Source organism: Lepus europaeus, chromosome 8 (assembly GCF_033115175.1).
Source record: "Lepus europaeus isolate LE1 chromosome 8, mLepTim1.pri, whole genome shotgun sequence".
NCBI classification, from domain to species: Eukaryota; Metazoa; Chordata; class Mammalia; order Lagomorpha; family Leporidae; genus Lepus; species Lepus europaeus.
In genome coordinates this window covers 11,996,976-12,137,167 of record NC_084834.1, presented here as the reverse complement: position 1 = coordinate 12,137,167, position 140,192 = coordinate 11,996,976, and the positions used below count along the sequence as shown (strand labels likewise).

The 140,192-nt window shown below is 48.3% G+C and overlaps 2 protein-coding genes across 2 annotated transcripts; both read left to right on the top strand.

Moving 5' to 3' along the window:
- Positions 1-10,928: 10,928 nt before the first annotated feature.
- POLR3D (RNA polymerase III subunit D) lies at positions 10,929-17,401 on the top strand. Its single transcript, XM_062199398.1, has 9 exons — positions 10,929-11,064; positions 11,257-11,426; positions 12,540-12,583; positions 13,600-13,751; positions 13,877-14,001; positions 14,093-14,261; positions 14,586-14,851; positions 16,459-16,611; positions 16,720-17,401. Exons 2-9 carry the CDS (start codon positions 11,262-11,264, stop codon positions 16,840-16,842), a joined length of 1,197 nt encoding a protein of 398 aa, XP_062055382.1. The 5' UTR covers positions 10,929-11,064; positions 11,257-11,261; the 3' UTR covers positions 16,843-17,401.
- A 23,483-nt stretch (positions 17,402-40,884) lies between these two features.
- PIWIL2 (piwi like RNA-mediated gene silencing 2) lies at positions 40,885-134,522 on the top strand. The gene is made up of 22 exons (XM_062199017.1): positions 40,885-41,076; positions 44,203-44,290; positions 44,433-44,571; positions 45,046-45,252; positions 45,825-45,935; positions 53,657-53,774; positions 60,254-60,378; positions 61,187-61,267; positions 61,502-61,615; positions 68,986-69,174; positions 69,671-69,755; positions 70,418-70,507; positions 72,837-72,977; positions 86,026-86,139; positions 87,109-87,297; positions 89,218-89,319; positions 89,810-89,926; positions 90,995-91,083; positions 91,933-92,038; positions 132,027-132,280; positions 133,682-133,789; positions 134,366-134,522. The coding sequence occupies exons 1-22, from the start codon at positions 40,885-40,887 to the stop codon at positions 134,520-134,522; spliced, it is 2,916 nt and encodes a 971-aa protein (XP_062055001.1).
- Positions 134,523-140,192: the final 5,670 nt, after the last annotated feature.

Here is a 140,192-nt window from a genome sequence, read left to right as displayed (position 1 = left end):
TCCCGGACAAGCGGTGCCCCCAGAAGTCCCTTCAACACACCCCCTCCTTGGAAACATCCCGACTTCGGCTTCAGTGCAGCCCCTAAACTTTAGGATGCTGGGAGAGGGGCGGAGCTTAGTCCAAGGGCCTGGGTCCCCAGACAAGTGGGGGCGGGCAGGAAGGCAGTGTAGGGGAAAGGTCTAGGTGGGTACCTGAGGCAGTGGACCCCATCCTCAGCCGAGTTCAGCACAGGCTTGGGGGAGGGGGCGGGAATCCAGGGGCAGCGCTTCCATGGGTGCGTGGATCCATTTTCTTACCAACTCCACCAAGAGATGCTGGCCACTCATTTACCTTAGTGCATGGCTGGGAGAAGGCAAAAGGGGGGAGCCTGCCGAGCCCCCCACGCACTCAGAGGAAGCCAGTCCTGAGACTCCTACTACCAGCAGCAAGTGAGGGCCCCACAGGGGCCACCGGGATGATCCAGTGGAGGGTTTGTGGGGGGCAGGTGCAGGGCCCGGGTGCTGTGAACCCTCCTGCTCCATCACTTTCTGGCTGCGTGACCTTGGAAGAGTGACTCAGCCCCTTGGGGCTTCATCTGGGTCCCTCATCTGTCAAATGGGATAACACCGGCTTATTGTCCCTGTGGAATGCCATCATTATGTAACCCACTTAGCTCTGGGCTTGGCTCAGAGGCAGCGCCCGGCGCCTGTCTGAGCTTTGTCATTGTCACAGTGACAGTGTCTGCCTCTGGGGAGCCCACACAAGTCTTCTGGTGGAAACGATGGACGGGTCGGTGACATGGTGACAGAGCAGAGGGTCTTCAAAAAGTTCATGGAACACATGTGTGTTGGGAAAAGCCACGCATGACATGTTTTCATTCTATTCCCCATTCTATTCCCACCACCACCAACTTTCAAAGTCCCCACACGCAATTACATTTCAGGGTACCAGTGAGGGTTCGGAGAGGAAGTGACAGCTCCAGCGCACAGAAACTCGGGCAGCATTCATGGTTGGGGACAGGGCGGGCTGTAGGCTTTGGCAGCCAAGGTCAGGGGTGTGACAGTCACAGGGGAGGAGTTCAGAGAATGCCACAAGCAGAAGCCACGCCTGCCTGAAACGAGTCTGGTCAGATCCTGAACCACGGGATGTGTTTCGGGAGGCATCCCCCCCATCCCCTCCCACCCCGGGATTCAGCGGGCCCCGGCCCCGCCCCTCACAGCCCCACGATGAGATGAGATGTTGAAACTCTCAAGAGGGGCGGAACGAGGCCAGACATCTGGACTGAAACTCCGTGCCTGGGGTGGACCCGAGGGGCTGTCTGAACACCGGGAAAGGCAGGTTTCCCTGCTGTGAAAGACAGACAGACTGGTCCCGGCGCCCTGTCTCCCCACCTGCTCAGGGCGGGGGCCCACGGGTCCCTTGGCAGTGAGCACTGGCCACCTGAAAGGCCCTTTGTGGAGCCGTGCGCGGGCACAGTCAGGCCGAGGCACGAGCCTCTCCCCGCTCCTGCCTGCTCTTGCCTGGACAGACTCTTGCACAGACCAGGAGAGAGAACGCGAGGAAGAAGCCCGTCGCCTCTGAGGCCCAGCAGCCGCCGGGACGCACTGCTTTGCGTTCCCGTTTTAATCAGAGGACAACACCACTGCGTTTTAACTTTTTTTTTTTTTTAAATTTTTGACAGGCAGAGTGGACAGTGAGAGAGGGACAGAGAGAAAGGTCTTCCTTTTGCCGTTGGTTCACCCTCCAATGGCCGCCGCGGTAGCGCGCTGCGGCCGGCGCACCGTGCTGTTCCGATGGCAGGAGCCAGGTGCTTCTCCTGGTCTCCCATGGGGTGCAGGGCCCAAGTACTTGGGCCATCCTCCACTGCACTCCCTGGCCACAGCAGAGAGCTGGCCTGGAAGAGGGGCAACCGGGATAGGATCGGTGCCCCGACCGGGACTAGAACCCGGTGTGCCGGCGCTGCAAGGCGGAGGATTAGCCTAGTGAGCCGCGGAGCCAGCCCGTTTTAACATTTAAGAGGGGCAAACGTTGGGCCTAGTGGTGACGACACCTGCACCCCATATTCAAGTGCTTGGGTTTGCGTCCCGGCTGCTGCTCCCAGTTCCGGCCTCCTGCTAATGGGCACCCTGGAGGCAGCACATGATGGTTCAAGTATTTGGGTCCCTGCCACCCATGTGGGAGATCTGGATGGAGTTCCAGGCTCCTGGCTTCAGCTTGGTGCAGTCCTGGCTGTTGTAGCATCTGGGGAGTGAACCAGCGGATGAAAGACCTCTCTCTCTGCCTCTGCCTCTCTGTAACACTATTTTTCAAATAAATAAAACATATTTTCAATAAATAAATAAATAAGCTATATAAAAACCTTTATGTGACAATTGGAGAAATTTGAATACTAACTGGATGTTTCATAATATTTAGGATTCAGTAGTTCTGATAATGATATTGCATTACCTTTTTGAAAAGATTTTATTTGAAAGAGTTACAGAAAGAGAGGGGGAGAGAGAGGTTTTCCATCCAGTGGTTCATGCCCCAGATGGCCACAAACACTTGGGCCACCTTCTGCTGCTTTTCTCAGGCCATTAGCAGAGAGCTGGATAGGAAGTGGAGCAGCCAGGACTTGAACCAGTGCCCATATGGGATGCTGTTATGCCACAACCCTGGCCCCTATTGCGTGATTTTTTAAAAGGAGTCCTTATCCTTTAGAGATACATATTGTAATATTTATGGATGAAGTTTATGACATCTGTGATTGTTTCAAAATAATCTGGGGAGGAGAGAGTGGGTGGTGGTGGAAAAGAAATAAGAGTAGATGTTCGTTAAAGCTGGGGACTTTGAGATCCAATAATCTACCTTAGTGCATGGCTGGGAGTTTACACAGCAAGTGTTCTATTTAAGCTACAATTGCAATAGTAATGAATGCATTCATTAAAGATCAAGACAGTGCCAAGAACGTGGTTCTGAAAACAATTGCAGGAGGTAGATTCAGCCACCTCAATTTTTAAAAAGTAGGTTGGTGGGGAGGGAGACTCAGCCCACAAGTAGCGCAACTGGAACTCAACTCCGGATCTGTGTGAGTGCGAAGCGCCGACGCTTCGTGGCAGGAGGCTGCAGAGCAGGGCCAGGGCTGGCTGTCATGGAGAACCAGGCTACACTCTTCAACTCGCTTTGGCCGTTATGGCTTCTCCCCATGGCTGAGCTACGTGGAGGGAGCTCAGGGGCCAGCGAACGTGCACGCCCAGGCAGGCCGTGGACACACGGGCCCTCGATGGCGCGTGTATAAAAACTGCGTGGGTTTCCCAGTGCTTACGTACTTTATGTCTTTGAAACCCCACATAGACATGCCTTAGCAGTCACGTGTTTTGAGCTTAATACAGAATATTAAAGTGAGTCTAAAAACACGACAGGTCTCTGAGCATTTACTCTGCCAAAGAAGAGAATAATGATTTTCCTGAGCTTCTTAAAAATGGGGGGGGGGGATTGTGGCACAGCGGGTGAAGCCGCCGCTTGGGGTACCTGAATCCCATATCTGAGTGTCTGGTTTGAGTCCCAGCCACTCTGCTTCTGACCCAGCTTGCTGCTAATGTGTCCCGGGAGGCAGTGGATGATGGCTCAAGTGCTTGGGTCCTTGCCACCCACCTGGGAGAGCTGGATGGTGTCTGGGCTCCTGGCTTCCACTTGGCCCAGTCCTAGCTGTTGCGGGCATTTGGGGAATGAATCAATTTATGGAAAATCTTTCTCTCTCTCGCTCTGCCTTTCATGTAGATGAAAAAAATGTAAACGTTTTTAAGAAACAAATTTCAAGACAAATTTCTCTATGTTGAGAACTCTGAAAAGCTATGGGCGAGACATCAACGAAATATTGCAAGGGCAAAAGATTTCAAGGGAAAAAGCTGGAGAGCGACAATGAAAAAGAATTGCGAGCGAAACGAGACGCGGAGGGACCCATAAAGCAGCGTTACTCATAAAGAAGCGAGTTGCTCTCCGGCTGCGTATTCAGAAACAATTCCTTGTTCATCTCTTGTTTTCAGTGCCCCTCAAGAATCACAGGAACACAGGGCCGGTGTTGTGGCTTAGTGGGTTAAGCCACCACCAGCAACACTGGCATCTCATATTGGAACGCTGGTTTGTGTCTCCGGCTGCTGTTTCTCATCCAGCTCCCTGCTAATGCTCCTGGGAAAAGCAGTGAAGATGGCCCACGTATATGGGCCCCTGGACCCACGTGGGAGACGCAGCGGAAACTCCTGGCTCCTGGCTCTGGCCTGGCCCAGCCCTGGCCGTTGCGGCCGTTTGAGAAATGAAGCGGCAAATGGGAGAATGAGCACTCTCTCTCTCTCTTTCCCTGTCAATCAGTGTCTTCCCCTCTCCCAGTAACTCTGCATTTAAGAAAGCATATTAGCTTAATTAGAAGGGAGACTGGAGAATGCTTCTGAAGGGAAATTATAACATTGTTGTTAGGGGAGTAATGTCACGGGTGGAAAGCGTGATTTAGTCTCCTCTTGTCCTTTTGGGAATGAAAAATGCTGTGGAAATTCAATAAACATTGTACGAAGGAAACTGGTTAAAGTCTGGTGCAATGGGACCGGCGCGGTGGCGTAGCGGCTAAAGCTGCCACCCGCAGTGCCAGCATCCCATATGGGCGCCGTTTCGAGTCCTGGCTGCTCCACTTCTGATCCAGCTCTGCTAATGGTTGGGAAAGCAGTAGAAGATGGCCCAAGTCCTTGGGCCCCTGCACCCATGTGGAAGACCTGGAGGAGGCTCCTGTCTCCTGGCTTAGGATTGGCCCAACTCCAGCCATTGTAGCCATTTGATGAGTGAACCAGCAGATGGAAGACCTCTCTTTGTCTCTGCCTCTCTGTAACTCTGCCTTTCAAATAAATAAATCTTTAAAAAGAAAAAAGGTATGGTGCAAGACAACAGTGTGGGTACTATGTAGCCATCAAAACCCACAATTTAGGAGAATGTTTAAAAATTCAGAAATATGTTTATTAGCATATTAAGAGTCAAATGCATATTCTAGAACTCCATATCAATATCCTTTTAATTTTATATTTATTTATATTTTATTTTAATTTATAGCATATTTATTTATATATTATATGATATGATTTATTATGATATATTATATAATAGATTATATATAATAATTTATGTATTTATATTATTATATTTAATTTGTATTTTATATTTATTTATATTTATATTGTAATTTTCCACTCAATGGCTTCTAAAATCTCCCAAATTTTCTACAATGAATAAGTATCTTTATAAATAAAACAAAGCAAAACAAAAACTTAGATGCTGCTAAGAGACCGATGAACCTCAAAGCCCAGAGAATGAAATCAAAGCCATTTCTTTCTTTTTTTTCTAGATTTTATTTGTTAATTTGAGAGGTAGAGTTACAGAGAGTGAGAGCAAGAGACAGAGAGAAAAGTCTTCCTTCCGTTGGTTCACTCTCCAGATGACTACAACGACCTGAGCTATGTCGATCTGAAGCCAGAGGCCAGGAGCTTCTTCCTGGACTCCCTTATGGGTACAGGGGCCCAAGCACTTGGGTCATCTTCCACTGCTTTCCCAGGCCATAGCAGAGAGCTGGATCAGAAAAGGAGCAACCAGGACTTGAACCAGCGCTGCCCATATGGGATGCCGGCGCTGCAGGAGGAGGATTAACCTACTGTGCCACGGCGCCAGCACCAAAATCAAAGCCATTTCATCGGACACCCCAGTTAGAAGGTAAGGGCCACCACATGCAGCTCAGTGTGGGAAAGGAAGGGTAATGGTTTGTTTTCTGTAATGCCAATATTGCGAAAAGAGGCTGGAGAAGTCTGCTTAGAAACCTATATAACAAAATATGAATTTAAAATTAATATATTATTTGACTGGCAAAAAGTTTTACATTTGAAGAACCAACACTCAAATGGATATGGCAACACAGTATGTATATTCTTATATACCAGCTGTTCAGGTATGTACGCACATAGTCACACATTGTATAGCAACATCCTCATCAATGACGGTGGTCCTGGGAGATCTTAGAGGAGCTGAGAAACTCCTGTTGCCCAGTGATGTGAGGGTCATCCATAAGATGGTGGTGCAATATGGTATTCATGTCTGTGGGGGATGCAGGTGTAAAAAACCTACTATGTGCCAGCCACATGAAAGTACATCCTGGGCTAAACGACTGCCCGGAATGCCAGCATCCCACATGGGCACTGGTTTGACTCCTGGTTGTTCCACTTTTGATCCAGCTCCTTGCTACCACACCTGGGAAAGCAGTGAAGGAAGATAAGTCAAGCACTTGGGCCCCTGCCACCCATGAGGGAGACCCAGATGGAGCTCTAGGCTCCTGGCTTTGGCCTGGCCCAGCCCTGGCCACTGCATGCATCCATTTGGGGAGTGAACCAGCAAACTGAAGATCTCTCTCTCTCTCTCTAACTCTACCTCTTAAATGTTTTTTTTATTTTTTTAAAAAAAGAAAATATAAAAGTACAGCACATACAATTATGCACAGAACTTGTTATAAGTACTTGATAATAAGGCCTATGACACTGGTTTAGATTTCTAGTCTTCCAGACTTTTTACTGTTATTCTAGAGTGCACTTTTCTTCTTTTTTAAAACTTTTTATTTATTTGAAAGGCAGAGCTAAAGGGAGAGGGGGAGAGAAAGAGAGAGAGAGAGTAGGGAGGGAGAGAGAGAGGTATTTTCCATCTGTTGGTTCACTCCCCAAAAGACCATGATGATTGGGGCTGCACCAGGTTGAAGCTGAGCAAGGAGCTTCCTCTGAGTCTCCCACGTGGGCGCAGGGTCCAAGGCCCTTTGGCCATCTGCTGCTGCTTTCCCAGGTGCATTAGCAGAGAGCTGGATCAGAAGTGGAACAGCTAGAACTGGAACCAGTGCTCATAAGGAAAACTGGCATTGCATGCAGCATCTTTTTTTTTTTTAAAGATTTATTTTATGTATTTGAACATCAGAGTTACACAGAGAGAGAAGGAGAGGCAGGGAGAGAGAGAGAGAGAGAGAGAGAGAGAGAGAGAGAGAGAGAGTCACCCATCTGCTGGTTCACTCTCCAGTTGGCCACAACGGCTGGAGCTGGGCTGATCCAAAGCCAGAAGACAGGAACTTCCTCCAGGTCTCCCATGTGGGTGCACTGCTTTTCCAGGCCATAGCAGAGAGCTGGATCAGAAGTAGAGCAGCCGGGACTCGAACTGGTGACATTATGGGATACCAGCACTGCAGGCAGTGGCTTTACCTGCTATGCCACAGTGCCAGCCCCTTGTTTGTTTTTTATTTAATGAATTTTTTAATTTAATGAATGCAAATGTCATAGGTGCAACTTTAGGAATATAGTGGGTCTTCCCCCCATACTCACCCTCTCACCTCCACTCCCATCCCACCTCCTACTCCCTCTCCCATCCCATTCTTAGGATTTACTTTTAATTAACTTTATATACAGAAGAACAAGTCTATACTAAGTAAAGATTTCAATAGTTTGCACCCATACAGACACACAAAGAATAAAGTACTGTTTGAGAACAAGTTTTACAGTTAATTCTCATAGCACAACTCATTAAGGACAGAGGTCCAACATGAGGAGCAAGTGCACAGTGACTTCTGTTGTTAATTTAACAATTGACACTCTTATTTATGACATCAGTGATCACCCGAGGCTCTTGCCATGAGCTGCCAAGGCTATGGAAGCCTTTTGTGACCACAGACTCTGTCAGTATTTAGACAACGCCGTAAGCAAAGTGGAAGTTCTCTCCTCCCTTCAGAGAAAAGTGCATGCAGGCAGCATCTTAACCCACTACACTGCAACACCTGCCCACAGAGAGCACTTCCACTTATTAAAAACAAATTAAACAAATTGCTGTAAAACAGTGTCGTGGGTGGGGCCGCTGCCTATAGTGCCAGCATCCACGCTGGCTTGAGTCCCAGCTGCTCCTCTTCCAATGCAGCTCTCTGCTCTGGCCTGGGAGAGCAGGAGAAGATGGCCCAAGTGCTTGGGGCCCTGCACCCATGTGGGAGACCCGGAAGAAGCTCCTGCCTCCTGGCTTCAGCTCTGGCCGTTGTGGCCATCTGGGGAGTGAACCATCTGGGGAGTGGCCATCTGGGGAGTGAATTAGTGGGTGGAAGACCACTCTCTCTCTCTGCGTCTCTGTACCTCTGCCTTTCAAATAAATAAATATTTTTAAAAAATGAACAACAAACCAGTGTGCTGTGTTCCGGCAGCAGCCGCCCCACCCACCTCGTGTTTATTGTATCTCTTGCTTCCATCTTTCCCTCCTGTGCTCAATGTCATCTTGCTTTGTTCATGGTGGCCCCAGGAGCCCTAAGCCAGGGGATCCATCACCTTGGCTACACCATCATACACCCTGCACAGTGATGAAATCACCCAACAACGCCTTTCCCAGAATGCATCCCTGGAGTTAAGCGGTACGTGACTGCATGTTCTTGATGATGCATTTTAATACAACCCGTTTTGAAAGTAATTTAGCAATATGAAGAACTATAAAATGTGCACGTTTGAAGTGGCACAGCCACTGTGGAAAAGTGGCAGCTTCTTACAAAGCTTCACAGACAGCTGCCACACAACCCACCAATTGCACTCATGGGCAATTATGCCAGAGAAATTAAAACCTCTGTCCCACAGCAGCCGGACATGTGTGTTCACAGCAGCTTTACTCTTCATAACTCCAAACTGGAAACAACCCAGATGTCTCTCCAAGGGCGAACGGTTAAACAAACTAAGGACACCCGGCAATAAAAAGGAATGAACTACAGATACACACAGCCATTTGGACAATCTCCAAGAAACGACGCTGAGTGAAAAAAACAATCCCACCAAGTCACACACTGTAGCATTCCGTTTACGAAACACTTTTGAAGTAACAGACTTACAGAAATGAGGAACAGATGCGGGGTGTGGGGAGGGGATGCAGAGAGGCGTGGATATAAAAGGGCAAGTAGCAGGGTCCTTGTGGTGAGGAAGATGCCTTACATGTTAACTGCACCAGACACAGCACTCTGGCTGTAACACTAGAGTTTTGCAAGATGTTATTAGTCTAGAAGGTGCACACAACTTAGGATCTTCCTGCATTGTTTCTTAGGACTGCACTTGTATCTACAATGATCTCAAGATAAAGTTTACTTTTAAGAAATGTATATCTTCTGGGCCGGCGCTGTGGTGAAGTGGGTAAAGCCGCCAGCTGCAGTGCCGGCATCCCATATGCACACCAGTTCAAGTCCTGGCTGCTCCACTTCCGGTCCAGCTCTCTGCTATGGCCTGGGAAAGCAGTAGAAGATGGCCAAAGTCCTTGGGCCCCTGCACCCATGTGGGAGACCTGGAAGAAGCTCCTGGCTTCGGATCAGCTCAGCCCTGACCATGGCGGCCAACTGTGGGGGTGAACCAATGAATGGAAGACCTCTCTCTCTCTCTGTCTCTCCTCTCTCTGTATTAACTCTTTCAATAAATAAATGTCTTAAAAAAAAAAAAAAAGAAACAAATGCACATCTTCTTTCTGCTTGTTACCAAAGTGGAAATCTCTCCCAGGGGAATAATTTAAAAGAAAAAAAAAAGTTGGAACACACCAGATGTTCACTATGTTGCTTTAAAAAAAAAAAAAAAACCAAGCCGGCGCCGCGGCTCACTAGGCTAATCCTCCGCCTTGCGGTGCCAGCACACCAGGTTCTAGTCCCAGTCAGGGCACCGATCCTATCCCGGTTGCCCCTCTTCCAGGCCAGCTCTCTGCTGTGGCCTGGGAGTGCAGTGGAGGATGGCCCAAGTACTTGGGCCCTGCACCCCATGGGAGACCAGGAGAAGCACCTGGCTCCTGCCATCGGATCAGCGCGGTGCGCCATTGGAGGGTGAACCAATGGCAAAGGAAGACCTTTCTCTGTCTCTCTCTCACTGTCCACTCTGTCAAAAAAAAAAAAAAAAAAAAAAAAAAAACCCAAATATCCAAACAGGGAAACAGGTAAATCAAGATCCAGTCCCTGGGCTGGCATTCTGGCCTAGTGGGTAAAGGCGCTGCCTGCAGTGTGCGCCAGTTCAAGTCCCAGCTGCTCCACTTGCGATCCAGCTCCCTGCTAATGTGCCTGGGAAAGTGGTAGAAGATGGCTCAAGGCCTTGGGCCCCCGCACCCACGTGGGAGATCCCAGCTTTGTGGCCAATTGGCAAGTGAACCAGCGGATGGAAGACTTCTCTGTAACTCTGCCTTACCAAAAAAAAAAAAAAAAAAATCAAATCCAGGCTGCTGCCTGTGATACCAGCATCCCACATGGAGTCCCAGGCTCCTTGCTTCTGCCTAGCCCAGGGGGCTACAGTCATTTGGGATGGGAACCGAAGCCAGGAGCCGTTTGCAGGACCCCAGAGCTCCGGCCATCCCCGAAGGGCACCTTTCCCGTCAAATCACAACGGCCGAGCACGTCGGAAGCTGATGGGATCGGTCCCTCCCGCGGCAGGGCAGGCTCGGGTTCCGTCTTCTCTCCAGGACCCCGGCGACCCCGAGCCCAGAACGGGGGACGGGGCAGCCGCTCCGGAGACGGCCCCGCGGCAGTGACCGCCCCAAGGTCACCACACGGCGCCCGCAGCCGGGTCCCGCGCTCCACCCCGCCGCGACCCCACTGCTCCGAGCGGCTAAGTCGCGGCGAATTCCGCCCCCGGCCCCACTGCCCCGCGGGGTGGGGGTCGCCAAGGCGCTGCCTGCAGCTCGGCGCCCCCACCCCTGGCCCGAGGCCACGACCCGCAAACGCCGCCCCGTAACGTAGCCCGCACCGACCCCCTCACCCCAGCTTTTTCGCCCTCTCAACCCAGCTTTTCCCGACTCCGGGAAGAACCGGGAAGAGAAGGCGGAGGGCAGCGAGACGCCGCCTCATAAATACTGTGGCCTGGCCCCGCCCCCACACGTCACTTCCGCCCCGTGGCAAGATGGCGGCGCCCAGGCGCTGCCACGCAGACTTCCGCCCGGCGCGGAGACGAGGGGTCGGCGGCGAGTGGCGTCGGCGGTGAAGCGGGCACGCGCGGTTGCGGAGCCCCGGCAGCGTGTGCGTTCCTGCCTCGGGCCTGGCGGGGGCTCGGAGGAGAGGGCAGGTTAGAGCCCAGGGCTCCGGCCGGGGTGGTCCGGGGCGCCTCGCCACGTGGGAGGGGGAGGAGCCGAGACGCAACCCGAGGGACGCGCCGGGGGCGGGTTGCAGGGGAGCGGCCCGCCACGTGAGTGGGGTTCCGCCCCGGGTTCGCGGGTCCGCCTCGGCCGGTGACCGGGTCGCCCGTTCTCTCTCCCAGGCAGCATGTCGGAAGGAAGCGCCGCGGGCGAGCCCAGCGCTCCGGGCACCCCCCGGCCCCTGCTCTCAGGGGCCCGGGGGCTCATCGGGCGGCGGCCTGCGCCCCCTCCCACGCCGGGCCGCCTTCCCTCCATCCGCTCCAGGGACCTCACGCTCGGGGGAGTCAAGAAGGTACCCGCCCAGCGCGTTTCTCAAGACACTCAGCTGTTTGGCACTCCAGGCTCCCGGATTCAGCGCATGCCCCTGTGTGGCCTGCTGTGTGCTGGGCGCGGTGTTGGGGCTCAGTCAAGTCTGGGTGCTGGCCACGAGCTGTTGAGGTGGTTTTCATAGGATCACGCCTGGTTCCAGACGTTCCAAACAGCAGGGTTTACTTTCATTGTGCGTGCGTGTGTGTTGTAGAAAATGCGCTGTGCATTTGAAAGAGTGCTGGCATGCACCTGCTGGCTCACTCCCCAAATGGCTCCGATGGTCCGGACTGTTCCAGGCTGAAGTCAGGAGCCAGGAACTGCGTCTGGCCATCTTCTGCTGGCTTCCCAGGTGCATTAGAGGGAGCTGGATGGGAAGTGGAGCATCTAGGACCCGAGCTGGTGCCCCAGTGTGATGCTGGCATTCCAGGGAGAGGCTTAACCCACTGCACCACACACTGACCCGCTGACCCCTTAGTGTGTGTTTGGAGCCCCTTTAAGAACCCTAAGATAGCCAGATAAGCACAAACCCCGCTGTCAGTTTTGAGAGGGTCCCAGAATCCTCTGGTAGATTCTGGGCGTGGCATTGGGTCCCGGTGCCCTTTTCCACGTGACTGTGGATGTGAGGAGCTCTGAGAGGGTTGGGGGTGACAGGGAATGAGACAGAACAGACAGCAGCCAGTTTTGAAAGACTGACCTGTGTCTCGGGCCAGTCTGGTGCCAGTCTAACCATGTCCTCTGTGAGTGCTGGCAGATCTGTGTTCCCTGCCTGAGCCTTGAGCGAGAGCTGTTTGCCTGTGGTGCTGATTGGCCCCTGTAGCAGATTGGAGACGAGAGACGACATCAGACAGGTTTCTTTGCGTTTGGAAGTGCTGGCGGAGCTCTCAGAGGGCAGAAGCCGAAGCTGCTAGTTAGGATGGTGTTGGGTTCCCTGCTGCCCGTGTGACTGTGCTGCCGCCGTGGCAGCTGTGTGTCTGTGTGAAGGTGTGACGACAGTGCAGTGTGTGCAGAAGGGCCTCAGGGTGGGCTTGGTCCCCAGGAGTTGCCCTTTGGGGGGTCAGAACGGATCAAGTCAGTGACTCTTGAATTTTGCTTTCAGAAAACTTTCACCCCAAATATCATCAGCCGGAAGATCAAGGAAGAGTAAGTAACCAGGCCTGAATACTTGCCCTTTGTTTCTTTGTTCTGAGCCTGGGGCTGTGGGGGAAGTAACTAGCTTATGGCTCATAAGTGTAAAAATTTGTGAGTCCGTTCTTTGTGCTAGTGATTGTTAACCCTGGCTCGCAGATGAGGTGGTTTTTTGTAAATTATTATTATTTAAATTTATTTATTTGAAAGGCAGAGTTCAGAGAGAGAGAGGGGTCTTCTATCTGCTGGTTCATTCCCCCGAATGGCCTCAGTGGCCAGTGCTGGGTCAGGCGGAAGGCAGGAGCTTCTAGGTCTCCCACATGGGTACAGGGGCCGAAGCACTTAGGCTGTCTTCAGTTGCTTTCCCAGGCACATTAGCAGGAAGCTGTATTGGAAGTGGAGCAGCCGGGACTCAAACCAAAACCGATATAGGATGCCAGGTGATTCTTAATGTGCAGGGCTTCAAAAAATACAGATCCTCAATGCTGCATCTCTAGAAATTATGATTAGACTAGTTTGCCGTAAAACAGAGTGACGCTATCTTGCAGCTAGAGTTGAAAGGCAACAGTTTAAATTTGGGGTGGGGAGTGTCTGGCCTGCAGGCCATCTGTGGCCCACGAAATCTGGTGTGACGCTGCCAAGGCAGCCGTGGGCAGAACTCCCAATTCAGTAACTCTAGGGGCAGCTAATGTAAGTTGATGATTGTGTATGGCCTGGGAATGATGTTGTAACTATCCAAACATCCCGTGGCAGGAAGGAGGTTCAGACAGATGTGACCACGCTTGCCCTGACGTTCCTTTGCATTATAGCCTTGCTGCTTTCAGTCAGTGCCAAAAAAAAAAAAAAAAAGTTTTTGGGTGAGCAGGTAAAGGCCAGCAAAGTGAAAGGTTTCATCTGGGCAGTGAGACTGGTGCTGGCCTCCAAGTGGGGCTCTGGCCGGCGGCAGCAGTGCCCCACAGACTCTGCTCGGTTGGCGGAGTGGCATGGCAAAGGCAGGCCAAGTGGTCCCCAGCATCCACCGTCTCTTCCAGGCCCAAGGAGGAGGTCACAGTGAAGAAGGAGAAACGGGAGAGGGACCGAGAGCGGCAGCGGGAGTGGCATGGGCGGGGCCGGGGCCGCCCGGAAGTCATCCAGTCCCACTCCATCTTTGAGCAAGGACCTGCTGAGATGATGAAGAAGAAAGGTACAAGGAAGGGGTCAGGAACGGAGGCGGGGCCAGAGCCACGGAGGCGGGCCACAGCCACGGAGTGCCCGCTGCCGGCTGGCTGCGCCTCGCGGCTTCCTGCTGAACAGGGTGGTTGCCCGCAGGGAGCTGGGATAAGACCGTGGATGTGTCGGATATGGGTCCCTCTCACATCATCAACATCAAGAAGGAGAAGAGGGAGACGGACGAGGAGACCAAGCAGATCCTGCGCATGCTGGAGAAAGATGACGTGGGTGCCGGGGCGGGGGGGGGGGGGGGGGCTGCGGGGATGGGAGGAGCGAGGGGCAGCGGCCCGTGACCCCACAGCTCTGCCTTGGCAGTTCATCGATGACCCTGGGCTGCGGAACGACACCCGGAACATGCCTGTGCAGCTGCCGCTGGCGCACTCGGGCTGGCTGTTTAAGGAGGAGAGTGAGGATCAGGATGTGAAGCCTTGGCTGGCCGGCCCCAAGGAGGAGGACATGGAGGTGGACGTGCCCTCTGTGAAAGGTATTCCGGGTATCCCTCATGCCAGCCCCGAGCTGCTGCTCCTGGGTAGGCCCTGTCCCATTCCACCTGTCATACGTGTGAGATGGACACTCGTACTATAAATATATTACTATATATAAACACTCCCGGAGGATTCCCGCGTTGACCTGGCCCATGGGCCACACCTCCGACAACCCTGCCTAGCTCTTAGAGCTGCTCTCTCTCGCCCCTCACCATTGTCAGTCTCCCCGCGGCTCCTCGCTGAGTGGTAGTGGGGTGGACGGGGCAGTGAGTGGCATGGAAGCGCTCACTTCATATCTCCTCTGTGTTTGTTACTCTGGGCAGTGAAAGAGGAGCCACGAGACGAGGAGGAGGAGGCTAAGATGAAGGCTCCTCCCAGAGCAGCCAGGAGGACGCCAGGCCTCCCGAAAGACGTGTCTGTGGCAGAGCTGCTGCGGGAGCTGAGCCTCACCAAGGAGGAAGAACTGTTGTTCCTCCAGCTGCCAGACACGCTCCCCGGCCAGCCGCCCACCCAGGACATCAAGCCCATCAAGACGGAGGTGCAGGGCGAGGACGGACAGATGGTGGTCATCAAACAGGAGAAGGACCGGGTAGGCGTCCCGGGGAGCCCTGGGGGAGCCCGAGGTGGTGGGGTGAAGGTGACAGCGCAGGCGCCGCCCTCGCCGAGGCGTGCAGGCACAGGCATGCGCTCTCAGCACCTGCCAGGGCCTGGGGGCTTTGTACTGCCGGCCCCGATTTCGTGTGCGTGCGCTTGCTTTCTAGAATGAACAGTTTCAAACATACAAGCGAACTTGGAAAAGCTTGTGGAAAATGGAAATTTAAACAAAGCTTAGTTTGGTGCGGAAGAATCTTGAAGTCCATGCATATGAGTGGTCATCAAAAAATCCATGGGAAGTGCACATTATGAAAAACTGCACGGCTTTCAGACTGTTTTGCACCACAGGAAGCCTCATTTTCCAGAGGGTTTTTTTTTGTTTTGTTTTTGAAAATTATTTAGCTGAATGGCAGAGTTGCAGAGAGAGGAAGATGCAGAGAGAGAGAGAGGTCGAGATCTTCCATCTGCTGGTTCACTCCTCCGATGGCTGTGATGGTCAGGGCTGGGCCAGGCTGGAGTCATAAACTTCCTCTAGGTCTCCCACATGGGTGCAGGGACCCAAGGACTTGGGCCATCTTCCACTGCTTTCCCAGGCCATAGCAGAGAGCTGGATCGGAAGAGGAGCAGCTGGGACTTCAACCGGCACCTGTATGAGATGCCGTGGTTTAACCCTCTGCACCGGAGCGCCAGCCCCTGCAATCATTTTTACATCTTTTACAAGGGCAGAGACTCCTGTGTCCCATCCCTTAGCTTCAGCTGTTGGTTGGTTTGTTTTAAAGATTTATTTATCTGAGAGAGTTGCAGAGAGAGATCTTTAGTCTGCTGGTTCATTCCCTAGGTGGCCACAGTGGCCAGGGTTTGGCCTTGCTGAAGCCAGGAACTTCATCCAGGTCTCCCATGTGGGTGGCAGGGACCCAAGCACTTGGGCCATCTTCTACTGCTTTCCCAGGCCATTGGCAGGGAGCTGGATTGGAAGTGGAGCAGCCAGGACTTAAACTGGTGACCCATGGGATGCCAGCACTGCAGGCAGAGGCTTTACGTGCTATGCTGCAGTGCCAGCCCCAGGTGTTGATGTTTTATACATTTGTTTGCTGTGTGTTTTGGCCTTTTTTTTTTTTTTTTTTTAGGTTTATTTATTTATTTGAAAAAGTTAGAAGGAGACAGACAGAGATCGATCTTCTGTCTGTTGGTTCACTCCCCAAATGGCTGCAATGGCCTGGCCTGGGTTGGGCCAGGGCAAAGCCAGGAGCCAGGAAATTCATCTGGGTCTCCCATGTGAGTGCAGGGGCATAAGCACTTGGTCCGTCTTCCAGGTCCGTCTTTCCCAGGGAGCTGGATTGGCAGTGGAGCAGCCAGGACTCAAACCGGCGTCCATGTGGGATGCCAGCACCATAGGCTGTGGCTTTACCCACTACGCCACAGCGCCGACCCCAGGTTTTGTCTTAACCGATGGCAGATTGCCCTTGGAAAAGGCCCTCTCTGGGGGCCTTACCCTGGTCTGGGCTGCCGGTGCCTTCCTCTGGGAGATGGACTGGGCTTTGTTCCTGAAGGGTGGAGGAGAGAGCTCCTTGCCCAGTCTCCACCCCCTTCCTCTCTCCACAGGAAGCCAGGCAGGCAGAGAACGCCTGTAGCCTGGCTGACCTCACGGAGGGGCAGGTTGGCAAATTGCTCATCCGCAGATCAGGGAAGGTGCAGCTCCTCCTGGGCAAGGTGACTCTGGACGTGACCATGGGGACCGCCTGCTCTTTCCTGCAGGTGAGCACCCTGTGCCGCAGGGAGAGGCGGGCAGGGCTCGAGCCCCGAGGACGGGAGCCGCTGACCCAGGGACAGCTGGGGGTTCTCACCCTGACTGTCGCTTGGCAGGAGCTGGTGTCCGTGGGCCTTGGAGACAGCAGGACGGGGGATCTGACGGTCCTGGGCCACGTGAAGCACAAGCTCGTCTGCTCCCCTGACTTCGAGTCCCTGTTGGATCACAAGCACCGCTGAGCAGCAGATGGAGGAAGCCGCGCCTGCCCACGGCTGCTGCCTGCCGCAGGCGTTTTGTTCTGGAGTCTGTGGCCCAGAGGGGGCTGTGTGGCCTGCCCACTCGGGCCTCTGGCAGCTGGCGCCCCACTTCTACCCCGGGGCCCCTGGGGCTCCCTCCCGCAGTGTGGATGTGGCACATCCTTGCTGCTGGGGCCTAGTCCTTGCTATTTATTTTTGTATTTATATCTTAGCATCTTCAGCCAGCTGCATCCTCCGGTGAGGGTGTGGGGGAAGTACAGGCCCCTCCTCTCGGTGCCTGCAGGGCGCGGAAAGGCCTGGCCTTGCTCGTGGGCCCTCCCCCCCGAGGCCGTGTGGGAGAGAGCAGAGGTGGAGTCTGGACTTGAGGACTCGGGCCCGGCTCATCCATCCTAACCTTTCTGAACCTCACGTTCCTCATCTGACGGAAGTGGGGCTAGCACCTGCCTCGCGGGGTTGGCGCGAGGGTCGAATGGAGCTCTGTAGGTGGCACGCAGCCAGACGTGTACCTGGTGGGCGCTCAATAAATGTTTGTTTCCCTTTCCTTGCTTGAGTCCGTGTTCATGCAACGTAGAGCTTGCCTGTCCCTCCGAAGTGACTAGAACCGCACACTCCCCGCTTTTGTGCCTTCACTGTTTCTTTATTTTGCTTGTTTATGAGACAGACAGAGCTCCATCCGCTGCGGCCCTCCCCAAATGCCCACAGCAGCTGGAGCCGCGCAGAGCCAAAACCAGGAGCCGTGACCGCAGTCTGGGCCTCCCGCGCGTGGCAGGAACCTAGTCACTCGAGCCGTCCTGCCGCCTCTGCCTCTCAAGGTGTGCGTTAGCAGGACGCAGAGTCAGGAGCCAGAGCCGGGGCCTGGACGTGGGCCCTGCAGTGCGGGATGCGAGGGTCTCAGCCGCTAGGCTGAACGCCTGCCCCTCTCCCTTCATCTTCCTCACCCTGGGTCCTGGCCCTTTTCCCTGGGTACTCTTAGACAGGTGCTTCCTGTGCGTTACCGGGTGAAGATGGCGTTGGAAGAATAGGAAGAAGTCAGGTTCCTCGCCACACCCTATACCTTTGGGCCCAGGATTCATTCCCTGCAGGACCTACGTAGCCACCTGCAGCTTCTGTTGAAATATTCCTGGGCCCGCTCAGAGAGGGTGATTACCGCACTGTGTCAAATCCTGCTGACAAAAAGCGAACCTTTGGTAAGACAGGAGTTAGGGGTTTGCTGACACGTGGCCTTCCACTCCAGCAGCCTGGAGTTTGGCAGGCACATCCAGCTCCTGGCCAGCCTCACTGGGGGCGTCCCCTCAGGCCTGTTCCCAGCTGCCACACCGGCCGCTGAGTCAGTGGGACTGGGAGCTTGTTCAGCAGGTGTTGGGCCCTGCACAGGCCTGGGCGGAGGAGCTTCTGTGCCTCTCCCCTCGTCAGCAGGGCCGAGGGTCGCTCGGTTTAGCTGGGTGGGCACAGCTGCCTCGGACAGGGAGGGACCACAGCTGCCGCCTCCTGCCTGCCCGGTGGCACGAGGGGTTCTAGAAGTCTCCCTCCGGTCTTTTTCTGCTGCTGCAACCTGTTATTTCCTCGGGTTTTTCCTGCCGAGGCCCAGGTCTGCACAGCTAGCAATCCTGAGGGGACTGAATGCTTGGCGGCCTGGTTGCCCCTCCTCAGCCTCGGTTGGAGCGCGCCGTTCTGCTTCCTCTTTGGTGAAGAGCTGGAGCAGGAGTGTTCCTTGGAAGCAGCTCGTGGGAGGCCCGTGTGCTCTGAGACTGAGCCCTTCAAGAAGTCGTCATCTGCAAGGCAGTGAGTGAGCGCCCATCTGCTGGTTCATTTCCCAGATGCCTGCAACAGCTGGGGCTGGGCTGGGCAAACTCCTGGAGCGGGAACTGCGTGCAGGTCTCCCTTGGTGGCAGGAATCCAGGCAGTGGAACTAGCACTGCCGCCCCCCTCCCTCCCTGGGCACACACTGGCAGGAAGCTGGACTCCGCAGCCAGAACTGGGAATCGAACTCAGGTCCTCGATACGTTATGTGGCCATCCTAACCACTACGAAATGCCTGCTCCCCAAGACAGCCGTGGTTAACTCCGGGTCCCAGCACTTTCTTTCTAGTAGCTGATGCACATTGACTCCCCTTTAGTCCCCTCTGCTGTTTCTCTGGTTCAGAAATACCCTTTGGCCTTCCGTGTTAACCCGGTGCCCCCTGTTGTTACGCGTCTGCTATTTTACAAGTCCTTAGTCCTTTGACTCTTCCAAGAACGTCCGAGGAAGTGTGTTGACCCCTTGCATGTTTGCTTCCCCATGTCAAATCTTTGGAATTGAACCTCACAACCAGGTCCTTTCTCGAGATCCCAGATGCACAAATGAGATGTCATCAATAAAAGGGGGTGGGGGCGCGTGGAGGGGTGGGGAAGGCAGGCCCGCTCTCTTGGCTGTCTGAAGCATACATTTCCACCATAAATGTGTGCACATAACAGGAGAAAAGCCCAAAGCAAAATTCCTATCTTGAGTGCAAATGGGTGCAAATTTCTCGCTACCTGCATCTGTGTGTACACTTTGTCAGATGGGGAGAACGGTGGGCTTGTTCATTTTTTAGCTCTGTGAGTAACTGACAGCCTCGTCTTCAGAGTCAGAGTTTGAATCTGGCCTCAATGAGGTCACTTAGCCTCCCTAAGCTCAGCATATTTCTTGTATTTTGTTTAAGGGTGAAATAATAATAGCTTTAAAAAAAAAAAGGGTTGCTTTTAAATTAGAGTGAGCATGAAGCATTTATTTGGTGCCAGACAGATAAGTGCCTCTAACAGGAAGTCACTGGCACTAATAACAGAAATTGACTGACAGTGGCTCACACAGTGAGGATCTTTATCTCGTGCAGCAAGAAGTTTGGAGAGAGAGATGGTTCCTGAGTTGGACGGTAGCCAAAGTGTTATCAAGCTTTTTTTTTTTTTTTAATCTGTTAGACATCTTCATTGGTTCAAATCAGAGCTACTACAGCTCTGAGCATCATTTTACCGAATAGCTGTGTTCAAAGCAGGAGGCAGAGTGGACAGTGATAAAGATCTCTCCTCCTGTTCTGGTCAAGGAGGAATCTCCTTCACATACCCCGGCAGACTGGCAGCTGGAGTTGGGCCACTCTCCTGGTTCCAGGTGCTAGCAAGGGGGGTGGGTAGACCAGCATACCCCCTGGCACTGGGCCTGGGAGAAGGATTTTTTTTTTACCATTTAAAATTTTTCTTTTCAATTTGAAAGGCGGACAGACAAAGATCCGTTTGCTGGATTTACTCCCAAATGCCTAGACCAGGCAAGATCCAGGAACTTCATCCTGGTCTTCCACTTGGTGGCAAGGACCCAAGTACTTAAAACCTGCCGCCTCCCAGGGCGCGCGTTAGCAGGAAGCAGGAGTCGGAAGTGGAGCAGGGGGCTCAAACCCAGGACCCTGATACAGGGCGCAGGCATCCCAGGCACAACTCACCCACTGCACCAAGTGCTCGCCGTCCTGTGTCCACTCATGAGGGTATAGAATTGTTCCTTGGGGTCTTAGGGGGAACGGGTTCCAGGACACACCCCTAAACATAGGCAGATACCAACAGTTGTGTACTGTTGTGTACTGAAGTCTTGTATCAAATGATGCAGTATCGCCTGAAAGCAACACACATCCTCCGTGCTGCAGGTCATGTCTGGATCACTTGCAGTACCTAACACAACGAGAGTGCTGTGTGAGTAGTTGTCTGGCTCCACTGTTTAGGGCGTAAGGGCGAGGGGATAAAGTCTGCTCGTGTCCAGTACAGCAGTGCGAGGGTGGTTGCGTCCAGGAATGCAGAGTCCACAGCCGGGAGCCCAGCTGTGCAGTTCTTCCGTGTGAACGAGCATCTTGTCTGTCGGATCCTTCCGCGCCAGCTGAGTTCTGTGATTCTCTCGGGACGGCCCACCTGGTCTCGTTGACTTGGGCTCTCAGAAGTAGAGAGCTTTCTGCAGGACAAGTGGCTTATTCCTAAGGTCTGGTGCCCAGGGAGGAGAGGCAGCCAGTCTGCTCAGCCTGGGCTGCTGGGCCTCACTCGCCCCTTGCTCAGGATGTGTCCACAGCCAGGCCTCTGCTCCTCGTGACAGAGGGGGCATTTGCAGCTCCTGTTAGCTTGCGGCTCAGCCACACAGGTCCCTGCCTCTGGAGTTGGGAGCCTGAGTAGGGATGGCTCTCAGAGGTGTCTCCTGAGGGAGATGCATGCCCCAGGATAGCCAGCTTCTCCCTGAGCTCCTCTGAGGCCTGCCTCCTGTCCCCTTGCACTGGCACGGTCACTGGTCCATCCTCCCAAAAGTTGATCAGCAGGTGTACTTTTGCTTTGGCCCATTTATGCTTAAGACCCAGTCAGAAAAAAAAAAAAATAACATAGGTGTGTCTTGACTTGCATGGGGTTATGTTGCTAAACACACCATGAGTGGAAACGCATTGAATTCACCCCACTGGGGGCTGCAGCCACTGCTGCTACCCAGTGTCACCAGTGAGGATCATGCTGTGTGCTGCTAGTCCAGGAGAATCCTCAGGCTCAAAGCACAGCCCACTCACTGCTTCCACACCTGGGAAAGCCGGAAATTCCTGAGCTGGATCTGTATAGGTTAATGGCCATCTGTATTGTATGGATCACCATTGGCCTGCTGACTTTATCTCGTGTGTTTTCCAGGGTTCTGTGGGAAAAGAGAAACCATTCTGGGTATTCTGAGCAGACAGGTTTAATCCAGGAGCACGTACAGACTCATCGGAAGGCCAGAGGAGTGAGCCGTGGGACGCGCCTCCAGGACGCATGGCACCGTGCACCAATGGCTTGGCGCTCTAGGGGAGCTGCCACTCCTCCACTCAGGAGCCCTCCCCATACAGCCTCAGCTGTGAAGAGTGGGGCCTGCACACCTGCTGTGTGCTAGCTACAGTTGTAGGAGCTCAGGAGACAGTGGCCAGCTCCTAGTGGAGCGTGCACGCCATTGAGGGCAAACAGGAAGCCCGAGTGAGAAAGTCACATAGGATATTAGAAGCTGACAAGTGTTGGGGAGTCTAAAAGGGGGAGCGGGTGGTGGAGGCATGTTGTGTAGGGCAGGCCTCATTAGGGGGTGTCCTTTGAGGGAGTGCATCAGGATGAGGAGGTGGGGAGAGTGTTCTGGGCAGAGGGTCCAGTGGGAAGGAGGCTGGGCTGGAGGGGAAAGGAAGGGGTGCGTGTAAGGCACTATAAGGACTTCAGCTTTATTCCAGTGCAAGGGAGCTATGGCAGGTGCTACTGAGGTTTAGAGGGGACCCCTCGTTGGTGTGGGAAGGCACGGGTAGAAGCAGAGCCACCCACTCAGAGGCTGCCACACCACCCAGGCGACAGCTGAGAGTGTCTTGGATCTGAGTGGGATGCATGGAGGTGCTGGGAATCAGCTGGATTGCAGACACTTGTTTTGAAGATAGCCAGCGTACTGTGCCAATAGGTTGGGCGCCAGATCCGAGAGATGGGACGGTCAAGCTCACACCACGGCCTTGGATGCAGAAATCAACCAGTAGTAGAAAGATGGCCTGCACTTTGACCTTTCAAATTTCAGTTGATGAAATCCAATCCACACCCAGAACCTTGCACAAAAGATTTGGGGAAATGCCATTTGCTTCCCGACACAAAGAGATGATAAATTATTGCAGTTGATTTCTCAACAATGTTGCAGTGGATTCATTTCTGAGAAGAGGAACGTGGTGGGGGTAAGAGGTGTGGAGTCACCACATAGTCCCCGGGAGTCAGGTGAAAGCAGGCCTGAGAGGAGCAGCCCGCAGACTCGTTTTTTTTCCGTTAGTACAACAGCTTATATAGTCAAGACCAGCCAATCCGGTCAAGGGGCGGTCTATGCCCCAACCAATCACAGCCTGTTGCCAGGCAGTTTCCAAAGCCATCCAATCACAGCCTGTTGCCAGTCAGGCTTTTGTTGCCAGGCAGTTTCTGAAACCATCCAATCACGGCCTGTTGCCAGGCAGTTTCTGTTGTCAGCGGCCATCTTGGCATGACCTTTTCACCTCAGTGGCCATCTTGCTATGACCTTTAAACCTCATGCCACCACAATAAATGAGGTGGTGGGTAGGCCAGTGACCTTAATCTGATCATTATACGTTGTATGCATGTTTTGAAATGTCACTGTACCCCATACATATGCCCAGTTACTATGTGTCAGTTAATATATGTATGTATATTTAAAAAGGGCTGGCGTTATGGCAATAGGGGCTCTGATGCTGGCAATCCTAGATTGGTGCTGGTTCGAGTCCCAGCTGCTCCACATCCAATCCAGCTCTCTGCTGATGCATCTGGGAAGGCAGTGGAAGATGGCCCAAGTGCTTGGGCTCCTGCCACCCAAGTGAGAGACCCAGAGGGAGCTCCTGGCTCCTGGTTTTGACCTGGCTGGGCCAGGCCATTGTGGTCATTTGGGGAGTGGGCAAGTGGATGGCTGGGTCTCACTTGGATACCAACGTTGAGAATCACAAAAACCTCACTCAGAGACCCAGTCGACCTTTCACATGCCTGCTGGCCACCTAGGGCTGGGTCACTGGGACAACGCAGCCCCTTGGGAATTCCCATTTGGAAAACCTCAGGGTTGACCACTCATTCCGGCTGGCACCTGACATGAGCCCTGTGAGTGTTTCTTAGGGTTGTGATTCCTTCCTGCGTGCTGAGAGGGGTCTGTGTCTCCTACAGTTCAGCAGTATCTTCTACAGGGCCTGAAACCCATGCCTTGGGAAAGTCATTTTGAAGAACAGCGCCTGTGTCTCATCTCTGGTGGAGGATAGAATCCTGACATAATAATGCATAATAATATCCTAGGACCCACAATTGCTGGTCTGATTGCCTCTGCACTGACCAGCCCTTCATAGTTTTCCACTGGAGCCCCTCTCTGGTCATCTTCCCTGCTCCCTTGGTCTCCTTGAAGAAACCCAGTCACCCCTTTGCAGATCAGGATGGAGTTCAGCCCTTCCTCCCACTCTCAGTAGTTAACTACATGAAATGCTTTCACCGCTTTCGCTGATGTCCGACTATGTTTGTCTTCATTGATTCTAACAAACCAAAAAAAAAAAAAGTGAGACAGTCAGGGACATTTGCATATGGACTACGTATTTGATAATGTTAAATGATTATTCATTTTCTTTTGGTTGTGATAATAGTGTGGTGACTATACTTTCAAAATAATTTTTGAGGGGCCAGTGTGGTGGTGCAGCAGGTTAAGCCGCTGCCACCTGTGATGCCACATGGGCCCAGTTCAAGTTCTGGCTGCTCCACTTCCAGTTCAGCTCCCTGCTAATGTGCCTGGGAAAGCAGCAGAAGATGGTCCGAGTCCTTGGGCCTCATCTACTCAGGTGGGAGACCTGGAAGAAGTTCTTGACTCCTAGCTTTTGCCTGGCCCAGCCCTGGTCATTGCTTCCATCTGGGGAGTGAACCAATGGATGGAAAATCTGTCTTTCCTCCTCTCTCTAACTCTGCCTTTCACATAAATCAATCTTTAATAGTAATAATTTTTAAAAGTCCACCCAGGGGTTGGTATAGTGACAAAGCAGGTTAAGCTACCACTGCCTCTGATGCTAGCATCCCATATGGCCTCTATTTGAGTCCCAGCTGCTCCACTTACGATCCAACTCCCTGCTGATGGCCTGGGAAAGCAGCAGAGGATGGTCCAAGTGCTTGGGACCCTGCCACCCATGGGGAGACCCAGATGAAGCTCCTGGCTTCAGGCTGACCCAATCCTGGCCATTGTGGCCATCTGGGGAGTGAACCAGTGGATGGAAGACCTCTTTCTGTCTCTTCTCTCTCTGAAACTGACTTTCAAATGAATAAATAAATCTTAAAAAAAAAAGTCCACTCAGAATATTAACACTTTTCCCCACTTCCAGAATTGTCACTCACTTGGACCACTCATATCCTGTCTTGTCAGACTTTTACATTTGTCTCTTAAATGATCCGTCTGCATCCATACCACCACCCCACCTTACCCGCCCAGTCTGTTCTCAACAGAGCTGTTAGAGAGATCCCAGGAGCCACCTCCCATCTCATTCAGAGTGCAAGCCAGAGGCTGTCCTGTCTGGAAGATTGCACGGGGCCCTCCCGTCCCCTGTGTGATGCCTGTGCCTCTCTCTCCGGGCATCCGGCGCCGGCCGCCCAGGTCCAGTCACTGCTTTCTGTAGCTGGCAGGTTCCAGCTTCGGGCCCTTTGCGTTCCGCCTCCTCTTGTCTAGGACCCACTTTGCCCAGATTTCTGCACCCCTGTCCCCCAGGGCCAGGGGCACCTGGCCACCCTCCACGAATGGTGAGCTCCCGTTCCTGCCACTCCTCATGCTCGCTTCCCAGCTCTCTCTCTTCCGTAGCATTGGGCGCCATCTAACATACTCTGTTTGCTTTTTTGTCTGCTCTTCTCCTTGGATTACAAGCTGTAGAGTTGAGATGGCTTTGTTCCTGACCGTATCCCCAGGGCTGAAAATAGTTGCTTGCACATAGTAGACACCAGGTAAGTACTGGTTGGAAGAATGAAGACACGACAGGCCTCGCATGGAGCTTGTATGTGTTCAGGAAGCAGAACCACACCTCTGAGCAAATGCCAGCGAGAAAACGGATCTGTGTAGAAAATCTCCCCGGGGGGAAGAGTGCCTGGCCCTTTTCCAAGGAGAAGAAAGGTTTGGGCTGACTTTGTGGGTAGGGCTGTGAGCCAGTTCAAAGTCCTAGCCTTGCGGCTCCCTGCACAGCATAGAGTTGTCACTGGCATTTGACACAAAGGTACTACAGATGCTTATAGACACCGAAGGTGATTATACCAATCGGGAGTTGCTACATGTAGAGGGGTGCGGCTGCCTTGGGGATCCCAAAACTCTCACAAACCTTTTGAGCTAAAAGTCTCTCTGATGGGTCAGTTTGCTGATTGGGGTGTGTGTCTAAGAGAGGTGACCCTACCCAGAAGTTCCCTCCCCCCACCCCCATGATATGGCTAACAAGTGCACCTGTTTGGAGAAGCAGCTCCTGCCTTGCTGTTCCCATTAAAATGGAACGCCTGGCACTCAGGCTGCCCACACCCCATAGCACAGCCCCAAAGCAGCTTCCCTGATGAGCACCCCGAGGCTCAAGTCCTGGATCCCTGCCACCCATGTGGGAGATCTGGATGGAGTTCCAGGCTCCTGGCTTCAGCCTGGCCCAGCCCCGGCTGTTGCAGGCATTTGGCAAGAAACCAATAGATGGGAGATTTCTCTCTCTCTCTTTTCTCTGTGTTGCCACCGAGCACTTGACAGATCAGAACACACGCCCCTCAAGGCCTCCTGATTCTCCCGTTTTGAGGGGGGTTAACCCGGACTCGGTGACTAACGGTGGGTGAGAGGGCTTGGATGGAAATGGAGGTGCTGTCAACCTGTGTCCCTAGACTGATACGGGGTCCTGTTTGTGGAACCCAGCGATTGTAAACACCACTTTCCCCGCCCAGGAGCACCACTGAGACAGAATGCGAGCAGGGCTCATAGAATCAAACCCCTCACGAGCTAACACGGGTCCGTGTCCAGCGGCAGGCCGCTCCGTCCGGCTCCAAACCAATCAGGACCAAGCATCGTCCACACATGGACTCTGACGCCCTGCTGCGTGTGCGCATGCCCAGAGTACCCCCGTGCAGTTCACCTGCCTTTCCTGGGGTGGCGGAAGTGATCTGGCCAGCCATTTTGTGCGTGTTGTATGTGAGAAGAAACAGCAGTGCCTGTGTAGAACCCCAGGCCGGGTGTGGATCGGGATGTCCTGTGTCAAGAGGGTGAGCTGGAACACTGGGCGGGCACAGACTGGAGTGCCGCATGCCAACAGTGTGCCACCACGCCTCCCTGCCCAGGCCCAGTTCCCGGTGTGGGGAACCTCTGGCTGCTGCAGCGTCAGCCCCCAGTAAACCTTCGCTGGGTTGCACATTGGCCTCTTGTGAGTGGACCACCTTGGTCAAAGAATCGCATCACCATGAGCACCTTTGGGGTGTGTGGAAGCCAGGCTTGGATTTGCCTCTGTCCCCAAATCATGGTGACTGGCACCTTAGGGTGGGTGACAAGGAAACACCACCAGTGGATCTCGTGACCCTCCGACAAGGGCAACCTTGAGTACCTGGAGATAGCAGGTTGTTATTTGCATGCACTCTGTGGGGACTTACCCTTATGAGAGTCATCAAAGATGGTGGGGAATTTGTTCTTGCATTTAAGTAAAGTGATCCACGACACCACTTTGACTCTAGACCCCTTATGCCTACTAAATAATGAGCTTTGGGGGCCAGCACCGTGGCGTGGTGGCTGGGCCACCACCTGCAGCGCCAGCATCCTGTAGGGCACCGTTTTGAATCCTGACTGCTCCATTTCCAGCCCAGCTCTGCTGGTGCACCTAGGGAAGCAGCGGAGGATGGCCCAAGTGCTTGGGCCCCTGGGCCCAATTGGGAGACCCTGAAGAAGCTGCTGGCTCCTGGCTTCAGGCTGGCCCAGCTCTGGCTGTTTTGGCCGTTTGGGGAGTGAACCAATGGATGGAAGATCTCTCTCTGTCTCTGACTCTCTCTTTGCCTGTAACTGTGCCTTTCAATAAATAAATAAATAAGCTTTGTACAAATATTTGTTAAATGAACAACAAGCACAGGAGAAAAACAATGAAGCAATTATCTGTTATTCAAATCTTGTTACATTACTGAATTTCGCTCAATCAATGAATATGAGATTGTCATCTCCCATGTTGTTGGTCGATTTTTCTACTTCCTCTTTGTCAGTTTCTGCTTTATATGTTTGATGCTGTGTTATTGAATGTGTGTAAATTTGCAATTTTTATAACTCTGAAACTCCTATCATTATTAACTGATTCTTTTGCTCTTTAATAATTCTTTTTGCTTTAAAGTTATTTTGCTTGATATTTATTCAGCAATGTGAGATTTCTTTCTTTTGGGAGTACTAGTGCTTTCCTGTTTTTTTATTTTTATCATTTGAATTTCAATCATTTTCTATCATAAAAGAACACCGTATAGCTAAGTCTTAAAGAATCAAATCTGACAAAATTGGAAAGTTCTAATTACTAACACATTTGAATTTATCTCTGCTACTTTGGGCTTTCTTTTTGTCCAGATTTTCTGTGCCTTTTTGTTTTCAACTTTTTGTCTGGATTGATTGGGTTTTTCTTGTTTTGTTGTTTTCCTCTACTGCTGGGAGGTGCACGCATTTGATTCCTTCAGCATGTGGATATGTGTAACATCATTTGCTGGCCAAGCAAAATGATCAACTTAAAAATGAGCCTGCATTCAATTTAGTGAATTTCGAGTCCTGCCTGCTGTTGCCTTGGCAGGGCCAGACCCAATGATTTCACAGGGCTTCTACGGCCTGCCGACTGGCCGGTCCCCACCCCTGCTAGGGACAGAATCAACAGGATCTGGACATAGAAATAGCAAAGGGGGGTTCAGAGCGGCATTGGCTCGTTTGACTGTGGCACCTGAGAAGTCCCACGAGGTCATCCTCAGGCCAGGGATCCTGTGCTGGTGCTGGTGTGGCCCACCAGGTCCCAAAGCCTCATAGCCAGGGCAGCCGATGGCAGGGCTCTCAGGGTGAGCCCAAGGGCCTGAGCACTCTGCCGACGCTACGGCAACCCCTTCTTTCTGGTTACCCACCTGGTCCACGGAGACACAAGCTGAGGGTACCCCAGGTTCGCCCTCTGCGTCTCCTGCCTCCTCCTCTGAGGCTTCTCCATTGGGCCAAGGCACGGGGCAGCCTGAGGACCTGCTGGTACAACCAGGAGCTGCGAGGGACGATCACTCCTTGGGATGAAACTCTGATCAAAGGAGAGGGGGCAGTTGATGGCTCCTTGCTCCTGCGGGACAGGTGGCTCCACCCGTGCTGCAGATGGTCCTGAGGGAGGGAGCAGCCAGCTTACTAAGTCATCCTCAAGTGAGCACCCTCATCACTGCGCCACTCAGGCCCTGTCTGTTGCTCCTGGTCCCTGGGGTCGCGCTGCTTAGTACGATCCGATCCGTGCGCTGAAGTTTTGTCCCAGTCTCTGCCTTCAGAGGAACCCAGATGAGTCACCCACCAGAGAGCCGTTATTACTGTCACTTTAGTCAGTCACCCGGGTCACTTGTGACTTTTACCTCTCCCCAGACTGTCCACCTGGGGCCATTTTTGTGCATCTTGATGTTCAGCTTGGTGTTAATAAATGTCTTTAGAAAGGGTTTGTGGGAAGCATACCTGTCGGTTTGTGTTTACCTGAAATGCTTTATTTTCCCCTTGATCTGCAAAGAAAATTTCATTGTATATGTGAGTATAATTTATAGGTGGACATTCTTCTTCCCTTACGCTGACAGGCCTGTGGATATGTTATCCTATGTTAGGCCAGTCTCTTCCAGGGTTTTTTAGTTACTGACTCTCCTTTTCATCCGCTGTGTGTTTTTACTTTGTGCTCCCCTTTGTAGATGTTTTCTTGACTTTCTTATTGGACAGTACAACTATGATGTGCTGATTGTAGATTTCTTTTTTGTTTCTCTCTGAGATTTACTGGACTTCCCGAATCTAAAGATTTGACTCGTCAGATTTGAAAAGTTTCTGGTCATTAATGCTCTGAATGTTGTCTTTGCTCCGTGTCACCTGCTTCTCACACTCTGGTACCTTCTACCTCCGTGTTTTGTGTCTCTCTCTCAGCCTCTCATATTTCCCTTCTCATGGTCTTTGTGTCTGTGCTCCGTTCTGGGTAAATACATCTGACTCACTTTCTAATTCACGAGGTCTCCTTCAGCTATTTCTATTGTGTGATTTTCCTCTGAGTATGTAATTTCAGTTCTATTATTCATTCTTAGGAGTTCTATTTTTTCAAATATACCTTTTTAAATTTGGGATGCAGATTTTATATTATATATATATATTACATATATATATATATAGAGAGAGAGAGAGAGAGAGAAAGAGAGAGAGAGAGAGAGAGAGAGAGAGAGAGAGAGAGAACACACACTCCAGTTTGCTGATTCGCTCCCCAAATTCCAAATGCCTGAAACAGCTGGGACTTGGGCCCACGCCAATGCCAGGAGCCAGGGACTCGATCCATATCTCCCACATAAGTGACTGGAATCCAGTCACGTGGGCCATCACCGCTGCCTCCTAGCGTCTGCATTAACAGGAAGCTGGAATTGGGAGCAGCCCCAGCACCCGGAGCCAGGTGCTGCCAGGTCAGCTCTGAGAACCTTTGCTCTTAATTGTTGTTTCGGTTGCCACATTTCTTTCTCGAGGTTCTTTATTTGTATTCTGTGTCAGGTGGTTCTATTTTTGGAAGTTTTTCTGGGTCTGGTTCTGCTCATTGTAGCTTCTGCTGGTCTGCTAATGTATTTTTGTAAAAGACCTTTACTGAAGTATATTTTGTATGTTATAAAATGTATCTTATTTAATACTTTTATAAAAAAAAGATTTATTTATTTTACTTGAAAGAGTTACAGAAAGGCAGAGGGAGAGGGAGAGAGAGAGGTCTTCTATTCGCTGGTTCACTCCCCAAATGGCTGCAACAGCTGGAGCTGTGCCAATCCGAAGCCAGGAGCCAGGAGCTTCTTTCAGGTCTCCCACCTGGATGCAAGGGCCCAAGGCCTTGGGCCATCTGCTGCTGCTTTCCCAGGCCATAACAGAGAGCTGGACTGGAAGAGGAGCAGCCAGGACACTTAACTGGTGCCCATATGGGATGCTGGCACTGCAGGCGCAGGCTTAGCCCACTGCACCACAGCGCCGGCCCCCTTATTTAATACTTTTTGATAAATTTAAGCCATGGTACAAACATTACCATACTTCTTTTTTTAAGTATATGTTCATCATCCTAATAAGTTCTCCTGTCTACGTCCAGTTCCAGTTCTTCCCAGCCCCAGGCGAGCACTGATCACCATTGTCTATAAACTTCCCCCTTGCAGACATTCCCCATAATGAGGTCATACGGTACGTGGCCTTTGTGTGTGGCTTGTTCACTTTAATATAATGTTTTCATCCAAGCCACACATAGTGTGGTGCCATCATGTCCCATTCAGTCAGTGACAGAGTGCATATACCACCATGGGCTCAGACGATTACAATGGAGCCGAAAAATCCCTATTTCTTTGGGGCATCGTAACCATGGTAACGTCATAGCACAACCCATTACTGGTGATATTGGTGCAGACTGACCTTACTTGCAGTCATGTACAAGTCTAGCACATACATATATCACATGACATAATAATTGTTAAAAATGGTAACAAATGACCATGCTATTGTTTCATGCATTATGTTACTATATTTCTCTCTCTCTCTTTTTTTTCATTGTATTTGAAAGGTAGAGACAGAGACAAATGGAGATCTTCCATCTGCTTGTTTACTCCCCAAATGCCTGCAACAGCCAGGGTTGCACCAAGCCAAAGTTTGGAGCCCAGAGCTCAATCTGGATATCCCACCTGGGTGGCAGGGACCCAAGTATTTGAACCATCACCCACTGCCTCCCGGGGTGCGCACTATCAGGAATGTAGATTCAAAGCGGAGCCAGAACTAGAACCCGGTACTCGGGGGGCATCTTAACTGCCGCCCAAATGCCCACCCCTACTCTATTTCTTATTCTTATTTTAGCACATACTACTTGTCAGCAAAAAGCAAACAGGTACCATAACATGATGCACCCGCCTCATCCACCTGTGTTTCCCAGGCCCCTTAAGCGCATCAAGAGGCTTGTTGAGGGACTGACCTACCCCAGTCTCTCGCGGCCTTGTGCAGGTGCACTCTGTGATGCTCGTACAACGGGGAGGCCATCTGCACATGCTTTTCTCAGAACAGGTCTCTGTCGTCCGTCAAGCACTGCATGACCCGACTGTTCCTAGCGCTGTCGAATCCATCCGTCCGATGACTCTACCACATCTGGTTTAACCGTGGACAGACAGGCAGGGTGTTTTCAGCTTTTGGCTGTTGTCAATTTGCACACACACCTTATAGGGACATGTGTTTTCATTTCTTGAAGCTAGTTCTCAATATGTAGAATTTTTGGTTATTATAGTAATTTTTTCTCAAGTGTGGAAAAATGTTGATTGTTTCTTACAATGTTTTAAATTTCCAAAGTCTTTTCAATGTACAAAAATAGCTGCATATATTTAATTTTTTTCTTATACTTATTTGTAAGACAAAGAGCTCTCATCTGCTGGTTTACTCCCCAGGAACTGGGAATGCAATCCAGGTCTCCCACATGAGTGGCAGGGACCTAACTACCTGAGCCATTGGGGCTGCCTCCAGGGTCTGCATTACTGGGAAGCTGGGATCGGCAGTGAGAGATGGAATCAGATGCAGGCATTGCAATACAGGATGCAGACATTCTAACCCACTAAAAGTTTCAATAATTGGTCTTTGTGGTTCCTAGAGTAGGTGCAAATTACATTATTACACACCCAGAAGACACAGAGTAGCAGGTACATAATATAAACTACATAGTGTGCATCATATTCTCAGGCAGGATTGCATTAAGTCCCAGTGGTTCTTAAACAGTGTTACCAAATCCCTATAAAAATCCCCAGTGCAGGCCAGTGCAGCGGCTCACTAGGCTAATCTACCTGGGGCGCCGGCACCCCGGGTTCTAGTCCTGGTTGGGGCGCTGGATTCTGTCCCGGTTGCTCCTCTTACAGTCCAGCTCTCTGCTGTGGCCCGGGAGTGCAGTGGAGGATGGCCCAAGTGCTTGGGCCCTGCACCTGCATGGGAGACTAGAAGGAAGCACCTGGCTCCTGGCTTCGGATTGGCACAGCACGCCGGCCATAGCGGCCATTTTGGGGGTGAACCAATTGAAGGAAGACCTTTCTCTCTCTCTCTCACTGTCTAACTCCACCTGTCAAAAAAAAAAAAAAAAAAAAAAAAAAAAAAAAAGAAAAGAAAAGAAAGAAAAAATCCCCAGCGCAGCAAATGTGAGTTATGCGCCCAGTGCACTTGCCTCGTACCCCAAGCTGGAGCTGCTCCTCTGCGTGTTTTCCCACTCCCATGAGAGATGGCAGAGTTTCCTCACGTAACTTCAGAAAAAAAAAATGGCTTTTATTTCTTCCCATAGTTCACAGTTCTCAGGAGAGATCTGTTTTTGGAAATCCTCTAGCCCAGGGATGTCTTGAATATCAAGTTCTCTTTAGTAAACACAAATCTCTCAATGCAAATGCAATCAATACACATCTACGTCCTCAGCTATAGGCCTGGCCAGAATATTCCGGAACCAATGTAAGATGTTTTTCCTGTCCTCACAGTTCACTTACTGTTGTTATAAAAAGGTGGTGCTCAGAACGATCATCAAAAACAGAAATCACAAGTGATGGAAATAGCCAGGTTGTGAGACTGCATGAAGCCAGTTGAAACCGTATTACAGGTTACCAGTAGAGCAAGGGAGTGAGGCAGATGCTGGCCTTCCTGTAAGCTGGGGACACGATCTTCTAAACAAGCTGCTTCTTCACGCATGTGAGGGGCTTCAAAACATTAGTGGGAAATGCAACTGAAAGATCAGTTCGTGGGGCCAGCGCTGAGGGGCAGTAGGTTAAGCTTCTGCTTATGGCACTGGCATCCCATATGGGTACCAGTTCATGGAGGATGGCCCAAGTGCTTGGGCCCCTTCACCCGCATGGGAGACCGGAAGACGCTCCTGGCTCCTGGCTCCTGGCTTCAGATTGACGCAGCTCCAGCCGTTGCAGCCAGTGAACCAGCAGATTTGGTTTGGGGAGTGAACCAGCAGATGAAAGACCTCTGTCTCTCTCTGTTGCTCCTCTCTCTGTGTGTAACCTCTGACTTTCAAATAAATAAATAAATAAATCTTTAAAAAAAAAAAAAAGAAAAGGAACCCACAAGTGTTATACAACCTGGATCTTTCCAGGCATCTCTGACCTTGAGTACTCGTCACTTTGTCTCCATAAAAGTGCTTCCATTCTGACCCTGTGTTGCAGTGGATTCATTTCTGAGAGGAGCAACGTGGTGGGGGCAAGAGGCGCGGAGTCACCACACAGACCCCGGGAGTCGGGTGAAAGCAGGCTTGAGGCGAGCAGCTGGCAGACTGGTACAACATCTTATATAGCCAAGGCCAGCCAATCAGGTCAAGGGGCGGTCTATGCCCCAACCAATCACAGCCTGTTGCCAGGCAGTTTCAAAGCCATCCAATCACAGCCTATTGCCAGGAAGTTTCCAAAGCCATTCCTGAGTAACTGATGCTCACTTGCCAGTGGCCACCTTGGCATGGCCTTCTCACTCCACCACAACCCTGTATTCTGATTTGGTGGCAGTGGAGCTCAGAAAAATAAGATCACCAGAACCAGGTAAAGCTAAGGACAGGAAATTACATCGCCGATTTGGCCTAGACATTCCAGGGAGCGTTTCATTTAAAGTGAGTCCATGGCCGGCGCTGCGGCTCACTAGGCTAATCCTCCACCTGCAGCGCCAGCACACTGGGTTCTAGTCCTGGTCGGGGCGCCGGATTCTGTACCGGATGCCCCTCTTCCAGGCCAGCTCTCTGCTGTGGCCCGGGAAGGCAGTGGAGGATGGCCCAAGTGCTTGGGCCCTCCACCTGCATGGGAGACCAGGAGAAGCACCTGGCTCCTGCCTTCGGATCAGCGCGGTGCGCAGGCCCGTGGTGTCCATTTGAGGGGGTGAACCAACGGAAGGAAGACCTTTCTCTCTGTCTCTCTCTCACTGTCTAACTTTGCCTGTCAAAAAATAAATAAATAGAGAATAAAGTGAGTCCATGTCCATAGTGCCTCTGCATTCCTGGCAGAAGTAATATAAGTCCTCCCAGGGAAAATGCACCTCTAACTGGGATTCCAAGGCTCCCACATTAAAAATGTCAATAAATAGAAATCAAAAATAGGATCAGGCTGATTAATAAGAAGACAACTCACCCACAACAACGGGCAGAAGATATGAGTATCTTCCACCAGAGAAGATACACAAATGGCTAACAACAGAAAGGATACTGGACAGCATTCTCTGTTGGAGAAACGCAAGCGGAAGCCAATGTGCATCACAACCACTAGAACGGCTGTAATGAACCAGATAAAAACCCTGATGGTCGGTTTCATGTGTCAACTTGACTGGGCCACAGGATGCCCGGATTTTGGTCAGACATTGCTCTGGGAGAGTGTTTCTGGATGATGTTAGCACGTAAGCTGGTATACTACATAGGCTGCCCTCCCTTGATGTGGTGGAAGATCTCTAGTTGTCTCACTCTCTCCCTCTGTTTCTCTCTGCCTCTCAAATAATTTTTTAAGTGTTCATGGACTAATAGAATTAAAAGATAAGCTTATTTTGGTGCAAAACAATTTTTAAATTCATGCATAGTTTTTCATAATATGCATTTTCCTTGAACTTTTGGAAAACCTGTTATGTGTAGATTCAAAATTCTTTTGCACCAAAATAAACCTTTTATTTTATTTTACTTTATTTTAAGCCCTTGGGCCATCTTCCACTGCTTTCCCAGGCCACAGCAGAGAGCTGGATAGCAAGTGGAGCAGCCGGATCTCGAATTGGCACCCAATATGGGATGTCGGCACTGCAAGCGGCAGCTTTATCTGCTACACCACAGTGCCGGCCCCCACTTAGGGGGTCTTATGGTAGGGCCAGGTGGACACAGTTTGGTGTTACGCCTTGAGTGAAAACAAACAGGGGTCAAGGCTATGTCATAATGGGCTGAGGCTCCACCTGCGGTGCCAGCATCCCATATGGGCACGGGTTCTGGTCTCTGCTGCTCCACTTCTGATCCAGCTCTCTGCTGTGGCCTGGGAAAGCAGTGGAAGATGGCCCAAGTGCTTGGGCCCCTGCACTCATGTGGGAGACCCGGAAGAAGCTCCTGGCTTCCCAGCTCCTGCTGTTGTGGCCATTTAAGGAGTGGACCAACGGATGGAAGACCTTCCTCTGTGTTTGTAATTCTCCCCCTCAAATAACTAAATAAAATCTTTAAAACATACAAAGAAACAAATAGGGGCTGGCATTGTAGCATAGCAAATACAGCTGTCACGTGTGACCCCAGCATCCCGTATGGGTGCTGGTTCAAGATCTGGCTGTTCCACTTCTGATCCAGCTACCTGCTAATGTACCTGGGAAAGCAGTGGAGGATGGTCCAAGTACTTGGGCCCCTGCACCCAAGTGGGAGACCCCAAAAAAAGTTCCTGACTCCTAGCTTTGGCCTGGCACAACCCTGGCCTTTGTGGCCATCTGGGGAGTGAACAAGCAAGTGGAAGATCTCTCTCCCTGTCTGTCCTTCTCTTTGTGTAACTTTGACTTTCAAATAAATAAATAAATCTTAAAAAAAATTCCATCTGTAATTGAACTCAAAAAGGTTTGTTATATGTGTGTGTTATTTTTCCTTTTTAATTGACAAATAACAATTGCTTATATTTGTAGGGTACAATGTGGTGTTTTGGTATATACTTATATTGTGGAATGATTAAAGCAATCTAACAAATCCATCACCTCACATAACTTCTGTTTTTTGTGTATGGCAAGAATGTGTGTGATATTTTTCATGAATACCCTAGGAATGGTTAATGAACAATTGAAGTACCTTGATGGAGTATATAATAGGACAAGTTGATTAGTTTCTGAAAGATTTTAAACAGATGCCCATGTTTCGTAGAGCTTCAACTATCTTTATCTCCAATCAATTCCAAAACTATATGGATTGTCCCTTTGGCAAAAGAAGCAGTATCCCATGATACACGGATTGGCTAGAACTGTTGTACCCAGGTCCTCTGATCTTGCACGAACAATATACAGAAATCCAGAGAACCAGCCTGCACGATGGTGCTTCCAAAAGAGACGTGTGCAGAAAACCGAGAGTTGCCATTGCCCTATTGCAACTAGGTTTACCGAATCCCGCCCTTAAAATAGCATCATTTCATGTGTATGGAATGACTTGTCCTGCAAGGTGTGGCGAGAGTTCCTAAAAGGACAGGAGCTGGCACTCCTCCATCAGGGTTGCAGGGGAGTGCGTCCCTGGGAGTGCGTTGCACAGGCAGCAGTACCTGCTGTAACATACGGTGAACAGGGTGTGGGATTCAGGCAGGGCTGGGAGGCACAGGAACAGGGCGGAGAAACTGAAGCAGTTTGCAAACTTGAGCTTGGTTTTTAGAGAATGTTCTGGGAACGCTTGTCTGCAACAATGACTTTATTTGAAGAGGGCCAGACCACCAGGCAACCAGTTGGAGGCAAAGGGCCCTCCTGCTCCCCCTTTTCTATATCCTGAACATCCTTTGACCCTTGCTATAAAAGCCCTGGCACACTGCTTCTCAGGCAGTTTCTTTTCTTTTTAAAGATTTATTTTATTTATTTGAAAGGCAGAGTTACAGAGAGAGAGGGAAGGACAGAGAGATCTTCCACCCACTGGTTCACTCCTCAAATGGCCACAATGGCCAGGTTGAAGCCAGGAGCCAGGAGCTCCATCCAGGTTTCCCACGTGGGTGCAGAGGCCCAAGCACTGGGACCATCTTCTGCTGCTTTCCCAGGTGCATTGACAGGAAGCTGGATCGGAAGTGGAGCAGCTGGGGCTCGAACCCGCTCCCATGTGGTGTCCCAGGTGGTGGCTTTACATGCTGCGTGTGCCACAACACCAGCCCCAGCAAAGCAGTTTGTAAAGTGAATTTTACCTTTCCACTGTCTCCTTTGTTTGTCACCAGTAAACAAAACTTTGAGGCTGATTATTCAGTGACATCCCCTGCCCTCCCCCCCCAAACAAGTGCATGGACCTCTTTGTGTACACTAACAGTAGCATTGTCATGTAAGCTGGGGAGGCTATGGTGTACAGAAACTTGCATCTTTCCTTAATACTGTTGTGGGAGTGGAGAGTAGAAAGGCAAGGGCCAGGCACAGGTTCTTCTGAGCCTCAGACAGTGAGTTCATGAAGCTCGTAGAGATAATAACAGCAGAGGGTTTATTACAGGAAAAGAAAGTACACTTTTTAAGAAAGAAAGAGGCCAAGAATCAAAGCTGCGGTTGAGGCAGGGACCTGAGGCCCTGAAGATAATTGGGGGCTGTGATTTTATAGTATTTTTAAAAAAAGATTTATGTATTTGAAATGCAGAATTAGGGAGAGAAAGAGAGAGGTCTTCCATCTGCTGGTTCACTCCCCAGATGGTTGCAAAGGCTAGGGCTAGACCAGGCAAAACCAGGAGCCTGGAACTCCATTCGAATCTCCCACGCCGGTGGCAGGGGCCCAAGCACCCGGGCCATCTTCCATTGCCTTCCAAGGTGCATTAGCAGGGAGCTGGATTGGAAGTGGAGCAGCCAGGACTCAAACTGGCACTGGTATGGGATGCCAGTGGCACAGGCAGAGGCTGAGCCCGAGGTGCCACTATGCCGGCCATAGATGTTGGCTTGGGTGTGGGGGTCCCTTAGTGTGGTTTTGAGGTTGCAGGTGTGTATCTCATGGAGCTATTATAATATCTATATATAGCTTCTACGTGAAAGTTTTTTAAGTTTACAATTTCTTATTCTCAGCTACTCCAGTTAACCCTGTCTTTGTCTCCAGTCTCAAAGGTTGTGGCTAAGAGGCAGAGACACATAATATGGAGAGAGTTTTGGAACTTGCCTTTCTCTGCTTTCCCAGTTAATCCTCAGCTGTCTCCTGCCTCACTTGGTTAAACGTAATGTCTACAAAGAGTGAAGGGGCATTTTTTTCCCCTTAAATTTATTTGAAAGAGAGCAAGAGTGATTGAGAGGGAGAGAGAGAAAAAAAAAAAAAGAGATTTCCCATCTACCAGTTCACTCCCCAAAGCAGCTCAACAGTCAGGGCTGGGCCAGGCCAAAGCCAGGAGCCAGGAACTCCATTCATGGTATCCCATGTGGGTTGCAGGGGCCCAATTACACACCGCTTTCCCGGGTGTGTTAGCAGGGAGCGAATCAGAAGCGCCGGAGCCAGGATTTGAACCGGCATTCGGATTCTGGCCGCTGGCAGGGCAAGAGGTGTCACAGCGCTGGCCCCCATGCAGAGCATTTGAACGGCTGCACATCAGGAGCTCAAGCCTCAAGCTTGACCCTAACCATCTTGTCAAACCTGGGCGTGCTTACTGCCGAAACGGTTGGGACCGGAGGAGAACTGGCTACTTCCGTCCAGTTAGGGGAACACTCTTGTTTGGTCAAATTCGGGTGGGGCTGACTGCGGGCCTTTGACGCCTTGTCTCCTCAGTGGGTGCACATGTCCACACAGGCCGATGAACGGGCGCTCTTAACCCTGTTTTGCACGCACGAGAAGTGGAGGGCAAGGTCAACGTCAGAAGGTGTTCGTGCACTCAAGTTAACCGTGTCCCGCTTAGCACCTGCATCTCCACATCTTCTAACTGGGAGAGCTGGGGCACGTCCCGTTTACAGGGGTGGCCCTCGGACGCAAGGCCAGGACATCAAACACTTACCACCATCAACTCACACCTCCCAGCTCCCTTTGAGAGGGACTCGGCCCGCGTGACTCAAAAGGGCGAGTCCCTTTTGCAAAGCAGCCAATGAGATGGCAGGATCTTGTGTGTGGCACTTTCTTCAGCCTATGGGCTCAGGCCCCGCCCACACCACGTGACCGGAACTTAGTATTTGAGGCCTGTGGCTCTTTCCGCGTGGCAGGTAGTTGAGCTTCCCCGTTCTCGTGAGGCTCCGTGGGGCCAGCTGAAGCGCCAGGACACAGCTCAGGTGAGGAAGCCCCGGAGGGCCGAGGTCGCTCGGGGGCAGCCTCGCTGAGCCCGAGGCCAGGCGCTGTCCGGGCCTTCCGCCCCATGAGGCTGGAAGGGCCGCCATGCCTAGGGCGGGGTGGGGGCGGGAAGTCGTTACTCGAGGCTGTGCGTGCGTGGGCGGCCCGCGAGGCGCGAGGACCGGGCAGGGCTGTGGCTGAGGATCCAGGGCGTTCCCCCAGCACGGTTGTTGGTTTGGGGGAAAACGGGAAGAAAGGAGTTTGCCTCCCAGCGCTGGGCTTGGGGTCCGCGTGGCCTACAGAAAGGCTGAGAAGGTAGGCCCCGCGTGTCCCCTCGGAAGCAGAGGAGGAAGTCCACGTTAAAGGAGGGCCTCGTGCTTGTGAAACCCCGCACGCGGTGCTGGGGGTCGGGGACGTGTGGGCAAGGAGACTAAGCCGTGGCACCGAGTGCGCCACCCACACAGGTTGTAGAACGAAGATTCCAGGCTAACCGAACAGGGGTGTTAGGGGCTAGAGGGGCGGCTTCTGTAGTAACCCCAAGAGGGAGGCCTGTCCTGCCTTTGAGTTGCAAGTAGAGCATTAAAGAAGAGTGTAGTTAACTTTTTTTGCAAGTTCCTGAATTGCCTCCACCTGCCCTGTTGACCCAGGAATCGTGTGTCAGTCTTTGTATGCACGGGCCGATTTCTCCACAGCTAAGACTTAAGATAGGTTTTCCCCGAGTTGGGGAGAGTCTTGTTTTTCGCTTGAAGATTTCTTCAGCAGTGAGGCCAGGTTAGGATTATGAGAGGGAGCATCTGTAGGCCATGAAGTGATTCGGGGGAGGGCCCGGGGGAAGGCTCCAAGCCTAGTTCCCTGGAGGAGAGAAAGGGTCACTGTAAGCTATGTGAGATTCGGCTCCGTATCCTGGGGACCTCAGTTCTGGTGGGGTTTGAAAGAAGAGTTTCATAGAAATGAATTGGAGAACAATTGAGAGAAGCAGCTAGGATCAAGGAGATGAGTTCAATGTGAATACAGGCTGGAGAGAAGTTGGGACCCTGGTGTAGGAAGGAGGCCAAAAACAAGGCGGAACCCATAAAGATTAGTTGGTGGTGCTTAGGAACTATTAACTGATCAGCCCAAATCATTCCCACGCATAAAAGCTGCTTTCCTGTGCAATGGGTAGTTGACTTAGAGCACTGAGTTTTCTGAGAACTGTTCAGGTTCATCGAGGGCTTGGGCCTATGAGGGGTTGCCAATAGAAGGGGTTTCAAATGCCGTGAGCTCACAGAAAAGCTTAGTGCCCACCTTGGAAGTCTAACTTTTAAAAATGCCTTGTGTTTCTTGAAGAGGAAAGAAACCTGCTGGGAATCTCTAAACTTTTCCGAATGCTGACAGGTAATTAACCAGAGAAGGCGCAACACCCCATCCTCCACAGCGTTTGAATGGATCCCGTCCGGCCACCATTCAGGGGCCCTGCCCCGGTCCACCCGTCTCAATGTGTCCGGATGCCAGGCTGTTGGCCACAAGCTCCGAAACCCCTGGACCCCGCCCTGGGCAGGGCAGGACCTGTAGGCCGAGGCCACATGTTTGCAAAGCCAGAGGAAGCGGGCACACAGGGTGGACCGGCACAGAGGGTAAGACCACTTCGAACGTGTAGTCGTACTGTGTGCGTCTTTCCTGTGTGATGAGAGGAAGCAGTGGCTCTCAGAGTGCCTAGAGAGCTGCGCAGACTTACTCGAAGACAAGGGAGTTTGTTTTTCTTCACGAAGTTTTTGCACCTTCTGGGCATAGAGGTCAAATCTTAGAATTGCAAGTCTAGAGAAAGTGGCTGAGTGAATGCCAGGTGGGCTTGGGTAAGTGCCTTAGTCCTCCAGCCTCCGCCCACCCCCACCTTCCTTCATGGCGGTTTTCAGGCTAGAGCCTCTTGTTCTCCCCTTGGTCTTCACGTTTTCGCCCTGAGCCTGACTCCTGCCTCGGAGAGCATTACAGGAGGAATATTCCGTCTTTGCATCTTGGATTGCAGTTTGATTTTTGTTTTTGATTTTGGAATACTGTCATGTACACAGTGTATCTTTTGGATATGGGACCCAAGTCTAAGCACTAAATTCATTTATGTTTCATTTATACCTTATGGCCTGAGGGTCACTTTACATGTTATTTTTAATATACCTGTTTTTAAAAAAATATTTATTTATTTATTTGAAAGGGAGAGTTACAGAGAGCGACAGACAGAGATATATTCCATCTGCTTGTTGACTCCTCAGGTGGCTGCAACAGCCAGTGCCGGGCCAGGCCAAAGCCAGGAAGTGCATCTGGGTCTCTCACGTTAGTGGCAGCAGCCCAAACATTTGGGCCTTCTTCTGCTTTTCCTAGGCCATTAGCAGGGAGCTGGATCAGAAGTGGCACAGCCAGGATGTGAACTGGTGTCCATGTGGCATGCCAGCATTGCAGGCGGCGGCTACACCTGCTATACCACAATGCCGGCCCCTACACCTGTGTTTTGACTGTAGCCTGTCACATGAATTCAGGTGTGAATTTTCCAGTTGTGGCATGAAAAAAGTTGAACATTTTGTATTTTAGATTTTCAGATTAGGGATGCTCAACCTGTGATTGTTAGATTTGTTTCTTTTGAAAGAGTATCCAAATCTTAGAAAGATCTACAGCTGTTCCTACTGCTGTGTGAACATGTACGTGTGTGTGCATTCTGATTTCCTAACTAGATGGTAGTTTTAGGAAAAGCAGAGTTAGGGCCGGTGCCGTGGTTTAATAGGCTAATCCTCCGCCTTGTGGCGCCGGCACACCGGGTTCTAGTCCCGGTTGGGGCACCAGATTCTATCCCGGTTGCTCCTCTTCCAGACCAGCTCTCTGCTATGGCCTGGGAAGGCAGTGGAGGATGGCCCAAGTGCTTGGGCCCTGCACCTGCATGGGAGACCAGGAGAAGCACCTGGCTCCTGGCTTCGGATCAGCGAGATGCTCCGGCCGCAGCAGCCATTGGAGGGTGAACCAATGGCAAAAAGGAAGACCTTTCTCTCTGTCTCTCTCTCACTGTCCACTCTGCCTGTCAAAAAAAAAAAAAAAAAGCAGAGTTAGAAGGAAGGAATTGGTTCTAGTGTCATGTTGTACAGTAAGGTAGTCAACAACAATTTATGATATATTTTAAAATAGCTAGAAGAGTGACAGTTCCCAACACAAAAAGATGAGAAATACTTGAGGAAATGGAAACACTAATCTTGATTTGATCTTTATACATCGTGTACGTGTGTGGAATTAACTACTGTATATATCCCATAAATACATAGCAGTAGAGGGTAAATTGAAAATTTTAAAAAGAACAGTATTTGTCTGTAACTAATTTATGTCAAAGAAAAAGAGTTAGCAAATATAGGAAGAACCTGATGAAGCAGTTAGGATAATTTTAAGTAGAATTTACAGTGTCAAATGTAATACTTCATAAGAAGAAAAAATTAAGACAGTAATTATGGATGTTAAAAAAACCCCAAACCCCTAATGTCCTTAAATCATCTAGATTTTTTTTTTTTTTTTGACAGGCAGAGTTAGACAGTGAGAGAGAGAAAGGTATTCCTTTTTCCGTTGGTTCACCCTGAAGTGCCGCGACGGCCAGTGTGTTGCGGCCTTCACGCTGCGCCAATCCGAAGCCAGGAGCCAGGTGCTTCCTCCTGGTCTCCCATGTGGGTGCAGGGCCCAAGGACCTGGGCCATCCTCCACTGCCCTCCCGGGCCACAGCAGAGAGCGGGATAGGAAGAGAAGCAATTGGGACAGAATCCGGCGCCCCAACCGGGACTAGAACCCGGGGTGCTGGCGCTGCAGGCGGAGGATTAGTCTAGTGAGCTGCGGCGCCGGCCTCATCTAGATGTTTTGGGCATTTATTAACCAGTATGCATGTTCTCTTTATGCAGGAAAATAAAGCAGGAAATAAAGCAGAAGAATAGACAAGTTGGTTTTGTTCTGTTGTATTTTGTTTCATTATAGCTCAAGTCATGGACTTTTAAAAAAATATTTATTTGAAAGGCAGAGTGACAAAGAGAGGGAGAGACATACAGAGATTTGTTCTCCAAATGGCCAAAACCAGGAGCTTAGGACTCCGTGTGGGTCTCCTATGTGAGTAGCAGGGGTCTAAGTACTGGGCCAGCATGCCCTGTGCTCCCAGAGGCTTTGTTAGGAGCTAGATTGGAGGTGGAGCAGAGCAGCCAGGACTTGAACAGGTGCTCTCACGTGGGCTTAATCCACTGTGCCACATCCTGGTCCTGAATCGTGGACTTGAAAATGTAACTGGTTATGGTTGAAAACCTAGGATATGATTATAAGTATTTAAGAAAAAAATTAGTGTTTTTTATTTTTATAACATTTATAAAATGTAAAGATTATGACTTACCAAAACCGTCAGAAAGGTATTATTTCTGTTTTTGAGGCTTGTTTGTTTTAATGAGGGTGGGGGGGGCCAGAGAGAGAGAGAGAGAGAGATCTCGCATCTGTTGCCCAAGTGACCAGGGCAGCTGGGCTGGGTGGGGTGGCAGCTGGGAGCCAGAACTCAGTCCAGTTCTCCCTTTGAGTCGTGAGGATCCAGTCACTTGAGCCATCATCGCTACCTATCAGGGTGTGCAGATGCAGGAAGCTGGAGTCGGGAGCTGGAGCCAAGTATTGAGCCTAGGTACTCTGACGTGGGCATTGTGACTGCTAGGCCGCATTTGTGGGATTTTAAACAGCATCCTAGAACAACTTCATTTTTTGGCTTTCCACAGGAGTCTGTGGGTTTAGTCTCCATGTTCCGTGGCCTGGGCCTTGAAACGGCGTCCCGGACGTCTCCGAAACGGGAGCTGCCTCCTTCAGGTATGCGGAGAGCTGGCTTGAGAAACTCTGATGGTCTATATGTTGACTTTGTTCCTAAACCCGTGCAGTGCATCTTCATAAAAATTACTGTGCTGTAAAGTGTGTTCAAGTCACAGTTACACCTGCGGTTTGGTTCTTGCAGGAAGAGGCATTTTAGGTCGAGGCTTGTCCGCTAGCTTGTTACGCAAGGAGAAAGAGGAACCCCGTCTGACTTTTCCGGATCCTTCAGTGTTGGCAGCTGGGGATAGCAAGATGGCAGAAGCTTCTGTTGGTTGGAATAGGTAGGTAAGGTTACCTTCGCATGTAATCATCACATTCAGGTGGCATATCTAAGTCCAAAGAGAAATCCCAAGGATTGTATTATCTCACGAGCAGGTAATGTGTGGCTTTATATTAAAAAGCGACTGTTTTCTGAGAGCAGCCAGCAGTTGCGGATACAATCATTGGAGAAAGGGTCAAAGTAGCTCCCTACGGGGCGTTTGCCCGCCTGACGAGTTAAGCTGATCATTGAGGTTCCTTCGTCTCACTGTGTCACACTTCCCCTCAGTTCTGTGGAAGGTACCTCTGAGAGTCGGTGTTCAGAGCGGCTGATGACAGAGCTGTGTTGGCGGAGTAGATTTCGAGGGGCTCCCAAGGCTGTGCTTGGGCCCCTTTTGCTGTCTGCTCCAGATGAGAAGGTAGATTGGGGAGTAACCCAGGTGAGGCATAGCCGCATGATGGAGAAAGCCCTCGCCTGCCTCTCTTCTACGTTTCAGAATGCTTGGAAGAGGGAGTTCGGACGCGTCTTTATTACCACTGGGAAGAGCGGCTGGTGGAATGGGCAGGGCAGTGGAAAAGCCTCCCAGCCTGTTCGGCCCAGCCTCCCGGAATCCCCCACGGCTGTCCCCACCTTCACCTCTGCCCCAGTCTTCACTGCACTTTCCGGAACGCCCCCTGGTCCTGACTGCAGAACCCAAGGAAAAGTAAGTCCTGGGCACCCCTTTCCTTCCAGGAGCCCTGAGGAGGAGGGGCTGCCTGTGAAATCCCCGTGTGGGGCTGCTGTCTGCTATTGTGAATGCTGTCTGTTGTGGGTGACGTCCTCAGGCGATAGGTGCTGCCAGTGGGGAGATGGACAGGTGGGGTGATGGCTGCTGGAGCGAGGTGGGCTTCCTTGTGAGTATGCAGATTGTACCAGCGAGTGGAGTCTGTTGAAACCTGGTGGGCCTTTCCTTCCTTCCCAACTCAGGTCTCTGCCAAGTCGGAGATAAGGCAGTCATTGATGAAAAACACTTTAGTCCCTCATCTTCCTCTGTACAGCTGATTCCTGGGTTCCTAGCTGGCCTAGCTACTGCAGTGCTGCTACTAGGGCAGACAGAGTAGACGCTGCTTGGAGCTTATCACCCGGCCTTCAGAGCGTGCTGTTATGTCTTGGTTTTTCATTTGTGTGTCTAAGTAAAGTATGAGAAAACCTGTGGTGGTGGTGTGGGTTGGTGGATGTTTCATTTTTTGGCTTGGGTTTAGGTGGTTACTTTTAAAAATTTTTTTTATTTTTCAGAGAGATTTTTGTGAAGCAGGGATCAAAGGGAACTCCTCAGTCTTTGGGGTTGAACCTCATCAAAATACAGTGTCATAACGAAGCCGTCTATCAGTATCACGTGACTTTCAGGTATGCACGGCAGTTTTGTTCGTATTTGTTTTAGATGGCAGTAATGGAATGACTGAATCTGGTTCTGTGTGATTCCCCATGAACTTCCCCGTGCAGTATTGCATGCACTCAGATCCTGGCAGGAGGTTGAAGGTTAACGTGCTTGTGTATATATGTTGCCAATTCAGATTTTAACTTTTAAAGGTATTAATTTTTTATTTGCTTGGAAGGCAGAGAGAGAGACAGACACATGTTTGGCAGGGACCAAAGCATTTGGGCATCCACCTGCTGCCTCCCAGCTGCACACTGGTAAGAGTCTGCAGTTGGAAGCAGAGCCGGGACTGGGACTTGATCCGAGGCGTCCGATATCTGATGTGGACGTCCCAAGCAACATCTTAACTGCTGCACTGAATGCCCTCCCCTAGGTTTTAATTTGACAGGTGCAGGTTTATGAGGCTAGCAGTGGATTTATTTACTTATTTATTTGACAGGCAGAGTTAGACAATGAGAGACAGAAAGGTCTTCCTTCCGTTGGTTCACTCCCTAAGTGGCCGCCACAGCTGGCGCTGCTCCAATCTGAAGTCAAGAGCCAGGTGCTTCTTCCTGGTCTCCCATGCGGGTGCAGGAGCCCAAGCACTTGGGCCATCCTCCACTGCCTTCCCAGGCCACAGCAGAGAGCTGGACTGGAAGAGGAACAACTGGGACTAGAACCGGTACCCAGATGGTATGCCGGCACTGCAGGTGGAGGATTAACCAAGTGAGCCATGGCGCCGGCCCCAGCAGTGGATTTAATATGAAATTAGTTAAGGCTAAGTTTAGGGCCTTTCACTTGCAGGACATTTTTGAGATGGAGAGCTCTCAACCGCTGTTCATTCCCAAAATGTTTCCAAAGGCTGGGTCCAGTTGGTCTGGGCTGGGTGGGCTCAAGCCAGATGCCAGGATTGCTAAAAAGTCTGTCGTGTTGGGGGTGTCAGGAGCTCATCACTTGAGCTGTCACCGGCTGCCCCCCAGGGTCTGCATTAGCAGGATGCTGGAGCCAGGAGCCAGAGCTGGGTATCAAACCAGGCACTCCAACATGGGACATCGGCATCATATGGCTAGACTTTCGTGCCCGCCCTGACTTGTTTTGCATGTATGATTTGGTGTTCCTTCTCAGAATGGTATACGGTCCCCATTCCACGGGGCTGGTGCTGTGGTACTGCAGATTAAGCAGCTACCTGTAATGCTGGTTGAGTCCCGGCTGCTCCACTTCTGATCCAGCTCCCTGCTAATGCTCCTGCATTCTGCTGATGCGGAAGATGGCTGTTTGTTTCTGCTTTCCAAATAAATCTTTAAAAACATTTATTGAGAAAAGAAGAAAAGTCTGAATTTTTTTGACAAATGTATATATTTATGGGGTACAATGTGATGTCTTGAATATGTATATATTGCAGTAAGATTAAGCTAAGCTAATTAGCATATTTGTCACCTTACCTGCTTAGTTTTTTTTGGTGAGACTATTTAAAGTCTGTCTTAGTAAATTTTATTTTAATCTTATTTCAAAGATTGATTTAGTTACTTAAAAGAGAGGGAAAGACAGCGAGGTCTCCCTCTGCTGGTTCACTCGCCAAGTGGCTGTAATGGCCAGGGCAGAGCCAAGCTGAAGCCAGGAGCTTCATCGGGGTCTCCCACGTGAGTGGCAGGGGCCCAAACACTTGGGCCATCTTTGCTGCTTTTCCTAGGCCATTAGCAGAGAGCTGGATTGGAAGTGGATCAGCTCAGACAGGATCAGTTGCCCACATGGGATGCTGACGTCACAGGCAGCAGCTTTACCTGCTGCTCGGTGCTGCCGCTGAGTGATTTCTGAATATGCACTGTATTGTTGTGCGAGAGATCACTAATCCTACCCCCTCCTCTGACTGTGCCTCTTCACCAGCGTCTCCCTTTTGCCCTACCTGTCCTCTGCACCACTTTCCTCACTGTTTCTGTGTTCTGCTTGTTTCCAAAAATGAGGTCATACAGTTTTGTCTTTCAGTGTCTGGCTTGTTTGATTGTTTCACTCATAATGTCCTTCAGTCCCATCTGTGTTGTCACAAACTACAGAGTTGCCTTTGTTTTTGAGGCTGTATTTCTCATGGAATGCATACATTTTATGTATGCATATGTAAATACACATTTTGCATGTCCATTCATCCATTGATAGATACTTGTTGCTTGCATGTCTTTGCTGTTGTGAATAATGCTGAAGTGAAAATAGAGTGCAGGTATTTCTTTGACATTCTGATTGCAGCTTCTTTGGATGTACAAAATTACTTGAAAAAGTTTGTAGGAAAATAAAATTAAAAGGTAAGCTTATTTTGGTACAAAAAATTTCTAAATCAGCCTACAAGTGGTTTTCAGAATGCTCATAGAAAATGTATATTACGAAAAACTGCATATAGATTTAAAAAGGTTTTGCTCAAGAATAAACTTAGCTTTTTTTTTTTTTTTTAAAGATTATTTGAGAGGCTGAGTTATAGAGAGAGGGAGAGACAGAGATAGAGCTCTCCCATCCTCTGGTTCACTCCCCAGATGGCTGCAAATGGCTGGAGCTGGGGTGATCCAGAGCCAGGAGCCAAGAGCTTCCTCCTGGTCTCCCATGCAGGTGCAGGGGCCCAAGGACTTGGGCCATCTTCCACTGCTTTCCCAGGCCACAGCAGAGAGCTGGAAAGAAAATTGAGCAGCTGAGAATGGAACTGGTAACTCATGTGGGATGCGGGCGCTGCAGGTGGAGGCTTGACCTACTATGCCACAACATAGGCCCCTAAACTTAGCTTTTTTTATTAAAAAAAAAAAGAGAGAGAGAGAGAGAGAGAGAGAGTGCTCCTATCTGCTGGTAGATTCCCCCCAGATGCTTCTAATGGTAGGGGCAGGACCAGGCAGCCACTGAGAGAGCTGAGAACTCAGTCCAGGTTGCCACATGGGTGGTATGTACCCAACTGCTTCCCCTGCTGCCTACTGCAGTGTTCATTAGCAGGAAGTTGGATTTGGAAGTGGAGCTGTTAGGTAGGAAGTCAGTTATGAGCTTATGTGTGTGTAACAGGCCTAAAGAGAAGACATCTATGTCCAGCATATGCATCTGCATCTCAAAGTTATCCGATAATGTTTCAGGGGCAGCCTGGCTCTCGCATCCTGCCCTGCCCCCTTCTGCCTGACAATCTTCCACAATCTCCCAGGTGCAGCCTAGTATCTGCATCTCAAACACCCTGCTCCCTTCCTCCTGATAACATTTGCATCCATAAAATCCTTTGTGTCAGACCTTCAAGAGAAGTTTTTCTATTTGCATCCAAAAAGCCCTTTTGTTGCAAGAGGAGCAGAGGTGGGGAAGCAAGACCCATCTCCTTAAAAACCCCCAGCCTCAACTGGACTGTGCACTCAGCTCTCTGCATCTTTGCTGAGCTGCCCGCCTGGCCTGGTCAGGTGTAATCTCTCCACTCAACATGTAACCTCCCTTCTTCCTCCCCATCTCCCCCCAGTCTCTCAGGCTCTGTCTGGAGAGGTGCCCATCCGTCCTTACAGATGTTCCTTCCCTAATAAACCTGGCTATTTTACCTCCCACTACTCTGTCTCACGCCTGAATTCTTTCTTGTGCGAAGACAAGAACCCTGCAATTTCTCCGGTAACAGAGCTAGAACTCAAACTCAGGCACTCAGGGTGGACCTGGGCATCCCATCAGGCATCTTAACTGCTAGGCCAAATGCCCACCCCTAAACTTGCCTTTTTTTTTTTTTTTTTAAATTTTTATTTACTTGAAAGAGTTACAGCAAGAGAGAAGGAGAGACAGATCTTCAATCCGCTGGTTCACTCCCCACGTGGCCGTAATTGCTAGAGCTGAGCCGAATTGAAGCCAGGAGCTTATTCCTGGTCTCCCTTGCAGGTGCTGGGGCCCAAGCACTTGTGTCATCCTGCACTGCTATCCAGCCACAGCAGAGAGCTGGATTGGAAGAGGAGCAGCCGGGACCTGAACCAGCGCCCATATGTGATGCTGGCACTGCAGGCAGAGCCCTGACCTACTAGGCCATACTGCTGGTCCCCTAAACTTACCTTTTTTTTATTTGTTTTTTAAAAGATTTATTCATTTTATTTGAAAGAGTTACAGAGAGGCTGCGACAGAGCAAGAGAGAGCGAGAGCAAGAGAGAGAGGTAGAGACAGAGATCTTTCATCCGCTGGTTCACTCCCCAGATGGTTGCAACAACTGGAGCTGCACTGATCAGGAGCCAGGAGCTTCTTCCAGGTCTCCCACACGGGTGCAGGGGCCCAAGGACTTGGACCATCTTCTACTGCTATTCCAGGCCAAAGCAGAGAGCTGGATCTGAAGTGGAACAGTTGGCACTTGAACCAGTGCCCATATGGGATGCCAGCACTGCAGGCGGTGGCTTTACCCACCATGCCACAGTGTCGGCCCCTAATCTTAGCTTTTAATTCCATTTTTCCACAGATACTTGAAGTCCCTTTCTATCTCCAATAGTGGGATTACTAGGTAATGTGGTAGTTGTTGGAGTAGAGAGAAAGAAAAAGACCTTCCCTTCTGCTGATTTACTCCCCAAATGACTGCAACAGCCAGGTCTGGGCAAGGCTGAAACCAGTAACTCCATCCAGGTCTTCCATGTGGGTGGCAGGGTTTCAAGTAGTTGGGCCATTGTCTGCTGCCTGCTCAGGTGCATAGCCGGAGGCTGGATGGGAAGTGCAGCTTTGGCGTCCAGCTAGTACCGCAGGCTTCAGAAATGAAGTTTAACCTGCTGCACCACCAGCCCCTTAAGTTTGTTTAGAATTTTCTGTACTGTTTTTCAAAACATCTGTGCTAGAAAGTTTGAATTTTTAATGTGTACTTATTTGAGGGGCTGGCACTGTGGTGCAGTGGGTTAAAGCCCTGGCCTGAAGCGTGGGCATCCCATATGGGCACCGGTTCTAGTCCCGGCTGCTCCTCTTCCAATCCAGCTCTCTGCTATGGCCTTGGAAAGCAGAAGAAGATGGCCCACATCCTTGGGCCCCTGCACCCATGTGGGAGACCTGTGGGAAGCTCCAGGCTCCAGCCTTTGCAGCCATCGGGCAAGTGAACCAGCAGATGCAAGACTTCTCTCCCTCCGCCTGTGGCTCTCTGTCACTCTGCCTTTCAAATAAATAAACAAACCTTAAAAAAAAAGTTTGTAGAGACAGACTATGGTGCAGTGGGTTAAGCCACCATCTGCAGCACTGGCATCCCATATGGGCACTGGTTCAAGTCCTAGCTGCTTCACTTCTTTTTTTTTTTTTTTTTACAGAGTGGACAGTAAGAGAGACAGAGAAAGGTCTTCCTTTACTGTTGGTTCACCCTCCAATGGCCACCGCGGCCAGCGCACCACGCTGATCCGAAGGCAGGAGCCAGGTGCTTATCCTGGTCTCCCATGGGGTGCAGGGCCATCCTCCACTGCACTCCCTGGCCACAGCAGAGAGCTGGCCTGGAAGAGGGGCAACCAGGACAGAATCTGGTGCCCCGACTGGGACTAGAACCCGGTGTGCTGGTGCCGCAAGGCGGAGGATTAGCCTGTTGAGCCACAGCGCCAGCCGCTGCTTCACTTCTGATCCAGCTCCCCGCTGATGTGCCTGGGAAAGCAGTGAAAGGTGGCTCAAGTGCTTGGGCCCTGCACCCATGTGGGAGACCCAAAAGAAGCTCCTGGCTCTGGACCAACCTAGCTCTGGCCATTGTGGCCATTTGGAGAGTGAACCAATAGATGTAAGATCTCTCTCTCTGTAACTCTGACTTCCAAGTAAAGCAATAAAGAAAGAAAAGCTTTAGACAAATCAGAGTTTACTTTCTATACAAAAAAAAAAAAAAAAAAAAGGAAGGGGAGCTGGTGCTGTGGCTTAGTGGGGAGCTAAGCCAGTGCCTGTGACACCAGTATCCCATTGCATGCAGGTTCGTGTCCCAGCTGCTCCACTTCTGATCCAGCTCCCTGCTGATGAGCCTGGGAAAGCAGCAGTAGATGGCCTAAGTACTTGGGCCCCCAGATGAAGCTCCTGGGTCTGGTCTGGCCTGGCCCGGCCCTGGCTGTTGTGGCCATTTAGGAAGTGAAGCAGTAGATGGAAGATTTTCTCTGTCTCTCCCTCTTTCTAACTCTACCTCTCAAATAAATAAATAAATCTTTAAAAGAAAAAGCTTGTAAAGAGGAATGAAATACCAGGATGATAATTAAAGAGGTTAGCAAGATTGCTTTACTGGGGAAGAAAGAGAGCTGAACATGTATGGTAGGTGAAGGGAAGGGGCTAAGAGGAGGGCAGAATTGAGCCCTGGTAAAGCACAGGCCGGTGTGGAATGTCAAGGGAAGAGGTGAGCTTTAGTTAGAGAGGGGAGAATCCTTTCTGCAAGGGGATCGACAGATGTTTGACGCAGGAAGCGGGAAGAACCTCGCGAGTCTGCGCTGAATGGCGGGGAGAAGTCGTGGATTTCTAGGTATTCAAACTGTGGACCTGGACCTTTGAAACCATAACGTGGAGGTGGTCCTGGTCGTTGGATTCGGTGAACTGGTCATCCTGAAGTATGTGAAGGCAGAGTAGGGAGACACGCTGAAGTGTTAGGTTGGGAGCACGGCTCTGTGTGTGTGACTTTTTCTTTAAGGAATGTATTCCTCGGGGCTGGTATTGTGGCCTAGTGGGTACAGCTGCCGTCTGTACTGCCAGCGACTCTTCAGGGCAGCAGTTGGTGTCCTGGCCGCTCCGTTTCTGATCCAGCTCCCTGCTGATGGCCTGGGAAAGCAGCAGAAGATGGTGCCACATGGGACACCTGGAAGGAGCTCCTGGCTCTGGCCTGGCCCAGCCCTGGTCCCTGTGCCACTTGGAGAGTGAACCAGTGGACGGAAGAGCTCTGTGTCTCTGCTCGACTTTCAAATAAATAAATAAATCTTGAAGAAAGAAATGTGTTGTTAGTATGCAGTGCTTAGTTTTGGGGATAACTGTATTAGATTGTCATTCGATTTTCTTTTCTTTGAGTACTTTAACATATTTGACCCTTTGTAGCCTAGAATTTGTTTAAACTTTCCTATGACCTATTGGAACAATCATTGTATAAAGGAGCTGTTAGATTTATGACAGTGAGTGGATAAAGAGCTGAAATTGCCAGTAGTCAAAAATAGTCACATACTTCAGGATGACCAGTTCACCGAATTCAACGACCAGGACCTCCTCTGCTTTATGGTTTCAAAGGTCCAGGTCCACAGTCCGAATACTTAGAAACCCACGTCTTCTTCACGCCATTCAGCGCATTAAAAAACACTCTTTCTAAAACCTGTGTGCCTCTGAAGACTCTAGAGCAAGGATTAACAAACTGTGATTGGTTCAAAGGTCAGACCTGGCCCGCTGACCGTTTAGTAGTAAAGTTTTATTGGCACATGGCCACACACATTGTCTATGGCTGCTGCCGTGCTGTGACAGCAGAGCTGAACGTCCTGTATAGCTTAAGGTATTCACTGTCTGGAGCTCTGTGTCACACACTTTCAGATCCCTGGTCTAGAGTCTGGAAGAGCACACCTTGACAGCTTAAGGCAGTTTTTCAGGAGTGGAATTGTGAGTTTTTTCTTTTCTAATGTTTCTGCCAAGGCTTTTCGTCAGAAATACAATTTTTAAATATGACCACTAGATGGGGCAGCAGTTACAAAGGACTGCTTCCCTAACATACCTGTTGGGTAGCTGTGGTAAGGATTGTTGTCTGAGTCAAATTGAGGTAAACATCATCTTTATTTTTCCCTAGCCCCAATGTAGAGTGCAAAAGCATGAGGTTTGGCATGCTGAAGGACCATCAGGCTGTCACCGGGAACGTCACTGCTTTTGATGGATCCATTCTCTATCTGCCCGTTAAGCTTCAGCAGGTGAGACCACACAGGAAATACACTGGGGATGAAACCGGAGACACTCTGCTGTCTGGAGTGCTGGGGAATGATAGACTCCAGCTTCCCTAGTTACAGAGGGCAGGCCGAGTTCAGCAGAGCATCACAGAACTCTGTTTGAATTCTTCAAGAAGTTCCTTCTCACTTAAGAGCAGTGGTTGGAAGCCTTTGACCTCAGTGATAAAGAATTCAAATTCAAACTACATTGGGTTCTCTTACCAAATCAGTTTTATTTATTTATTTTTAAAAATTTTATTTAAGATATATACATTTCATGTATACAGATTTAGGAACATAGTGATACTTCTCATCCTACCCTCCATCCTGCCCAAGCTCCCACACTTCCTTTTCTTTCCTTTGCTAATTTTGCTCATAATTTTTACAATAGTCTACTTTTCAGTTTATTTTATACTATTAAGATTAACCCTACACGAAGTAAAAGAGTTCAACAAATAGAAGAAGAAGAAAAACACTGTTCAGGGCTGTAAACAGTCACTGAACCTCAAAATGTCAATTCCACTCCTATATATTACATTTTTGGTACTTTATTAGTTACCACAGATCAGGGAAAACATAGTATTTGTCTTTTTTGGACTAGCTTATTTCACAAAGTATGATGGTTTCCAGTTTCATCCATTTTATTGCAAAAGACAGGATTTCATTCTTTTTTTATATCTGAGTAATGCACCATAGTGTATAGACCATAATTTCTTCATCCAGTCATCAGCTGGTGGACATCTGGGTTGTTTCCGTTTCTTAGGTATTGTGACTCGAGCTGCAGTAAACATGGGGATACAGAGAACTCTTTCATATGCTGATTTCATTTAGTTTGCATGAATTCTCAGGAGTGAGTTTGCTGGGTAATATTACAAATCTATTTTCAGATTTCCAAGGTGTCTCCATACTGTCTTCCAATATGTAAACTGGATGAACCAATTTACATTCCCATCAACAGTGGATTAGGGGACCTTTTTCCCCACATCCTCGCCAGCATTTATTGTTGATTGATTGATTTTTTGTATGAGAGCCATTCTGACTGGGCTAAGGTGAAACCTTGTGGTTTCTATTTCTGGTTCCCTGATGGCTAATATCCTGAGCATTTTCTCATGTGTCTGTTGGCCATTTGAATTTCCTATTTAGGAAAATGCCTGTTCAAGTCCTTTGCCTATTTCTTAACTGGATTGTTTGTTTTGTTGTTGAGATTGTTGAGCTCTTTATAGATTCTGGATGTCAGTCCTTTATCAGTTCCGTAGTCTACAGATAATTTCTCCATTCCGTCGGCTGCCTCTTCACTTTGCTGAATGTGTCTTTTGCAGTGCAGAAGCTTCTCAGCTTGATGTAATCCCACTTGTCAGTTTTGGCTTTGATTGCCTGTGCTTCTGGGGTCTTTCCCAAGAAGTTTTTGTCTGTGCCAATGTCTTGCAGAGTATTCCCAGTGTTCTCCTCTAGTAATTTGATGGCTTCAGGTTGTAGATTTTGATCCTTGATCCATTTTGAGTTGATTTTTGTGTAAAGTAGGAGTCTTGTTTCACACTTCCGCACGCAGAGATCAGTTCCCAGCACCATTTGTTGAGGAGATGTTCCTTTCTCCAGGGATTGATTTTAGCTCCTTTGTCAAAGATTGGTTGTAGATGCATGGATAAATTTCTGGAGTTTCTATTCAGTTGGATTGGTCTACATGTCTATTTTTGGACCAGTACCATGCTGTGTTGATTATAACTGCCCTGTATTATGTCTTAAAATCTGGTATTGTGATGCCTCTGACTTTGTTTTTGTTGTTTAAGATTGCTTTAGTTATTCGGGGTGTCTTGTGTTTCCATATGAATTTTTTTTTTTATTTAACAGGTAAAGTTGTAGACAGAGATACAGAGGGAAAGGTCTTCCTTCCGTTGGTTCACTCTCCAAACGGTCGCCATGGCTGGCGCTGCGCTGATCCAAAGCCAAAAGCCAGGTGCTTCTTCTTGGTCTCCCATGCGGACGCAGGGGCCCAAGCACCTGGGCCATCCTCCACTGCCTTCCCGGGCCACAGCAGAGAGCTAGACTGGAAGAGGAGCAACCAGGATTAGAACCTGGTGCCCATATGGGATGCTGGCACCACAGGCGGAGGATTAACCAAGTGAGCCATGGTGCTGGCCCCTCCATATGAATTTTAACATAAGTTTTTCCAACTCTGAGAAGAATATTGTTGGTAATTTGATATCACATTTAATCTGTAAATTGCTTCTGATAGTATGGACATTTTGATATTCTTCTAATCCATGAACATGGGAGATTTTTTCATTTTTTTGCATCTTATATTTCTTTCTTTAGTATTTTGTAAGTTTCATAGTAAAAATCTTTCACCCCCTTAGTTAAATGTATTCCAAGGTATTTATTTTTTTCTGTAGTATTATGGACGGGGTTGATCTTAGAAGTTCTCTCTCAGGATGGTCCAAGTCCTTGGGCCCTGCACCTGCGTGGGAGACCAGGAGAAGCACCTGACTCCTGGTTTCGGATCAGCGTGGTGTGCCGGCTGCAGCGGCCATTGGGGGGTGGGTGAACCTTTGGAAAAAGGAAGACCTTTCTCTCTGTCTCTCACTGTCCACTCTGCCTGTCCAAAAAAAAAAAAAGTTCTCTCTCAGCCATGGCAATCTAAATGTATACAAAGGCTACTGATTTTTTAAAAAGTTTACATTGAAGTTTATTTTTTTTAAAAGATTTTTACTTATTTATTTAAGAGGTAGAGTTACAGACAGAGAGGTCTTAGACTGGCTGGTTCACTCCCCCTGTGGCCATGATGTTCAGAGCTTGGCCAGTCTGAAGCCAGGATTTAGGAGTTTGTTTTGGGTTTCCTGTGTGGGTGCAGGGGCCCAAGGATGTGGGCCATCTTCTGCTTTCCAAGGCTGTAACAGACAACTGGATTGGGAGAGGAGCAGCCTGGACACGAACCTGCACCTGTATGGGATACCAGTACCACAGGTAGAAGCTTAACCCACACACCACAGTACCAGCCCCACGTCTTAGAATCTTTTCTTTATGTTTTACTGTTGAAAGTTTGCCTACAGTGTGTTGTGGTGAAGGTCTTTTCTGGTCATGTCTGTTAGGAGTTCTGAGTGCCTTGGACGTCCCTTTCTTCATGTTAGGGAAACTTTCTGTAATTAATTCACTGATTAGGTCTTCTAATCTATGCTTTCTTTCCACTTTTCAGGAACTCTAAGACCCATATGTTGGTTGTTTGATAGAATCCCATGAATCTCCAGCACTGTTTTTAGTTTTTCTAATTTCTTCTTTTTTTTGGTCTGAGAAATTTCCAAAGAATTGTCTTCTAAGTTGGATGTTCTTTCTTCTGCACCACCAAGTTTGTTGTTAAGGCCTTCCACTGTATTTTTTATTTGACATATTGAATTCTTCATCTCTAATATTTTGGTTTGATTTCTCTTCAAAATCTCAATCTAATGGGAGAATTTTTCTGTCGTCACGTGTGAATGAATTTGCTTCTCATTGCTTCTGGGTAATTCTATGATCATTCTTTTGAATTCTTTTTCAGGCATTTCATCAATCTCTTCATCTTTACATTCTTTTTTTGAAAGGCAAGTACTTTATTCGAAAGGCAGCAGTACAGGGAGGCAGAGAGAGAGAGAGATCGATTGATCGATCCATCCATCTTCCATCAGCTGATTCACTCCCCAAATGGCCACAACAGCAGGAGTCATGCCAATCTGAAGCCAGGAGCCAGGAGCTTCTTCCTGGTCTCCAATGCAGGTGCAGGGGCCCAAGGACTTGGGCCATCTTTACTGCCTTCCCAGGCCACAGCAGAGAGCTGGATTGGAGGTGGAGCAGCCAGGACTGCAACCGGTGCCCATAAGGGATGCCGGCACTGCAGGTGGCAGCTTTACCCGCTACACCACAGTGCCAGCCTCCATCTTCACAATATTCTAATAGTGAAGTTCTGTTGTGTTCCTTTGGGGGTGCCTGTTGTCTCCCTTATTGTTATTTTTGCAGTTGTTTTTAGGCATTTGTGAGAATACTTTTTTTTTTTTTTTTGACAGGCAGAGTGGACAGTGAGAGAGAGACAGAGAGAAAGGTCTTCCTTTTGCCGTTGGTTCACCCTCCAATGGCCGCCGCAGCCGGCGCATCTCGCTGATCTGAATCCAGGAGCCAGGTGCTTCTCCTGGTCTCCCATGGGGTGCAGGGCCCAAGGACTTGGGCCATCCTCCACTGCACTCCCTGGCCACAGCAGAGAGCTGGCCTGGAAGAGGGGCAACCAGGACAGGATCGGTGCCCCGACCGGGACTAGAACCCGGTGTGCTGGTGCCGCAAGGCGGAGGATTTGCCTGTTGAGCCACGGTGCCGGCCTACTTGTTGGTTTTCTCTTACGGATTTTATCCTTGAACTGTTCCTCTGTGGCTTAGTGGAGTACCTGTTCTTTCAGTGAATACCCAGAGGTTTGTGCTGGGTGTGACCGTGGAGCTCTGATCCGTGCTCCAGGGCGGGGTGAGAATCCAAAGTGACACCCAAGTTTGGTGTGGTAGATCTTCTCTGTTGTCAGTAGGGAAGGGGCTATGCTCACCTTTGTTGTCATAATCACACTCTCACCTCCTCTCTTCCAGTTAGCCCACAGTGGGTACAGCACTCACCAGCACTGCCACATGAACCTCACAAAGGATGTGTGCAGCTCTCCTGTGAACACAAATCCTGCTGTAGTGGCCCACCCCAGTCAGTCAGCGAGCTCTGAGCCTTTGGTGCCACACACAGTGATTGCCCAGCTACGCTTTGCCCTTTCGTGCGGTCAGAGTTCCTACCATCTCAGCACACAAGGCTCCCACAGTCATGGGGTACAGAGAGCCACCCTGTCTTGATAGCCTGCCCTGTCCATGGAGAGGCAGAGACGTTCCCAGAGCCAGCTGCTGGTGGGTGCTGCACCTTGGTGATTTGAGCCCAGAGCCTGTGATATGTTGCAAGGTGGATGCATCTCACATTCCTACTGGGGTGCCCATGCTCTGTCAGTCCTCCCAGCCGGACTCAGTCAGTGGGGAACGTGGATTTTTCCCCATGGTAAAATCCATGGGTCACATGTGTGCACAGGAGCCACTGCAGCCACTACTGATTCCTAAATGGCACCTTCTCCCCACCTTGTGCCGGGTGCGCTCACCTGAGCTGCCCCAGCTGCTACTGTTGTCAAGATGGCGTGCACACAGGAGCTGGCGCAGCTGCTGCTGCTGTCAGAATAGTGCTCTCTCCCACCAGCTGCCAGGCACTGGTGTAGGCTGGGGAGAGAAAGGTGCCCTTTTTTTCACTGGGTTAGGCCTGTACCCCGTCCCCCTTAGGGCTCCAGGCCAGACTCAAAGTGTACTCCTCCAGGCTCTCCCTCTGACCAGCCGTCAGCAGTGGCAGGGGACGCTGCAGTGTGGTCCGCCTCGCTCTCTGGAGCTGGCGCTTCCTCCAGCTCCTGGCTGCAGTGGTCGTGTACTGTGTCCACGCTCTTCTGTGCGTCTGCACCTTTCAGGCTGCTCCGCGGCTTCCCTGTTCTGTGGCATTGCCACTGCCGGTGTCTCTGCTGCTCTCCCCTGGGATGCTCTTGGTCCACTTTTTGTGGCTGTCTTCCCTTCGCCCTGAGCAGGGAGTCCTTTCCCTATGCTGCCGTCTTGGAATATCCAGCAAATACATTTAACTCCTTCTTGTTAGGCTGTGATTTTGCCGTTGTGGTCAGCAAAGTGAGGCGGAAGTAGAGAAAACTTTTTGATTTTTTAAAATTTTTTTATTTTATTTTATTTTTTGACAGGCAGAGTGGACAGTGAGAGAGAGACAAAGAGAAAGGTCTTCCTTTACCGTTGGTTCACCCTCCAATGGCCGTTGCGGCTGGCGCGCTACGGCTGGCGCACCGCACCGATCCGAAGGCAGGAGCCAGGTGTTTCTCCTGGTCTCCCATGCGGGTGCAGGGCCCAAGCACTTGGGCCATCCTCCACTGCCTTCCCTGGCCACAGCAGAGAGCTGGCCTGGAAGAGGGGCCGCTGGGACAGAATCTGGCGCCCCGACCGGGACTAGAACCCGGTGTGCCAGCGCCACAGGCAGAGGATTAGCCTGTTGAGCCGCCGCGCTGGCACGAGAAAACTTTTTTTAAATTTGTTTCTTTGAAAGGTGGGAGTAGGAGGAGAAAGGTATCTCCCATATACTGGCTCACACTACAAAAGCTGCAACAGCTAGGACTAGGCCAGGCCAAAGCCAGAGCTGGGAAGTCAGTCTTGAGCTGCTGCCCTCCAGGGAACACATTAGCAGGAAGTTGGAATTGGGAACAGAACTGGCCCTGGAATCTTGGTACCCTGAAATTGGAAGTGGGTGTCCCGTGTGGCATCTTAACTGCGCCCGATACCCACCCTGAAGGAAGCTTTAAGATACACCAGTGTTCTCTAGAACACTGTTGGGTTAAATTATCACTTGATGGTTTTATCATTTCTTTTGACTTATGTGTATTTATTTGTTAGGTTCTTGAGTTAAAAAGCCAAAGGAAAACCGATGACGCCGAGATCAGCATTAAGATTCAGTTGACAAAGATCCTGGAGCCCTGCTCTGATCTGTGCATTCCTTTCTACAACGTTGTTTTCCGTCGGTGAGAAAATAGCTCGAGTCTTACTCTCCTTTCATTTCAGCCTTGCATTTGCAGTGACCTCCATGAAGCTTGCATGCAATCCGGTGTATATTTAGACGGGTTTGGAAACTTTTAATAAACAAGTGGGTGTCATTGGTGCTAACTTAGCTCAGAAGTTACCTTACAAGTGATAGGCAGAGTCAGGTATATGGAATCAGATGTGGAATGGCTGACTTGAGAACGGGGCTCCCTTGGATTCGACCAGGACCTTTAAAGCAGTGTTTGGAGTGCATTGCTGAGGGTGCAGTTAGGAAGGGGCTGCTTGGAGCTGGTGTGCAGAAGTATTTCCTGGAAGAGTTTTTCCAGTCCCTTCCATTTTTTGAATACAGATGGCTCATAATTCTTTAACTTATTTGAGAGTCTGGAATTTTCCGGTACCTGTCATGCCCTAACTGCCTCTTATTTAATGAACTAGAATCAGATCTCTATGTAGTTATCAGAACTTCAGGAACAAACAACTGCCTTTGTCATACTGCTGTTCACAAACTTAGAAAGTGGCTCTCATGTTCTTTTTGGTTAACAGTGAAGAGTAATGGACGTGGAGCTCATTGTTTGGTTAGCTACTACGTAGTTGCATATGCTCCAGGATTGATGCTGTGGTCATTTTTCTTTCTCTCTCGGAAAGATTGTTCTCAGTCTAAAAGCTGTACTGCCTAGAGAGCGCCAACACTTCTGACCCTTTAGGCTTCCAGAGGAAAGTACAGTAAGGGTATTAGAGCGTGGTTTATTCTTCTTCTGCTAGACAACCCATTCTTGCTCTTCGTTTCAGGGTAATGAAGCTTCTGGATATGAAGCTTGTAGGGAGGAACTTCTACGACCCCACGAGTGCGATGGTACTGCAGCAGCACAGGTGGGTGGCGTTTTCTCCCTTTCTCACCTTGGGATGCTGTTGATGTTAAAACATCTCAGCGGTATTTTGTGGTAGTAAACAGAGTTATCAGGTAAACCTCATCTTCAGTTTGGCTTTTTTCAGCAAGTGTACAGTGGCCTTTCCTAGGCCTCTGTCCCTATTTTTAGGGTAGGGCAGTGTGGGGTCTGCCCTCTGCTTAGATCCTTGGGGTAAAGACTGCCCGTCTCTGTTTAGATTGCAGATCTGGCCAGGCTATGCAGCTAGCATCCGGAGGACGGATGGAGGCCTTTTCCTGCTGGCTGATGTCTCCCACAAGGTTATTCGGAATGATTCCGTGCTGGATGTCATGTGAGTGTCGATGGGATCTACCCTGAGCATGCTGGTAGTTCTCTGAAAGGTTTAGTCGTCGCCGGGGGTGATCCAGATCAGACATTGTTCTGTGTGGTCTTCTAACTGTAGAGCAGCTTGAGAGAACGGAATGTCCCTAGGACCTGCTGAGATGGGCATCGGAGTATATGCCTGCTGTGTTTTGAAGAATTTTACTTAAATCTGTGCTTAAGAAGGCTTGGTTTGGGGTGGGTGTTGTGGTACAGCAGGGTAAGATGCTACTTGGAATGCTTGTATTCCCATATCAGAGTGCTGGTTAGAGTTTTGGCTCTTCCACTTCTGATCTTGCTTCCTGCTAATGCATTCCGGGAGGCAGCAGATAATGGCTCAAGTACTTGGGTCCCTGCCATTGCCACCCGTGTGGGAGACCCGAATGGAGTTCGGGCTCCTGATTTCAGCCTGGCCCAGTCCTGGCTGTGGCAGGCATCAGCATTTGGGAAGTGAGCTGGCAGATGGAAGCCCTCTCTCTGTCTCTGTCTCTTAGTTTCTCTGCCTTTTAAGTAGATCAAGATAAGTAATGATATTTTTAAAAAGACTTGGTGTGATATTCACACACACTCTGAGTTTTTGTTTAATAATGTACAATGTATGTATGTATAACTATAGTAAATATAGATGTGTATAAATTTTTTAAAATATTTATTTATTTATTTACTTGAAAGTCAGAGTTACACACACACAGAGAAGGAGAGGCAGAGAGAGAGAGAAAGAGAAATCTTCCATCTGCTAGTTCAGTCCCCAGATGCCTGCAACAGCCAGAGCTACGTCGATCCAAAGTCAGGAGCCAGGAGCTTCTTCTGAGTCTCCCACAGGGGTGCAGGGGCCCAAGGACTTGGGCCATCTTGTACTGCTTTCCCAGGCCATAGCAGAGAGCTGGATGGGAAGTGGAGCAGTCAGGACTCAAACTGGTGCCCTTATGGGATGCCGGCTGTGCAGGCGCGGCCTTACCCACTATGCCACAGCGCCAGCTCCGATGTGTATAATTTTTAATGCTTGTGTGAAATCTTACGTGTATGTTTGCTTTTATTGGTTTTAAAGACAGTGTAGTTGGTGAAAAGACTGAACATCTTAGAGGCTTTTAAATATACAGGGAGACTTTAGAAAGTTTGTGGAGGGGTGGGTGTATGGCACAGCAGTAAAGATTCCCCTTGGGATGCCCATATCCACTTTGGAGTGCAGTGCAGTTCAAGTCTCAGTGCACGTTCAGCTTTCTGCTGTTGCCACCCCTGGTAAGTAGTAGGTGATGGCTGAGGTAGTGGGTCCCTCCCATACATGGAGGAGGTCTCAGATTGGCTTCTTGACTTTTGGCTTTGACCTGGTCCAGCCCAGGCCATGGCTTCCATTTGGGGAATGAATGAGAAGATGGAAGATCTCTCCTTGTCTCTTCCAAATAAAAATAAATATTAGGAGCTGGTGCTGTGGTGTAGCGGGTAAAGCTACCATCTGCAGGGCCAGCATCCCTTATGGGTGCTAATTCAAGTCCTGGCTACTTCACTTCCAATCCAGCTCTCTGCTGTGGCCTGGGAAAGCAGTGGAGGGTGGCCCAAGTCCTTGGGCCCCTGCATCCATGTGGGAGACCCAAAAGAAGCTCCTGGCTTCAGATGGCCCAGCTCTGGCCATTGTGGCCATTTGGAGAGTGAACTAGCAGATGGAAGATCTCTCTCTCCCTCTGTTACTCTGCCTTTCAAATAAAAAAAAATTTAAAAATTTTAAAACTTTGTGGGAAATGGAATTGAAAAATAAGTTTAAAATCCATGCATATGAGAGGTCTTTAAAAAGTCCATGAGAAATATTTACTATGAAAAAATAATGGATTTAAAAAATTTTTATGTTATAATAAATTTACCTTTTAATTTCCTTTGCAGTGAACTATCTGGAGCAGTTGCATATTTAATATGATATTTAAATGTATATTGACAAATTACCCTGTATATGATTTATTCAGTTGATTTTCCCACCAGCTGTATTCAACCATTGCATGTATCAGGCTTTGCTTCCCTGATAAATCCAGAGCAGTTATTTTCTTGAAGTTAAGAAAAGCTTTGTTTCAGGGTTAGCACTGTGGCACAGTGGGTTGAAGCCCCAGCCTGCTGCGCCAGCATCCCATATGGGCACTGGTTTGAGTCCTGGCTGCTCCACTTCCATCCAGCTCCTTGCTGTGGTCTGGGAAAGCTGCAGAGGATGCCCCAAGTCCTTGAGCCCCTGCACCCATGTGAGAGATCTGGAGGAAGCTCCTGGCTCTTGGCTTCAGATAGGTTCAGCTCTGGCTGTTGTGGCCATTTGGAGAGGGAACCAGCAGATGGAAGACCTCTCTCTCTCTGCTTCTGCCTCTTTGTAACTCTGTCTTTCAAATAAATAAATAAATAAATAAATAAATCTTTTAAAAAAAATGACTGATAGTATGTCCTGCAGTGGGAATCTATTGTTGATAAATGTTTCAGTTTATTATTTATTTTTAAAGATTTATTTATTGCTTGAGAGGCAGTGTTACAGATGGAGAGATGGAGAAAGGTCGTCCATCTGCTGGTTTACTCTCTAAATGGCCAAAACAGCCAGAGCTGGGCTGATCTGAAGCCAGGAGCCAGAAGTTTTTTCCAGGTCTCCCGTGTGGTTGCAGGGGCCCAGGTTCTTGGGCCATCTTCTCCTGCTTTCCTTGGCCATCAGCAGGGAGCTGGATTGGAAGTGAAGCAGCCAGCCCTCAAACCGGTGCCAGTATGGGATGCCAGTACCACAGGTGGATGCTAACCTACTAGGCCACAGTGTCGCCCTTCCTTTGGTTTTTATCTGAAACCGTCTTTTTATCTTGTGTTTAATGTAGCATTTGGGATTTGGCAGTTACTTTCTCTAAGCACTCTGAAAACTTTGTTATCTTCTGGCTTGTATTGTTTCTACTGACAAATCAACTACCAGTGTTAATTGTTTTCTCTAATTTTCTTAAAGTTTATTTTTGGCTTTCAGAAATTTTGCTATTATAATGTATCTAGGTAGAGTTTCTGTTAAAGAATGGTCATGGCACATAGTAAAAAGTGAGGCAAACTTTCTTCAGGCACATTACTGTAGATGTCAGAACCGTGGCAGGGGGCATGTGTAGTTGGGGAGAGGGATTAGACTGAGCTCCAAATACAACCCCAAGGAGGAAGTAGTGCTGAGAGCCCAGGAGCAGAGTGGAGCTCAGCGGGTGGAGAACTATAGCTGGGAAACTTAGGCAGGCAGGGGGATTTCTGCTAAATTGACCTGACTGAATTCTTTGTGCAGGCAGGCCAGGGTAATCACGTATCCCTGGGAGGGTGGTGGGGATGAGGACCTTGACCAGATATGCAGAGCATTCTTGCTAAATCAGTTAGTGGAGAGATGTTCGCAGCAGCCTGGTTGGCAAGAGGATTCAGAAGAGCCTGACTAGACCTGGGTCAAGGAGGGCGTCCTTGTTTCCCAGTAGCTAACATGGCCACCTCTGTGAGATCCTCCTCCCTTGTGGGAGGTTGGGACTTCAGTACGGCGTGCCCCTGCCGTGCTGTGTACTTGAGTACTCACCCTGGGGGAAGCCAGGTGCCAAAAAAAGCAAAACTGTGCACCAAGGTTCAGAACAGCATAAAATATTCAAAATAGCCAATATGTGGAGACAACCCGAAATTCTATCAGCTGATGAGTGGGTAAGCAAAACATGACAAATCAATACAGCAGACTGCTGCTCAGTGGTGTGGTCCACTGAAGTGAGTCTAGAAACATCCTCGGTTGCTCCTGGAGATGCCTGCAGCTGTGTGAGACCAAACAAGGGGCACCCAGCTAAGCCTCCCCATGTTCTGTCAATCTCTTTTTAAAAGATTTATTACTTTATTTTTTTAAAGATTTATTTTAATTATTTGAAAGTCAGAGTTACACAGAGAAAGGAGAGGCAGAGAGAGAGGTCTTCCACCCTATGGTTCACTCCCCAGTTGGCTGCAGTGGCCGGAGCTACACTGATCCGGAGCCAGGAGCCTCTGGATCTCCCACGTGGGTGCAGGGGCCCAAGGACTTGGGCCATCTTCTACTGCTTTCCCAGGCCACAACAGAGAGCTGGATCAGAAGTGGAGCAGCCGGGTCTCGAACTGGCACCCATATGGGATGCTGGTGCTTCAGGACAGGGTGTTAACCCGCTGCACCACAGCGCTGGCCCCAAATTTATTTTGAAAGTCAGAGTTAGAGAGGTAGAAGACAGAGAGAGAAAGAGAGAGAGATCTCCCACCTGCTTATGGCTGGGATGGCCAGTGCTGGGCCAGGCCAAAGCCAGGAGCATCATCCAGGTCTTCCACATGTGTGCCAGGGGCCCAGACACTTGGGCCATCTCTGCTGCTTTTCCCAGGCCATTAGCAGGGTGATGGATCAGAAGTGCAGCAGCCAGGACACTAACTGTTGCTTGTATGAGATGCTGGCATCACAGGCAGTGGCTTAACCCATTGCACCACAACGCTGGCCCCTTTCCCTCAAGTCCTCAACCCATAGAAACTAAGATGATGAATCTATTAATATAAATATACATATAAGGTAATGTGACTATACCTCATCTTTTTAATAGCTTTATTGAGATATACTTCACATACTGTACAGTCTACCCATTTAAATCTCAGTGGTTTTCAGATTCACAGAGTTGTACTATAGTCACTATAGTCAATTTTAGAACATTTTTGTTATCTCAAAAAGAAACTTTGCATTTCTTAGTCATCACTTTCCAATTTCTTATCCTGCCCCTTAGACCTTAATTTTATATTCCAAACATTTCAGATAAACCTGACATCATGTTTTCAAAATCCATTTGTGTAGTAATAGGTATGAATATTTTATTCCTTTTTATCATGGAATACTAGTCTGCTGAATGGATATTACCATATTAAAAAAGATTTATTTGTTTGAAAGGGTTAGAGGGAAGGGCTGGTGTTGTAGCACAGTGGGTTAATGCCCTGGCCTAAAGCGCTGGCATCCCATATGGGCACTGGTTCTAGACCCGGCTGCTCCTTTTCTGATCCAGCTCTCTGCTATGGCCTGGGAAAGCAGTAGAAGCTGGTCCAAGTCCTTGGACCCCTGCACCCATGTGGGAGACCTGGAAGAAGCTCCAGATTGGCACAGCTCCCACCATTGCGGCCAATTGGGGAGTGAACCATCGGTGGAAGACCTCTCTCTCTGCTTCTCCTCTCTGACTTTCAAATAAATAAATAAATCTTTTAAAAAAAAAGAGAGAGAGAGGGAGAGACAGAGACATTTTCCACCTACTCATTCATTCTGCAGACAGCCAGGAGCCAGGAGCTTCATCCAGGTCTCCTGCATAAGTGGCAGGGGCCCAAACACTTAGCCCATCTTCCACTGCTTTTCCCAGACCATATTAGGGAGTTGGATTGGAAGTGGAGCAGCCGGGACACGAACCATTGCCCATATGGGATGCCGACCTGGCAGGCAGCGCCATCACCTGCTTGCCACAGTGCCGACCCCAGGTATACTGACTTCTATTTACTCATTCCATCAGTTGATGGAAATTCGGGTTGTTTTCACGTTTATTTATTTTTTTTAAGATCTATTCATCTGTTTGAAAGGCAGTTACAGAGAGGCAGAAGCAGAGGCAGAGAGAGAGAGAGAAAGAGAGAGAGGTCTTCCATCCACTGCTCCACTTCCCAGATGGCTGCAATGGCCAAACTGTGCTGATTTGAAGCCGGGAGACAGGAGCTTCGCCTGGACCTCCCATGAAGGTACAGAGGCCAAAGGACTTGGACCATCTTCTGCTTCCCCAGGCCACAGCAGAGAGCCAGAATGGAAGTGGAGCAGCCGAGATTTGAACCAGCACCCATATGGATGCCAACACTGCAGGCGGTGGCCCCACCTGCTATACCACAGCTGGTCCTGTTTTCACCTTTTGACTATGATGATTAATGCTGTTATGAACCTTGGTGTGTGGTATTTTTTGGATATATGTTTTTAGTTTTCTTGCATAGCTATCTAGGAACAGAATGCTAGGAACAGATGATAGGGTGTATGTTTAACTTTTTAAGGAGTGGCCAGACCATTGACCAGTTATTATACCAGGCTACATTCCCACTCAACAGTATGTGAGGATTGTAGTTTGCCTTCTTTTCAACACTTGTTAATTATGCTAGTCATTGTGAAGTGCTTTCTTCTTGTGATTTGGGTTTGGATTTCCCTGGTGACCCTTGATACCATGTACTTTTCATATCCCTGTTGACAATCTGTGTATCTTCTTTGGAGAAATGTCTACTTAGATCCTCTGCCTATTTTTAATCGGCTTGTGTGTTTATGATTGAGTTGTCAGAGTTCTTTATGCAGTGGAGGATGGCCCAAGTGCTTGGGCCCTGCACCCGCATGGGAGACCAGGAGGAAACACCTGGCTCCTGGCTTCGGATCGGCGCAGCGTGCTGGCCGTAGCAGCCACTTAGGGGGTGAACCAACGGAGGGAAGACCTTTCTTTCTGTCTCTCTCACTCTGCCTATCGAAAAAAAAAAAAAAAAAAAAAGAAAAATCTCCACAGTAGCTAGACTAATTTACATCCCATCAACAATGTATAAGGCAAACACCCAGTTCTATCACAGTGCTAAGTGATTTTTGTAAATCTCATGGAAAATATGTATTAGGAGAAACTCTGCATGGATTTGAAGAAGTCTGCACCAGAAGAAATGTCAGTTTTTACTCCCTTTTCTTACTGACTTCCCTGACTGCAGCTGTGCGATTACCCCTTCCTGCCTTCCTCTGCCTGGGCTGTTGCTCCCTCCCCAGCCCCAGCTGGTCTGCCAGGCAGGTTCCTCCTCCAGCCGTCAGCTGCCTCTGACGCTCCTTGGCTCCCTGCGTGTCTTTCCGTGTGGTTTCTGTGAGGTCCTCTGTTGCCTGTTCACGGCGCTCTTCCCAAGGTGTCTGTGTGGCTTTCTCCTTCTTCATCTTTAGCATCGTGCCAAGTGTCTTCTGATAGGTACAGGTTTGGTGCTGTCCTCCTGCAGCTAGGAGAGGGCAAATTCCGTTAAAAAGAACGCTTTCACTGTGCCTCCTGTAACTGTGTCCTAGTGATGATGAAAACCCGTGCTTGTTTTAATAAAAGTACTGTAAAGAATACAGTGAATTTTTAAATATGTAGTTGCTGCTTTTAATGATTTATTTCACTATTTTTGTTGACAATTTTATGTTTAAAAATAAAAGCATCAAGAAATCAAGAAGTCTATCTCATAAAACACAATTGGAGCTTTGTGGTGCCACGGGCTCACTGTGATTAGACCCCTAAATTATTATTTTTTAAGTTTCCATCCCGGTATTATTTCTTTGTGTCAACAGACATAACCCCCAGGTCTTCTTCCTTTTCAAAGGCATGCCATGTATCAGCAGAACAAGGAGAACTTCCAGGATGAGTGTAGTAAGCTGCTGGTGGGCAATATCGTTATCACCCGATACAACAATCGTACCTATCGCATTGATGATGTGGATTGGAATAAGACTCCCAAAGATAGCTTCACGATGTCTGACGGCAAGGAGATCACGTTCTTGGAGTACTACAGGTAGGAAGAAGGGGCGGGGGTGTCGGACCCCATCCTTCAGCAGGGTGTTTGAGCTCCGTGACAGCACTCAGCCTGACACTTCACAGCACTTGAATTAGTGATAGGCCCACCTCATTGGTGGGAATTGACCTGAATATGTTACCCTTACAGTTTTCTTTTAGTGCCTTTGAAAGTTACTGCATATAAATTGTTCTCAGGGTTTTTTTGCTGATTTTGTTAGGTATCCATTTGGAGAGACAAAATTCAAGTTATGTGTCTCATCTTACTTCTCCATTCCCTACACCCTATAATTTAGCCTTATTGCTCTTCTGCTTAATTGGTGGTGTAATAGGAGTCTGCTTTTCCCACTTACAAATATATTATGATCTCTCCCATGGATCCTGGACAGGGCTGTAATATGGATGTGTACATCAGTCCTGTTAAGAGACTTGGGCTGTGTTGCTGTTAGAGTGGTATGTCGCTTTTGAAATGTTTTCTTGCCTCCATCTTGCTTTAGCAAAAACTACGGGATCACGGTGAAGGAAGAGGACCAGCCACTGCTGATTCACAGGCCCAGTGAGAGACAGAATAACCATGGCATGGTGAGTGGGGTCAGCTTGCACTTCCCACCCCGTTCTTCATCTGTCCATCAGCTCTGTGAGAGCTGGAGAGCAGTGACTGCAGCACGGTTGGGGAAGGCTGTTCATGGCTGTGCCATTCATTTGTCTCTCAAGTCCCTACAAGGAGGAGCTGACTAGCCACCTGAGTGATTTGGACAGAAGGAACGGAGAATTTCCTGTGATTCAGGATTAAAGCTTTGGGTTCATTCGGGCGGGAGTGTAGACATTTCTTTTGACAGGTACAGGCTGGGGGAAGTCTCTTGTCTCTTGTCTCCCCTGTGCTGAGCTACTAAGACTAAAGGAAGAGCAGAGTAAGATGAGGTAGAGACACACAACCTCATCAGCTGTGTTCCTACCATTGTCTGGAGGCCTAAGAGAGACAATTCTTTTTTTCTAGTTTTCATTTCCTTTGGACAATTTCAATATATGCCCCTTTCCACAACATGGCAGGCTATATGTATTCTCACTGAGTACGGGAAAATGCTTCTTGAATCCCCTGCCCTCATTTCCAGGGTTTTAGTTTCCTCAGTGTACAAGTCGGGTCACTGAGGGCCAGCCCTGGGCTGTGGCACATCTTGTATGGGTCAAGGATCCACGCATCCTCTCTCTGATTCCTTACTTTGCCCTCTGTTCTTTGCCCAAAGCTACTGAAAGGTGAAATCTTGCTGCTGCCCGAGCTTTCCTTCATGACTGGAATCCCAGAAAAGATGAAGAAGGACTTCAGAGCCATGAAGGTTGGAGTCTGCTGTTCTCGGCAGGGAGCCCCTGCTCTGAGCAGCGGCGTTTTGGATGGCAGTTTGAGTTAGTGCCAGGCCAAGTTCTGGCTGTGACCCTGGCTCGAACTGTTACCTGGGCACATTCGTTCTTCAGCTCCTACCCCTTCTCTCTGTGAAACGTCTTACCTGTCTCTCTCTACCCCGTGTGTAAAGGCACGTCACAGCTCCCTTTGAGGGACTGAATCGTAAGGCAAGAGGAAACCAACACCTCTGTCTTCATCCTCACTGAGTAGATGGCTGATTGTAGACTGGTCATGGGACCACAGATGAGGTTCTTGAGAGGAGGACGTTGCTCTACCATTTCCCTAAACCTTTGGTTTATTTGAAGGTGTGGAAGAGGTGATGGGGCACAACACCAACGAGTCAGGAGCCATGGATGGGATGCCGAGGCTCTGGGGACACTGCGTCAGCTCCCGTAGGACATAGCCAAGAGCAGAGATGGGGGAGGGGTGGTGGGCAGTGTGCACCAGGCGGTGTGGGTGCCGGACCTCCACAAATGCTTTCTTCCTGTTCTGGAAGGGCCACGCTCTGCTGCCTCGCTTCCCAGCCCTTGTCCGTCCTGGACTTTTATGCCACATAGGATTTTTAGCATCATAATGAGCCTGAAGTATGGCTCAAAGTTCGTGGAAGAGATTTCAGTCATGTTTACTTTGCAGTCCTTCTGCTTTGACTGTGTGGGTCAGGTCCCCTTCCTTATGACTCCCAGTTGCCTAATAATTTTATGGTCACAGTGCTCTGCTTGTAACCTCGTGGACTTAGTGAACAGTGGCCATACAGTTCATTGGTCCTAAAACAACAAAGAACTCACCATGTGATTCCGACTCTTCATTTACCTGTTAGATACTTCTCAGTTACACATGGAGCAGGCACCTGCTATACCTAAAACACTGGCAAGTCATGGTGACACCGAATGACTAGCATAGCATGACATAAAGCCTAAGAGTGAAGATAGTTGGGGCCAGTGCTATGGTTTAGTGGGTAAAGCTGCCGCCTGCAACACCAGCATCCCATATGGACTACTCCCATAATCCTGGCTACTCCTTTTCTGATCCAGCTCCCTACTGATGTACATGAGAAAGCAGCAGAGGATATCCCCAGTCCTAGTACCCCTGCACCCATATGGGAGACCTGGAAGAAGCTCCTGGCTCCTACCTTTGACCTGGCCATTGGAGAAGTAAACCAGTGGGTAGAAGCTCACTTTCACTCTCTCTCTCTTTGCCTCTACCTCTCCTTCTCTGTAACTTTTTTTTTTTTTTAAAATTTATTTACTTATTTGAAAGAGTTACACAAAGAGAGAAAGAGAGGCAGAGAGAGAGGTCTTACATCCACTGGTTCACTCTCAAATTGGCCGCAATGGCCAGAGCTGCACTAATCCGAAGCCAGGAGCCAGGAGCTTGCTCGGCGTCTCCCATGTGGGTGCAGGGGCCCAAGGACTTGGGCCATCCTCCACTGCTGTCACAGGCTTAGCAGAGAGCTGAATCAGAAGTGGAACAGCTGGGACTTGAACTGGAGCCCATATGGGATGCTGGCACTGCAGGCAGTGGTTTTACCCTAGCTACACCATAGCACCAGCCTCTGTAACTCTTTCAGATAAATAAATAAATCTTTTTTAAAAAAGTGAAGATACTTTTCTGTTATGTAAAGCTGGATGACTGGCCCGTGATATTTCTCCTCGCAAATTTTAAACAGGTATAATCAAGTCTCTTTTTTGCTCCTGTCTCATGGAATATCTTGGGATTTCAAATTCACTTTGAGAAAGATACAAGATTCAGATGTCACAAGGAAGCATCAATAATATTTAAAATTCTTTTATTAGTAAATTTTAACTTTTTACCTCATTTGTATTCCTGAGATATTTTCCTTGGTGATATTTAAAAGTTTCTGCTGGTTTCAGTGGGAAGGAGATTCTTCTGGAAACAATTTGCTTTTTTTTTTTTTTTATTATTGGGGAGACAGCTTCTATCACGTGGTTTAATCCATAAATGCTCATCACAGCCCTGGCTGGACCAGGACTGGAGCCAGGAGCCAGGATCCCAATCTGGGTCTCCCACTTGGGTGACAGGAATCCAGTTCCTGGAGCCAGCACTGCTGTCTCCCAGTGTGGGAAGCTGGGTCAGGAGCCAGAGCTGGGAACAGAATCCTGGCATTGAGATGTAGGACAGAACAGTCTAGACTGCAAGCCCGAGTGCCCACTTCCTGATAGCATCGTAGAGACATTGGGGTTTGTAACCCTCAGCTGGAGAAATGAATACTTAAAACTTACTATTCCCATTTGGATTCTGTTTAGGATTTGACCCAGCAGATCAACCTGAGCCCAAAGCAGCACCACAATGCTTTAGAATGCTTGCTGCAGAGAATTTCGAAGAATGAGACAGCCAACAGTGAGCTGACACGCTGGGGGCTCTGTCTTCAAAAGGATGTGCATAAGGTAAACCAGGCGATGGGCGGGGTCAGAGACAGTGTACCCAAAGGTTCAGAGCTTTGTGACACTGGATAATGACTTCCTAACGTACTCCGACTTTCGAAGCTTTGCTTTGTTCTTACATTCTGGTTTTTTTTTTGTTTGTTTGTTTCTCGATTCCAATCATGGTTCTTAAATTGCCTTGACTTAATTTGCTAGTATCACTTCCCAGGAGAAGGAGGTATTCATTTCTGGCTAAATAGCAAAAGGAATTTTGACTTAACATTTGCTCATTTTCAGGATCCCAACCTTAATTATACCTTTTTTTAAAAAAGATTTTTTATTTATTTAAGAGATAGAGAGGAATAAACACAGAGAGAAAGAGGTCTTCCATCTGCTGGTTCACTCCCCAACTGGCCGCGATGGCCGGAGCTGAACCCATCTGAAGCCAGGAGCCGGGAGCTTCTTCTGGGTCCCCAACCTGGGTGCAGGGGTCTAAGCACTTGGGCCATCTTCCCCTGCTTTCCCAACCCATAGAAGAGAGTTGGGTCAAAAGAGGAGCATCTGGGACACGAACTGGTGCCCATTTGGGATGCTGGTACTTAGCCTACTAAGCCACAGGCACCGGTCCCTATACCTTTTTTTTTTTTTTTTTTTTTTTTTTTAGAGATTTATTTTCTTTGTTTGGAAGGCAGCATTTGAGAGAGGTAATATCTTCCATCACTGATTGATTCCACCAAATGGCATCAATGGCCAGGGCTGGTCCAGGCCAAATCCAAGAGCCTGGCATTCCATACAGGTCTCTTATGTGGGCGGTAGGGACCCAAGCACTTGGGCCACCCTCTGCTGCTTTCCCAGGTGCATTAACAGGGAGCTGGCTTGGAAGTGGAGCAACCAGGACTTGACCCAGCTCTCATATGGGATGTCGGTGCCACAGGTGGAGGCTTATCCTGCTGGGCTACAATGCTGCTGGGCCCCCCAATTATTCTTAAGGTGCTATATGTCTTTCCTTTTTCTTTTCAAGTTTCCCCCCCAAATAATTACCCTGTGTTTCCTTGACTAAACTACTGTTGTTCTTTCCATAAGAATTCTGCATTTGTAAGATGTGATCATCTAGGGGCACTTTCTTCCTGAGGCTTGCTGGAGTGGGCTGTTGACTAGTGCTGATGTATTCCATAGTGCAGACAGCAGGGTTGGTGGAGAGGTATAGGGGACTTCAAATTCTAATTCTACCATTTGCCACTTTGATTATAAGGATGTTTCATAAAGTTTACGGGAAAATGGAATTAAAAGATGAGTTTATTTGGGTGCAACAATATTTTGAAATCCACGTGTAGGTTTTCTTAATGTGTATTTTCAGTGTATTGTAATGTATATTGTAGTGTAATGTGTATTCCCCATATGTTTAGATTTCAAAATAAATAAGCTTATCTTTTTGAAGAGGATTAATGTATTTGAGGGCGGGTAGTAGAGGGTGTTCCTGCCTGCTGGTTCACATTCCAAAATCTTGGCCCCAAGCCAGAAACTGGGAATGCAATCCAAATCTCCCAGGTGGGCAGTGGGAACCCAATTACTTGAGCCATCTCCACTGCCTCCAGGGTCTGCATTGGTAGGAAGCCAGAGTCAGGAGCCTGAGCGTAGAATTGAACCCAGATAACTGCACTGTGGGATGTGAGTGTCATAACTCCAGGCTGAACACCTGTCCTTGAACTCACCTTTTAATTTCATTTTCTATGAACTTTTCAGAGAACCCTCACTCTGAGCAAGTTATGTAGCACCTCTTCATTTTGATGTCTGTAAGGTAAGGGAGGATTCCAAGATGGCAGAACAGGGAGGGAGCTTACTGCTCCAGTCTACGAGAAGGTGGTTACAAAAAAAAAAAAAAAAAAAAAGTGCAGAGTGTAATCTTGGGGAAGGGTTAGCAAGAAAACTGCAGTGGGAACTCCTTGGAAGTTAGAGAGATGCTGTGGATCTGCATGGAGGATGTAGACGCATAGCACAAACACAGACACCACTGGCCCCCAGCAGCCGAGAGCCCCAGCACCAGCTTTGGAGCGTGAGGTGAGTGCTGGCCTGCAGCAGCAGCCCAAGCCACTGGTGATAAAGCTGTGGGAAGAGCCTGGCGTGAGTCCAGCCTGGACCCCCGGGGAACAGTGTACCTGCCAACCTAGAGGGAGAAAAGGGGCATTTCTGTCTCACCACCCCCTTGGCAGCAGCGACCTACAACTAGCAGAGATAGGGTGGGCACCATCTTGGACAGATGTAACAGCTGTGCAGTCTTCAGTCCGTGTGTCCAGCAACCAGCCACGAGGAGACGCCTGAGTCTGGCTGGGAGGATTGACAGGTCTGAGTGCTCACAGAGGACTGGGAGGTGCCCCAGCCTCCCAGCACGTCACAGACTCTGGTACTTAGGCTACCTGGACCGAGGACCCACAAGCAGCTGCATCTGGAAGAGTTCTGCCTCTGTTTAACAGGCAGGGCTCCCTGATTGCCTGGAGTGGGTCAGCGCAATGGGATCTATGCTCACACTGAGGACTGCACAGATCCTTTGGGTGCTGCTTGTTGGAGTGCGTATGAATATTGCACCCACTGAGGCTAGCATCCGGGCATTGGTCACCTTGGAGGAGGGGAGGTGATGATTAGACCGTACCAATGCACCTGATCAAAACCTCTCCTCTGATAAAAACAGAGATCTACCACACCCAACTTGAGTTTCACCTTGGACACTCCCCTCACCCTGGAGCACTACACAGAGCTCCCTGGCCACACCCAGCACATGCCTCTGGGTATGCATGGAGAGAGCAGACACTCCACTAAGCCACAGAGGAATAGACCAAAGGTAAAAGTCATCAGAGGAACAAACAAACAAAAAAACCAAGTATCTCCACAAATCCCTAAAAATAAACCCAGAAATTCAAGAAACAAGAATAAGGAAGACAACATGACGCACCCCTAAAGGAACACAACAACACTTCAGTAGTGGAATGTGAAGATGAAGAGATTGATGAAATGCCAGAAACAGAATTCAAAAAATTAATCACAGGATTACTTGGAAGTAATCAGAAGCAAGTTCATGAATTTAAGAAATCCATACATAACATGAATAAAAATTTTCCCATGAAATTGAGATTTTTAAAGAGAAATCAAATTGAAATATTAGAAATGAAGAATTCAGTAGGTCAAATAAAAAATGTGGTGGAAAACCTAAACACCAGACTCAGTGAGGCAGAAGAAAGAATATCTGAGTTAGAAGGTGAATCTCTGGAAATTTTGCAGTCAGACAAAAAAAAAATTGGAAAAATTAAAAACAGTTTTTAAGACTTATGGAATACTATCAGACGACCCAATATCTGAATCTTAGAAATTCCGGAATGCGTGGAAAGAGAGAATAGACTAAAAGGCCTATTTTAGTGAAATAATTACAGAAAACTTCTCCAATTTGGAGAAAGAAGGGGATATCCAAGTACAGGAAGCACATAGAACTCCAAATAGACATGACCAGAAAAGATCCTCACCCTGACACATTATAGTCAAGTTCTCCACAGTAAAAACATGAAGGGAAGATTCTAAAATGTGCATGAGAGAAACACCAGATTACTTCAGAGGATCTCCAGTTAGACTCACAGCCAACTTCTCTCATCAGAAACCCTACAGGCTAGGAGAGAATGAGATATATTCCAAGTCTTAAGAGAAAAGAACTGTCAACCCAGAATACTGTACCCTGCAGAGTTTTCATTTATGAATGAAGGTGAAATAAAGACCTTCCATGGCCGGCGCCGCGGCTCACTAGGCTAATCCTCCGCCTTGCGGCGCCGGCACACCGGGTTCTAGTCCCTGTCGGGGCACCGATCCTGTCCCGGTTGCCCCTCTTCCAGGCCAGCTCTCTGCTGTGGCTAGGGAGTGCAGTGGAGGATGGCCCAAGTCCTTGGGTCCTGCACCCCATGGGAGACCAGGAGAAGCACCTGGCTCCTGCCATCGGAACAGCGCGGTGCGCCGGCCGCAGCGCGCTACCGCGGCGGCCATTGGAGGGTGAACCAACGGCAAAAAGGAAGACCTTTCTCTCTGTCTCTCTCTCACTGTCCACTCTGCCTGTCAAAAAATTAAAAAAAAAAAAAAAAAAAAAAAGACCTTCCATGACAAACAGAAATTGAAAGAAATTGTCACCACCCACCAAGCCTTACAAAAGATGCTAAGGATGTGCTTGCTACACACAGAAACACAGAAGCATGGCCATCACTATGAAAGAATGTGAAGGTAGAAAAATCTCCCAGTAAAAGTACAAAGGAAATTCAAAGTAAATAATAGGAGTAACTATGCAAAAATGTTAGGACCATGTCGTTACTTACCAGTAGTAACTGTGAATGAAAATGGCCTCAACTTTCCAATTAAAAGATACAGACTGGCAGAATGGATTAAAAAACAAGATCTGTCTACTTTTCTGCCTACAGGAAACACTTCTTAACAACAAAGATACCCATAGACTGAGAGTGAAAGGATGGAAAAAGGGGCTGGCACTGTGGTGTAGCAGGTAAAGTCGCCGCCTGCAGTGCCTGCATCGCACATGGACACAGATTCTAGTCCAGGCAGCTCCACTTCCAATCCAGTTCTCTGCTATGGCCTGGGAAAGCAGTAGAAGATGGCCCAAGTCCTTGGGCCTCTGCACCCATGTGGGAGACCCAGAAGAAGCTCCTGACTCCTGGCTTCAGATCAGCCCAGCTCCAGCCATTGCAGCCATATGGGGAGTGAATCAGCAGATGGAACATTTCTCTCTGCCTGTCTATGTGCCTCTCTCTGCCTCTATAACTCTAGCTTCTCATAAATATATAAATAAATCTTTGTTGTTTTTTTTTTAAAAAAAGGTGGAAAAAGATATTCCATGCTAATGGAAACAAAAAAAAAGGGAACTGATATAACCATCCTAATATCGGAGAAAATAGGCTTTAACACAAAAACTGTTAAAAGAGACAAGGGCACTATGTAATGATTAAGAGTTCAATTCAACAGGAAAATGTGATCATAATAAGCAGATATGCACCCAATTATAGGACACCTGGCTATTTAAAAGAAATGTTAATGTCTAAAGAGAGACATAGACTCCACACACACGTAGTAATGGGGATCTTCAGTACCCAATTTGCAGCAATGGACAGATCAACCAGACAAAAAAATCAGCAAAGAAAGAACAGAATTAACAGTACAGACCAAATGGACCTAATGGATATATACAGAACTTTTCATTGTACAGTTGCAGAATACACATTCTTTTCACCATCGCATGGAACTTTCTCTAGGATAGACCACATGCTAGGCCATAAAGCAAGTCAGCAAATTCAAAAATTCAAAGTCATACCATGCATCTTCTCTAACTACAATGCAATAAATCTGGAAATGAACAACTCAGAAGTCTCTAGGACATATCGAACACATGGAGAATAAACAGCATGCTCTTGAATGAGCAGTGAGTTATAGAAGAAATCAGATGTCAGCATATTTCTGGAAACGAATGAAGATAAGAATATGACATCAAAACTTAATGGGATATACCGGCCGGCGCCGTGGCTTAACAGGCTAATCCTCCGCCTTGCGGCGCCGGCACACCGGGTTCTAGTCCCGGTTGGGGCGCCGGATTCTGTCCCCGTTGCCCCTCTTCCAGGCCAGCTCTCTGCTGTGGCCCGGCAGTGCAGTGGAGGATGGCCCAAGTGCTTGGGCCCTGCACCCGCATGGGAGACCAGGAGAAGCACCTGGCTCCTGCCTTCTGATCAGCACGATGCGCCGTCCGCAGCTGCCATTGGAGGGTGAACCAATGGCAAAAAGGAAGACCTGTCTCTCTCTCTCACTATCCACTCTGCCTGTCAAAAAAAAAAAAAAAAAAAAACTTAATGGGCTACAGCAAAAGCAGTTTTAAGAGGGAAGTTTATAGCAGTTTGTGCCTACATCAGAGAATTGGAAAGGCACCAAATAAGCTGTCGATATATCTCAAGGGTCTAGAAAAACAGCAAACGAAACCCCACATTAGTAGGAGAAAGGAATAATTAAAATTAGAAGAGTCAGCGCTGTGGCATAGTGGGCTAAGCCTCGGCGTGCAGCGCCAGCATCCCATGGGGGCCTTGGTTCATGTCCTGGCTGCTCTTCTTCTGATCAGGCTCTGTGCTGTGGCCTGGGAAGGCAGTAGAGGATGGTCCAAATGCTCGGGGGGCTCTGCACCCATGTGGGAGCCCCAAAGGAGACTCCTGGCTTTAGATCAACTCAGCTCTCACTATGGAAGCCATCTAGGGAGTGAACCAGTATGTGGAAGACCTCTCTCTCTCTCTGTAACTCTGCCTCTCAAATTTTTTAAAAAATTAAGAAGTAAATAAAATTGTAACCTAAAACACAATCCAAAAAACCAGAGGAAAAAAACCAGAGAAATGAAGAGCTGGTTTTTTGAAAAAATGAAATTGATACACAATTGGCCCAACTAACCAAAGAAAAGAAAAAAGTAGAAGACACAAATTAATAAAATCAGAGTTGAGAAAGGAAATGTAATAACAGATACCAAATAAATAAAAAGAATCATCAGGAATTACTACAAAGAGCTGTATACCAACAAATTGGGAAACCTAGAAGAAATGAAAAGATTCCTGGACACGTACAATCTACCAAAATTGAGCCATGAAGACACAGAAAACCTAAACAGACCAATAACCAAGACAGAGATTGAATCAGTAATAAAGACCCTCCCAACAAAGAAAAACCCAGTCCTGGAGGCTTCACTACTGAATTCTTTTTTTTTTTTAATTTATTCATTTGAAAGAGTTACACAGAGAGTGGTCTTCCACCTGCTGGTCCACTCCCCAATTGGTCTCAACAGCTGGAGCTGCGCTGATCCAAAGCCAGGAGCTTGGAGCTTCCTCCAGGTCTCCCATGTAAGTGCAGGGACCCACGGACTTGGGCCATCTTCTGCTGCTTTTCAAACCATAGTAGAGAGTTGGATTGGAAGTGGACCGGCTGGGACTCAAACCAGGTGCCCATAGAGGATGCCAGCACTGCAGGCGGCAACTTTACCTGCCATGCCACAGCACCAGCCCCTTCACTGCTGAATTCTACCAGACATTTAAAGAACTCCAATTCTCAAGCTATATAAAACAATTGAAAGGGAGGGAATCTTCCAACTCCTCCTTAATTCCTAAACCAGAAAAAAATAATTTTTTTTTTGGTTGGTTGGGCCAAGCAGAAATTCATGTGGAAACACAGAAGACCCTGAGTAGTTAAAGCAATCTTCTACAACAAAAACAAAGCCAGAGGTATCATGTTAGCAGATGTCAAGACATACTGCAGTGCTGTTATAATTGAAACAGCCTGGTGCTGGGGGAAAAAAAAAAAAAAAAGGTGGTTTGACCAATGGAATAGAGTAGAAACAACTAAAATCAGTCCAGTCATGTATAACCAACTTATCTTCGACAGAGGAGCTAAAACCAATCCTTGGAGCAAGGACAGTCTCTTCAACACGTGGTGCTGGATCTCTGCCTTGCACCTTATGCAAAAGCCCACTCGACATGGATGAAAGACCTAACTCTACTACCCAGAGAACACTGGGGAAACCCTGTGAGACATGGGCATAGGCAGATACCTCTTGGAAAAGACCCCAGAAGTGTGGGCAATCTAAGCCAAAATTGACAAATAGGATTACATCAACTTGAGAGGCTTCTGCACTGCAAAAGAAACACTTAACAAAGTGAAGAGGCAACCAACAGAATGGGAGAAAATATTTGCAAACTATGCAGCTGATAAAGGGTTAATATCCAGACTCTGTAAGGAGCTCAAGAAACTCAACAATGAAAAAATCAAGTTAAAAAATGGGGAAAGACTTGAACTGACATTTTTCAAAAGAGGAAATCTGAATGGCCGACAGACACGTGAAAAAATGCTCAAGATCATTAGCTATCAGGGAAATGCAAATCAAACCACAATGAGGTTTCAGTTAGAATGTCTTTCTACAGAATTCAACAAATAACAAATGCTGGCAAAGAGGTGCGGATAAAGGTACCCTAATCCGCTGTTGGTGGGAATGTAAACTGGTACAGCCACTGTGGAAGATAGTATGGAGATAAACCTCAGACATCTGAGAGACCTACCACATGACCAGCCACCCCACTCCTGGGAATTTACCCAAGGGAAATGAAATCAGCCTAATAAAGAGTTGTTTGCACCTCCATGTTGATTGCAGCACAATTCACAATAGCTAGGAGATGGGGTTAACCCAAATGTCCATCAGTTGAAGACTGGGTAAAGAAATTATGGTGTATGTACACCATGGAAAACTACACAGTGGCAAAAAAAAAATCCTGTCATTTCCAACAAAATGGATGCAACTAGAAAACATTTAGAAGTGAAATGAGCCAGTCCTAAAAGGACAAACACCATGTGTTCTCCCTGATCTGTGACAACAAATACAGTGCCTAAAAGGTAATCTCTGGGAGTAAAATTGATACTTTGAGATGCAGTGACTTTGAACAGCCCTTGTCTTGACTGTTGAACAGTTTTGTTGTTGTTTCATACTATTTGTTGGATTCTTTACTTAGTGTAGAGTTAATATTATATGTATAAAGTTAATTGAAAATAGATCTTAGTAGGAAGTAAGAATGCTGGGAGTGTGGGTGGGAGGGAGGGTGGGTTGGAAGAATCACTGTATTCCTAAATTTGTATATATGAAAAGCATGAAGTTTGTATACTTTATACAAGGTTTTTAGGTTAAAAAAATTAAAGTTAATAATAAAGTAAGGGTAGTAGTTGAATTAAAATAATTGTAATATTTCAGTATATTATCTGATATACAGCAAGTGTGTTTGATAAATTTTTGCTATTTCCCCTTTTCTTTTGAGGTTATACCAAAATAATTAACTCTTTCCTTATTGTGTAGTCCTCTTGCACTCTGTACTGACTCTTTGTTTCTATCTTTTTTTTCTTCATTCAAAAAATAATACATAGTATGGTAGACACTGTGTTGCAACAGGTTAGGTTGCTGCCTGCAGGCCATATCCAAGTACCTGAGATTAGATCCCACCTCTACTTCATAATGCACACCCTGGGAGGCAGTTAGTTGGTGATGGCTCAAGTATTTGGGTCCCTGCCACCCACATGGGAGACCTGGGTGGAGCTCCTAGTTCCTGGCTTCATTCTGGCCCTGCTCTGACTGTTGCAGGCATTTGGGAATGTGAATCAGCAGGTGGGAGATCTCTCTCTTGCTCCTTCTCTTTCTTTTCTCTCAACCTTTCAAATAAATAATCTTTAAAGAGTAAATGTTAAAAAATAGTTCTAACATTGCAGTCAATAAGGAAAATGTGGAGACATTGGAAAATGTACAGAAGAAAATACAGTACTGATGTATTAAATAATAAATAAAAATGATAAAACCCAATGATGCTATTATTTGTTGAACTCAGTGTAGAGTACATCTGATGTGTATAAAGTTAATTGAAAGTAGATCTTAGTAAAAAGTATGGATGGGAAGAGGAGAGGGAGGAAGAAGGTTAAGAGAGTGGGTAGGAGGGTGGGTATGGTGGGAGGAATCACTGTTCCTAAAGTTGTATTTATTAAGTGCATCAAAGTTAGCATACCTTAAATAAGTTTTCTGGGAAAAAAATTTTTAAAAATTAATATGAACACAGAAAGACCCAATGATGCTATCTCAGAAAAATTTATTTTAAGCACATATAAAAAATATTTTCATTGTATTTACTTCCTCTAAAATTATTTTCTCTGAGAATAACTTTTTTGTAAAATTATGATTATACTGCTTGTTTGCATCTTGTTTTTGAAGATTTATTTATATAGTTGAGAAACAGAATGACAGTGGGAGGTCTTCCATCTACTCAGTCACTCCTCAAATGCCCACAACAGCAGGACTAGGCTAGGCTCCATTCAGCAACTCCATTCTGGTCTCCCATGTAGGTGGCAGGGGCCCCACTACCTGTGGGCCATCACCTGCTGCCTCCCAGGTGCAGCAGTAGGGAGCTGCATTGGAAATACAGAATAGCCAGGTTTCTGTGTGACAGTGCCCTTCCTTGTGTCTTCCTTTTTAATTTAGTATAACACCTTGGCTAAGTTTTCATATTATTTAATATTATTCCAACATGCAGAAAAAATAAGCCAAAGAAAAAAGTCTACCTGTGTTGCTTCTACATCAGGATTGCCACTGTTAACATTTCGGAAAATACCCGTCAGTCTCTCATGTGTGAGCATGCACGTGGTATGTAGTCAAAGGTTTTCTTATTGATACACTCTGAATGGTTTTCCATGTTAATATTCTTCTAAAGATTGTTAATGACTGCCTTATGGATTTAAGCAACAATTCCCTATCCTTTTACATGCAAAATGAGTTTAGTGTTTTTCTATTATAAATAGTGGGGTAGTGAACATATTTGTAACTAAATCTTTGCATATGTTATTACTTATTTTCTGAGGTCACTTTTATGAGACTAAAATCATTAAGGGACTTGTACTTTAGTGCTATTATTTTATACTGCCAGTTGCCCCCTAGAAGTTACTTTTAAGAATGTGAGTATGGTTCTTACACCCTTGTTAATATATTTTTCTATTTGTAGACTAATTAAGAAATAATTAAATTTTTTATTGTAGATAAAGTGTTACATTAAGTGAGAAAAACAAACGGGCTGATGTGGCTCAGGCGGACTAAGCTCTGGTGATGCTGGCATTCCATCTTGGAGTGCTGACTGAATCCTGGCTGCTCTGCTTCCCACCCACCGCCATTGCGTTGCTTTCCCGTGCACTTGGGAAAGCGGTGGATGATGACCCAAGTACTCGGGCTCCTGCTGCCACATTGGAGACCAGATGGAGTTCCTGGCTCCTGGCTTCAGTCTGCCACAGCCCTGGCTATTGGCAGCCATTTTAGGAGTGAACCAGCAGATAGAGATCTCTCTGTGTCTCTTTGTGCCTTTCCATATCTCCCTCCCTCTCTGTCTCTCCGCTTTTCAAGTAAATAAATAAATCATAAAAACAGACAGTAGAGGTAAGAACGAGTCAAAGTTCTCCGTAATTACACTTCCTGTAGAGATAATTACTGGTAAATTTGGGCTCATTCAGTTTTTATGATCTGTGCATTACTGTTTATTTTTGTAAGAACAGGATTGTATTATGTGCAGTTAAAAAGTGGATTTAGTGATCACAGAGTAAACCATATATTCATGTATCAGCTTATTTCCTGTTTTTGGACATTTAGATCTGATATATTTTCCCTGTTTTAATTTGTTCTTTCGTGATATGTTTTTCTTTCTCTCTTTTTTTTTTTTCCTGTGTAAAGTAAAATATTAGTCTGTGGTTGGCCTTATTAAAAAATCCTGCCTTGAATTTTCTGCTTTTAGTTTTTCCCTTAAATAGATGTTTTTCACCTAAAATACTTTTCAGGGGCAAGGAGGGGTTTGTCCTAGCAATCAGGATGCTGACTGGGACACCCACTTGTCATATCAGGGTGCCTGGTTGTAGCCGGGGCTTCACTCCACTCCAGCTTCCTGGTACTGCACAGCCTGGGAGGCAGGAGGTGATAGCTTATGTGTTTGAGTTCCTGCCACCCGTGGAGGAGCTCCGGGACTGAGTTCCTGGCTCCTGACTTTGACCTGGCCCAGCGCCAACTGTTGCAGGCGTTTGAGAATGAGCCAATGAATGAGACTTCACTCTTTTCTCTCTCTCACATGTCTGTCTGTTTCTCACATAATTTTTTTAATGTATTGAAAAAAAAAAACTTTGGAGGGATTGGTGCTGTGGCATAGTGGGTTAAGAAATTTGGCATCTGAAACCCACAATTTTAAAGAAGCAGAACTTTGGGGGCCAGTGTTGTGGCATAGTAGGTAAAGTGCCACCTGCTACACCGTCATCCCATTCTGGTGCTGGTTCCAGTCCCAGCTGTTCCACTTTTGATCCAGCTTCCTGCTAATGCTCCTGGGAAAGCAGTGGAGGATGGCCCAAGAATTTGGGTCCCTGCATGCATGTTGGAGACCCAGAAGAAGCTCCTGGCTCTGGTCTGACCCAGCTCTGGTCATTGCAGCCATTTGGGGAATGAACCAGCGGATAGATCGATCTATCGATCTCTCTCTCTCTCTCTCTGCAGTTCTGCCTTTCAAATAAAGGTGATAAAAAAATCTTAATCTTTTTGGAGCCAACATTTGATACAGCAGTTAAGATGCCACTTGTGTAAATAAAATCTTACCCAAAAAATGAGGCTAGCCTTGTGGTGTAGTGGGCTAAGCCTCCGCCTGCAGTGCAGGCATCCTATATGGGTGCCGCTTAAGTGTCCTGGCTACTCCGCTTCCAGGCCTGCTCTCTGCTATGGCCTGGAAAAGCAGCAGCAGATGGCCCAAGTGCTGGGGCCCCTGCACCTGTGTGGGAGACCCTGAAGAAACTGCTGGCTCTGGCCTCAGATCGGTGCAGCTCCAGCCATTGTGGCCAGTCGGGGAGTGAACCACAGATGGAGATCTCTTCCCCCACACACACACCCTTTCAAATAAATAAAATCTTAAAGATGCCACTTGTGATGCACACCTCCTCTATCAGAATGCTGAGTTCTGCTTCTGATCAGCTTCCTGCTAATGCTCACCCTGGGAGGAAGTAGGTGGTGGTTCAAGTAGTTGGATCTCTGCCACCCATATAGGAGACCTGGGTTGAGTTCTGGGCTTCTGGCTTTGGCCTGCCCCAGCCCTGGCAGTGGTGGGCATTTGGGGAATGACCCAGCCCAGCAGGTGGAACATACCTGTCTGGCTTTCAAACACGGTAGGAATAAGTAAGTGAAAATTAGAAAAGTTGTCAAAGGTTATTTTTCTGCACTCCGTGGTTCTAAGGAGACAATGTTTTTGAGTCCTTTCTTGTACATGCTGGAAGCTTCAATAAAGAAAGCGGTGCCTCTAGGATCTCACCTGGGTATGTCCAGATTTTCACTGGAGTGGACTCTACTGCTAGGGGTTTCTTCTTTCTGCTACTCTGAAAAGTTTGAATAGGGACGGGGTCTGTGGTGGAGATTACCAGACCTCACAGAGAACAGAAACAGTGCTTTCAAAATAGCCATTGTTTTATATCTTCTGTTTAGATTGAAGGGCGTGTTCTACCCATGGAAAGAATTAATTTAAGAAATACTTCATTTATCACATCCCAGGATCTAAACTGGATTAAGGAAGTAACCAGAGACCTTTCCATCTTGACTGTAAGTGACTTGGGTAGAGAGAACCAGTGTTCCTACAGATGTGGAAATTAGCGTGTCCTTGTTGAAAGTGCCCAGTTAAACCCCAGTGTGAATTACCACTGAGCAGTGCGGTTGATAAGTGATTAGCGCTAAGCCCTTTGCCTAACTTCAGACAGGAACAGGAAGTAGGTTGCTATGGTAACTCCTAAAATGCCAGCCTGTTACCCATTCTGCCTTTCTCCTTTCTCCCAAGAGTTCCTGGAGGGGGGTTTTATCCAGGAAAGAAGTCAAATTTGATCACAACAGTGCCCCTCCAGGGCAATTAATATATTAGCTGTTTGCATTAAAGAATATATATGTATATAATAATAATAATAATATAGTAATAAAGTGTTTATAATTATTTCTGACTGTTTTTCACAAACCTGGTATCTTTTTAAATTTATATTGAAATACAATAAAAGATACAAGTGTATAGCTTGATGGATTTTCACAAACGTGTATAATAATCAATAACAAGGTTAAGAAACAACTTTCCCAGTCCCAGAGGCTTCCCCCTCCATGCTGCCAGTTGCTTCTTACCCCTCACCACACACACACACACACACACACACAGAATAACCTCTCTCTGACTTCTAATTGCATAGATTGTTTTCAGCTATTTTTGTACTCTACATATTACATGGAGTCGAAGAGTATACTTTTGTGTCTGGCTTCTCCTTTTGCAACCTTGTGTTGGTGATTTTTATCCAGACTGTTGGACGTGATTTCATGTTGGACATCATTTCATTCTCAGTGTCTGTATGCTGGTTCATATTATGCCACAGTTTGCTTAGCACCTGTGTCCCTGTTAATATAAGAGTTGGATAAGGCAGGACTCAAGCAGAGGCAGTGAAGAGTGATTTATTCTTTAGAATGAAATCTCCTGAGTGTAAGTTTAGAATGTCTTAAGTTGAGAAGTATTAAAAATTAGCTTGTGGTTGTTCCTAGATCCCCATGCATTTCTGGGCACTTTTTTACCCAAAGAGAGCAACGGATCAGGCTCGAGAACTGGTTAACATGTTAGAGAAGATAGCCGGCCCCATTGGCATGCGCATGAGCCCTCCTGCTTGGGTTGAACTGAAGGATGACCGAATCGAGACTTACGTCAGAACCATCCAGTCCATGCTGGGAGTAGAGGTAACTAATGACTCTGAGTGAGTATGCAGGATCTCTGCTGTCAGGTGCTTGGGTAGTTGATTATAATTTCTCGGTTATTCATCTGTTATTGATGTCTAAGAACCTCTGTCTCACTCGTGTACACATGAAATACTGCACTGAAAAAGTATTCTTGGTGCCCGTTGGTTACTTTTGCTTCTTTCATTCTATGTTGGCACTCTCTCCCACTCTAGCACTATTTTTCTCACAGAATTGGCTGTGAGAAAAGCTGTCGTAACTTCAGTTCATTATCTGTAGAACATGTTGTACTCAGAAAGCAACTCCTTGGGCCAGGTGCCATCTTGCACGATGCAGTACTGAGCTGTCACAGTGAGGTCTGGCTCAAGAGTCCAGTTGCTTTGGTGATACACTTGGCAGGTGGCCCATCAGTTGGGCCCTACTAACTGACGAGGGCGCTGGGGCTGAGTGGGTCATAGCACTCACAGCTCAGTAGCTGAGGTCTTTCTGTTCTTATCTGTTAGTAAATAAAGTAAGAAGATTATGGAGAGAACAAAGGCAGATGGAAGGTTCTGGGGAGTCACTCGCCCTTGAGTTACAGACGCTGGTGGAGAGAATGGTGCAGGGAGAGCAGTCCTGGAATCTGATTGTGTTCTCCGTGCTCCGGCACTCTGGGTGTTTCATTCATAGCAGCACTGTTGTGTGCTTGCCTTCTCGGGGACTGTTCTGTTTCCAGTTTCCTCCTTACCTCGCAGCCACACTGTGTCACAGCTTCCCTGGGGCCTGGTGGTTGCTACTTTCTGCTCTGCTCTCAGAGGAGTAACTCAGCTTGGTACATCAGCTCATTCTGTTCATAACTACTCATGTTTCCTTTCTGAGCGCTGCAGTCAGCAGTTTTCATGTCGGTGGACATGGTTTCATTCATAATGTCTGCCAGACTTCTCATATTGGTCTTGCTGTCTGTCTGCCACCTTCAGGGCATTCTGGTTTTAATATACATTCTGAGAGATCACAAACGCCGATGTCCTCATCAGACAGAAGAGGAACGTCAGTGGGTGGAGCGGGCCTGTAGGGGTTACTGCAGTGAACTAACGAGGGTAATCCTGTGACCGGAGATGGAAACCCAGCCCTGTCAAGTCTGGATTTGCATATGTGCACATCAGTGTATGCTTACATGTGGATTTAAACAAATAAATTTATTATCTTGGTAGGGCCTGAAACAAACACGCCTGTTTGCTGTGTCCCCCCATTGGCTCCCAGCGCACAGCGTGGCCACATGACAGTGATGTAATCCTGGGACATGTGTCCTCTGAGAAGTCTGACCTAACTCCAGTCTTGAGTTGGAGCCGTCGCTCCTGCTGCTCATTCACGGCGTTTTCCAGCACAGAGGGCTGGCAGCTTGCTGAGCGCTGCTTCTCAGACTCCAGAAGGCGCTGTGTTTGGGTCCTGAGCAGTGAGAGATGAGGATGCTGGGTGACGGAGGCTGCTAGCAGTGGTATCACTCCCTCCTGACTAGGGTGAGGACTACACACTGAGGGACTTGGCAGGAGCTTCCCTCCTGCCCTGGGCTCGGAGCCGTCCGCAGAGTGTTGCATCCCATTTTTTCTCAGTTGTGTGGAAGGAATCTAACAAGTTGCCTAGTTAGAGTGCTAACAGCTCTGGAGAGAACTGAAAGCAGTAAGTAATGTAAGCCTTGCACACTTCGAAGCCTCCTCCTTTTCCAGACATCTCAAATCTACTAGCAATCACAGCCAGCTCTGGGTAGTCAGCGCAGTACATTAGCTATCAGCACAGAGCAGCCCTGAGCCAAACAAGCGCTACTTCACACTGAAGGACCTTTTCCTGGTTCAGTGTTCCCCGTCGCCTAGACAACCCCTGACTGGATTCCCATGGGGTCCCCGGGAGTCCCCAGGCCTGACTTGGCTTGTGCTGTGCTTCACGCAGGGGAAGATCCAGATGGTTGTGTGCATCATCATGGGCACCCGTGATGACCTCTACGGGGCCATCAAGAAGCTGTGCTGTGTGCAGTCCCCCGTGCCCTCACAGGTGAGTGCGACTGGGGCAGGAGGAACTGAAGTAGCTGGGAGAATCAGGCTGTGGTGAGCCTTCTGGCAAGAGGTTCAGCTGATTAGAGGAGCCTGGAAAGTAGCAGCTAGCTCCTGATGAGTGCTGCCCTCGTGCTCCCCAGGACCGACCTGCTTGTGGAGAGGCTGAGTCACCGGGTGGCTTCACGGGCTGCGTTCTGAGAGCAGACAGTTTGTTCTGAGAGGGGAAAGCTGTTTTTCCTATGGGACTTACAATTCCGCTATGCACGTACCCTTTTGAAAGTTGTTATTTGTCAGCTGGCTGCTTGTTTGGGTTTGTGTTGTGTGTGTGTGCACAGGCTGGAAGCCCTAGAATTAGACTTGGTGACTTAAAAGCTATCTGCTAACTTGCCTTTCTAAGAAGTGTGGTGTTTGCTTTAGACTTGTCTGCCTTCTCTGTGAGGTTGCTCATGCCCTGCTTTTCCTCATGCCTTTTGGTCCCTTCACTGTAGGTCATCAATGTCCGGACCATCGGCCAGCCCACCAGGCTTCGGAGTGTGGCCCAGAAAATTTTACTTCAGATTAACTGTAAATTGGGTGGTGAGCTGTGGGGAGTGGATATTCCTCTGGTGAGTGATGTTGGGATACATCTTTTTTTATATATAAAGATTTAATCATTTATTTGAAAGTTGGAGTTATACAGAGAGAGGAGAGGCAGAGAGAGAGAGAGGTCTTCCATCTGATGGTTCACTCCTCAGTTGGCCGCAACAGCCAGAGCTGCACCAATCTGAAGCCAGGAGCCAGGAGCTTCTTCCAGGTCTCCTACGTGGGTGCAGGGGCCCAAGGACTTGGGCCATCTTCTACTGCTTTCCCAGGCCATAGCAGATAGCTGGATTGGAAGTGGAGCAGCCGGGACTAGAACCGGCGCTCATATGGGATGCCGGCGCCTCAGGCCAGGGCATTAACCCGCTGTGCCACAGCGCCAGCCCCTGGGATGCGTCCTGATTCAACTCAGTTCCCCAGAGAGTTCTGCCTGGCTGTTTCCTGGTCTTCCTCATCTGGTCACCCTTCCTTCTGTTCATCAGCGCTTACCCAGAAGTCTGGGTGGCTCCCTGCCTGTGTGTGATCCACGCCCAGGAACTAAAGTATTTCTACATTTTTAAATGCTGAAAAAAAAAATTAAAATAAGACTAATGGCTCATGACACATAAAAATTACGTGAAGCAAAGTTTTTAGTGTATTTCAGTGTCCTTAAACAGAGTTTCTTTGGAACACAGCCACCCTCATTTCTGTGCTGTCTGTGCTGCTGGGTGGAAGAGTACCTGGAGACCTGAAGGCCCACACGGCCCACCAGGCACTGTGCAGGAGACGTTAGCTGATCCCCGGGCAGAACTGCGACGGTTTATTGTGTTTAACAGTTGTCAGATTGGGTCTGCCACCTGTGACGCAGGCATCCCGTATGGGCTCCAGTTCAACTCCCAGCTGTTCTGCCTGTCCTTTCTCTCTGTAATTCTGCCTTTCAAGTAAAAAAATAAGCCTTAAAAAACTGTCAGATTGATTGCGGTCTGTCTTTTCCTTTTCAGAACTTACGTTATATGTGAACAGTAGGGAGAGTTTGCTTTGGGCTGTGGACAGTTATTAAGGGTGGGGCGATGGAGTTGGGTTTGGAGGTGGCCTTTGTCTTGTCTCACCCCCAGAAACAGCTGATGGTGATTGGCATGGACGTCTACCACGACCCCAGCAGGGGCATGCGCTCCGTGGTGGGCTTCGTTGCGAGCATCAATCTGTAAGTGTTGCTCACAGTTCCGTTTAAAGTGTCTGTAGTGTGGTGTAAGGAGCTCTGGATCCCTCGTGCCTCTCTTGTAATGACTCTTGGTTACCAGACTGTCACGGGTGTAAGTTTGTTCCCAGCTGCCGTGCTGCCTCTTTCAAGGAGGGCGGCTGTCCCTTAGAGTTGGCTTTTCCCCCCCCAGAAATGAGATTTTCTCTTGTTTTCTCTGATTATAAAAATAAAATATGCTCATTCCAAGTACCTGTGGAGATTTGGAAAGTGCAACTTCTTTATGGTCCACCTTTTGTTAACCATCACCAAAAGGTTAATGCACGTGTGCTTCAGCTTCTCTGTGCATATGTTAACACGTTTACTGGTATGTGTTATATATGCACTGTACAGATCATGTGTGTGTTTCTTATTTACACAAATGGAATATTACTGTACATACTGTTCCCCAGCTCGTTTTATTCAGTTAAGTGATGATATGTTGGACGTTTTCTTGTCGATACAAATAAATCTCAATCAGTTCTTTTTTAACTGCTGCATAGAACTGATTTTAGCTATGTCACTAACTCATCCTGTGTTGGTGGCTATCTGAGGTAGGTAGTTAAATTTAAAGTTTTTCTATGGGATGCAGTTTTGTAGCTAATATTTGCAGTCATATGTGCATTGTTGCATTCTAGAACATGGCTTAAATACACATAGCCCCCATCACTGCATGTTTCTCTTGTAACATGAATGTGTTTATTGGCTGTCTGTTGGTGGACTGACTCACAGAGAAGCCTGTGTGTGCTGACTCCCAGACACAGGCCCCCTGTGACTGCTTGTTCATCTTTGTCTCTCTCCACTCACCTGCCCCAGCACCCTCACAAAGTGGTACTCGCGAGTGGTATTCCAGATGCCGCATCAGGAGATTGTGGACAGCCTGAAGCTGTGCCTGGTGGGCTCCTTAAAAAAGTTCTATGAGGTGAGAACGGAAGTCGTGTAGTCGCTGGGTCTTACAGAAAGGCCTGTCTGGGTGAACACTTCAGCAGGAAGTCGGATGCAGTGAGCGGGATCCTGAGTCAGAGGTCAGTGTCTTCAGTGTCGTTGCTGACCCGCAGCTCAAAGATGCGGCCTTCAGCCGTCTGCTTGTCCACAGCAGCTCAAAGAACTAAATGCTTTGCCTTGGTTTGGTAAGTAATTCTTATTTCCCAAGTTGTCAGCGGGGTGCCTGCAGCCACAATCTTCATACCCTTATCAGGGAAGTTGGGGTAGGTTTCAGCAATTAAAGAAGCTATGCATTTACTCAGCTTTTTATGACTGTCATTAGGCGCTGGCTCTTTTCATTTTAGTTCAAGACAAATGCCTCCCTGTCAGTCACCCCCTAGAACTCCAAGGAATGTGAACCTTGGAGAATTGCTGTCATTAATCTGATACTGGGTCGAACAGTGAGCATGCAAAGCATGGGTTTTTGTCTTGGCCAGCACATCAAAGGAAGCTCTGATAAGTGGGTTTCGTTCTCAGGGTCAGGGTCAGCCCTTTGCATAGAGACCAAACAGCAAGAAATCTATAGTTTGGTATCATTGAGTCAGTCTCTAGAATCCACCTGCTCTTTTTATGCTTTATTTCTCACAGTGTTCTGCAAACAGTTTGATGCTGTGTGGGTGTTACAGAGTATGTAAAAAGAAAAAAAATCCACGTTTGTGTGCAAGAGGGTCCGTGCGATATGCTGCCTTGTCTCCGAGTTCTGCCGGGTCTTCCCGTTTCTTCTCGTTTTCTTTTGGGTCCTGTTTGTGGTCTGGGACCCAGCTTTGAGATGACCTCCATGAAACCCCATTTTCCATCCCTAGCTAGAATTGTTGCTTTATACTCCTCTCCCCGGCCCAGGGGTGTGTACTGTGAGTAGTTACTGTTTCCTGCCAGGGTTGTTATTTGTGTTCTTATTTGTTTCTCCTACTGAGTTGTAATTTAGTTGAGCACTGGTTGGTTATTGATGACTCTGTACCACCTCAACCTAAAACTTAGTGGTGTACACTGAGGTGGGGTGATGTTCATGGTCAGGAATTTGGGCAGTGCGGAGTGGGCTCCAGCTCTTTCCACACGGACTGTTTGGGCCTCCTTACACTATGGTGGCTGGGTTCAAACAGGAGGAGTCGGTGAGATGGAGAGAGCCAAGTGAAGTCATGTTGCTTTTTATGCCATTGCCATCAAAGTGCTACAGTGTTACTCTTGCATTGTGCTTGTTGAGCTATACCTAGGTTGAAGGAGAGGGAATAGACTCCACTTGCAAGTTGATGGGCGGCAAGGATCTAGAAGAACATGAGCACCTGGAGATGTCGTGGCTGCTTTCCGAGGGCGCGCTCTGCCGCAGCACAGGCACTGGCTTGGTTACTTTTCCGTTCTCTCCAACGCCGCGCACACAGCTGCTTCTTGGGGACGTTCCTCTTGGTGTATTACGTGGAATTTCTAGCGCCACATATCTGTCCTAAGTGTAATAACAGTTTGTTTTGCTTTTTTTAGCTTAGCTATGAACTTAAATAATATTTATTAAGCTCCATTGAGCCAAGTCAAAGAGAAAATATATTTATTCTAAGTCTAGAATAACACTAGTCATCCAAGTGTTTTCTGGATCAACAAGTTTCATTTGATTCAAACCCTTATTGTTATCCTCATCTTGTACCTGCTTTTGCTACTTTACCAACTGTTCTGCCCTTAGCAGAACAAATCTTCATATTTAAATTGTTTTCATCATGTTTCTTCCAGAACTTCTCTCATTCCATTGTGGTCCAAAAGCATATTATATGCCCTTGTGTACGATTCTGACTCCTCTGGGTTGCCTGCTTTATCTGATGTTCCCACACCTCCAAATAGTTCTTGTTTTACATGTTTTCATTTCTTTTTTTTTTTTTTTATTTGTCAGAGTAGACAGAGACAGAGAGAAAGGTCTTCCTTCCGTTGGTTCACTCCCAAATGGCTGCAACAGCTGGAGCTATGCCAATCTGAAGCCAGGAGCTTCTTTCTGGTCTCCCACGCGGGTGCAGGGACCCAAGCACTTGGGCCATCCTCCACTGCTTTCCCAGGCCATAGCAGAGAGCTGGATTGGAAGAGGAGCAACCAGGACTAGAATCTGGTGCCTATTTGGGATGTTGGTGCCACAGGCAGAGGATTAACCAAACGAGCCACAGCACCGGCCCTTTCATCTCCATTTACGTCATTGATTGCTAGTCTGGGTGCATCTTCTCCATTCTGCATCTTTGATTTGTCCACTCGATTCATGTTTAATAATAAAATGCACCTAAATATCTTGTTTTAAATATTTTTTATATGTAGGAGTTACACACACACACACACACACACGTCTTCCATCCACTGGTTCATTCCCCAGCTGGCTACAGTGGGCAGGGCTGGGCCAGGCCAAAGCCAGGAATCAGGAGTCAGGAATTCTTCCATGTCTCCCATGTGGGTTGCAGGGGTCCAAACGCTGGAGTCACCTTCTGTTGCTTTCTGAGGCACATGAGCAGGGAGCTGGATGGAAGTGGAGCAGCCGGGGCTCAAACCGTCAATGGGATGCCAGCATTGCAGGCAGTGGCTCTGTTGCACCACAATGCCGGGCCCACACCTCTATCCTTTCCTTAAATAGTTGATTTTTCTAATTTCCCTTTTCTGTGTTGGGATTTTCCTTGGTGGATACACTTCCCTTAAAAGCATCCTATGGGGAGGGAGTGCATTTAGCCCAGCAGTTAAGATACCTACAGACCCAGCCGTAGCTCCTGACTCCTGTTTCCTGCAAATGTGGATCCTGGGAGGCAGTGGTGGTGCTGAAGTAGCTGGGTTCTTGCCACGTGGGAGTGAGAGCTGCACTGAGTTCCTGGCCCATTGTGGTGGGCAGGTGTGACGAGAGCAGTGGGAGCTCTTGTCTCTCTCAAACGAATATGCATATTTTACGCATATATAAAACGTGTATAAGTTACATATATATAGGACAGGTGTTTATCTGGCAGCTAAGATGCAGGTTAGGATGCCACGCTCCCCAGAGCACAGTCCCTGGGGTTCGTATCTAGCTCTGGCTCCTGACTCCAGGTTCCTGCTGGTGCAGACCCTGGGAGGCCGCAGTGCAGACTACCGTGTGAAACCTGAATTGAGTTCCTGACTGCTGGCTCCAGCCTGAGCCAGCCCCAGCTGTTGTGGGCATCTGGGGAACAAACCAGCACGGGGGCGGGGGTGTACTCTCTCTTGCTGTCTCTAAAATTAAACAAAACAAAGCTTCAAGTTGTGATGGCTCTCCTGTCTGAAAGCCAGGCACTTGAATTTTCAGATGTAGCTTTACCAGTAGCATTTTCCTTTTTGGCGCACGGTCCATATTCATTCATTCCATAACTGTTTAGTAAATGATTATTAGGCCCTGGACACTGTTCTAGACACTGGAGAAACAGTGATGGACAGAACAGGTGAGGCCACGCTTTCCCACAGCTTCCGTTCTACTGGGGCTGATTGTTTTTGGTTTATGTAGTTGTCCGTATGTTATATAATGATGTGTGTTATGTACATTTAAAAATAATTATGGGCTGGCGCCACAGCTCACTAGGCTAATCCTCCACCTGCAGTGCCGGCACCCTGGGTTCTAGTCCTGGTTGGGGCGCCGGATTCTGTCCCGGTTGCTCCTCTTCCAGTTCAGCTCTCTGCTGTGGCCCAGGAAGGCAGTGGAGGATGGCCCAAGTGCTTGGGCCCTGCACCCGCATGGGAGACCAGGAGGAAGCACCAGGCTCCTGGCTTCGGATCGGCGCAGTGCGCCAGCTGTAGTGGCCACTTGTGGGGTGAACCAACGGAAAAGGAAGACCATCCTCTCTGTCTCTCTCTCTCTCTCACTGTCTAAATCTGCCTGTCAAAAAATAAATAAAAATAATAAAAATAATTATGTATAATTATTTTTAAATATTTGTTTTCATCTTATTTGAAAGGCAGAGTGGCAGAGAAGAGACAGAGATCCCCACATTCCCAACACAGTCAGGACTTGGACACACTGAAGCCCGGAGCCTGCACTCCAGCGGGGTCTCCCAATGGGTGGCAGGGACCCAAGGACTTGGGCCGTCTGCTGCCGGCCAGGCTGTGCTGTAGCAGAAAGCTCTATCAGCAGATCAGCTGGTTCTCACACTAGCACTTCCATATGGGATCCAGGCGTCCTAAGCAACAACTTAATTGCCATGCCAAATGCCTGCCCCCAGGTGTAGATTTTGAATTGTTGTTTGGTACACTTCAAAAGGGAGATAGTGGAGCTGGTGCTGCGGCGCAGTGGGTTAAAGCCCTGGCCTGCAGCGCCGGTTCTAGTCTGGTTCGTGTCCTAGCTGCTCCTCTTCCAATCCAGCTCTCTGCTATGGCCTGGGAAAGCAGTAGAGGATGGCCCAATTCCTTGGGCCCCTGCACCCACGTGGGAGACCTGGAAGAAGCTCCTGGCTCCTGGCTTTGGATCTGTGCAGCTCCAGCCGTTGTGGACATCTGGGGAGTGAACCAGCGGAAGGAAGACCTCTCTCTCTCTCTCTCTCTCTCTCTCTCTCTACCTCTCTCTGTAACTCTGTCTTTCAAATAAATAAAAATAAATCTTAAAAAAAGGTGATATGGTAAAAGAAGTGGCTAGGTAGTTGCTCTAGGTTGGGTTGTCATGGAGGGCCTGTTTTCTGAGTGACAAGGAAGAGCCAGCTGTGTGAAGGGAGGCACACAGGCAAGAGGCATGGCTGGCACTTCAGTGGCGTAAGCTTGGTGGTGTGGTGTGTTCAGGGACTGAACAAGTTCAAGGCACTGCTAGGGCAAGAAGTGGTCAGATTATGTTTTTGTCTCTCAGTTGGGATTTTACTGTTCATTTTGAGTTTAGGCAAAAGCAGGTAGCTTGGGTTGGGAGTGATGGGAAGAAAATGCTGCTCTTGGGGTGCAAGTGCCAGTACTTGCGGACCGTGCAAATGTCAGTGGGAGAAGAGTGCATGAGGCATGAGGAGTAATTTCTAAATGTTTGGCTTGAACTCGGTTACTAGTGCCATTCTCTTAGAAAATAGAAAAACTGAGAAAAAGTCAAGAGTTTGTTTTATTTTGTTAGGTTTGCTGGGTTTGGCCTCTCTCTAGAGCTGCGAGGTAGGGTAGTATGGGGTTCTGGGAAGAGCCATCTGCGTTTAGGTACAGCTGCATCACCCAGACAGAAAATTAGATGAAGAAAAGGCGGCCCAAGACCTGGGCACTTAAATACTCCTAATTAGTAGCTGAAGACTAAGGAGAAAGAAAACCCAGGAGAGGGCGTCACAGAAGCCGGTAGAAGAAAACATTGTAAAAGGAAAGGTGACAACTCTTACAGGTACTTCCGGTGAGTGGTAAGATCAGAACAGACGAGTAACTATTGGATTGTCAACGTGGAGGGAGGTGGTGGGGGTGGGACCCTGATTGCAATGGGGGACAAGAAATTACAAGAGGAGAATTAGAGATGGCAACTCAGGCTTTTTTATTCTGTGGAAAACACTTTTCTCTTTTCATCAGAATTGTGTGTGTGTATGTGAGAGAGAGGGAGGGAGGGGGAGAGAGCGAGAGAGAGAGATGGTACAGAGGGAAAAAAAAAACCCAAAACGGATCACCCTGACACCAGATGTGTATGGCTTTTCAGCACATACCACACACACAGTAGGAATTCTACGGAGTTCTGTCCTCTAATTCAATTCAGTTTTGACACTGCCTACCAGAGATAGCATCAGACCCCACGGTTCAAGGACTCGGTTCCCAAGTCTATCTGTGCTTCTGATAAACCTGCTGTGAATCAGGGTTTCCGCAGTCCCCTCCTGGGGGTTGATTGATTTGCTTGAATGGCCCACAGAACGTGGGGAAACGTTTGCTGGTTTATTACAAAGGACGTCACAAAGGCTACAGATGCATAGGGCGATTTATGGGGGGAGGGTCATGTAGCTTCCCTGTCTTCTCTAGGAACTTCCACCTGTTCAGTTACTGAGACGCTCTGGACCCTTTCCTTTTGGATTTTTTTTTTAACTTTTATTTAATGAATATAAATTTCCAGTGTACAGCTTATGGATTACAATGGCTTCCCCTCCCCCATAACTTCCCTCCCACCCGCAACCCTCCCCTCTCCCGCTCCCTCTCCCCTTCCATTTGCATCAAGATTCATTTTCAATTCTCTTTATATACAGAAGATCAATTTAGTATAAAGATTTCAACAGTTTGCACCCACATAGAAACACAAAGTGAAACATACTGTTTGAGTACTAGTTATAGCATTAAATCACAATGTACAGCACATTAAGGACAGAGATCCCACATGAGGAGCAACTGCACAGTGGCTCCTGTTGTTGACCCAACAAATTGACACTCTAGTTTATGGCGCCAGTAACCATCCTAGGCTGTCGTCATGAGTTGCCAAGGCTATGGAAGCCTTCCAAGTTTGCCGACTCTGATCATATTTAGACAAGGTCATAAAAGACAGAGTGAGGATAGTAACCAATGATCCTAAGAGTGGCATTTACCAGGTTTGAACAATTATACAGCATTAAGTGGGGAAGAGGACCATCAGTACACACAGGTTGGGAGTAGAGCCATTGGTGGTAGAGTAGAGGTTATGATTACAAAGGAATGAGGCCCAAGTGCACTAGACAGGGCCTAGAACAAAGGACAGAGTCATTATTAGAGGAGCTAAGAAAGGTGCTGTCTAAGCTACAATTAAGTTTTCTGATTGAGAGGCAAATAGAACCTGATAGAAGGGGCTTGATAATAATCTGGTGGGCTTTAGGCCTTGTAAATTCAGAGGCCCAGACCTATCTATCTCTTCACATGGGGTATATCCTAAGGGAGGTGTGAACCTCCTAGGGGAAGGCACTCTGTTGACTTTCATTACTTGGCTGGCCTGGGAGGAGAGCTGGCCAGGTAAAGGCAGGTGGCATCTCTAACAAGAAATTTACAGTTCTGCCTGCAATGTTGCTGACCCTACTTGGCCATCCCCTCAGCTGCAGTGGTCACTTTGGAAGTTGGGCTGAGTGAAGGGCTTTTCAGCTTAGAGCCAATAAGATCTGTGGCTCTGACCTGGGCATCCTTCGACTCCAGGGCAGGTCCATTTCCAGTGATCCAACTCTTGGCAGAGCTGCCAGGGCTCTTCACAAGCTGACTTCTGCTGAAGCCCAGGCTTACCACATTGAAAGCCACTGCAGTGGACTGGCCTGTTGGGTCTCCTTGAGGGCAGATCACTGTACAGATCAGCCATTCATAGGCCTGCCACCCGTTGCTTCTGATGCCGAGCTTTCTTTTCCTCCTGGTTTGTGTTAAAGCAGACCAGAGGATGCCAGTCAAGGGAGTGCCCAAGTCCCATCTCTAATCTTCGGTGGCCTGAACTACAAGTCTATAGTCACAGGCATGTTCTGTAGTAGTTTTTCTAAGGTAGACAATGCCCATGAGGAAAATTATATTCTCACTTTAAAACTTTCTTTCCCTTTGGTCTGAAAGGGAGGTTTTTTCTACTTACTGTATACTTCGCTGATGGCGAAGTGAATCTAGCTATGAGATTATTATTTGAGTTCTTGTTTTGGCTATGCTATTGCAGAAAAATGTTAGCCATCTCTTTTATAAGGTCTAAAGATTAAATTGTGTGTCCTACAGATTCCTTCATAATAGAATTAGTTTCCTACCTTGAAGAGAATAAAGAAATGAAAGAACAAGTTGGGCTTAGCATAGAGAAATGAGGGAGCAAGTCCTAGATCGCTTGCTGACAATAGCAATATCACATGAATACTTAGCAAACCGTTTCAACCATTAGATAACAACTTAAGAAAACATTTACCAGAAGGTCCAATGCCTTCTATAAATTTTAAGAATCATGTATTTGAAAACACCTCTTAAATATCTAACATGGTGTAGTTTGTTTAGCCAATAAACTTAAGCACAACCATCTAAAATGTTTTTAGTTTCTTTCTACCAACAAGTCTAAAACATATGATACACAGATTCAGGTCCCACAAATTAAAATGTATCTTTGATTGATTTTAGCAGCTTAAATTTATGGACAATCTTATCTATAAGCCATTTAAAATAAAACTCTTAATAAAATTTCCCCATGTGGACATACAATATGTACACACATATAATATAGCATAATAGACCAATATAGCAATTTAATAATAGCTTTTAAAATCTTTAACTCTTTTTGTAGATTGCCAATTGATTTGAATTGCTTTTTCTTTTTAGTAACCTCAGTTAACCATACTTTCTCTCAGTTGGTACTGTTAATACATTATTGGCTTCATCTGTTTACAGAGCCATCCCAAAGTACTGAATACAATAAAAGTGGCTGGAAGAAGTCCATAGGAACCTATAGGAGGACAGCTAAACACAGAACCAACAACACTTTAGTTTTATGAGCAGCAGATCATATATAACTGTGGATGACAAAAGACTTTAAGTCGCCATGTTTAAAATTATAAACTCATCAACCAACAAGAGGCACTTACTTACTTCACAGTATTTTTGAAAGCACCTGTAGGATTTTACAAGTATTTAACCCTTTAAGCCTCTGGGGCTTTCTCATTAAGATAACTATCATGTCTAGTAACACAAGATCATTAGACTTTTTAATTCTCAAACATTTGTATTAATAGCATTTTCCATTATAGAAACTTAAAGTCTGGTACCACATCACATCTTGACAGTCCTTCTAATATACTCCAAATAGACTGATTAGTTGGTGTCTCTATAAGATGAGAGACATAGGTCCTTCGATTTTTTCAGTTGGGCCCAAACTGGAAAAACCAAAGTCCAGGATTTACTGGAAATTTTAGAGACCAGATTGTTTGAAACTTTGATTTTTTTTTAATGCCTGTCAAGAATGCCAAGAAGGCTCAAAATCCAAAATATCTGGTTGAAATAAGATTTCTTAAAATCATGACATAACATAGACCAAATTTGATCATTGTTACAAGGTGATTATTCAAATTTTTGAAAAAAGCACATATTTAAATAACCCATAGCTCTTAATAAAAATTCAGCTGTTTTTGAACAATTAGAATTTAACAGACATCAAGAGAACATAATAGATTACTTTAACACATTGCTTTAACAGAGCATCAGAGTTTAATTCTATGTCAAAGAGAAATTGAGCTTCCAGTGATCTTTTGCTGTGAGGTTTCCTTCCTTTACCTTCTTTCATATTGGTGACCATGTTTCTGTGTTTCTGTGTGTAACACATCTTTAAGCATCTTTTGCAGGGCAGGATGAGTGGCAACAAATTCTTTCAGTTTCTGTTTGCTATGAAAAGTCTTAATTTCACCTTCATTCACAAATGAGAGCTTTGCAGGATATAGTATTCTGGGCTGGCAGTTTTTCTCTCTTAGTACCTGGGCTATGTCTCGCCATTCCCTTCTAGCTTGTAGGGTTTCTGCTGAGAAGTCTGCTGTGAGTCTAATTGGAGATCCTCTAAGAGTGATCTGACGTTTCTCTCTTGCACCTTTTAGGATCTTTTCTTTATGTTTCACTGTGGTGAGTTTGATTACAACATGTCATGGTGAGGATCTCTTTTGGTCATGTTTATTAGGGGTTCTATAAGCTTCCTGTACTAAGATGCCTCTGTCCTTCTCCAAACCTGGGAAATTTTCTGCTAGTATCTCACTGAAAATGCCTTCTAATCCTTTCTCCCTCTCCATGCCTTCAGGAACTCCTAGAACCCGAATGTTGGGTTTTTTAATAGTATCCTGTAGATTCCCGACAATATTTTTTAGATTTCTAATTTCTTCTTCTTTTCTTTGGTTTGCCTGTTTCCTTTCCTGTTCTCTGTCTTCTAAGTCTGATATTCTCTCTTCTGCTTCGCCCATTCTGTTTTTAAGGCTCTCTAATGTGTTTGTCATTTGATCTATTGAACTCTTCATTTCATTATGATTTCTAGTCACTATCAGGGTTTCTTGTTCCACTAGTTGTTTCATTTCATTTTGATTCCTCCTTAATATTTCATTTTCACGAGAGAGATTTTCTATCTTGTCCATGAAGGATTTCTGTAGTTCAAGAATTTGTTTTTGAGAACTTCTTAATGTTCTTATCAATTTTTTGAGATCCGCTTCTTGCATTTCTTCGATCTCATCATCTTCATAATCTTGAATTGGGGTGTCTTTTTCATTTGGGGGCGTCATAGTTTCTTCCTTGTTCTTGTTAGCTTGGTTTTTGCGTTTGTTGTTTGGCATGTTGGAGATATTTGGTTTCTTCACTGTGGTGTTTTTTCTTGTTACACTATGGCTCTATATTAAGTGGACTGTCTGCTTTCAGTGGAGCCTTAGAGGCTTGAGATGAGTGTGGACTGAGAGCTGTGTTTGGTTCCTCAGGGTTGAGGGTGTGTCAAGGATGACACTCCCAGGTTAGGTGTGGTAAATCTTTCTTTCTTTTTTTGATTTAAAAGGGAAGTAATTCCACACAGCTGAACGTAATTGGAGGTAGTTAGCAGGCAAATGATATACCCACAGGAGCCAGAGATCGGGAGCTCTTCCCCAAGGACCACACAGGGAATCTGTGCTGCCCTCAGTGTGGGCTCCAATTCTCCTGCAGTCTCCCACTGGGTTGCCAAGTTAGATGCTAATCTCCTGTTATTTCACCCCTCCCCACAGAGTCAGGTTTTTCTGCTAGGCTCAGGGCTGGTGCAGACCTGAGGTCGCCCTGCTTATGACGTATGTCCAAAATGGCGCCTGCTCTGTCTTGCTTGCCTTTGAGAGGTGAGCGGAGAGAGAGAAACTTGTGTCCGTATCAGTCACTTTTTTTATTTTTTTTTCTCTCTCTTCTAGTTAGCCTGGTGAACTTTTCCCCACAGAGTTTCAAGCCTCGTTCCCTCTAGCCTCCTCTTTCTGCTTGCCCGCTGGTGTCTCAGGCTATGGAGGTTCGGCTCACCTCGCGTTCCAGCGCTGGTGCGTTGAGTCTGCCGCTGGTGTCCCGAACTTGGGCTCCCACGCTCTCCACGCAGGTCCACTGTGAATCACTAGTTCCGGAAGAGTTTCCTCCCCTACTCTTCCTTGACCCTGCAGTATCTCCATTCATATTAAACTTTCTCTCCCCCCGGACTAAGTGTGCTCCCTGCCTATTCCGCCATCTTGCCGCCTCTCCTCCTTTTGGATTTTTATGGAGGCTTCATCACACAGTCATGATTGATGGAATCATCAGCTGTTGGCGATCAGATCCGACCTATAGCCCCTCCCTGGAGGTTTGGGGATGGAGCTGAAAGTCCGAGCTGTGATCCTGTCACCTTTCTCTTGACTGGCCACCATCCTGAGCCTGCGGGTAAACTCATTAGCATATAAAAAGACACTCATCACAGTGAAGAGTATAAGGATTTTAGGAGTTGTGTGCCAGGAAAAAGGATGAGAATTGGATATATGTGTTTCACAGTATCACAGTATGTGTTCACATATGTGTAGTCTAAGTGTCAGATCGTTTGTTTTAGTGTCCTAGAGTTGCTGTAACAAATATCACAAACTGGGTACCCAAGAGAAATTCAGTCTTCCAGCTCTGAGGCTACAAGTCCAAAATGCAGGAGTCAGCCGGGCCGTGGTCCCTCTGAATGCTCCTTACTTCCTCTGGCTTCGGATTGTGGCCAGCCACTCTTGGCATTCTTTGGTAATGTTCCAGACTCAGCCTTCATGGTTACATAGCAGTGTTTCTCTGTGTCTCTGCATTGTCTCTGTAGCTTTCCTTAGAATGACTCTAGTCATTGGATCTAAGACCAACCTAATCTGGTATTACCTCATCTTAATCTGGTTATATCCACAAAGACTTGGTTCCAGATAAGGACACATTCACAGGTACTGAGGATTAGAATTTGAACATAAGTTTTTGGAGGATTAGTTCAACCCGTAACAATGTCAAAAAAGCATATAAAGAAAAACAGATTCCCAGTCTGTTCCTTCCCACCCCCTTGTTTAGTTTCCAGAGGCAACAACTTTCAGCTTTATTGTAGTTTTCTTCTGGCATACATCTCCATACCCTTAAATTACACATTTTTTGCTCTTTTTATTTGAGACATTAATCTTCCTACTGTGGAAATGAGGATGTAGCTCTCACGGCACTGGCAGTCACCACCCTCGTTCCTTCCCTGGAGTGACCCAGTACGATTGTGTTATAAAATCTAGTTAGATCGCTTTTTAGTGTTCATGGTATTATTACACTTAAATCACATACTATGGTTGCAAATGTTGTACGGTTTTTTGGCTTTTTTTCCTGGAGTTAGTAATTGCCTCACTTTTTCTCTGCCTAGTTTTCTGTCTATTTACCGAGAACTTGAGAACTTTGCTTACAGTGCAGACACACCTAGTAATCCATAAATTCCTTATTATTTTGGAGATCAACTTGCTGGAACTCTTCATTATCCTAGAGCAGTCTGCCCTAACTGCTTACTTTCCATGCTTATATATCGGCTTGAGATTTTCCTTTACCATCTGAGAGCTTTCTTTTGATTCTTTTCTGTGTGGAAATGTCTTTATATTTCTTGGTTTATTTTATTGTTTTTGAATGATTCTTCCAGTAGCTTCTTGAAAAAATTTTACCCAGCCCACATGCTAGGTTGATAGTTTGTATATAGGATTTGGGGTTGTCAGTCATTTCTGCTCAGAATTTTGAAGGCATGGCTTCCCTGTCTTCTGTATTCTAGTGTTGTTAACAGTCTTCAGCTTACTTCTGATGCCTTGATTGTGACTTTTTTTTGTCTCTTTCTGTTTATTCTCAGCATTCTGGAATGGCATAATGTGCCTTGGTGTAGGTGTTTATCATTTATTATACTGGGCATTTACTGGGCCCTTTTAATCTGGAAATATGCCTGTGGTTCTACCGAATTTTCTTCTGTGAGTTCTTTGATGTTTTATTCTCATGATTCCTAGTTGCTATTTCTGGTCTTGTATATTTAAGTCTCTAATTTTTAAAAATAATTTATTTATTTGTTTGAAAGAGTTACACAGAGAGAAGGAGAGGCAGAGAGAGACTGAGGTCTTCCATCCCCTGGTTCACTCCCAAATTGGCCGCAATGGCTGAAGCTACACTGATCCAAAGCCAGGAGCCAGGAGCTTCTTCCGGGTCTCCCAAGCGGGTGCAGGAACCCAAGCACTTGGGCCATCTTCTTCTCCTTTCCCAGGCCATAGCAGAGGCATAGATTGGAAGTGGAGCAGCCAGGTCTCGAACCGGTGCCCATATGAGATGCCAGCACTGCTGGTGGTGATTTCACCTACTACACCACAGCGCCGGCCCCTAAGTCTCTAATATTTAAAATCTTTGTCTCTCTTGTTTTTCATATCTTTATCTAATTCTAGTTTCTTTGTAATTTCCTTTATTTTCCTTTTTGTAAATACTAATTTTAGAGATCTGGTTGTTAATGTGGGAGTTTAGGAACCAACAATGAAGTTAAAGGGAACAGTCCTGAAGACTGCTTTTTAAAATTTTGTTCACTGTTATTTATTTAAAAGACAGAGTGAGAGAAGAAGGGTGGGAATGAGAGAGATCATCTTACATCTGCTGGTTCACTCCCCAAATGACCACAACAGCCAGCGCTGGGCCAGGAGCTTCATCCAGATCTCCCATGCATATGACAGGGGCCCAAACACTTGGGCCATCTGCTGCTGCTTTTCCCAGGCCACTAACTGGAAGCTGGATCGGCAGTGGAGCGGCTGGGACATGAACTGATGCCTGTTTGGGATGCTGGCATGGGAGTGGAGCAACTGGGGTGTGAATTGGTGCCCGTTTGGGATACTTGCATTGCAGGTAGCCTCTTCACCCAGTACAGCACAGTGTCAGCCTCCATGATCGGGTTATTTAGAGGCAGGGAAAGACCCACTGGTTCACCACCAGCACCATCACCAACCCCCCACCCCCGACATTCACAATAGCCCCCAGCTGGGGCCAAAGGCAGGAGCTAAATTCAGTCCAAATTTCCCACAACGGGGACAGGGACTCCGCTAACTCAAGCCATCACCTAATGGCTCCCCAGGTGCTCATCACTGGGAAGCTGGAATCAGGAGAGGAGCCGGAACGGAGCCCAGGCATGTGGACATTCCAATCCCTAGGCCAAATGCCCACCCCCGTGCTCGCTTTGATGACTTACTGAAGGCAGTCCACAGAACTTCCTGAGAGCTGTCCTGCTCATGGTTGTGTTCATTCTAGGAAGAGGGTGTGGATTATAGTTAGCCCAGGGAAGAAGTGCGTACCTGAGTCCAGGAGGAGTCCTGTGCGTGGCACTTGGATAGTCCTCTCCCTCAAGCCTGGGTGTGCACAGGCTCCCTGAGGCTCAGTACACAAGTGTGACCCATCAGCCCTCTGTGTGTCACCCAATGCACCACTGAAGTGTCGTTTCTAGACCTTAGAGGCAGCTTCCAGAAGCCATGGACAAAGGGCAGACTTCTCTACATGTGAGGTCAGTTCTTCCCTGTAGTCACCCCCTGACTTGGACTAGAGTTCTCGTGCAGCACAGCCATACTTGTCTGGCAATCTACATTTACTGTAGCATGTATGTGATACACCCAGTCGTAGTGTCATTACAAACATGCCTGACGTGTGGAGGAGCCACTGTGAGGGAGGGAAAGATTGAAACGCCAGCAGCCAATCTTCGCTAAGAAGCCATTGCATATATTTGCAATTTTTAACGATTTTTATTCCATGAATACACTTTTTAAAAAAAGATGTATTTATTTATTTGAAAGGCAGAGTTAGAGAAAGATTTTCCATTCTCTGACTCATTCCCCAAATGGCTGCAATGGTTGGCTCTGGGCTGATTCAAAGCCAGGAGCCAGGAGCTTCTTCCAAGTCTTCCGTGTGAGTACAGGGGCCCAAGTACAGGGGCCGTTCCTCTGCTGCTTTCTTGGGCATATTAGCGGGGAGCTGGATGAGAAGTGGAGCAGTCAGGATTCGAACCAGTGCCTGATGCTGGTGCTGCAGGCGGTGGCTTTACCTGCTAGGCCATGGCACCAGCCCTCCGTGAATGCACTCTTTTGTTTGTTTGTTTGTTTGTTTATTTTTTGACAGGCAGAGTGGACAGAGAGAGAGACAGAAAGGTCTTCCTTTACCGTTGGTTCACCCTCCAGTGGCTGCTGTGGCCCGCGTGCAGTGGCCGGCACACTGCGCTGATCCGAAGGCAGGAGCCAGGTGCTTCTCCTGGTCTTCCATGGGGTGCAGGGCCCAAGCACTTGGGCCATCCTCCACTGCAATCCCGGGCCACAGTAGAGAGCTGGCCTGGAAGAGGAGCAACCGGGACAGAATCCGGCGCCCTGACCGGGACTAGAACCCGGTGTGCCGGCGCCGCAGGCGGAGGATTATCCTAGTGAGCCACGGCGCCGGCCTGTTTGTTTTTAAATATTTTATTTATTTATTTGAGAAAGTTAGACTGAGAGACAGAGAGAGGTCTTTCATGTCTGGTTTACTCCCCGAATGGCCTCAATAGCCTGAGCTGGGCCGATCCAAAGCCAGGAGCCAGGAGCTTCTTCTGGGTTTCCCATATATGTGTAGGGGCCCAAGCACTTGGGCCATCTTCCACTGCTTTCCCAGACCATAGCAGAGAGCCGGATCGGAAGAGTAACAGCCGGGACTCGAATCAGCACCCATATGGAGTGCTGGCACTGTGGGCAGAGGCTTACCCCACTACACCACAGCACTGGTCCACATGAATGCACACTTAAAATTATATTCATTTGAGAGACAGGGAGAAAAACAAGGAAAGGCTCCCATCCGCTAGTCCACTTCCCAAATGCTTGTAGTAGCTAATGCTAGTCCAGGTCAAAGCTGGAAGCCAGAACTCAATCCGGGGCTCACATGTGGGGAGCAGGGGCCGACTCTGCCTCAGGGTATGCATTAGCAGGAAGCTGGAAGTGGAGCAGGCACTGGAAGCTAGGCACTCTGATTTGGGATGTATGCATCCCAACTGGCGCTTAACTGGCACCCAGACACCTGCCCCCTTTTTAAATTTTGTACTAATGTGATGGCTCTCCACCCTGACTAACCAGCATGTGAGCTTCAGTAAACCTGTGCATAGAGGTTAGCTAGTGGTTAGCTACATGCAGTCTGCTCAGGCCAGGTTTGTTTCCTGTAGTGCAACCTCCTGAGGAAGCTTTGACCCCATTTCGCAATACAGTCAATGATCAGTATCACCATAAGACTTGCTGACATGAGTTAGTTGACTCTTACCAACAAGAGAAGTGTTACATCATGCGGTTAGTGATACAGTATGAATAATTAGTCCAGTTCATCATTATATCATACAGCCAAAACATCTCCCAGAGCTGTGCCACCTGGGTTTGTAGGCTCCGGTTGGCATTGGCAGGTTCCCGGATAGTAGCCCTCTCGGCAACATGGCTTTAGTTCTTCAGGCATCTGATTTTCTTGGCTTACCAGACAGTGTCATCTCTTGAGCCACCAGTGTAATACTGTGTTTCTCTCACTGCATGGCTGTTTGTTCATGTTTTTACACCCAGCAACCTTCCTTTTCTCCATTGACATCCAGACCTTTGCACCTTTGGACGGGACATTAGCTTTGGCCAATGTACTGCTCTAGATTGCTGGCAGTACTTGCTGCTAGTCCAGCCGAGTATCTCTCCCTCGGGTTGCTCCCTTCCATACAACAGCAGGGTAATGTAAGTAGAGACCAGTGGGCTGTGTGACCATAGGCGGTATCGCTGAATTCCCTGTGCACCTCACCTGGCCAGATGGAGTGAAGGCCCTTAGCCACTCTAACAGTGTCAGAGGTGGAGGTGGAGTTGCTTGCTTAGGGATTATTGTGGGTTTGATTATATCCCCAAGAAAATGAAATCCTATCCACAGTACCTGTGAATGTGACCTTATTGAGAAATAGGGTCTGTGGTGGAAAAAAGCATGCCTGTGACACAGTGGGCTGAGCTGCCACTTTGGATGCCACATCCCATATAAGAAAGCTGGCTCAAGTCCTGGATACACTGCTTCTGACCCAGCTTTCTGCTGGTACGTCCTGGGAGGCAGCAGACAGCAGCCTGCGTGCTCGGGCCCTGCACCTGCGTGGGAGACCCGGATGGGGTGCCAGGCTCCTGGCTGCTGCCTGGCCAAGCCCTGGTGGTTTCAGGCATTCGGGGAGTGAACCAGCAGATGAAAGATTTCTCTCTCTCTGTCTCTGTCTCTGCCTCTCCCTCCTTCCCTCCCTCTGCCCATCCCCATCTCTCATTCTGCCTTTCAAGTAAATGAAAATAAACGAATATTTCTTTAAAAGAAGAAATAAGATCCTTACAGATGATCAAGTGAGGGGGAGGTCATTAGAGTGAACCAACTGAGACAAAAGATTTCCTTTGTTGTTTAAGCCAGCAAGTTTGCTATGTTGCCATGCAACCCTAGTCACTCAGAGTGATCTTCCCAGCTTCTGGCTCCTGCAGTTACAGCTCTGGTCCCAGGACCACAGTATCAGGCAGGGAAAAAGTGCCGAGGTCATGCAGAGGGGAATAAAGAACGGAAGGGCCAGCTCTAGTTGTGCCAGCATCATGGCCCTGTAAAAAGGATACGTAGACGAGCCACTGGCCCTCCTACCCCTTTGCCCTAGATCCAGCAGAAGAGGGGTCAGTCGCGTAGCCCCACTCATACTGTGTGTGAGCACACAGTCGTGGGAGCATGTCTGCCAGTTCTTCATGTTCTGGGCCCTCAACAAGTGTTGCAGTTCCTGTACTAGGTCTCTGTCAGGCTTTTATAACTAGTTTGTGCGTGTGCATCCACCAGCAGGTATGCGAGGCCCAGGCCAGAATCAGTGTCCCTGTCAGGAGCGCTTGTGGCCCCTGGAGTTAGCATGGTCAGTTCATCTTGCCACGTACTCGGGGGGCCTTCACTGGGAATCTGCCCATGGCCACCTGCAGCTTGCTTGTTGTCGGTAGTTGTGCTTGAGCGGGTGAGAGAGGAGGTCTGGGTTCAGCCCATTGCCCCGTTGCCGTAGGTGCCCACAAGCACTCATTTCATGGGGACAGGCACCACCTCCAGTCGCCTTCCCATCCAAGAAGGAGGCATTCCGCGTGAGCTTCGGACGTGCCCTGATTTCTTATTTTTTCTGAATTGCAGTGAAATAAAATAACATGTAATTAACATGTAATTTAGGACATACAATTGAGGGAAAAAAAGGATACAAAATACATGTCAGTTACATTTAGTATATTTAGTGTTTACAGTGACCAACTCTAACTTCAAAACTCTCATCACTCCATAAAAACGCCCTGTACCTGTTAACTAATCATTCCCGATTCACCTCTCCCCTACTGCTGGTAATATCTAGTCTTCTTTCTGTGGCTTTGCCTAATTGAGCATATCTTACTCCAGTAATTATAAAATATGTGACCTTACACCCAGCATGATGTTTCTAAGGTTCATCCACATTGGAGCATTATCGCTCCTTTATTCTGTGTCGTGGTTGGGTAATATTCCATTAGAAGTTTATTCCGCAGTTTATTCATTTATTCACGTGTTGGACATTCAGACAGAGGGGAAGTCATCGACAGGGCTCTCTCACTCACTGGTTCACTCCCAAAATGCCCACAACAGCTGGGACTGGGTCAGGAGCCAGAAATGCAGCCTGAGTCTCCCACGTGGATGGCAGGGACCCACCTACTTCTGCCATCACTTGCCACCTCCTGGGTGCACAGTATCACGAAGCTGGGTCCGGGAGTGGAGTTGAGACTCCAGCCCAGGCGCTGGGATCGGGGCTGTGGGTGTACCAAGTGGCATCTATGTTGTCGCACCAGCGTCTGCCCTGTTCCCTCCTTTTTGCTATCGTAAAGAATGCCACTGTGAGTTTGCCTGCATGTGCAATTGTCGGGTACTTGTTTTCATCCTCTTGTGTACATGTATCTAGGTACGAAATTGCTAGAGCACTTGGTAATTCTTTTTTTTTTAAATTAATTTATTTAAAAGGCAGATTCCAAGAGAGGCGGGGGGGGGGGGGAGGGAGGAAGGGGTCGGTCTTCCATCCTCTGGTTCACTCCCCACATGGCAGTAATGGCTGGAGCTGCACCAGTCAGGAGCCAGGAGCTTCTTCCAGGTCTCCCACATGGGTGCAGGGGCCCGAGGATTTGGGCCATCTTCTACTGCTTTCCCAGGCCATAGCAGAGAGCTGGATGGGGAGTGGAGCAGCCAGGTCTCGAACCAGCACCCATATGAGATGCCTGCACTGCAGGTGGCGGCTTTACCTGATATGCCACAGCACCGACCCCTAGTAATTCTTTTTTTAAGTTTATTTTATTTATTTGAAGGAGTTACAGAGGTAGAGACACAGAAAGAAAGGTTTTCCATCCACTGCTTGAGTCCCCAAATGATTGCAACGGCCAGAGCTGAGCTGATCCAAATCTTGGAGCCAGGAGCTTCTTCCAGGTCTCCCACGTTGGTGCAGAGGCCTAAGTGCTTAGGTCATCTTCTACTGCTTTCCCAGGCCATAGCAGAGAGCTGGATCGGAAGAGGAGTAGCCGAGACTTGAACTGGCGCCCATAGGGGATGCTGGCACTCAGGCCAGGGTTTTAACCCTCTGTGCCACAGCACCGGCCCCTAATCTTTAACTTTGAGGAACCACCAAGCCATTTTCCACAGTGGCCTATACCTTCGTCCGTTCCTACCAACAATGTTCAGTCTTTTTACATCATTTCCAGTATTAGCTATTTTCTGGTGGTTTTCAAAAGTAATATTTTTCATGTTTATTTTTTCATCTACTTGAAAGTTGGAGCAAGAGTACATGAGAGAGATCTCCCACCCACCAGTTCACTGCTCAAATGCCAGTAACAGCCAGGCTGAGCCAGGCCGGGGCCAGGAGTCTGAAGCTCCATCTGGGTCTCCCATGTGGCTGATAGGGACCAAATCTTGAGCCCTCACCTGCTGCCTCCCTGGATGCATTAGCAAGAAACTGGATTGGAAGCAGAGTAACTGCTTTAAACTGGTGTGGCATGGCAGCATCCCAAGCAGTGGCCCACTGATTTTTTTTAAATAGCCACTGTGAAATTAAATTTTGAGTCTTATTTCAAAATTTATTTATGTGTTGGGGGTGGGGTGCTCCAGTCCACTGGTTCCTGCCCTAAATGCTTGCATTGACCAAGGGGCTGAAACTCAAGCAAGGGATACAGTCCAGGTCTCCTACATAGGTGGCAGGAACCCAGCCACCGGAGCCTTCGCTGCTGCCTCTCAGGTACACACTAGCAGGAAGGGCATTCAGGAGCCAGAAGTGGGAGTCAGGATGCGAGAGACAGGTGCACTGATCAGATCTTAACCACGTGGCCAGAGTTACCTGTGTCTCACTGACGTGCCTTTCTTAATGACCAGTGCTGCTGATGGCTTTCGTGTGCTTGTTTGACCATTTGTATTATTATTGGATGAAATATCTCTTCAAGGGGCCAGCGTTGCGGCGTAGCAGGTAAAGCTGACACCTGTGCATCAGCATCCCATATGGGCACGAGTTTGAGACCTGGCTGTTCCACTTCCCATCTGGCTCCTTGCTGATGTGCCTAGGAGAGCAGTGGGAGGTGGCCCAAGGGATTGGGTCTCTGCTGCCTAATGGGAGATGCAGCAGTTCCAGTCTCTTGGCTTCAGCCTGACATTTAGGGAGTTGCGGCCATTTGGGGAGTAACCAGTTTATGGAAGATTCTCTCTCTCTCTCTCTCTCTCTCTCTCTCTCTCTCTCTCTCTCTCTCTCTCTCTCTCTTTCCTTCTCTTTCAGTAGCTCTGCCTTTCAAATAAAGAAATATCTACTCAGTTCCATTGCCCATTTTTTGATTCATTAATGTATCTTTACTTGATAGGGGGTGGTGGGAATAGATGGATGGAGATCTTCCACCTACTGGTTCACTTGCAAATGCCAGAAACCTGCCCCATCCCTGTGTTGTGTTCTAACTTTGATGATTTTACCTTCTACGTTAAGGTCATTGGTCCATCCTGAGGGCAGTACAGGGTGTAAGTTTGCTCTTTTGCACATGGGTGTCTGCTTGTCCCAGCACCGTTTGTTGCAGAGACTTCTCTTCTTGCATTATATGAGCTTGGCATCCTTGTCAAGCATCTGTGGCCATAGGTGTTTGGACTTCTTTTTGGACTCTTCAGTCTGTCTCGTATATGTGTCTTTTTAGGCCAGCACCACACTGTTGTGGTTGCTGTTGCTTTGTAGTATTTTTTTTTTAAGATTTATTTATTTATTTGAAAGTCAGAGTTACACAGAGAGAGGAGAGGCAGAGGCAGAGAGAGAGGTCTTTTATCCGATGGTTCACTCCCCAGATGGCTGCAACGACCGGAGCTGCGCCGATCCGAAGCCAGGAGCCAGGAGCTTCTTCCGGGTCTCCCATGTGGGTGCCGGGGCCCGAGGACTTGGGCCATCTGCTGCTGCTTTCCCAGGCCATAGCAGAGAGCTGGATGGGGAGCGGAGCAGCCGGCTCTCAAACCGGCACCCATATGGGATGCGGCCGCCTCAGGCCAAGGCGTTAACCCGCTGTGCCACAGCGCTGGCCCCTGTAGAATGTTTTGAAGTTGGAAAATGTAACCTTTCCTACTTTGCATAAAAAGTATGGATCATACTGTCCTACTTCTTGGTATGCTCTACAATTCTTTGTTGAAAACTGGACTCTTCTTAAAAAATATTTACTTAGAGGCTGGAGTTGTGGTGTAGCTGGTTAAGCTGCCGCCTGCGATGCCAGCATCCTATACGGGCACCAGTTCAGGTTCCGGCTGCTCCACTTCCGATCCAGCTCCATGCTAATGCACCTGGAAAAGCAGAGGAAGATGGCCCAAGTGCTTGAATCCCTGCCATCCACATGGGAGAACTGGAAGAAGCTCCTGGCTTCTGGCATTGATCTGGCCCAGCCCCAGCTGTCGTAGCCATTTCGGGAGTAAGCACATAGAAGATCTCTGTGTCTAACTCTGCCTTACAATAAATAGATCCTTAAAAATATATTTACTTTGTTATTTGAAAGGCAGAATGAGAGAGAGTAGAGCCAGAGAGAGAGGGAGAAGGAGAGAGTTCTTTCATTCTCTGGTTTACTCCCCACTTGCCTGCACCAGCCAGGGCTGGGTCATGTTGAAGCCATGAGCTGAGAATCCATCTAGATCTCCCACGCGGATGGCAGGAATCCACGAATGTGGGCAACAGGAGGCTTCCACTGAAGGAAAATAAAAAAAGTCATTGCTTAGATAGAAGGTAAATTATCCAAGATAGAAACTGAGAAATGGCTCAAGGAATAAATAGCAATAAAAGGGAAAAATATGAGGCAAATCTAAATGAATACATACCACCTAAAATAATAATGTTGTGTGCAAATATATGCATTGTGTATGATTGTGAACAACTTAAAATTCTTAACATACTGTATTTAATAGGAATAATGGTATCCCAATGTTCTTGGGCCTTTGAATTTTTTTCCCCCAGAAACCTTTTATTTAAGGAATATAAGCTTCATACATTTCGTAAGTTCAACTTTAGGAACATAGTGATTCTTTACATCATACGCACAATCCCACCCTACTTCTTCCTCCCTCTCCTATTCCCATTCTTATTTTTTACCAAGGCCTATTTTCAATTAACTTTATACACATATGATTAACTCTGTACTAAGTAAAGAGTTCAAAAAAATATGAAAAAAAAATCTCAACAGTTGAGACAAAGACTGTTCAAAGTCATTGCATCTCTAAGTGTCCACTTCACTTCTGTAGATTGCCTTTTAGATGCTGTATTAATGATCATGGTTCAGGGAGAACATATGGTCCTTTGGACTGGCTTATTTCACTGGTGATGTTTTCCAGATGCTTAATGGGAAGTCTTTAGGTAATTGGGGGCACTGCCCTTAGAAGATTGTTCTCATGAGCAGGTTGGTTGTGTGATCCTGAGTTTGGCCTAGCCACCATACTCTCTCTGCTTCCTGGCTTACCATGTGATTCTTCCTCTGCACGGCTGTCAGCATCCACCTTCCTCATCACAGGACGGACCAGTGGTACCGCCTGATCTTGGATTGTGAACCTCCAAAACTATAGGCCAAAATAAACTCCCTTCATAAGTAGCCTGTGGTAGGTATTAGCAGAAGCTGGTAATTAAAGAGAGGAAGATATAACAGTTGTAAGCATATGTATATCTAAGCAGAGACCACAAAGTCTACAGAACAAAAGTTAACACAATTGAAAGGATAAGTAGACAGTGCAAACAACAATAACTAGAAACCTCGGAACTCTACTTTGACTGTTGGGTAGAGTGATTAGATAAAAGACCAACAAGGAAGTGGACAGCCTGAGCAGCACTGTGCTCCCGCTGTACCCAACAGACATCTGTAGGACCTTCGACTCAACAGCAGAGTACATTCCTTCTCAAAGTATGTGGTACATTTTCATGGTGCACTACCTATTACATCATAAAACAAGACCCAGAGTACTTGAAAGATTAAAATCATACAAAATACATTCTCAACGTAGAATATGATTATAAGTTAATAGGGGGAATTTGAGAGATTCACTAACACCTTGGAATTGAACAGAACCTCTGGATAACCAGTGAGTCAAAGAAGGTGAAAGGGAGGTTATGATATAACTTGGAGGGTGGGAGGTATGGCACATTTGGAATGCCAGTTCAGCTTCCTGCAAATGCACGTGTCTAAATTCCCTCTTTGGTACCGGTCATTGGATCAGGGCCCACTCTAACCCAGTCTCACCCGTCCTAACTTGATTATGCCTGCGAAGACCCTGCTTCCCACTCAGGTCCATGCACAGGTTCCAGGTGGGCATGAATTTGCAGGGGCATTATTCAGCTCGGTACAGGCCTAGTGTGTGATTCTGTTTATACTATTAAAGTCGCGTTAGCAATCATGCTCTTGAGAAATATTGGCTCGTAACTTTCTTGTGATGTTTTTATCTGGTTTTAACATGAAGAACTTCATTGTGGTTTTGATTTCCATTTCCTTAATGACTAATGGTATTTAGCTGCTTTTCAAGTGTGTGTCGTCTGTGTGCATAATAAGCTTGGGAGAAATGTCTGTTCAAATGTTTGTCCAAGTTTAAGTTGTCTCTTCTGGTGGATTTCTAAGTTCTTTATGTATTCTGGACGCTAGACCCCCATCAGGGACACCCCAGGAAGTTCGTGGAGGGCTGGGAGTTTGGTGCAGTGTTAAGACGTCTTGGGATGCCTGCCTTCCATAGCCCAGAGCTTGCATTCAGGTACCAGTGCTGCTCCCAATTCAGACTTCCTGTTAAGGTTCCCCCAGGGAGCCATCAGATGCACTTGACGGCTCAAGTACTGGGAGCACTGCCGCCCATGTGGGAGACCCAGATGGAATTCCAGGCTCCTGGCTTTGGCCTGGACCAGCTCTGGCTACTGGGACCATTTGGGGAGTGAATCAGTAGATGAAAAGTCTACCTGTCTGTCTCTCTCCCTTTCAAATCAAACAAGTCTTTTAAAAAACAACAAAAATTCTACAGCTGGCCAACCTCACATGTACCTAATTGTGATAAACTAGATGCATCCCCCCTAAGATGGAGAACTAGATGAAGAATATCCCCTCTTACCACTCTTGTCTGACTTCACACTGGAAGTCCCAACTAACACAATAAGAAGGGCTGGTGTCGTGGCTCACTTGGTTAATCCTCCACCTGTGTTGCTGGCATCCCATATGGGCACCGGGTTCTAGTACCGGTTGCTCCTCTTCCAGTCCAGCTCTCTGCTGTGGCCCAGGAAGGCAGGGAAGGACGGCCCAAGTGCTTGGGCCCTACACCCGCATGGGAGACCAGGAAGAAGCACCTGGCTCCTGGCTTCGGATAGGCGTAGCGCCAGCCATAGTGGCCATTTGGGGAGTGAATCAGTGGAAGGAAGACTTTTCTCTCTGTCTCTCTCACTTTCTATAACTCTACCTGTCAAATGAAAAAAAAAAGTCAAATACAATAAAAGGAAATTAAAGGTATACAGATTGGGAGGGTGTAAAGAAAGCTTTGTTTGTAGATAGTGTGATTATATAGAAAATCCTAAGAAATCAAAACCAAAAACCCTGCTACATTACTGAGAAATGCAATCTTCAGAACTCTGGGTACAAAGTTAACATACAGGGGCAGATACCTAACAGAGCAGCTAAGCTAATGCTTGGGCACCCGCATCCTGTGTTGGAGTGCGAGGTTCAAGTTCCAGCTCCAGTCTCCATTTCTGCTTCCTGCTAATGGGAGGCAGCAGATACTGGCTCAAGTAACTGGCTCCCTGCCACCCATGTGGGAGACCTGGATTGAGTTCCCCCTCTTGGCTTCAGTGGGTATTTGGGGATGAACCAGTGGAAGGGAGACTCCCTCCCTCCCTCCCTTGTTTTCTCCTTCCCTTACTCCTTCCTCCCTTCTTTCTGTCTCTCTGCCTTTCAAATAAATAAGCTAAGAAGATTTAAACCACAAAGTTAATATAGAGAATCAGTTTTCCTGTGTTCCAGCAATGAACAGTTGGAGATTGGAACAAAAATGCCATAAAATAAATATCAATTATATCAGCACAAAAATTAAGATAGTTAGGTATAAAGTCTAACAAATTACAAGCCAGATTGACAAATGTAAATAAAGCTAGAGCACTCACATTTAAAAAGAGAATACATAAATGGAGAGCTAGGCCGATGCCGTGGTTCATTAGGCTAATCCTCCGCCTGTGGCGCCAGCACCCCAGGTTCTAGTCCCGGTTGCTCCTCTTCCAGTCCAGCTCTCTGCTGTGGCCCAGGAGTGCGGTGGAGGATGGCCCAAGTGCTTGGGCCCTGCACCTGCATGGGAGACCAGGAGGAAGCACCTGGCTCCTGGCTTCGGATCAGCGCAGTGCCAGCTGTGGCGGCCATTAGGGGAGTGAACCAACAGAAGGAAGACCTTTCTTTCTGTCTTGGTCTCACTGTCTATAACTCTGTCTCTCTCACTGTTTTAACTCTGCCTGGCAAAATAAAAAAAAATAAAAATGGAGAGCTACGCCACGTTCATTGACAGGAAAACTCAGTAGCGTGAAGCTGAGAACTGGTTTTCCAACTTAGATGGATAGATTCAGTGTTCCCTAATCACAGTCCCAGTCAGGATCCCAGCCGTTGGTTTTCAGATGTCGACAAACTGACTGTAAGGTTGCTATGAAGAGGCAAAAGACAAAGGGTCACAGCACAGTCAGGAAGAACAGAGTATGCAGGGTAGCAGGTATAATTTGAAAGAACGATGTTGGAGGGCTGATAGCACCAAGTGAAGTACTTACCTGTTGCAGTTGATTTCTCAACAATGTTGCAGTGGATTCGTTTCTGAGAGGAGGAGCGTGGTGGGGGCAAGAGGCGTGGAGTCACCATACAGTCCCCAGGAGTCGGGTGAAAGCAGGCCTGAGGCAAGCAGCCCGCAGACTCGTTTGAGTTAGTACAACATCTTATATAGCCAAGACCAGCCAATCCAGTCAAGGGGCGGTCTATGCCCCAACCAATCACAGCCTGTTGCCAGTCAGGCTCTTGTTGCCAGGCAGTTTCTGAAACCATCCAGTCACAGCCTGCCATCAGTCAGGCTCTGTTGTCATGTGGTTTTCTGTGTTGTCATGTGGTTTCTGAAGCCATCCAATCACGGCCTGTTGCCAGGCAGTTTCTGTTGTCAGCAGCCATCTTGTCATGACCTTTTTGCCTCATTCCACCACACTTACCTACGAAGCACAGTAATCAGGATTGCATGGTGTCAGCGAACAGACAAGTGGGTCAGTGGGAGAGAACAGAATGTCCAGAAGTTGACCCACACAGAGTCGAGTGAGCTTTGACAAATCGGAACAAGCGTTGAATGGAAAAGCCAGGGTTTTTTCAGCAGATGGTTCTGTAAAAACTGGCCATCTGTGTGGAGAAGATTGTATTCACCAACCTTAGACCTTTCACAAAAATTAAAATTAGATGACCTGGGTTTGGTGATTTATTTTTAGATATGATACTAGAGACAGCACATAAAAGAAAAACATGATAGGTGGATTTCATTAAAATTAAAACTGCGGGAGGCCGGCGCCGTGGCTTAACAGGCTAATCCTCCACCTTGCGGCACCGGCACACCGGGTTCTAGTCCCGGTTGGGGCGCCGGAGTCTATCCCGGTTGTCCCTCTTCCAGGCCAGCTCTCTGCTGTGGCCCGGGAAGGCAGTGGAGGATGGCCCAAGTGCTTGGACCCTGCACCCGCATGGGAGACCAGGAGAAACACCTGGCTCCTGGCTTCAGATCAGCGAGATGCGCTGGCCGCAGCGGCCATTGGAGGGTGAACCAACGGCAAAAAGGAAGACCTTTCTCTCTGTCTCTCTCTCTCCCTATCCACTCTGCCTGTCAAAAAAATAAATAAATAAATAAAATAAAAACAATAATCAAAGGTCAAAATGTCAATTTAAAAAAAAAAAACTGCGGGAAAGACACTGGTACAATATGAAAACACAAGCCGTGCGCCGGAGAAAGCATGGTGACGCGTGTTCTTGATAAGGGACGATTACCAAAGTAGGTGTAGTGCTCCTAAAACTCAGCATTGAAAAGTGAACACCCTGACTGAAAAATGGCCAAAAGACTGGGACAGACTTCTCCTCGAAGAATGTTGACACATGGCAAACACGCGTTTGAATAGATGCCCAGCGTTCTATGTTCTTAGGGAACTGGAAGTCAGAACTACAGGGAAATAAAATGACCTGTCCGTGAAAGTGGTCAGAATTCCATTGCTGACAGTGCCGAATACTGGTGAGCACGCAGAGCCGTGGGGGCTCACTCACATGGGTGTCTGGTACAGTTACTTGGGCAGCTGATTATGAAAGTGATTCGCGTGTAATGTGTTTGTAAGGGGGGTGGGCGGCCGCGTGCATGGCCAGAGCACTGCCTGCGGAGCTCACGTCCCTTGTTGGAATGCCTGCATTCGTTCTCCCAATCCTGCTGCGGCAGCTTCCTGTTGGTGTGCACCCGAGTGGCTGGGTCCCTGCCACCCATGTGGGAAAGCCAGGTTGAGGTCTGACTCCTGCCTCTGCCTGGCCCAGCCCTTGCTGTGCAAGCATTTGAGGGGTAAACCAGCAAATAGGAGCTGTGTGTGTGTGTGTGTGTGTGTCTTTCTGCTTCCCAAACTAAAGCACTCCTACAGACAGACATTTGGCAAAGCAGTTAAGATGCCATTTGGGTGCCCACATCCCATGTAAGACTGCCTGGGTTCGAGTGCTGCCTCTTTCTGATTCCAGCTTCCTGCCAGTGTCCGTGGTGGGAAGCAGCAGCTGATGGCTCAGTTACTTGGGCCCCTGCCACCCCTGTGGGAGACTTGGATTGAGTTTTGGGCTTCTGGCTTCAGCCTGGCCAAGCCCTGGCTGTTGCTGGTATTTGGGGAGTAAACCTGCAGATAGAAGAACTATCTCTTTCCCTCCCTTTCAAGTAAAATGAAAACTAAAATTTAAAAGAGAAAAAAGCAAAAAACCACAACCCTGGGGCTGGCATTGTGGCATAGTGAGTTAAGCCACTGCCTGCAACATCAGCATCCAATATGGATGCCAGTTGGTGTCCTGGCTGCTCCACCTCTGATTCAGCTCCCTGTACATGGGTGCCTGCCATCCACAAGGAAGACCCGGAGGAAGGTCCTGGCTTCTGCCTTGCCCAGCCCTGGCCATGGCAGTCATTTGGGGAGTGAACCATAGCGGAGATCTCTCTTTCTGTAACTCTGACTTTCAAATAAATCTTTAAAAAAAAAAAAAAGAAGACCTAAACATAATCTTAACAAATGACCCAGTGGTCGTGCTCCTTGTTTCTTCCCCACATGAATGGAAGATAGTATCAACACAGGAGCCCTCACGTAAATGATCTGGCAGCTTTACTCAAAGTTGTCAAAATTGGGAAGCAGCCAAGGTATCCTTGGCTATCGTGAGTGAATAACCTGGTACATCTGTGCAGTTATTCTGACTTAGTGCTGAAAGGAAACCTGTCAAAGACGTGGAAGAACCTTAAATGCTTATTGCTAAGGTGAAAAAAAGCTAATCTGGAAAGGTAATATGTGTGATTCCAACAGTGTGACTTTCCTGACAGGCACATTGTTTGGAGACAGTAATAAGAGCAGTAGTTGTCAGGGGTTCGAGATGAAAAAGAGAGTGATAGAGGATGCACAGGGTGTTTTTTTTGTTTTTTGTTTTTTTTGTTTGTTTGTTTTTTAGAGCTGTAGAAATATTCTGTATGACACAGTAATGATGAATACATGACATTGTCAAAAACTATACAGCTGGACTATGCAAAGAGTGAATTCTTGACATAAGCTGTGTGCTTCAATCAATACTAATGTATTGATGTTTGTTCATCAGTTGTTAACAAATATACCATCCTACAGCAGCGTGGAGATAGTAAGGAAAACAGGTTGACGAGTGGAGTGTTACAGGAGCTCTTACTGTTGCCCCAGTTTTTCGGTAACCTGGAAAGTTCTCTTGGAAAACAGTCTGTTACTCTAAAAACATACAGTGACCCCTCTACCCATACATTAAGGTGGCTAAAATAAGGAAGATAGATAAGTTTACTGACAATGTGGAGAAATTAGAACCTTCGTGTGTTGTTGGTATTGAAAAACAGTGCAGCTGCTTTGGAAAGCAGCTTGGCAGTTCCTGAGAGAGTTAAACACAGTCCTGTGCTTGCAGACAAAGCCTCTGGACTCGCTCTGGCATCAGGTGCGATGTGCGTCACCACCAGCCTCGTGTTTGCCTGGTGTGCAGCCTTAAGACTGCTCAGGGCACGGTGACTGAGGTCTAGGTGCAGCCCAGGGTAGTGCTAGCCTGGGTACGTAAGAGGCAGCCTTTATCATCCCACCTCCAAACTTGGGCAGACAGCAAGAAGCCACCCAGCTGTGTCTTGGGACTCACTGCCTGTTGCTGGCTGGTATAGTCATTCCTGTCCCTAGGCCAATGCCTGTAGAGCCTCAGGCCCCACCCTGGTGCATACAAGAGTGCCATGGGTGCAGTTGATTGGACTTAGATCCCAACTAGCATCACCCGTGACTAACTGCAGGGGCCCTTAGGCTGTGAGTCCACCTCAGCAGCAGACAGCCCATAGTAGTGTGGACTTTGTTCCTGTCCCTAGTCCTCGAGGGCCGTGGGCTCCAGGGAAGACCTGGCATTGTGTTGGTGACCATTGGACTAGGTGTCTGGGTCTACCCTTGTCTATGGAGAAGGCTTTCAGGGACCGACTGCTCCTTCTTAGTAGCATGGCCTAGTTCATTCTGTCCATCACAGCAGTTGTGAATCTGGGTCAGATCTGGGTTGGTCACCTTACCGGTCTGAAGCAGTGACAACATACCAGTAGCAGACTTGTGGCACACTGCGGCTCAGGATGCCACCTATTGCTGATCCGGCAGAACCGTCCGTAGGCTTACAGAAAGTGAGCAGTTTGCTTGGGTTCTGGAAGGACAGTCCCAAAGCCAGATTGGAAAGACTGGAAAAGACACCTAACCCTGCACAGTACATGACACAGTATGCCAGCAGGCATCAAGGCCTTCCAGAGAACTGTGACCTCACCTGGCAAAACAAGGTGCTAGAAGCCAGCGGCTAGCAACGGACATTTGCCAAGTCTAGGATGGAAATCCAAAGCAGCCTTCTTAAAGGAAACTCAACAAGCTTAAAGAGAGCACAGAGAAACAACTTAATACTGTAGTAGACTTAAAAGAGAGATGGAGGAAAACATTTTTAAAAGATTTATTTATTTTGTTAGATCGAGATCCTGCATCTGCTGATTCGCTCTCCAGATGGCCGGACTGGGCCAGGCCAAAGCCAGGAGCCCAGAACTTCATCCGGGTCTCCCACATGGGTGGTAGGGGCCCAAGTACTTGTGCCACCCTCCGCTGCTTCCCCAGGGCACGGTAGCAGGGAGCCTGGACTCAGACTGGTGCTCTGATAGGGGACGCCAGTGCCACAGGCAGTGGGTCAGCCTGCTGTGCCGTGCCAGCCCAGTGAAGACTGTTTAAGTCAGGGCGGACCTGGGGCAGCGGTGAGGCTGCCGTGTGCTGCGCCCACATCCCATTCACCGCGATTCCACCTTCCTGCTACTGTGCACTCCGGGAGGCACTAGCCTCCGGGTGGTGACTTGGATTGAGTTCCTGACTCCTGTCTGCAGCCTGGCCCAGCCCTAGCATTTGGGGAGTGAACCAGTGGATGGGAAATTTCTGTCTCACTTTCAAATTAATAAAAAAAATTTTAAGTGTATTTATAAAAGCAGAAATCCTTGGAACTTAAAAATATATTGAATGCAATTAAAAGTGACTCAGAAGGCATCAATAGCAGAATAGATCAAACAGAATAAAGAGTCAATTGAATTTAAACAGACTATTCAAAAACACACAGGTGTAGGAGAAAAAGAGCCAAAAAAGCGTATGGGAATTTTGGAACAACATTAAAAGAGCACATATATGAGTTAATCAGATACAGGAGGGAGTTAAGGATGCCAGAGGGGTAGAAAGCAGATTCAGAGAGGCATTGGAGAACTTTCCAGGCCTCGGGGAAGGGCGGAGGTCCCCAGGCAGATTGAACTCCACCAGCCCCACCTCAGAGCTTCCTGTCCTCAAGCTCTCCAGAGTTGAAGGATTCGCAGTGCCACCGGAGAAAGGCAGCACACATAAGAGCATTCAGTTTGCAGACTTGTTGGCAGCAACCTCATAGGCCAGGAGGGAATGGGATGAGCACTGAAGGGAAAAGACCAGAATGCTGGGCCTATGAAAGCTGTCCTTTGGACACACAGGGAGCGAGTCCAGACAGCGGCCAGCGTTGTGGCACAGTGGGTTAAGCCACTGCCTGAGATGTCGGCATTCCACATGAATGAACCAGTGGGTGGAAAATACCTCTCTCTTTCTCTCTCCTCTCTCCCTCTGTCTCTCTCTCTGTAACTCTGCCTTTCAGATGAATAAGTAAATCTTAAAAAGATGAAAAACACATTCCAAAACAAAAGCTGAATTTATCACTACCAGACCTGCCTTGGAAAAAAAATGCTAAGAGAAATTCTTCAAACTGAAAGATGCAAATGAATAAGAATAAAATATCAGAAGGTTGAAAACTCACTGGTAAGAGTACTACACACACAAATTCAGAGTGCTGTGCAGTTAGAAACATGGTGTGTGAACCATTCATCTCTTTAGTGTGAAGACTGAAAAACAAAACAAAAGTAGCTAGCGTCATTAAACAGACCTTCTATGGGGCAGGTGTTTGCCTAGTGGTTAAGTGGTCAGTTGGCACGCCTGGGTCCCGTATTGGAGGACTGACTGTGCAGTCCTGGCTCCAGCTCTGGAGTCCAACTTCCTGCTAATGCAGATCCTGGAAGCCAGCAGGTGAAGGCTCGAGTGTTTAGGTCACTGTCGACAGTGTGGGACACTGGGTTGAGTCCCCTACTTGGGTTCCTCACTTTGGCCTGGCCCACCCCAGCCTTTATGGCGTTTACACAGTGAACCAGTGATGGGTGTTCTCTTGTCTGTCTCTCTCTGCCTCACCAAAAAAGAGGCATTATATAATTTTACAATCACAGCAAGAATTTCAAAAGTGGGGAGAAAGGAAGTGCAAGAGTAGAATTTTTGTTAAAGATTTCTTTGTAATCCATCTTAGGTTGCTGTCATTTCAAAATAACTTGTTAACCAAAAGATGTTTTTTATGAGGTTCATGGCAACGATAAAACAAAAATCTGTAATAGACTTACGTAAAATAATAAGAAGTCAAAGCTGCTAGAGAGGGGGCCAGTGCTGTAGTGAAGTAGGCTAAGCCTCTGCCTGCAGTGCTGGTATCTCACATGGGTGCCGATTCAAGTCCCAGCTGTTCCTCTCCAACCCAGCTCCCTGCTAATGCGCCTTGGGAAGCAGCAGAAGGTGGCCCAAGTGGTTGGGCCCCTGCACCCACGTGGGAGACCCAGAAGAGCCTCCTGGCTCCTGGCTTCAGCCTAGCCCAGCCTCAGCTGTTGCAGCCATTTGGTGGAGTGAACCAGCAGATGGAAGACCTCCCTCTCTCCCCTCTCCATATATATATATATATATATATATATATATATATATATATATATACACACACACACACACACACATACATATACATATGTATACATATACATATATACACACACACATATATGTATGTATATACATACATACATACTCCAGTACAGTAATTGCAGGGGACTTTAACATACCACTTTCAGCACTGGATAGGTCATCCAGACAGCAAATCAAGAAAGCAGCCGCTGAGGTAAACTGCTCCCTGGGACAGTTGGACTTCACAGACATCATAGAACATTCCATCCAACAGCTACAGAGATGACTCTTCTCAGCAACCCCCGGGCCTTCTCCAGGATCACGCCATAGCTCCCAAAACAAATCTCAGTAAATTTTAAGAAATAGAAGCAACCTTGAGAGTGTTTTTTATTTTGCCCACAATGCAGTAAAACTAGGAAATAATAATAACTTGATGGAGGGATAAACAGATTAACCCTATGAGCTTGCAATGCTAGTGCTTGATATATACCCAAGAGAACTGAAAACAAATGTCCACACAGACACTTGTATACAGATGTTCAAAGCACCATTGTCTCCAAAAATGGAGACAGTCCAAATGCCCATGAATTGATGAATAGACAAAATGTGATTATGTCTGTGCTGTGGAGTGAACAACTGAGATGTAGTACAACGTAGATGAGTTGTGAACACATCATGCTAAGTGAACGTAGGTCCAAGAGATTGTGTATTACAGTTTTATTGTCCAGTAGAGGCCACTCCACAGACAGAAGGTACAGTAGTGGTTCCAGGAGTGTGTGGAGGAGGCAGTGGGGACTGACTGCTAGCTGTGTTCTGGTTAGATTCTGGGAGCGGGCATCCCATGCAGGAGTCCTTGTTCACGGCCCCGCTGCTCCACTTCCAGTCCAGCTTCCTGCTGTGTTTCCTGGGAGCAGCAGAGGATGGCCCAAGTGGCGTTTTACCCACAGCACCAATACCTGCCCCTTAACGTCCACTTTAACAGGCTGAGTTTTACAGCGTGTCAGGTGACGTCTCAGTCACGCTGTGGACTCGGCGAACATCGCTGGGGAGGATGGCTTCACAGGCTCGGCTGATTCCCCGGCCCCCACCTGTCTCTGAGAGGAGGGTGCTCTTACAGGCTGCCTGGCTTTTCCGCTTGTCGCGAGTCCCTCAGAGGTCCTCAGGACTCTTGGTCTGATATCTGAATCATCCCAGGCAACCTTAAGCTCACATAGGACTTTTCTTTATTATCTGTATTTAGAGTTGTATCTAGAAGTCCAGCAATTCTCAGAATGTGGGTCCAAGGACCCCTTTAGCATCTCATGTATTTTTGAGGACTGTGTGAGCCTATGTCAATAATGAATCACATTAGAAGTTAAAATTTTCACTGTTTATTAATTTCCTTAAAAATAATAGTTTCTCTCTCTTCCCTTCCCTCTCCCCTTCTTCTCCCCCTCTCTCCCCTCTCCCTCTCTCTATCCCTTTCAAATAAATAGATCTTAAATGGTGGTGGTAGTAGAGTGGCCAGTCTTATGGCATAGCTAGTTAAGCCACCACTTGTGGTGCCAGCATCCCATGTAAAAGTGTTGGATTTAGGTCCTGGCTGCTCAGCTTCCAATCCAGCTCCCTGCTAATGCAGCTGAGAAAGAAACAGAAGATGTCCCAAGCGCTTGGATCCCCACCACCCCAAATGGGAGTCATGGATGGAGTTCCTTGCTCCTGGCTTCAGCCTGGCCCAGACCTACCTGTTGTGGCCATTTGGGGAGTGAGCCAGCCAATGGAAGATACCTGTATTTCTTTCTGATTCTCGCTCTGTCATTCTGCCTTCAGATGTGTAAAAAAATCTTTAAACAAAAAAACAGTGAACTTAGTGTATGTTAATATAGAGACCATTTTTAATTAAAAAGTTTTGATGAGAATGGTGCTGTTGTTTGTTATTTTGCAAAAAATTAAGCCAAATGCCTTTAGTGACTAGTTAATAAAAATTGGATAAATATTCTTCCACATTTAACCTGCCGTGATGCCATGCATCATTTACTCTCTGGAAAATCCTGTCATGTGTATGTGAAAGAATGAAAGGGAGAAGGCAAGGGAGATACTGCTAGAATGATGGAAGGAATTTTGCTCTTGTGGAGTTTGTGACAATGTCTTTAGGACCCCTTTGGGGCAGGGGCTGGGATGGGTCTCCCCAGAGTATGCAGTGGGAATCACTGCTCCAGCTCACGACACACACGGAGCTCCTGGACCACGTGTCCAGTTGCCCACTTGGCTGCCCTGCGTCTGGGGGATGCTCATACCCAGCTTGTAACTCTGAATGTCAGTGCTTCCTCCCATTTAGGTGTGAAAATCAAAACAGTACGTCCTTGACAGCTGCGTCTGCCTTGTCTTCCATGGAGCATTAGTGACCATGTGTGATTTGATCCATCGGCCTGGGATTTAAGAATATTGACCTCTGGGGGCCGGCGCTATGGCGTAGTAGGCTAAGCCTCCGCCTCCAACATCCTATGTGGATGATGGTCCAAGTCCAGGCTAGCTCCCTGCTAGTGGCCTGGGAAAGCAGTGGAAGATGCCCCAAGTCCTTGGCCCCTACCCACCCACTTGGGAAACCTGGAGGAAGCTCCTGGATCCTGGCTTCGGATTGGCCCAGTTCTGGCAGGTGGGGCCATTTGGGGAGTGAACCAACAGACGGAGACCTTTCTTGCTGTCTCCCTCTCTCTGTCTATAAGACCACCTCTCAAATAAATAAATAAAAATCTTAAGAAAGAAAGAATGTTGGGCCGGCGCCGTGGCTCAACAGGCTAATCCTCCGCCTTGCGGCGCCGGCACACCGGGTTCTAGTCCCAGTTGGGGTGCCGGATTCTGTCCCGGTTGCTCCTCTTCCAGGCCAGCTCTCTGTTGTGGCCCGGGAGTGCAGTGGAGGATGGCCCAAGTGCTTGGCCCTGCACCCCATGGGAGACCAGGAGAAGCACCTGGCTCCTGGCTTCGGATGCGGCGGCCATTGGAGGGTAAACCAACGGCAAAGGAAGACCTTTCTCTCTGTCTCTCTCTCTCACTGTTCACTCTGCCTGTCAAAAAAAAAAAAAAAAAAGAATGTTGACTTCAGCTCTGGTTATTTCAGTCTCTGATGCTGTTTCCTGGGAGTTAGATGAGACTGGCGTCTGGCCCTGGAGCAGGGGGGAAGTGGGCCAAGGTTTTGCCTTTGACATTGGATTATCCAGGCACCCGGGAGCATGTGAGACTGTGTTGATTCTTGTTCAGTTTCAGCCTCACTTCTTGGCAGAAATGGGAGGAGGTTTGGTGGAGGGTTACCTTAAGCAAATGATTATTGTTTTGGGGGCTCTTCCAGACTCCAGTCTGCCTTTCCGGCCCCCACCGTTGCTAGTAGTTTGGCCTCTTTCTGACCTGGTACCGTTTCTCAGTGCTCGGGCCTCTCCTCTAGCGTTGGCCCTGGGGAGCTTCAGAGGTTCACTGCTGCCCTGGGAAAGCTCCTCTCTCCTGTCTTGCACTGGCGTGTCTGCAGTAGTTCCACTGATGTGTGTGATTTTTGTTTTATTTTAATGATCTTACCCTGGAAATGAAGATTTTCTGTCTGTCTGAACATCTTAAACTGGAGGTGATCTCTTAATCTCGATTCTTACGCTTAGTTTATTCTGCAGTTTGTTGCCAGAGTAATGTTTCTGAAGTAGGACCGATGGATGATACAGGTTGAGCGCTGTTGATTTCCTAACCCGTCTAAGCATCATTTAGATCTCTGCTCCTCCCACGCCTGGATTTCCTTTATCCTTGTTTGCCACCCAACTTGTGGCCTCGTTCTTCCATGGCACCGTTTCTTCACCAGAAAATTAATCCCTTCCACTCCTCCATTCCCACAGCAGTTTAACTCCTTTATGGTGGTATTTTAACTTTTTTTTAAAGAATGGAAGAGTTATTTAGAGAATGAGGAAGAGATCTTCCACCTGCTGGTTTACTCCCCAAATGGCCACAGTGGCTGGGGTGAACCAGGCCAAAGCTTGGAGCCTGGAACTCCCATCTGGGTCTCCCATGTGGGTGCAGTGGCCCAGGGACTTGAATTGTCTCCTGCTGGCTGTCCCAGACACTTCAGCAGGGAGTTGGGTTGGAAGTGGAGCAGCTGAGACTTGAACCGGTGCCCATGTGGATTGCCGACTTGCAGCCAGCAGCTTAACCTGCTGCCCCACAAACACCTACCCCCGTGTGTTGTTTGCGAAGGGTGTTTACAGATCTGTCTCCCTAGTTCTAACTTGAGTTCCCTGAGGATTTGTATAGTATCGAAATCATGCTTTGTTTCTGAGACAGGTGCGCAGCTCTTACCAGGTCAGCATCAAGTGTGTGTTCCGTGAACCAATGGAGCCACACAGGAAGACCTCTCAGCACTGGCTGCTCTCCAGGAGTTTGCTACCTTACCGTTGTTATCTGCAGAGCGCTGAAGTGGTTTTAGAACACATCCTTAGCACTTACGTCTGGATCTTGTGGTTCGTCTTGCTTAAGCCTTTTTGTGAAGTGAAGTGGACTGGATGACCCAGAAAATCAAACCCTGGATTATTTTTAGTTTTCTACTCCTTGGTACCTGGAGCCATGTCTTTTGTGTTCTGCTGGAAGCTCTCATAAGGCCTGATGTAGTGCCTCGCCCTCAGTATCTGGTTAGCACATGTCAGAGAAGGGGGTGATGTCCGTGACTGTTCGGACAGATTTAATTTCTGTTTTTCATTCCATTAATTTCATTATAGCTCTGCTCTGTGCTTCAGAATATCTGTAGTTCCCTGATCAAGCCCTGTTTCAACTTTGTATACGGTTTTTTAGTTGTATGAAAATATATGGGTGGTATATATAATTTTACTTTATCCCCCTTAGCCGTGATACAAAGGTGAAGAGATCATTTTTCTCCATTTTTTCAGCTGGGGAAACGGAGTCTCCAAGGTCAGAGTTAGGAGCTTAGGTCTCCAAGGTCATAGTTAAGGAGCCATGGAGTCAGACTCGGTTCTAGTTCTTCTGACTGGATCCACTGCACTGTTTCCTCCTCTGTAAAATGTGCCTTCCAGACCTGAACATGTGGTTCAGAGCTGTCGGTTAGGGGTCTACGAGAAAGTGTGTGTGAGTGTGCAGGAGGGAAACCGAGAGATCTGGGGAGCTCAGTGCTGGGGGGAGGCGGAGCCCGTGGGAGAGGGCCCCGAGTGGGGCTGGCTCCGGAGGAAGTGCTGCCACTCAAAGACCGAGCCCCAGTGCTGCTCCTCCAGACTGAGAGCATGGAGGACCACGTGGCTGCGTCGTCTGCGTGTTCTTGGCTTCCTGCGGGGCTTCTCACCTGAGGGCAGCTTTGTCCTTCCAGCGGGAAAGGTCTAGAGACATTTCTGGCCGGAACTGTGAGCCTGCCATTGGCGTTCAGTGTAGACCATGGGCGCTGCTGTCCGTGGTGTCACGAGCACAGGACAGCTCCCAGCCCAGGAGTTACCTGCCCAGTAGTGCCCCAACATGCAGGAGTTACCTGCCCAGATGCCCCATGCTGAGGGCAAGCAGCCCTTCACTGGGGCAGGACGCCTGAGCCAGCAGTCGCAGCAGACTGTGTCGTAGTGGAGGCAGGGGACCCTCAAGGGCTGTGACGCCCAAAATGTGCAGCGGTGCCTAGACATGGCGAAACATAGAAAGTAGGGCAGTGAGTTCAGTCTCAAGGCTGTGGAGATGAATTACGTGTTTGGAAATGTAGGCCTTGAAGACTCAGGAGAGAAGGGGGCCTTTGTGAGAGATTTGGAACGGTGAATGTCAAGTTCAAGAAGATTCCAGGTATTTATTCCTAAGAAGGTTCTTTGAAATAAAATTTTCCTATCGGCGGGCGCCGCGGCTCACTAGGCTAATCCTTCGCCTTGAGGCGCCGGCACACCGGGTTCTAGTCCCGGTTGGGGCACCGATCCTGTCCCGGTTGCCCCTCTTCCAGGCCAGCCCTCTGCTGTGGCCAGGGAGTGCAGTGGAGGATGGCCCAAGTACTTGGGTCCTGCACCCCATGGGAGACCAGGAGAAGTACCTGGCTCCTGCCAACGGATCAGCGTGGTGCGCCGGCCGCAGCACGCTACCGCGGCAGCCATTGGAGGGTGAACCAACGGCAAAAGGAAGACCTTTCTCTCTGTCTCTCTCTCACTGTCCACTCTGCCTGTCAAAAATAAAAAAAAATTAAAAAAAATTTTCCTATCAGTAACATAAGAATACTATGTACATATTTAATTCATACTGAAACTTAAAGCATACTGTAAGTTTTTGAGGGAAATTGTGAACAAAAACCTAGAATGAACCACATTCACATAGAATCAAAACAGTGTTTTTTCTTTTCATTTTTATTTGCAAGGTAGAGGGAGAAAGACGGGGAGAGGTCTTTTATCTGCTGGCTCGCTCCCCATTTGCCTTCGACAGCCAGGCCAAAGCCAGGAGCCCGGAGTTCTATCTCGGCTCCCCATGCGTGTGCCGGGGACCCGACTGCTTGAGCCCTCGGCTGCTGCACATGAGCAGGAAAACAGATCAGCAGCAGAGTATCCAGGACTTAGGCCAGGCACTCTGACACAGGCTGTGGGCCTCCACGCCACGGCTGAACCCACGCACCACGGCGCCCACCCCCACACCGTGTCTTAACCACTGTGCCCAACACCCACCCCCAAAACTAAAGAACCCAAAGAGCTGGTAAGGGAACTTCCCCTGTCAAAAGTAACTGAACCTACCCTAGTACCGTGGTGAGATGTTAGCATTTCCCTAACACCTGTCTTGTTCTTTGCCTGAGCAGTTACTAGCGTTAAATCCAGGCAGAAGGAAGATGGTTCAGCCTGTCATTCGACCACCACCCCTAACTTTGTCCACGCTGTCTGAGGGGAGCTGTGGCGCTGTGACTCATGCTTGCCTGCTTTGTTTCACAACACCTTGCTGCACCAGGCCTGTTTTAAACCAGGCTAGAAACGCTTAGAGGCTTTTCCCCTGCTCTTCAGACACTGAAGCGTTGGGGCAAGCTGCTGCGTCTCCAGGTCGTGCGATCGGAGCTCAGCCCGGGGCCCCGGGAGGCTGTTCACGGACAGTGTCGTTTCAGGTGAACCACTGCCTGCCGGAGAAGATCGTGGTGTACCGCGATGGGGTGTCTGACGGGCAGCTGAAGACCGTTGCCAACTACGAGATTCCTCAGCTGCAGAAGTGCTTTGAGGCTTTCGAGAATTACCAGCCCAAGATGGTGGTGTTCGTGGTGCAGAAGAAAATCAGCACGAACCTGTACCTGGCCGCGGCCGAGCACTTCGTCACGCCCGCCCCTGGCACTGTGGTCGACCACACGATCACCAGCTGCGAGTGGTGAGTGGGCGGAGAGCAGGCGTCTGAGGAAGGCCGCGTTTGGGTGCTCCTCTGGGGAGGTTGCCTGGAGGTGTGGAGTGCCATCTCCGAGGTCCTACTGGTGAACAAGCAAGTCTTTAAAAAGCTGCTTCAGAACAACAACCACCACAACGGCTTCACGTCTTACGTACCAAGTACGGAACACGGTGCTCTCCTGAGATAGTGCGGGCTTACCCTTCTACAGGCAGAGGAGGAAGTTTCTGCCGCTACTTTTTAAAGGTGTCAGGACTCTTTTTTATTTATTTGAAAGGCAGGGACAGAGAGAACTTCCATCTTGGGGTTCACTCCCCAGATGCCGGCAACAGCCGGTGCTGGGCAAGGCCAAAGCTGGGCTTGGGAATTCCGTGCAGTCTCCCAAGTCAGTGGCAGGGAACCAGTGATCCGAGCCATCACCTGCTGCCTCCTGGGTGTACAGTCGCGGAGAGCTAGAATAAGAAGTGGAGCCGGGACTTGAAACCAGCGCTCTGATACAGGATGTAGGCGTCCCAAGTACCGTGTGCACCGCTATGCCAAAGGCCCAGCACCATTCTTTTTCTTTTCCTTTTTCAAATGTATTCATTTATGTTGAAAATCAGCGTTACATAGAGGGAGAGAGAAAGAGAGGTCTTCCATCTGCTGGCCATCCAAATGGCCACAACGGCTGGGGCTGGGCTAGGCCTAAGCCAGGAGCCAGGAGCTTCACCTGGGTCTCCCACGTGGGTGCAGGGCCCAAGGACATGGGCCGTCTTTTGCTGCTTTCTCAGGTGTATTAGCAGGGAGTTGGATTGGAACTGCAGCAGCTGGGACTTGAACTGACACCAGGATGGGTTTCCAGCATCATAGGTGACAGCCCCCCAGCCACCATTCTTAAATAGTCTGTTGAATGAAGTGGCCTGATTTTTTTTTTTTTTTTTGACAGAGTTAGAGAGAGACAGAGAGAAAGGTCTTCCTTCTGTTGGTTCACCCCTCAATGGACGCTACGGCCGGCGCACTGCGCCGATCCAAAGCCAGGAGCCAGGCACTTCCTCCTGATCTCCCTTGCGGGTGCAGGGCCCAAGCACTTGGGCCATCCTCCACTGCCTTTCTGGGCCACAGCAGAGAGCTGGCCTGGAAGAGGAGCAACCGGGACAGGATCCGTAGCCCCAGTCGGGACTAGAACCCGGGGTGCCGGCGCCACAGGCGGAGGATTAGCTTAGTGAGCTACAGTGCTGGCCAAAGTGACCTGATTTTTGACCTTGGTTTGGTCTTTTGGTTTGACGTGTCCTTGGTCTACTCACTTGACCTCTCTGAGCTCAGCAAAGGAACTAGAATGACCTCTCAGACTTGTGTAGCTCTGTCTGTGTGCGTTGACCATATCGCTAATTTGCACTTTTTCCTGGCTAGGGTGGACTTCTACCTTCTGGCCCACCATGTGCGGCAGGGCTGTGGCATTCCTACACATTACGTCTGCGTGCTCAACACTGCGAACCTGAGCCCTGACCACATGCAGAGGTGAGTTGATGAGTAAGTCACTCCTTGTCGCTTGGAGGTAATTCTGGCAGCTGGCTGAGGTGAGGCACTGCCTGCCCCGGTGACGACACTGACTTTTCATCCCTCTCACAAGAGTGGTGTCTCGCTGCGGAACGGTTGGTTAGCCTGGTCTTGCGGTGAGATCACTTAAGAACTCTCAGAGACTCTGACGCCAGGCTGCACCCCCATGCGCCGGTCACTGGTGTTTTAGGAGGCTGCTCCGGTGATGAGAGCTACAGCTGCCCCGGAGCTGCACAACCCCTGATGTCACTCTGCCAGGGGCTCACCCTTCTGCAGCCTTTTATTGTAGACGAAAAAGACTTTTTGTGTTATTTTCCTTGTTTGGACATAGAGGTAGGGAAACGCCTCAAGGGAGTTCACCCAGGTCCTCTGCCTCTGAACAGCGCGGTAGGAGCTATTGCACTTAGCAGTAGCGTACATTCCTCGATGCCCCGGCTGCGGGAGCCGGCTGCAGTGTCACCCTCCCCGAAGGCAGTAAGCATTTCCCAGATTGACGGCAGAGGGTGATAAGGATCATGTCTTCTTCTTGGCCTACAGGTTGACGTTCAAACTGTGCCACATGTACTGGAATTGGCCCGGCACCATCCGAGTCCCAGCTCCTTGCAAATATGCCCACAAGCTAGCCTTCCTGTCTGGGCAGATCCTGCACCATGAGCCGGCCATCCAGCTGTGTGAGAACCTGTTCTTCCTGTGACTGCACGCTGGGTCTCGGCTGGTCGGAAGAGATCTGGCTTCTGAACTCAGCTTGACTCTTGCAGAACCCACAGAGATTCAAGTGGAGTTTTGTGTTGGCGTTTTCCCTTTCTCCAACCCTGTAGAATAAGCTTTCTTTTGTTCTTTTAAACCTGGTGTCACCAGAAGGCAAGTTTCTTTCTAAGTCTCAGCTAGAAATTTCCTTGTGTCCTTTGTCGGGCAAAGGGCAGTAGTCCTGCCTCGCAGATGGAGTGAGCAAATACAGGGGAACCATTAAGAACCCTCCAGGCCGGCCTGAGCTGTCGAAGCCTGCACAAGCGGCCGTGGCACCCGTAAGCTGTGCTCACTAAGCCATTCCCATTTCTGGCGCCAGAGGCGAGAATAGATGAAGTCATTGCAAGTTTCTTAGCGCACAGAGGCACTGGATTCGGGCAGCTTGGAGCAGCAATGGAAAGGCCTGGGGAGCAGATTCCCGGCCCCGCTGCACAGAGCGAAACCAGCTCATGGCGCGGCCGGGCCTCGGTGACTTCGTCTGGCCTGCGACTCGAGCTGGGGTTGAAGGTGGCTCTCAGCTGTTCCTTGGCCTCTTGAGAGGATCCAAATGAAGGTTTCTTGGTTTTTGGTTTTGTTTTTTTTTTAACCTTTCGGTCACTTGATGGGAACCTGTGTTGATTTCTTGCTCTGCTCCCACTATACGCACGCCAAAGTTTCCTCCTCGTGGCCGGTCTTCAGTGAGTCTCAGTTGATTAAGTTGCAGCCAGGGCGCAGGGAGAAAGGCAGAGTGGCAGAGTTGGGGCCGAGCGGGAGGTGTTCTGGACCGTCCCCCGTGTGCGGCCTTTGTTTCTGTTGGTGAACCTTTGCAAGTGGAATTGCCCATCTATCTTGCACAACAGCCTCTAACTGGTGGCTGGTTCATTTTGCTAGGAGTTTTTGGGAACCCGGGTTAAGATTTCCAGAAGTTGGCTTTGGAAAAACACGACATTGCTACCAAAGTCCAAACGTCACAATTTAGAAATTGTGGTTGTCGCCGTGCCTGCCGGCCTCAGTGTTTCAGGGAAGCACTGTTTTCCTGGGTTGGTCCCTCCACCCCCCATCTCCCTGTTTTAAAATCTTCTTTCAAAGCCATCAGGCGTAACTCTGACACATCTTGCCTTATTAAGTTTTAAAAGCCAGTTTTATGTAAGCTTTTCAGATTTGTTTTTATTTTTGGGTGAGGTGGCAGGGAGGAGAGCAGAGTGGAAATCCCCATTTTATGTGACAGTGTGTGAGAAGAGACACTTCAGCTTCAAACAAGAAAACCAAGAAGAAGGTCTTTAGTTTGCTGCAGTGCCCGGTGGAGCCCCGGGAGGAGTGAGTCTGGCCGGTTCTCCAGGTTGGTTTGGAGTCTGGGACAGGGCTGAGGCTAAGCCCTGGACTTCAGACCCTGTGGCCTCACACTCATTGAGCTCCTGGTCTCGGGCGGAGCAGAGCAGATTTCTGATTGTCTGTGGAAGCATTTTGAATTTCACATTTGAAGTTGGGTTTCCAAATATTCTTTTTCTCTTAGCTGATCGGCCCAGACAAATGCTTGACTATAATAGAAAAATGTCTTCACTTTTTATTCCTGGTTTTCTTGCCTTGTTTTTCAGTTTTAATGCCAAATGATTGGATCATGAGGTGGGAAATAAAAAGACTGTAGAAACGTGGGCCTGTGTTTGAAGCAGTGCCGTCCGTTTATTGTGCTGAGAGCCCTTTACTTCCTAGAATCCCCCATGCGTTACGCTCATCGGAAGGCACAGCCCCAGGCAGCAGCCAGGTGATTCCCCCGTGACCTGGGCGGTGAACTTACTGGAAAGACCGTAGCAGGCTTTGTCTGGGACGTGGCATTTCACTTCTGTGTGTTTGTGTTCTTCTTTACACTTCTTCTCTCACACATATATTTTGTTGTTTATTAGCCTGAGAAGTGGAGATCCAGCTTCCTAGAGATCCACTTTTCTCACTGCTTTTTAAATTTATTTTTATTTATTTTTTATTTTTTTGACAGGCAGAGTGGACAGTGAGAGAGAGAGAGAAAGGTCTTCCTTGGCCGTTGGTTCATCCTCCAATGGCCGCCGCGGTAGGCGCGCCGCGGTAGGCGCGCTGCGGCCGGCGCACCGCGCTGATCCGATGGCAGGAGCCAGGTGCTTCTCCTGGTCTCCCATGGGGTGCAGGGCCCAAGCACTTGGGCCATCCTCCACTGCACTCCCTGGCCACAGCAGAGAGCTTGCCTGGAAGAGGGGCAACCGGGACAGAATCCGGCACCCCGACCGGGACTAGAACCCGGTGTGCCGGCGCCGCAAGGCAGAGGATTAGCCTAGTGAGCCGCGGCGCCAGCCAAATTTATTTTTTATTTTTAAGATGATTTATTTGAAGGGCAGAGATAAAAGGACAGAAAGAAATCTCCCATCCATTGGTTTTACTCCCCAAGTGGCCACAACAGCCAGTTCTGGGCCAGGCCAAAGCCAGGAGCCAGGAGCTCCATCCAGGTCTCTCACGTGGGCACAGGGGCCCAGGGACTTGGGCCGTCCGCTGCTGCTTTCCCAGGTGCGTTAGCAGGGAGCTGGATCACAAGCAGAGCAGCTGGACTGGAACCAGTGCTCCAGAGCGGGAGGCCCGCGTTGCAGGTACTGGCTGAACCCACCACGCCACGACAACGGCCCCCTCTGTTTTTTTTTTTTATTTTTATTTTTTTGACAGGCAGAGTGGACAGAGAGAAAGGTCTTTCTTTGCCGTTGGTTCACCCTCCAATGGCTGCTGTGGCTGGCGCGCTGCGGCCGGCGCACCACACTGATCCGATGGCAGGAGCCAGGTGCTTCTCCTGGTCTCCCATGGGGTGCAGGGCCCAAGCACTTGGGCCATCCTCCACTGCACTCCCTGGCCACAGCAGAGAGCTCGCCTGGAAGAGGGGCAACCGGGACAGAATCCGGCACCCCGACCGGGACTAGAACCCAGTGTGCCGGCGCCGCAAGGTGGAGGATTAGCCTAGTGAGCCACGGCGCCGGCCTTAAATTTTTAAAAAATTTATTTGACAGGCAGAGTTAGAGAGACAGAGTGAAAGGTCTTCCTTTGCCATTGGTTCACCCTCTAATGGCCACCGGCCGGCACATCGCGCTGATCTGAAGCCAGGAGCCAGGTGCTTCCTCCTGGTCTCCCACGCGGGTGCAGGGCCCAAGCACTTGGGCCATCCTCCACTGCCTTCCCAGGCCACAGCAGAGAGCTGGCCTGGAAGAGGGGCAACCAGGACAGAATCCGGCACCCATATGGGATGCTGGCACCGCAGGCGGAGGATTAACCAAGTGAGCTGCGGCGCCGGCCCCCCCGTTTTTTTTAATGCCTCCCCTTCTTTACATACCCTCTGTGGTGTCTGTAACCCCTGTGGCTGCCTTCCCCAAACACCCTGGCTGCTCAGCACTACAGCTGCTTAAAGCACACAGCTTTCTCTGTGGGTTTGGAGACTCCGCGTGGACACCCCTCCGCCTTTCTTGAACTCACGGGAAAGAACGTGATGTCCACACAGTGCTGTGAGGCCCTTTTCACTTGGGCAGTTTTTGAATGGTGTCAGAAAGGAACTTCAGAAACGGCTAGCTTTTTATATTGACACGCCTCCAAATCTGGACCTGCAATGAACACCTCAGACACTTGGGATTCCTGGAGAAGACTCTCTCTCTCTTTCTGGCTCTGTGCCTAGACTTCTCTGAATGTCTTAGTGACTTTTCCTGTCTAGACTTTCCTTTTTTCTTTTCATTTTTTTTTTTTTTTAATAAATGAAGAAAATTAAGAGAATAAGATAAGCCACAGCCACAGACCGGGAGAAGACATGCTGCAAACCATAGCTGAACGAGTGCCGTCGTTCAGGCTACAAAGACCTCTTCCCGACGCAGCAGTAGGAGTAATAAGCAAATGTACAATGAGCAGCACAGCTGGACAGTCCACCAGGGAAGACACACGGAGGGCAGACGAGCCTAGGAGACACCTGTCTCAGGACATCACAGATGGGGACAGCGAGACGCCGCTGCACGCCTGTTAGAGTGGCTGCGATCTCGCGCCGACAGCTGACAACGGGAGATGCTGGCGAGGTTGTGGAGCCACAGGAACGGTGCGGTTGGCGTGGCAGTCAGCAGTTACAGTTCTCAGTGTTTACCCAAAGGAAGCAGAAGTCGGTGTCCACACAAGGCCCTGCACACGCATTACGCGTCTACACAGCTTTATTTGTAACTGCCCAATCTTGGAAGCGCCCAAGACCTCCTGCAGTGGCTGGAGAAGCTGCCACACGTCCAGACAGAGCATTGCTCAGTGCTAGCAAGTTGGGGAGAGAAGCCTGCCTGGGAAAGCCACGTACTGTGTGATTCCAACATGGGACCTTCGGAAAAAAGCAAAACTGTGGAGCTAGGAAAGGGGCCGAGGACCGTGGGGAAAGGACCGTGGACCCTGTGTGGGTGAAGCACAGTGGGTTGGGGGGCCAGTGAAGCCATCAGTGTCAGCACATGACATCGGGAATTTGCCCAAACCCACAGAACCTACAGCGCCACGAGTGAACCCCGCCGTGAACCGTGGGCTTTGGTGAGGCTGCTTCGGCTGTAACCGGTGTTACCACGCTCGGTGCAGTGTTGACTGTGGAGCTCCGTGTATGTGAGGGCCAAGGGTAGCTGGGAAATCTCTGTCCCTTCTCAGTTTTGTCGTGGACCTAAGACTGCTCTAGACAGGGCTAAGGAGACTTCTGACAATGTGGCAAACTATGCTGGCCAGCCCGACACGGAAACTGTGGCCAGGACAGAACAAACACGTTTTCAAGTGTACCCGAGCTTGGTGGGTGGGTGGAAGAAGGGAGGGAGGGGGGGAGGAAGCAAATCCAGGGACGAGGAAGGAGAGCCGAGTGGTAGCAGTCGATGCCAGCACTGCCCCCGGGGCCACTTGCAGGCGAGGATGTGAGAAGTGGCCGTGACCCTGCCAGGTGCAGAACGGCTGCGCGAGTCCTGTCTCCTGGGGGAAGAGAGTGGACCTGGAAGGAGATGAGGAGACTCCTTCCAGCCACCCTGGGACAGCCAGGAAACCGGCTGTGTGGCCAGGGAAGTGGATGAGGCCAAAAGGTGCCCACGAGAGGTCCCTAACCTGAGCCATGCAAACCCATGTGTTCTGGGCTTTTATGACCAGCGCGTGGGAAGGACAAACAAACATCAAGATTGGCACAGGGGGCCAGCCTTGTGGCTCTGCTCCTGATCCAGCTCCCTGCTAACACGCCTGGGAGGACAACAGAGAAGGCCCCTGCCACCCATGTGAGAAACCGGGAAGAGCTCCTGGCGCCTGGCTTCAGCCTGGCCCAGCCCCAGCCATTGCAGCCATTTTGGGAATGAATCAGTGGATGAAGATTTTCCTTCCCTTTCACTCTCTCTGCCTTACAAATAAATAAATGTTTAAAAAAAAAAAAATGATCCAGACTGCAGAAGCTCCTGAGGCTGGTGTCACAGAGAGGTAGAAATGAAAACCAGGGAAAAGGAGGGCCGGCACTGGGGCCGGTGCTGTGGCATGGTGGGCTAAGCTGCCGCCTCCAGTGCTGGCATCCCATGTGGGTGCTGGTTCGAGTCCTGGCTGCTCCACTTTCCAACTTCCCATCCAGCTCTCTGCTGTGGCCTGGGAAAGCAGTGGAAGATGGCCC

What these genes read in the sequence shown, in the direction of transcription:
- POLR3D (XM_062199398.1), top strand. Translation starts at nt 11,262, where the DNA reads ATGTCGGAAGGAAGCGCCGCGGGCGAGCCCAGCGCTCCGGGCACCCCC. An exon ending in TGAGATGATGAAGAAGAAAG is followed by an intron (nt 13,752 to 13,876) that starts GTACAAGGAAGG and finishes GGTTGCCCGCAG; the next exon opens with GGAGCTGGGATAAGACCGTG. An exon ending in GGACGTGCCCTCTGTGAAAG is followed by an intron (nt 14,262 to 14,585) that starts GTATTCCGGGTA and finishes TACTCTGGGCAG; the next exon opens with TGAAAGAGGAGCCACGAGAC.
- PIWIL2 (XM_062199017.1), top strand. Translation starts at nt 40,885, where the DNA reads ATGGATCCCGTCCGGCCACCATTCAGGGGCCCTGCCCCGGTCCACCCG. An exon ending in TACAACGTTGTTTTCCGTCG is followed by an intron (nt 60,379 to 61,186) that starts GTGAGAAAATAG and finishes TCTTCGTTTCAG; the next exon opens with GGTAATGAAGCTTCTGGATA. An exon ending in TTCGTTGCGAGCATCAATCT is followed by an intron (nt 91,084 to 91,932) that starts GTAAGTGTTGCT and finishes CACCTGCCCCAG; the next exon opens with CACCCTCACAAAGTGGTACT.